The 141,114-nt window shown below is 39.2% G+C and overlaps 9 protein-coding genes across 14 annotated transcripts; 5 read left to right on the top strand and 4 right to left on the bottom strand.

Moving 5' to 3' along the window:
* The first annotated feature begins 75,985 nt into the window (after positions 1–75,985).
* LOC122026137 (glucan endo-1,3-beta-glucosidase 6-like) lies at positions 75,986–77,705 on the top strand. The gene is made up of 2 exons (XM_042584778.1): positions 75,986–76,428; positions 76,509–77,705. Exons 1-2 carry the CDS (start codon positions 76,046–76,048, stop codon positions 77,635–77,637), a joined length of 1,512 nt encoding a protein of 503 aa, XP_042440712.1. The 5' UTR covers positions 75,986–76,045; the 3' UTR covers positions 77,638–77,705.
* A 757-nt stretch (positions 77,706–78,462) lies between these two features.
* On the top strand, positions 78,463–83,465 carry LOC122026920 (squamosa promoter-binding-like protein 3). Its single transcript, XM_042585664.1, has 5 exons — positions 78,463–78,663; positions 78,810–79,442; positions 79,555–79,691; positions 80,459–80,722; positions 82,971–83,465. The coding sequence occupies exons 2-5, from the start codon at positions 78,850–78,852 to the stop codon at positions 83,303–83,305; spliced, it is 1,329 nt and encodes a 442-aa protein (XP_042441598.1). The 5' UTR covers positions 78,463–78,663; positions 78,810–78,849; the 3' UTR covers positions 83,306–83,465.
* Positions 83,466–83,823: 358 nt separating this feature from the next.
* On the top strand, positions 83,824–86,201 carry LOC122026919 (pollen receptor-like kinase 4). The gene is made up of 3 exons (XM_042585663.1): positions 83,824–84,594; positions 84,678–85,316; positions 85,388–86,201. Exons 1-3 carry the CDS (start codon positions 83,913–83,915, stop codon positions 86,047–86,049), a joined length of 1,983 nt encoding a protein of 660 aa, XP_042441597.1. The 5' UTR covers positions 83,824–83,912; the 3' UTR covers positions 86,050–86,201.
* A 630-nt stretch (positions 86,202–86,831) lies between these two features.
* On the top strand, positions 86,832–91,483 carry LOC122028260 (uncharacterized membrane protein At1g16860-like). 4 transcript variants are annotated; one of them, XM_042587294.1, is made up of 6 exons: positions 86,832–86,966; positions 88,889–88,988; positions 89,091–89,941; positions 90,376–90,531; positions 90,660–90,868; positions 91,099–91,483. In XM_042587294.1, the coding sequence occupies exons 3-6, from the start codon at positions 89,126–89,128 to the stop codon at positions 91,289–91,291; spliced, it is 1,374 nt and encodes a 457-aa protein (XP_042443228.1). In that variant the 5' UTR covers positions 86,832–86,966; positions 88,889–88,988; positions 89,091–89,125; the 3' UTR covers positions 91,292–91,483. The 4 variants fall into 4 exon arrangements, with proteins under 4 accessions (XP_042443228.1, XP_042443230.1, XP_042443226.1 ...); XM_042587296.1 differs by having other exon boundaries at positions 86,832–86,973; XM_042587292.1 differs by having other exon boundaries at positions 88,889–89,941.
* Positions 91,484–101,817: 10,334 nt separating this feature from the next.
* LOC122027222 (WRKY transcription factor WRKY51-like) lies at positions 101,818–103,356 on the bottom strand. 2 transcript variants are annotated; one of them, XM_042586147.1, is made up of 3 exons: positions 102,649–103,356; positions 102,442–102,570; positions 101,818–102,359 (listed from the first exon to the last, which is right to left on the bottom strand). In XM_042586147.1, exons 1-3 carry the CDS (start codon positions 103,242–103,244, stop codon positions 102,209–102,211), a joined length of 876 nt encoding a protein of 291 aa, XP_042442081.1. In that variant the 5' UTR covers positions 103,245–103,356; the 3' UTR covers positions 101,818–102,208. The 2 variants fall into 2 exon arrangements, with proteins under 2 accessions (XP_042442081.1, XP_042442082.1); XM_042586148.1 differs by having other exon boundaries at positions 102,442–102,567.
* A 2,591-nt stretch (positions 103,357–105,947) lies between these two features.
* Positions 105,948–109,365, bottom strand: LOC122027221 (protein trichome birefringence-like 5). Its single transcript, XM_042586145.1, has 5 exons — positions 108,764–109,365; positions 107,214–107,406; positions 106,783–106,976; positions 106,549–106,707; positions 105,948–106,463 (listed from the first exon to the last, which is right to left on the bottom strand). The coding sequence occupies exons 1-5, from the start codon at positions 109,351–109,353 to the stop codon at positions 106,136–106,138; spliced, it is 1,464 nt and encodes a 487-aa protein (XP_042442079.1). The 5' UTR covers positions 109,354–109,365; the 3' UTR covers positions 105,948–106,135.
* Positions 109,366–111,088: 1,723 nt separating this feature from the next.
* LOC122027564 (villin-4-like) lies at positions 111,089–113,466 on the top strand. Its single transcript, XM_042586549.1, has 3 exons — positions 111,089–111,326; positions 112,527–112,630; positions 113,355–113,466. The coding sequence occupies exons 1-3, from the start codon at positions 111,300–111,302 to the stop codon at positions 113,464–113,466; spliced, it is 243 nt and encodes an 80-aa protein (XP_042442483.1). The 5' UTR covers positions 111,089–111,299.
* Positions 113,467–116,050: 2,584 nt separating this feature from the next.
* LOC122026486 (plasma membrane ATPase 4-like) lies at positions 116,051–119,014 on the bottom strand. Its single transcript, XM_042585227.1, has 8 exons — positions 118,817–119,014; positions 118,026–118,145; positions 117,698–117,934; positions 116,822–117,583; positions 116,615–116,737; positions 116,421–116,525; positions 116,192–116,336; positions 116,051–116,115 (listed from the first exon to the last, which is right to left on the bottom strand). The coding sequence occupies exons 1-8, from the start codon at positions 118,871–118,873 to the stop codon at positions 116,051–116,053; spliced, it is 1,614 nt and encodes a 537-aa protein (XP_042441161.1). The 5' UTR covers positions 118,874–119,014.
* A 3,612-nt stretch (positions 119,015–122,626) lies between these two features.
* LOC122026368 (probable homogentisate phytyltransferase 1, chloroplastic) lies at positions 122,627–134,721 on the bottom strand. 2 transcript variants are annotated; one of them, XR_006124120.1, is made up of 12 exons: positions 134,480–134,721; positions 130,594–130,874; positions 130,399–130,482; positions 130,227–130,301; positions 129,882–129,965; positions 129,236–129,325; positions 126,172–126,273; positions 125,945–126,040; positions 123,802–123,873; positions 123,604–123,730; positions 123,023–123,127; positions 122,627–122,934 (listed from the first exon to the last, which is right to left on the bottom strand). XR_006124120.1 is itself a non-coding variant. In XM_042585060.1 (12 exons), exons 1-12 carry the CDS (start codon positions 134,547–134,549, stop codon positions 122,893–122,895), a joined length of 1,197 nt encoding a protein of 398 aa, XP_042440994.1. In that variant the 5' UTR covers positions 134,550–134,719; the 3' UTR covers positions 122,627–122,892. The 2 variants fall into 2 exon arrangements, 1 of the variants encoding a protein (XP_042440994.1); XM_042585060.1 differs by having other exon boundaries at positions 123,635–123,730; positions 134,480–134,719.
* Between the last annotated feature and the right edge of the window lie 6,393 nt (positions 134,722–141,114).

Raw genomic sequence — 141,114 nt, 5'->3', positions numbered from 1 at the left:
ACTGTCGCTTAGGTCATATAAATGACAAGCGCTTATCCCAGCTCCATAAAGATGGTTTGCTGGACTCATTTGATTTTGAATCATATGAGACATGCGAGTCATGCCTTCTAGGCAAGATGACCAAGACTCCCTTTAGTGGACACAGTGAGAGAGCGACTGACTTGTTAGGTCTTATACATAGCGATGTATGTGGTCCTTTCAATGTCACTGCTAGAGGTGGTTATAGGTACTTCATTACATTTACTGATGACTTCAGTAGATATGGTTATGTGTACTTGATGACACATAAGTCTGAATCCTTTGAAAAGTTCAAAGAATTCAAGAATGAAGTACAAAACCAGCTTGGCAAAAGTATTAAGATACTTCGATCAGATCGAGGTGGGGAATACCTTAGCCATGAGTTTCGTGACTATCTAGCTGAGTGTGGGATTCTATCCCAACTCACTCCTCCTGGAACACTACAGTGGAATGGTGTATCTGAAAGGAGGAATCGTACCTTATTAGATATGGTACGGTCTATGATGAGTCACATAGATCTTCCTATATTCCTTTGGGGCTATGCTCTAGACACAGCAGCCTTCATTCTCAACCGAGTTCCATCCAAGGCTGTGATAAAGACACCATATAAGATATGGACTGGGAGAGATGCCCAGGTGTCTTTATGAGGATTTGGAGTTGTGAGGCTTACGTTAGACGTCAAGTCTCAGACAAACTGGGACCTAAATCTGACAAGTGCTATTTTATCGGATATCCCAAGGAAACTAAGGGATATTACCTCTACATTCCCAGTCAACACAAGGTAGTTGTGGCTAAGACTGGGGTATTTCTAGAAAGGGATTTTGTTTCTAGAAAGACTAGTGGGAGTACGTTCGACCTTGAAGAAGTTCAAGATGCGAACAATAGCACTGAAGCCTCGATGGAAGTTGAACTGGAACCACAAAGTGTTGTGGATGATGTTGTTCCACAAGGAGTTGAGGAACAACAACCAGTTCAAGTAGACACACCTCTTCGCAAGTCTGATAGGGTACGTCGTCAGCCTGAGAGATACTCATTTCTCTTGTCTGACCATGATGACATTGTGCTCATAGAGGATGAGCCCACCTCCTATCAGGAAGCTGTGATGAGACTAGATTCCGAGAAATGGCTAGAAGCCATGAGATCCGAGATGGAATTCATGTACACTAACCAAGTATAGACTTTGATTGATCCACCTGAGGGCGTAAAACTCATAGGGTGTAAGTGGGTCTTTAAGAGAAAGACTGACATGGATGGACTTATCTATAAGGGTCGCTTGGTAGCTAAAGGTTTCAAGCAGATTCATGGTATTGATTATGATGAAACCTTTCTCCAATAGCGATGTTTAAATCCATTCGGATCATGCTTGCTATTGCAGCATACCATGACTATGAGATATGGTAGATGGATGTCAAAATCGCTTTTCTGAATGGAAACCTGCTTGAGGATGTGTACATGACACAACCTGAGGGTTTTGTAGATTTACAGCATACTAGCAGAGTATGCAAGCTGCATAGGTCCATTTATGGACTAAAGCAAGCTTCTCGGAGCTGGAATCTTCGATTCGATGATGCAATCAAACAGTTTGGTTTCATCAAGAATGAAGATGAACCTTGTGTCTACAAGAAGGTTGTTGGGAGCACAGTTGTCTTTCTTATATTGTATGTGGATGACATACTACTCATTGGGAAAGACATCCCTTTGCTGCAGTCTGTCAAGACTTGGCTAGGGACTTGTTTCTCAATGAAGGACATAGGTGAAGCATCCCGCATTCTTGGCATACAGATCTATAGAGATAGATCTAAGAGATTGCTTGGCCTAAGTCAGAGTACATATATTGACAAGGTATTACTTCGGTTTGCCATGCAGAACTCCAAGAAGGGATTTTTGCCGATGTCACATAGTGTGAGTCTTTCAAAGACTCAAACTCCCTCTTCTAGAGAGGAGAGAGACCGCATGGATCAGATCCCTTATGCCTCAGCCATAGGATCTATCATGTGCGTCATTCTATGTACTCGTCCTGATGTCTCGTATGCTTTGAGCATGACGAGCAGATACCAGTCAGATCCAGGTGAAAGTCACTGGATAGCGGTCAAGAATATTCTTAAGTACTTGAGAAGGACTAAAGAATATTTCTTGATATATGGAGGCGATGATGAGCTAACTGTAAAGGGTTACAGTGATGCCAGCTTCAGACCGACCAGGATGATTATCGATCGTAGTTAGGGTTCTTGTTTTGCATAAATGGTGGTGTTGTGAGCTGGAAGAGTTCGAAGCAGGACAGAGTCGCTGATTCTACAACAGAGGCCGAGTATACTGCTGCATCAGAGGCAGCAAAGGAGGCAGTTTGGATCCACAAATTCATCACTGAACTTGGGGTGGTTCCTAGCATCGCTAACCCTATTGAGCTCTATTGTGACAACAATGGAGCAATTGCGCAGGCTAAGGAACCTCGCTCACACCAGCGGACCAAACACATACTACGGTGCTTCCATCTCATTCGAGAGATCATCGATAGAGGAGATGTGAAAATTTTCAGAGTATCCACAGAGGTTAACATCGTAGATCCCTTGACCAAGGCTTTGGCACAGAGAAAGCATGATGGTCACACTAGGTCATTAGGCCTTAGAGCCTACACTGATTGGCACTAGTGCTAGTGGGAGATTGTTAGTTAGAGCCCTAGAGCCAATCATTTGATGATTGTTGTATGGACTCGTTGTATCATATTCTTGTATATAAATAAAAGTATTTGTTTTTGGTTATTATACTTACTTGTATTTGTGCCAAATAACTAAGTATAATAGCGTCCTTGAGTAGAAGATTCTTACCTATATCAATCGATTGGTTGAATCGATAGTGAGATGATATAAGGAACACTACTCTTAATTATTCCTAGTCGAGTATTAACATTCAGGGACAATGTTAATGCAACGAGACTAGCATGTAGGTCAACTCGATAACTTGATCTCACAAGTCATGGATATGGAGATATCAAGTTGACACATGGGTATGCATTGGAGAATGTATACTGAATGACCCGCCATGAGAAAGTATCATGGATCGTTATATGAGTGTCATATACTTTCTCATGTGGCTATTAGTATGACAACTAGTCCTTGGACTTGAAGTCACCATGGTTCCCTACATAAGGAGTTACGTACTTTGGCTTCGTCAAACGTCACCCGTAATTGGGTGGACTATAAAGGTGATTACTGGGTATGTAACAAATTATGCGGAGGGATGTGAGTGATGTAGATGAGATCTATCCCTCCTATATGACGGGAGAGACATCGATATTTTTGATAGAGTGAGACCACTAAGTGCATGGTCATGTCCAAATGAGTCAATATGAGATGTTGAGCTCATTTGATTGAGTGAGTCTACTTGGAGCTCAAGATTTAGATTGATTAGAGGATGACACGGTCTATGCCTCACATTGATCAATCTAGATGTCAAGGATAGAAGGGCACTTGTCATACATTGTGAGGAGTCACAATTAGTATATTGGAGTGTATACTGAAAGCCTAAGCTTTGTAAACATTCATTATGAATAAAGAATCACATTTGGTCTAATTATCTACATTTGTTTGTAGTTGTTCATTTAATTTATATTGTAGATAACATAGTATGTGGTGTCACATACAGAAGATGATGTTATCAGTACCTTATAAATTATAAACAGTAAGCTCACGACCAGAATGGAAAGGAACAAACCATTAGAAGGTCGTAGTGTAATTAGGTATTAGTTTATCTTGACTATATAATTACACTAGTACACTCAGAGTGTATTGAGTAGGACCATTTGAGGTCGTTTCTTTTATACTGACTTTATAAAGGAACAAAGACCTCGGTTATTATGGAAGTGTGTGCTCTTAATCCTAATATAATAACAAGCACATATATTTGATATTTATTTCTTTAATTTATCAATGGGTGAGATTTAGTTCGATGAATCAATAAGCCCGATAAATTGGGAAATGATATCACTTATAGTGTGTTGTTGATTATAGAAGGAAACTGTGTCCTAGAGATACTAGGTTGATAATGTCCCAAGAGGAGCTCATAAGGATTGTCATGTTAAACCCTGCAGGTGGACTTGACGATAAGGTTGAGTGGTACTATTCTTGGACTTAGACATTAATTAAATGAGTTGTCAGTAACTCACTTAATTAGTGGACATTCGATATCTTAAACACAGGGAGACTAACACACTCATAATAAGAAGGAGCCCAAAAATGTAATTTGGGATTGGTGCGGTAGTTCAATGATAGTTCTCTAGTGGAATGAATTATCATTGATAAAATTAAGTTGTGTGTTCGGGGCGAACACGGGATGCTTAATTTTATCGGGAGACCAAAACCAATTCCTCCTCTCGGTCCCTATCGTAGCCTCTTATTTATAGAGTTCTATACCCACCTATACCCACCTTCTATACCCACCCATAAGGGGCCGGCCAAGCTAGCTTGGGAACCAAGCTAGGGCCGGCCTAGGTATAAATTGGGTGGCCGGCCCTAGCTTGAACCCAAGCTAGTAGGGGCCAAATTAAATTAAAAGAAATTTAATTTTAATTTTTATTATTATGTGGAAGATATAATTTAAAGAGAATTAAAAATAAAATATCTCTCTTGTAAAAGATCTACAAAAGATTAAAGAAAGAGATTAGATCTCTTTCCTTATTTGTAGATTGGAGAGATGTTTTATTTTTTTCTTTAAAAATTATTCACATGTTGATAAAATTAAAATTATAGAAATTTCCTTTTATCAACCATGAAGAGATTTTAAAGAGAAATTATATTTTTAAAATTTCGGAAACAAATTAGGAAGTTTTAATTGTTGATTAAAACTTGTCCAATTTGTTCTCCAATGATGTGACCATTGAAGTTTGATTTGGAAAATTTATTTTATTTTTCTAAATTAAATCATGTCAAGGAAATTGAGGAAATTTTATTGTAATTAAATTTCCTAATTTGCCTAGGCCAAGGAATATAAAAGAAGGGGTGAGGGTGCCTTCATGGGATAACCCTTATTATTTCTCTTCCTCTCTTATTCTTTGGTGTGGCCGGCCAACACCCTTCCCTCTCTTCTTCTTGTGGTGGCCAAACCTCTCCCTCTCCCTTGGAGCTCTTGTGGTGGCCGGATACTACTCGGAGAAGAAGAAGAAGAAGGAGAAAAAGCTAGCATCTCTTGGAGCTTGGTTAGTGTTTTGATTTTCTTCCTTGGTGAAGCTTCCTCTTTGTTGGCCGAACCTAGCTAGGAGGAGAAGAAGGTGATTGGTGGTTTCTCGTCTCGGAAGATCGTTGCCCACACAACGCGTTCGAGGTTAGAAGAGGAATACGGTAGAAGATCAAGAGGTCTTTCTAGAAGGTATAACTAGTAGTTTTCCTTTTCCGCATCATGCTAGTTATTTATGGAAATAATACCAAATACAAGAGGCTTACGTTCTAGAATTTCGAATATGTTTTTCGAAGTTGTGTTCTTTTGTTTCTTTCTTTTCCTTGTGATTTGATTGTTCTTTTTGGTTAACCTAAAGTTATTTTAGGAAATTAAATATTAGCTTTCTATTAAAGGTTTTGTCTAGTCGGTGGTGGTTGCTCCCATATCCAAGAAGGTCATGTGCCTCGCCACGTCAGTACTGGGAACCTTTTATGGAAATTAATATTTAATGGAATTAATAACTTAAGGAGACTTGGGTCGAACGTGTTAAGTTCCGCAGGCGATCCAAAATTTAATTTAAAAGAACACATGGTAGCTAGGAAAAGGTTCAGACATTTGTACAAAATTTTTGTACAGTGGAACCTATAGGTTTTCCGAGTAGCAACCAACAATTGGTATCAGAGCGAGGTTTTGCCTCTGTGTATTTGGTATTAGGTTAATTATGCACATGTCATACATAATTTAGGCAGGTTAATAGTAGGATGTGCTAACTCTATGGATGCAGGATCCAACTATTATGGCTTTTAGTTATTATGTGTGTGATTGGACCCTTGGACATGTCAAGGGCATTTATATGTGTGTGCATGATTGTATTAAAATACAGCAGGAGCTGTATTTAGTTTTATTAGGATTTTATTTTTGATCTAGATACATGTACATTCCTTTTATGGAATATAGGATCAAAAATGTAAAATTCTATTTATGTCGCGGATCGAATCTTGCAAAGCATGGAACCTTCTAAGGACCAGAGGCGCAGTGGAACTAGGAGCAAGATGGATGCGACAGTTAGACCCGGTGGCGGTGGCCAAATATGGCAGCAGCTTCGGATGACAACACACGGAAGACAATTAAAGATAAAAGCCATAATAGTTGAAAATTAGATTTTCTATTTATTGCTTTTATATTGTGTTGTGTGCATGTTAGTTTACAAGTTTAGTAGGCTAGCATAGTTAAAATTCCTCATTTATAAATAACTAAGTGGGAGAGGGATTTTTAAGTAAATCCCATGGTCTCCATTACTGGTTTGTAAGTGATGCAAACAAGCTTGCGCGTTGGCTCTGAGTGCCTTCCTCCATAACGGATGAGCTTGTTTGCGGATCACTAGAACAGACTTCCATTTTTGGATGACTATAGGAAGTTAATTAAGAGCGTGTGATCTTCCCCAACGGAAGGGGCATAATCTTATTAATGGACTTAGTGTCAAGTAATGGTGTACACTTAGACACATCTAATAGTATCCTCCCCAACGGAGTCACTGTTATTATTTGTGTGACCAAATAATACCAACTATTAATTTTATTTGTCAAAAAGTTAGGTTGACAAGATAATAAAATTAATGGGTTAAAACCCTCCTTTTTACAAATGTTGAAATTGTATACGTCCACACTAACGTGGCATACAAAATTCACGGTGTTATGAGGTGTTAGTTAATTTAAAATAGTATTGTTTGAGGAATCAATATTATTCTAAATTTAGAGTTCTGACCAAAAGTTATTTGTGATTCTTAGGATGACTTTCAACCCACTGTCCATCATACTTCAACAAAATAGACTTACTGGACCAAATTACATAGATTGGAAAAGAAACCTGGATATTGTTCTGACTGCTGAAAGCTATAAATTTGTACTGACTGAACCTTGTCCTGATGCACCCACTGGTGAATCTACCCAAGAGGAGATTGAATATCATAAGAGATGGGTAAAGGCAGATGAGATGGCGCGGTGTTACATTTTGGCTTCAATGTCAAATGTATTGCAACATCAGCATAAAGATTTACCAACAGCTTATGATATTATGAACAATCTAAAGGAACTCTTTGGTCATCAGGATAGGGCTTCTAGACAAGAAGCTATGAGAAAGATAATGACAGCCACCATGCAAGAGGGTACTCCTGTAAGGGATCATATCCTAAACATGATGGCTTATCTGAACGAGATACAGATCCTTGGAGGAGAAATTGATGGGGAAACCCAGATCGATATGATCCTCCAAACGCTACCTAGAAGTTTTGAGCAGTTCCGCCTGAACTATAATATGAATTAGAGGATTTATTCATTAGGGGAACTACTGACAGAACTTCAAGCGGCAGAAGGATTATTTCGTCACAATTCTCAAATTCACTATGCTGAAAATGGTTCTACTTCTAAACCAAGAGGAATGAAGAAGAAGAAACAAGCTGGTTCAGCAAAGAAAGTGAATAAATCTCAGAGTACAGGATTTAAAGCTGGAGTGAAGAAGCCGAAGGGCAAGTGCTTCATCTGCAAACAGTCAGGGCATTGGAAGGCGGACTGTCCTCGTAAGAACCAAAACAAAGGGGTTCCAGGAAACCCGACGACTATCTGAAGGGGAGATTACCGTCTACATGGGCAATGCTACTAAGGTGGCAGCTGATGCAGTGGGAGATGTCTACTTATCTTTTAGTAGAAATAAAAATTTGGTTTTAAGAAATTGTCTTTATGTACCCAGTTTTAGAAAGAATTTAATTTCAGTTTCTAAACTGTTTTTAGATGGATATTCAGTTTCTTTCAGTAACGATGTAGTTATTAAAAGAAATAAAGTGATTATCTGTTCTGGTGCATTAGTTGGCAATTTGTATACTTTAAATCCAATTTCTTCCACAAAGCAAAACATGGAAATTTATAATTCATCTTCTAACTCAAATAAGAGAAAAGAACCTTCAGAAATGAACCAAGCATATCTTTGGCATCTAAGGCTTGGTCATATTAACTTAAGTAGGATTCGAGGCTTATAGCGGATGGACTTTTGGTTCATTAGAGTTGGAAAATTTTCCAACTTGTGAATCTTGCTTGGAAGGTAAAATGACCAAGAGGCCTTTTAAGGCCAAGGGTATAGAGCCAAAGAAGTGTTAGAATTGGTTCACTCTGATTTGTGTGTCTGTCCAGGCAAGAGGAGGTTTTGAATATTTTGTCTCTTTCATAGACGATTATTCAAGATACGGATATATTTACCTAATGCGCAGCAAGTCCGAGTGCTTTGATAAGTTCAAAGAATACAAGGCTGATGTGGAAAAGCGATTAGGTAAAAGTATCAAGACACTACGATCCGATCGTGGTGGCGAATACCTCTTAGGAGAGTTTAGGAATTACTTATCGAGGTCGGGATTCAATCCCAATTGTCTGCACTGGAACACCCCAACAGAATGGTGTAGCGAGCGAAGGAATAGGACTCTTATGGAGATGGTTAGATCAATGATGAGTTATTCAGAATTACCAAATTCATTTTGGGGATATGCTCTGGAAACAGCAGTATACGTTCTGAACTTAGTACCTTCTAAATCAGTTTCTTCTACTCCCATAGAATTGTGGAATGGGCGAAAACCCAGTCTAAGACATATTTGGATTTGGGGTAGTCCAGCACATGTGCTGATACCAGATGCTGATAAGTTAGAATCTCGTACAGAAGTTCGCGTGTTTGTAGGATATCCCAAAGGAACGAAAGGTGGTTTATTTTATAGTCCTAAAGACCAGAAGGTCATTGTTAGCACCAATGCCCAGTTTTTAGAAGAAGACTATATAATGGATCACAAGCCCAGTAGTAAAGTTGTTTTAGAAGAACTTAGAGAGGACATGTCTACTATAGTACCAACAGTACAAGATGAAGTACCTCAAGATACTGCAACACGTGTCACACATGATACATAACCACACACGATGCCTCGTCGTAGTGGGAGAGTTGTGAGGGAACCTGAGAGATTCATATTTTTGGGAGAGTCTTCGGACTTGATTCCGGGTAAACATGAACCTGATCCCCGAACATATGATGAAGCACTCCAAGATATAGATGCAACATCTTGGCAAAAGGCAATGAATTCTGAAATAGAGTCTATGTACTCTAATAAGGTCTGGGAGCTTGTAGAACCACCCGATGGTATAAAAGCCGTTGGATGCAAGTGGATCTACAAAAGGAAAAGAGGGACAGACGGGAAGGTAGAAACCTTCAAAGATAGGCTTGTTGCGAAAGGGTACACTCAGAAAGAGGGAATCGATTATGAGAAGACCTTTTCACCGGTAGCCATGCTTAAGTCTATCCGGATACTCTTATCCATTGCTATTCATATGGATTATAAGATTTGGCAAATGGATGTCAAGACAGCTTTCCTTAATGGAAGTCTTGAAGAGAACATCCATATGAAGCAACCAGAAGGGTTCATTGAAAAAGGCAAAGAGCATCTAGTGTGCAAGCTCAATCGGTCCATTTATGGACTAAAGCAAGCTTCAAGATCTTGGAACATCCGGTTTAATGAAGTAATCCAGTCATATGGATTTATTCAAAGTCCGGATGAATCTTGTGTATACAAGAAGTGTAACGGAAACGTGGTGGTATTTCTTGTACTATACGTAGATGATATTTTGTTAATTGGCAACAATGTCAAGGTATTATCAGACGTAAGGGTATGGTTGTCCAAACAATTTGATATGAAGGACTTAGGAGATTGTGCACACATTCTTGGGATCAAAGTTATAAGGGATCGTAAGAAAAGAATGTTGTGTCTATCCCAAGCTTCATATATAGATACAATCCTTGCTCGCTTTAGCATGTAAGATTCCAAGAAAGGTTTCTTACCTTTTAGACATGGAGTAGCTCTATCTAAAGAGATGTCTCCAAAGACATCGAAAGAGATAGAGGACATGAAAGCAGTTCCTATGTTATGTTGTAGGAAGCCTAATGTATGCAATGCTATGTACGAGACCCGATATCTTTTTGTCGTAGGCATGGTCAGTAGATATCGAGTAACCTGGACAAGGACATTGGATGCGGTAAAGCATATATTAAAGTACCAGAAGGACTAGAGATTATATGCTAGTTTACCAAGACGATCGCTCCTGGGTTACAGATTGATTTCCAATCGATAGGGATAACGATAAGTCTACATCGGGCTATGTGTTTACTTTAGGAGGTGGAGCCATTTCATGGAGGAGTGTTAGCGAAATGCGTTTCGGACTCAACCATGGAAGCGAAGTATGTAGCACCTTCTGAGGCAGCTAAAGAAGCAGTATGACTCAGGAACTTTCTAATGGACTTAGATGTGATTCTGGTTTGCCCAAAATCATCACAATTTATTGTGATAATAGCGATCTTGCAAACTCGAAGGAACCACGAGCTCATAAGGCAAGTAAACATATAGGCGCAAGTACCACCGATACGAGATATCGTGAGCGAGGAGAAGTTGTCATCGCCAAGATTGCATCGGCGGATAACCTGGCGATCCTTTCACTAAGGCCCTTCCTGAAAGCTTTCGATCGGCATGTGGAGGAATGGGAATCGGATGTATGGTAGAAGATATGGCGACTTAGTCATTAGTATAAGTGGGAGATTGTTGAGTGTATATTGAAAGCCTAAGCTTTGTAAACATTCATTATGAATAAAGAATCACATTTGGTCTAATTATCTACATTTGTTTGTAGTTGTTCATTTAATTTATATTGTAGATAACATAGTATGTGGTGTCACATACAGAAGATGATGTTATCAGTACCTTATAAATTATAAACAATAACTCACGACCAGAATGGAAAGGAACAAACCATTAGAAGGTCGTAGTGTAATTAGGTATTAGTTTATCTTGACTATATAATTACACTAGTACACTCAGAGTGTATTGAGTAGGACCATTTGAGGTCGTTTCTTTTATACTGACTTTATAAAGGAACAAAGACCTCGGTTATTATGGAAGTGTGTGCTCTTAATCCTAATATAATAACAAGCACATATATTTGATATTTATTTCTTTAATTTATCAATGGGTGAGATTTAGTTCGATTAATCAATAAGCCCGATAAAATGGGAAATGATATCACTTATAGTGTGTGTTGTTGATTATAGAAGGAAACTGTGTCCTAGAGATACTAGGTTGATAATGTCCCCAAGAGGAGCTAATAAGGATTGTCATGTTAAACCCTGCAGGTGGACTTAGTCCGACATGACGATAAGGTTGAGTGGTACTACTATTGGACTTAGACATTAATTAAATGAGTTGTCAGTAACTCACTTAATTAGTGGACATTCGATATCTTAAACACAGGGAGACTAACACACTCATAATAAGAAGGAGCCCAAAAATGTAATTTGGGATTGGTGCGGTAGTTCAATGATAGTTCTCTAGTGGAATGAATTATCATTGATAAAATTAAGTTGTGTGTTCGGGGCGAACACGGGATGCTTAATTTTATCGGGAGACCAAAACCAATTCCTCCTCTCGGTCCCTATCGTAGCCTCTTATTTATAGAGTTCTATACCCACCTATACCCACCTTCTATACCCACCCAATAGGGGCCGGCCAAGCTAGCTTGGGATCAAGCTAGGGCCGGCCTAGGTTGGGTGGCGGCCCTAGCTTGAACCCAAGCTAGTAGGGCCGGCCAAATTAAATTAAAAAGAAATTTAATTTTAATTTTTATTATTATGTGGAAGATATAATTTAAAGAGAATTAAAAATAAAATATCTCTCTTGTAAAAGATCTACAAAAGATTAAAGAAAGAGATTAGATCTCTTTCCTTATTTGTAGATTGGAGAGATGTTTTATTTTTTTCTTTAAAAATTATTCACATGTTGATAAAATTAAAATTATAGAAATTTTCTTTTATCAACTATGAAGAGATTTTAAAGAGAAATTATATTTTTTTAAATTTTCGGAAACAAATTAGGAAGTTTTAATTGTTGATTAAAACTTGTCCAATTTGTTCTCCAATGATGTGGCCGGCCATTGAAGTTTGATTTGGAAAATTTATTTTATTTTTCTAAATTAAATCATGTCAAGGAAATTGAGGAAATTTTATTGTAATTAAATTTCCTAATTTGCCTAGGCCAAGGAATATAAAAGAAGGGGTGAGGGTGCCTTCATGAGATAACCCTTATTATTTCTCTTCCTCTCTTATTCTTTGGTGTGGCCGGCCAACACCCTTCCCTCTCTTCTTCTTGTGGTGGCCGAACCTCTCCCTCTCCCTTGGAGCTCTTGTGGTGGCCGGATACTACTCGGAGAAGAAGAAGAAGAAGGAGAAAAAGCTAGCATCTCTTGGAGCTTGGTTAGTGTTTTGATTTTCTTCCTTGGTGAAGCTTCCTCTTTGTTGGCCGAACCTAGCTAGGAGGAGAAGAAGGTGATTGGTGGTTTCTCGTCTCGGAAGATCGTTGCCCACACAACGTTCGAGGTTAGAAGAGGAATACGGTAGAAGATCAAGAGGTCTTTCTAGAAGGTATAACTAGTAGTTTTTCCTTTTCCGCATCATGCTAGTTATTTATGGAAATAATACCAAATACAAGAGGCTTACGTTCTAGAATTTCAATATGTTTTCAAGTTGTGTTCTTTTGTTTCTTTCTTTTCCTTGTGATTTGATTGTTCTTTTTGGTTAACCTAAAGTTATTTTAGGAAATTAAATATTAGCTTTCTATTAAAGGTTTTGTCTAGTCGGTGGTGGTTGCTCCCATATCCAAGAAGGCCATGTGCCTCGCCATGTCAGTACTGGGAACCTTTTATGGAAATTAATATTTAATGGAATTAATAACTTAAGGAGACTTGGGTCGAACATGTTAAGTTCCGCAGGAGATCCAAGTCAAAACCTAAAAGAACAAATAGATTAAGTTTTGGATCAAACGTGTTAAGTTCCGCAGGCGATTTAATTTAAAAGAACACATGGTAGCTAGGAAAAGGTTCAGACCTTTGTACAAAATTTTTGTACAGTGGAACCTATAGGTTTTCCGAGTAGCAACCAACATAGTAGTCACAAGGTGATGTTGGATCTCAACATTCTTGTAACTTGGGTAGTAATGATGTGTTGCTAGATACCGCTCATTACTTATGCTTCTAAATAGGTTTAGGAGCATTGCCAATGTTACAAGAACCTATAGGGTCACACACAAAGGACAATTAGATGGAAATTAGGTTCATTTGATGAACCTAAAGGATTAGGTTCATGTGATGAACCAAATTGGATTAAGAGTAATCCAAATTGTGCTAATTGAGTTGGACTCAATTTGGTTCATGTATTAAGTGAGTCTAATTTGGACTTAGACTCATTTAATTAATTTAATTCAATGAATAGAGATTCGTTAAATTAAAATTGACTTGAACCAATGGTTAGATTAGATCAACCAAGGGAGAGAAGTGGTCAAGGTTGACTTGACATAAGTAGGAAGATGAAGAGTCAAGTTTTGACTTGACTTTGACTTGACCAATGCCACATCATCAAGGCTTCTTCATTTGGTCAAGTTTGACTTGACCAAATGCTACCTCATGAGAGTTACCAAGAGTGGTGACTCTTGATATTCCATGGGGGTTACAAGCCTTGATGTGGTCGGCCACTTAAAGATGAAATTTAGTGCATTTTGTGTGCTAATTGATTTCATCTTCTTCCTCCTCTCAAGCTCTCATCTTCTTCTCCCTCTCCTCCACCTCCTTGGCCGAAACTTATAAGGGTGCTAGCACACCTTTTAGTTGTTTTCTCCATCATTTGTTCGTGTGGATACACATAGAGGAGTATCTACTTTGATACTCTTGAGATCCGGCGAACCTTGCATGAGCGGGATACGCGAAGGGCATCGCATCAAGGGTAAACTCTTCTACTTGTAGATCTAGTGTAGATCTAGGTTAGAAAACTCATATTCGAAGTTTTATGAAATTTATTTCTTCGCACGGATCCGTGGCATGGGAATTTTGGGGTTTCCGCAATGCAAAAAGCGGTTTTTGCGGCTCGAAAACCCAACAGATCCTTAGCTGCCGAGCATACGACTTCCGGGCCCGGTTAGAATCCTCGTCAGTGGGCCCTCTTACTATGATATTGATCTCCCCCCGAGCGGCGTTGCTTCTATTTTCTTCCTCCCGTGCAGATGGTCTAGCTCGCTCGTGAGAGGTCCGGGGCTGATCACCGTGATGTGGTCGCTCGGATGATCTCCTAACTTCTCGTCGCCCGGCGTCCCAGTGCTGATGTCGCTGGTTGGGCGAGGCGATCGACGACGATAGTTTCTTGGCGTCGACGAGATAACTGGGGTGAACCCTCGACAATCGCGGGTGTTGTGGCTAGCCGACTGGTATAGGGAACAAAACATGGGAGTCCATATCTTTCCCTTCGGCCTCGGCCATTCGGCAGCCACGTGTTGGACGGCATGCGGCTTGGCCTCATAATGCTGTCGGGCCCCCTCAGCTCGGGGCCCTCTAGGGGGCTGGTGGCTGATAGGTGGCCTCCTTTCAGTCGCCGTGGATGGTTTTGACGACACCTCCTTCCTTCTGGCCGCTTGTGCTTCCTCCACTTTGATGTATTCGCTCGCCTTCTTCAGCATATGGTCGTAATCACGGGGCGACTTTCGGATGAGCGAACGGAAGAAATCCCCATCGACCAGCCCTTGGGTGAACGCGTGTATCATGGTCTCGGATGAAACTATAGGGATGTCCATGGCTGCCTGGTTGAATCGTTGGATGTAGGTTCAGAGAGTTTCTCTGGGCCTCTGCTTCATGGAGAACAAGTTGACGCTAGTCTTCTGGCAGCGCTTGCTGCTTGCAAAGTGGTGGAGGAATGCCGTCCGGAAGTCCTTAAAACTCCGAATCGATCCATCCGACAACCTCCGGAACCATCGTTGCGCCGAGCCGGACAGAGTAGTGAGGAAGACCCGACACTTAACTCCGTCAATGTATTGATGTAGAGTAGCGACATTATTGAACTTACCGAGATGGTCATCTAGGTCAGTCGCACCACTGTATTCTCCAATCGCCAGGGGGACATAGTGCCTCGGGAGCGGATTTTGCAGAATCGCCTCTGAGAACTGGCGATTGATCCGCTCGGGCGAAGAATCAGTCCGAGACGCCTTGCCTTTCTTGATGTCCCGTGCGGGTGCTTCATCGGCTGACGATCCTTAGTTGGCCTGCGTGAGTTTGGAGGGGGTCTGGAATAGGGCCTAATGGAAGGGAATTGGCATGGGTGGTGCATCTCCTGGCATGTCGGTCTGCCCTTTGTTTTATGCCCAAGTAGAAAATTATTCCGGTCGATCTTCCAACGCCGCTCGGCCACCGGATGCCGAGGTGGCCTGATGCGTAAGCTGCTCGGCTTGTGCCCTCTGCTGCTTCTCCACTATTTTTGCTGCTCACGCCTAGATGAGCGCGTCGAGTTCTTCTGGAGAGAGCGTCACAGTGTGTGAGTGTCCAGCTTCCTCCATCTTCTCGGCTCGAATTCAGGTGTGTTCCCACAGACGGCGCTAATTTGATCATGTTCGAGTGCTGAGTCGACGGTCACTGGGGACGTGGTGCTCTCGTTGACTCCGCGCAGCCTTGTGAGTGACGTAGACCTTCGGCGAGAACCTGCAAGCACAAAACCGAACCGGGAAGGGGTTTCCGGCGACGACCCTCCGACGCTCTAGTCAGCCTCCGACAGCAAGAAATCGAAGTAGAATGACGAGAACTGTAGCTACAGTGATGAATCGCGCATACCTCCGTCGAAGTCTGGGGGTCCTTATATAGGGCTCCCTGAAGGCGCGTGCACACTTACCAAGACATGCACGCTTATCAAAGCATACCTGCAATGAGTGTGTCAAAAAAGCACGTCTAACGCCATACCTTAACAGATCGGGCATATCCCTGACGTGACAGTGGAAACTTTCATCGTACGATTCTCTGCCTGACCATGTCGTTTGTCAGTGACACTTTCCCCGAAGAAGATATTCCCTCCTGCTCTTCTTGTCGTCTGCAAGGCTGAGCGGGGAGTTTGCTCGGCCGAGCCCCCGTACTGCTGCTGGAGTGACCGATCCGAGTGGGAGGCCTGCTCGCCCCCTAGTGCTTCATCCTGCTTCCGCCCTGCCGCGCGTGGTCGAACAATGTCTATCGTCCGACCGAGTGGGGATTCCGTTCGGCCTCTGAGCGTCGGAAACCCAGCGTTGAGCTGGGCTGTCGCACTGCCGCTCGGGTAGATACGCTGGCTGCCCGGCCGGGCACTAGATGTTGACCGTGTTGACTCTAATTCCCACGTGTCATTGGCTGCTCTACCATCCGGGTCCCACTTTACCACCGGATCAAACATAATCACATGAAGTCTCATAGCAGGACACATCCAATAAATTAGTTACCATTAACCAGCATTCATTTGTTAACTCTCAACATCTCGATATTTTCAACTAATGGGGAGGGACTGCTTAGATAAATAAAGGAGTGTAACATATGCTAGTCTTATAGAATCGATGATGTTCAGTCTCATCAATTCATTAACTAGGAAATATTTCAATACGTACATAATTACACATGATGAGATACTCACTAATTATGATCTAATCATAATTTCTCTCATGTTATACATTGTATTATATATTTTCTTAGTTGAGTTTAAAATCAAATTATATACATAGAGAATATACATCTACATAGCAACTTTATTTATCAAATAAATGATACAACTTCTAAAATGATTGCCTTAGAGCACTCTCAAATATAACATACTCTCACTTGATCTAATGTCAATCACCTTTATTCTAATACAAGAGGATTCAACATGACTATCAAACTTACTTTGTGGTAGAGTCTTTGTCAAAGGATTCGCTTGGTTCTTTTTGTTGGGACCAATTATGTAGCTAGAGGGGGGAGGGGGGGTTGAATAGCTCAGTGCGCTCGTCCTGCTCTTCGATGCTTGTTTCTTCAAGATATGCAGCGGAAAATACAAAGAAACAAAATACACAACGCTAACAAGAGGATTTACTTGGTATCCACCTCACAAGAGGTGACTAATCCAAGGATCCACACACTCACGCACCCTCCACTATGAAAACACTCCTTTATGGTAACTACCAAAGGCGGAGAAGCTCTACAAGTTCACACTATAAGAAGAAATGGAAAGGGAACAAAATACAAGCAAAATCTTACAAGTTTGCACAAGAGAAACTCTAACCCTAGCTTTCTTCTTCAGCTGTAGATCCGCCTCTTGACTTGGAAAAACCTCCAAGAACCTTCAAGAACTGGCGATCTGAACTTTGTGGAGAAGCTGTGGAGTTGCTGTGAAGATCGGGAGTGAACAGTGCAAGCTCTACCGAAGGAATCGAACGGCTGCAGCTAAATACGACGCCAACGGTCGGATCCTGATCGATTGGAACGCTCTCAATCGATCGGGGAGGCTTTGGATCGATCGGCCGATCGATCCAGAGCGCCTCTGTGCTCTCTGGAATTGCCTGGATCGATCGGTCGATCGATCCAGGGCTTATCGCGCGAAATCGCAGCTCCCAATCGATCCACTGATCGATTGGGGGCTCTGGATCGATCGACCGATCGATCCAGAGCTGTTCTGTGCGATCGCGCACTCGTCCCAATCGATCCACTGATCAATTGGGAGGAGGATTGTCGCAAAGACTCTCCCAATCGATCGGCCGATCGATTGGGTATGAGCCAATCGATCGGCTGATCGATCCAGCTCATGATTTCTCCCAAAATCAAGTCTAAAGCCTCCTAAACCAACATCTGGTCAACCATGACCTGTTGGTTCATCGTGCCTAGCATCCGGTCACCCTTGACCTGCTATAACATCATCACCAAGTGTCTGGTCAATCCCTTTGACCCACTTGGACTTTTCTCCTCGTGCCAAGTATCCAGTCAATCCCTTTGACCTACTTGGACATTTCTCCTCGTGCCAAGTATCCAGTCAATCCCTTTGACCTACTTGGACTTTCCAACACTAGATGTCCGATCAGCCTTGATCCATCTGGATTTCCTCGTGCCTGGCTTCACTCACCAGGACTTCCTTCTGCCTAGCTTCACTCACTAGGTCTTTCACCTGGCTTCACTCACCAGGATTTCCTTCTGCCTACCTTCACTCACTAGGACTTCCTTCTACCTAGCTTCACTCACTAGGACTTCCTTCTGCCTAGCTTCACTCACTAGGACTTCCTTCTGCCTAGCTTCACTCACTAGGACTTCCTTCTGCCTAACTTTTCAGTTAGGACTTTCACCTGGCTTCACTCACCAGGATTTCCATGTCAAGTATCTAGTCAACCTTGACCTACTTGACTCTCCTTCACATATGAATAATTGCACCTGCAATTTTCATGTATTGACTATATGTATTGTCAAACATCGAAACCACGACATCAAGACTCGAGCTTGCCTCAATTCAAGCTCAGTCAACACGGTCAACCTTGACCTGGGGAATATTGCACCAACAATCTCCCCCTTTTTGATGTTTGACAATACCTTCTTTAAGTTAGCCTAATCCCATAGCCTCAACCTTCTTCATGCCACTAGGTAATGAAGACATAAGTTAAACCCTACATTCTCCCCCTAAGAGGGCAAACTCCCTCTTAGATAATGAATGCCTAACTTAAACCCTACATTCTTCCCCTATTGGCACACATCACAAACAATCCCCATCTTTGGGCACACATCAAAAATAAACTCGCCTCCTGAAGAGTTACCCTTCGTCGTTTACAACTTCACTCGTTGCTCACAACACAATAATGAAGGTCTCATACCATTCATTATTCTCAACACTCATCCTTGAGCATATACCACTTGGTATATTCACACGATTCAAATGAAGGTCTCATACCCTTCATTTTCATCAAATGTCCAACCTTGAGCATTCTCACTAAAGAAAGTTAACCACCTTCCAAGGTGTATGAAAAATAATTTTCATATCCTTAAAGAGTAACTCCCCCTAAAGACATGGTCGTGACTTCTGTCATTGCACCAATAATGACTTGGAATCTCTAAACCTTTAGAAAACTCAAATTTAGAAGTTTTGAGGTTCATAAATTCAATAATGAACCCAAATCTCAACCTAAACTTCTACTTAGTCTTCCTTAACCAATCCATCCTAGTTTTCATCATGAAAACTCCCCCTAGATGTATAAAAATATGTTTTGAGGGGTAAGGAAAGGTTACATTGACTAAAACATGGTCCAAAATGCTGAAAATAAACTTTCCCAGCTAAAATCAGCATCCCCAATCGATTGGAGTTGAGTTCCAATCGATTGAACCCTGCTGAATCGATCCACTAATCGATTCAGACTGCTTGGATCGATCGGCTGATCGATCCAGCAAGCTTCTGCTTGCGAGAACTGCCTTCTCAATTGATCGCCCGATCGATTGAGGCACTCCAATCGATCCACTGATCGATTGAAGTTCTGAAATTATTGAAATTTCATTTCAGTCAATTTCAGAAACCCCTAAAAAATTCTACAAAATCCTAAAAATCATGAAAATTATTGTAGACATTATTTAGGGAATATATTATCATGGAAAAATAGTTTTCTAAGAAAATACATTATATTTTCAAAGATGGACACAAACTTGAAAACTTGTAAAAACTTTAGTGTTTTCTTCAAGTTTGTGCCTAACTCTTCAATGATGATCACTATCAAAAGATAGTCTTCATCAAGGTTTTCCAAAGGCATTTTAAAATGATTTTCAAAACCAATATCCAACCATGTTCTTTGGGCTCAATGCACATGACTTGTACATTAGCTTTCCCAATGATTGAAAAACACATAACTATGTGTTTGATGAACCTAAAACTCACAAAAATGCACTAAATCAACATCTTGAGTTTTGTTCATTATCCTAACATCTCACTTGTATTTAATGTGTACTAAAACACATACAAGTCACCTTATAGTTCTTAGTGAGATATAAACTTTTGGTTTGTACCCTAATCTAGAGATCATGCATATCTACCTAGGCATTTAGAGGTTATGAACATCCACCAAGGATGTAATTTGTTAATAAATGTCATTTGTCCTTAAATTGCAAGGAATTAAAATAATGCATGATATGTTATGGCATACATCAAAAAGAAATAATTTTCAAAAGAAAATTTCCTATAACTATATGATGTATGTATGCCATGACATGGTATTTTTGTGTTTTTCATAATGGAACATGAATGAAAAAATAAATATGATGTCATGACATATTATGGGCAAACAAAGCATGGCAAATTAGCATAAATAAAATACCTAGGTTGTCTACCTAAGTATCCTTAAGCCTTAGCTAAATTAAGCTTTAAAAACCTAGATTGCCCACTATTTCCCAAGAAAATGCCAATAATCCAATTTTGACATTTCTTTTGCTTTTCCTAATTTTTTCCAATTTAAATTAACCATATTCCTCAAATTTTGGCACAATTTTCTCTTTTAAAGAGTAACCAATTGAGTTAAGGCATACATTGCCTTTCATTTCCTAAGAACATACCAAAGTCCTAACTTGGTAGTTCTTATGATTTTCCCAATTTGTGTCACTTAAAATATCATCCAATTTATCAAATTATGACACATTTTACTCTTATAAGAGTAAATAAAAATTCTTTTCATTTTCAAAGGTTAACAATAACCTTGAAAATGCTTCCCGAGTGTCAACTTCATCAAAGTTGGGTTAACTACCCTTCTAATCGGAGTTGACACTCTCTAACTCATCTATGAGGTAGAGAAAATGCTCCTAAGAACCCAACACCTATTGGTGCTCCTTGGATGCTCTAAGTACTCACTAGGGATAACTTCCCTAGACACCTTCTTAGTGACCTTGTTAGGCTTCTTAGAAGCCTTGGTTACTTTTTCTAGATCAACTCTAGGGATTGCCTCCCTTGTGACCTTTCTAGTGACTTTCCTAGACTTCTTAGAAGTCTTAGTCACGTTTGTTGCAAAAATACTCTTAGGGATAACGTCTTTAGTATTTTTGACTTGACCCTTAGACCTAGACTCGGTTCCATAGCTATATGGAACTCTATTGTAAGAGATTACATCCTTCTTAGCCTTAGGTTTGTATCCCAAACCTCTATTGCTCTTGGATGACCCTTGTTGTACTCCTAGACCTAGGTTTTTCTCATTTTGCCCTTTCAAGATATTTTCCATCCTTTTTAGGGTCTTTTCCATTTTATCAAGCCTTGATCTCAAGACTTGATTTTCTATCATTAAATCCTTAGATTTTGGTTTTTCAATGAATCCATGAGCATTTTTATTTTTAGACCTATAACTAAAATTCTTAGTTTCCTTGTCTAGATTTTTATCTACCTTTCTAAACCTAGGTGTGGTAGTTTTAGCATGTAGAGCCACATGTTTTTCTTTAAAGCTCTCATGCTTTCTATTCTTATGGTAAATAGCATTAAAATGATAAAAGTTAGAACTACCATGCTTTTTACAATTATTTAAAGGGGTAGGCTCAATAAATGATACCTTTCTTTTTACCTTAGAGGCTCCCCCTTGACTTGTGCTTCCTCCAAGAGCCTTGACCGCTTTCTTCCCCTTGGGACATTGGCTCCGGTAATGTCCCTTTTGATTGCACAAAAAGCACACAATGTGCTTCTTGCTCCTTTTTGTTCCGGAAGCGGTCTCCTTGGGCTTCTCCTTGCCCTTTTGTGCCACGTGGCCCTTCTTCTTGGCCAATTTAGGGCATTTACTTTTGTAATGCCCTTTTTCCCTACACTCAAAGCAAATGATATGATTTTTGTTATTTTCTATTGAAATTGTTATACCTTTGCTTGTAGGGGTGGCATCTTCTCCTTTTGATCCGGAGGTAGAAGCTTCCTCTTGATCCGAACTTGATACTCCTCCAATAGATTTGTCTTGACTTGTGGAGGCGGAAGCTTCTTCATCCTCTTCTTCTTTTGACCCGGATGTGGAGGCTTCTTCTTGTTCTTGATCCGATGTCAATGAAAATTGCTCCCCTTCAATCCTAGAGGTAGAGGCTTCCTCATCCTCATCTTGTACATGGAACAAGGAGTATGCTCCCTCCTTGCCTTCTTCATTGCATTCCTTTGAAGATGAAGCTTCTTGGACTTCCTCTTCTTCGGAAGTTGAGCATCTCTCAACTTCGGAGTCCTCTTGCTCTTTATTTTGATCCAATGAGTTGCCCTCTTTGGATTTTTCTTCGTCTGGTACAGTGGAGGGGATCTCATGAATTGATGTCAATTTGCTCCAAAGCTCCTTGGCATCCTTGAATTCTCCAACTTGAGCCAAAATATCGCTTGGCAATAAATTGACCAAAAGCTTGGTCACTTTATCATTTTCTTTGCTCCTTTGAACTTGCTCTTGACTCCATTTGTTTTTCTTGAGAGGCTTGCCCTTGGAGTTTGTTGGAGCTTCAAAACTTTCCATAAGAGCAAACCATTGCTCTATCCCCATCATCAAGAAATTTTTGATCTTTGATTTCTAAAGATCGAAGCTTGTTGAAGTAAATGATAGAGGCACCCTTGTATCGAATCCAAGCCCGTCTTGGAATTCCATCTTGAAGTTGAGCTTCTTGAATTCTTTGACTTTGATGAATTTGCTCCAACTTCTTCACCCTCTAGCTTTTTCCCTTTCCGGTGATGATTCCGGTGAAGAGCAACCTTGCTCTGATACCACTTGTTGGGACCGATTATGTAGCTAGAGGGAAGGGGGGTGAATAGCTCGGTGCGCTCGTCCTGCTCTTCGATGCTTGTTTCTTCAAGATATGCAGCGGAAAATACAAAGAAACAAAATACACAACGCTAACAAGAGGATTTACTTGGTATCCACCTCACAAGAGGTGACTAATCCAAGGATCCACACACTCACGCACCCTCCACTATGAAAATACTCCTTTATGGTAACTACCAAAGGCGGAGAATCCCTACAAGTTCACACTACATGAAAAAAGGGAAAGGGAACAAAATACAAGCAAAATCTTACAAGTTTGCACAAGAGAAACTCTAACCCTAGCTTTCTTCTTCAGCTGTAGATCCGCGAACCTTCAAGAACTGGCGATCTGAACTTTGTGGAGAAGCTGTGGAGTTGCTGTGAAGATCGGGAGTGAACAGTGCAAGCTCTACCGAAGGAATCGAACGCCTGCAGCTAAATACAACGCCAACGGTCGGATCCCGATCGATTGGAACGCTCTCAATCGATCGGGGAGGCTTTGGATCGATCGACCGATCGATCCAGAGCGCCTCTGTGCTCTCTAGAATTGCCTGGATCGATCGGTCGATCGATCCAGGGCTTATCGCGCGAAATCGCAGCTCCCAATCGATCCACTGATCGATTGGGGGCTCTGGATCGATCGACCGATCGATCCAGAGCTGTTTTGTACGATCGCGCACTCGTCTCAATCGATCCACTGATCAATTGGGAGGAGGCTTGTCACGAAGACTCACCCAATCGATCGGCTGATTGATTGGGCATGAGCCAATCGATCGGCTGATCGATCCAGCTCATGATTTCTCCCAAAATCAAGTCTAAAACCTCCTAAACCAACATCTGGTCAACCATGACCTGTTGGTTCATCGTGCCTAGCATCTGGTCACCCTTGACCTGCTAGAACACCCTCACCAAGTGTCCGGTCAATCCCTTTGACCCACTTGGACTTTTCTCCTCGTGCCAAGTATCCAGTCAATCCCTTTGACCTACTTGGACTTTTCTCCTTGTGCCAAGTATCCAGTCAATCCCTTTGACCTACTTGGACTTTCCAACACCAGATACCCGATCAGCCTTGATCCATCTGGATTTCCTCGTGCCTGGCTTCACTCACCAGGGCTTCCTTCTGCCTAGCTTCACTCACTAGGTCTTTCACCTGGCTTCACTCACCAGGATTTCCTTCTGTCTAGCTTCACTTACTAGGACTTCCTTCTGCCTATTTTCACTCACTAGGACTTCCTTCTGCCTAGCTTCACTCACTAGGACTTCCTTCTGCCTAGCTTCACTCACTAGGACTTCCTTTTGCCTAACTTCCCAGTCAGGACTTTTACCTGGCTTCACTCACCAGGATTTCCACGTCAAGTATCCAGTCAACCTTGACCTACTTGACTCTCCTTCACACATGAACAATTGCACCTGCAATTTTCATGTATTGACTACATGTATTGTTAAACATCGAAACCACAACATCAAGACTCGAGCTTGACTCAATTCAAGCTCAGTCAACATTGTCAACCTTGACCTGGGGAATATTGCACCAACACTTTTCGGTGAAAATTTTCTCATTTTATATTCCTCTCCTATTTATGATTTCCTTGATCAAATAATAGTGGCGTAGCGTAGCATATGTTTAAATCATTGATGAAACTTTGATTCCTTAGCCTGTGCAATGACCCATTATTGTCATAGTAAATTGGTAACACTTCAACATTGATCGAAACCACACTAAATTCAATGATGAAGTTCTTGATCCAAACCGCTTCCTTTGTTGCTTCATAAGCTGCAATGTATTCCACCTCAGTGGTAGAATCAGCAATGGTTTCCTATTTGAAACTTTTCTAACTTATTGGGCATCTATTTAGAGTGAATATGTATCTAAACTGGGACTTGGTGTCATTCTTGCCCATCTAAAAGTTGACATAGTATATACCTGCGCATTATCATATCACCATCTTCATATACCAAGGACACATCTTTAGTTCTTTTAAAGTACTTAAGAATTACCTTGACAACCACCCAGTGACCTATTCCTAGATTTGGCTAATATCTGCTTGTGACACCCAGAGTGTACAATATATCAGACCTAGTACATAACATATACATGATCAATCATATAACCGACATATATGAGATCTGACTCATGCACATTCTCTCATCTTGTGTGCTTGGATACATAGACTTCAAAAGGTGAATCTCATGTCTCATGGGAAGAAAACCTTTCCTGAATTCCTCAATGCTAGACCGTTTTAGCACTTTATCTATATATATAGACTGTGAAAGACCAATCAACTTTCTCAATCTATCTCTATATATCTTAATCCCTAGGATATAAATTATTTTTCCAATGTATTTCATGGAGAATGTTTTGGACAACTAAAATTTTCCTGACTGTAGAATAAGCACATCATTTCCTATGAGTAATATGTCATCAACATATAATTCTAGAAATATGACTGCACTCCCACTAAACTTCCTGTACATGTAGGGTTTATTTAGATTTTATGAGAAATCAAACTCTTTGATTACCTTATCAAAATGGGTGTTTCAACTCCTAGATACTTTCTTCAGATCATAAATGGACCGTTGAAGCTTGTATACTTTGGTTTTGTCAACCGATGTGAAACACTATGATTGTATCTGTTGGTGCGGTTAGCACTAACGGTCTAACTCAAGTTTTGATGAATGACAAAATAGGTTAAGTTAGTTTTGTTATTTTCTAACACTCTGACCGAGTGTGCAGGAGAAGTCCAGACATGTCGATGGGCTAACCTGATATCTGGCACGAAGCCCAGCTAGGTCGACGGGCCGACCGGATAGTTGGCACGAAGTCCAAACGGGTCGACGGGCTGACCGGACATTTGACACGAAGTCCAGCTAGGTCGACGGGCTGACCGGTTAGCTGGCACGAAGCCCCGACGGGTCGAAGGACTGACCTAACATCTGGCAGGTAAGTAAAGGTAAGTCACTGGAGGGGAGTGACTATGAGGACGCATTCCCGGGAAGGGAACTTAGCCGCTGATCCGACTTAGAACCATTTCGAAACTCTAAGTTGAGATCTTGACTAGATTCCGGTCTCGGAAAGACGGAATCTAAGTCATACTCTATTTGTTGAACTTAAATTGTGCTAACATTTTGTTTTGTAGGACATATGTATTATATATTTGCCTCCGGACTAATATTTTCTTGTTGGAAGGAAGATGCTGGAAAACTAGGGTCCGGGCACCCGGGAGATACCCGGGCGCCCTAAGGCAAAAAGTTATCCCCAATGTTATTTCACCGCGTGAAGTTCACTGATTGGCTCAGCTACGCACAACCAGGGCACCCTGATGGTTCCAGGCGCCCCGAACCTCATATATAAGGAGGGTCAAGGCTGGAGTCAGAACACAACTCAGAATCTACTCTCGTGTGCTCCTGCGACGCTGCGAAAAGATCTCCGACGAAGTTTTGGTTTATTTCCTGTCTTATTTTCTTTATTGTCGATTTTCTTTCACTACATAATTCCTGTACGTAGTTTGTAATAAGTTTCAAATTATTAGTGATTGCCCATAGAAAGCACCCTTGTGTGCGGGCCTTGGAGTAGGAGTCGCCAAAGGCTCCGAACCAAGTAAAATCCTTGTGTTCTCTTTGGCTTGTTTACTTTTTCCGCTGTGCTTACTCTCTCGTCATTTTTTTAAATCGCTATTCACCCCCCCCCCCCTCCTCTAGCGAAACTCTACGATCCAACAAGTGGTATTAGAGCAGGTACCGCTCTGATTTGGTGCAACCACCAATCAGATAGGGGGTGTAATTTTCTTTCCCTTCTTTTTCGATTTTCAGTTTTTCGTATTTATCCCAAACTGGTATTATTACCTTTTAGGGAATTCTTTTCGTTGCTACTAATCTGATTTGGTGCAACACCAAATTAGTTTTTTAGTTTATTTATATTTTTATCCCGCACTACTAATCCAAGACCTAGTCTTGGGACTCTGTTTATCTTTCTCCTTATTTGTGTGCAGGATGTCTCGACTCAAACTGCTGCTTTAAGGCGCCTCAGATGGTTGTTTGAGACGCCTCAAGGATGGATAAGCAACATAGAGGAGTTTATCGCAGCGCACGTTCCGGGATAACTTTTTTCACATTTGAGGCGCCTCAATGGGGCATTTGAGGCGCCTCGAGTAGTGTTTATAAGGAGACTTCGAGCAGCTTTGAAGAACATCAAGTCTAAAGCTATATTCCTTCGTGTGCTGCTCAAGAAACGACTCGGGGAAACTACGACAAGTCCCCGACGACTCGAAGATACGAAGATTTCTACTTTAGTGTTGTCGATATAATTTTTCAAAGTACTTTTTATTGTAATTTCATATTGTACTGAATATTCGAGATTATAGTTGTTGCCCATCGAAAGCGATCAAAGATCACGGGTCTTGGAGTAGGAGTCGTCATAGGCTCCGAACCAAGTAACCACTTGTGTTCGCGTTTGTCTTTATTATTTCCGCTGCTTTACTCGTTGAATTTTACGAATCCGAAACGCGTGAAAGCCACGAGCGCTATTCACCCCCCCCCTCTAGCGCTTTCGATCCAACACCTAGGTCCTAGGGGGCGGTAACCATAGGTGATGGAAAGTCCTAACTACGGTTAGGCAGGTGGAAAACCTTAGAGGTGGTAACCCTAAGTTATGGAAAATCCTAGGGGGAGGTAACCCTCGATCCTAGGAGGTGGTAACCTTAGACAAAAAGTCCAGTCGATCAGGAGGATCGGTCTGACAACAGGTAACTTCTCCTGAGAGAAGTAGGTGAGGGCGCGTTCCCCGGTGAGGGAACAATAGGCGTCGGTTTGACCTAGGGTTTCTAGAGGAAATCCGAAGTCAGAACCGGACAGTCCAAAAGCTGTCAAGTTATTGATTTAGATATTATTTGCTATTGTGTCTAACTCTATTTTGCAGGAAACTAACAGTTTTGTAGGGTTGGACTTAACCTTGATTGGTCAACCGAACCCCAATACAGCAGGATCATATTTCCATAGATTAGACTGAATTTTATCGAGGGATCGGTTAATAGAACCTCGGGATCGGTCGACCGAACTGAGGATAAGCGGTGACCAGATTGAGCCAGGTTGATCAGATCAGATCAGATAAGGCGGAGACCATCAGCTGATCGGGTGACCGAACAGAGGGATCGGTTGACTGAACAAAGACTCATCTAGACGGAAGGCCGGGTGGATTCAGCAGGTTCGGTCGACAGAACCTGGAGATCAATCGACTGATCCGGGTCGAGTCAAAACTTGATCCCGAGATCAGAGGATCTGGATCAGGTATGAAGAGGCTATAAAAAGGGGTCTCGGCCAGCTACTTCGAACAATAGAATTCGCAACCATCTTCAAAGCTGCTCACTACGCCGAGATGACTCGACAACACTCAGCTGCTATTCCGACAAATCAACAAACAAATTCCTAATTCCTTATTATCGGTATACTTTATTTTTTCAGTACTTGTAATTGCTTAATTGTAAAAGATTTTCAAACTATTAGTGATTGTTCACCGAAAGTGATCAACGATCGCGGGTCTTGGAGTAGGAGTCGCCACAGGCTCCGAACTATGTAAAAGAATTTGTGTTAGCATTGCTTTTGTCTTGTTTTTTATTCCACTACGTTCTTACTTTGTGTTTTCCGATAAATGAACGAATTAGCCACGAGTGCTATTTACCCCCCCCCCCCTATTAGATCGAAACATGATAGGGGGGTGAATAGCGCTCGTGGCTTTCACTTTTCGTATTCGGAACGATCGAGCAGAAAAAATTTAAATAAAACACACACAAAGAAGACGTCAAGATTTACTTGGTTTGGAGCCTAGGGCGACTCCTACTCCAAGGCCCACGCTCGTTGAGCGTTTACTTTGGGCAACAACTATAATTTCAAAAAATAGTACAATTTAACTGCACTAAAAAAAATTATACCAACAACAAGAATTTGAAATTCGCAGCTCCAGGTCGTCGGGGTCTTGTTATGGATCAGTCGGAATGTCTTGTTAGAAGCAAATAGTTGAACGATCGCTTAGAAATTGATATCTCCAGCTGCTGGTCGAGACCTCCTGATAAAGGCCGTTGAGGGCGTCTTCAAGACCCTTGAGGGCGCCTCCATCACCGACAAATTCGCAGCGAGGATGAGCTTTGACTCCTTCGCAGCCTATCCTCTTGAAGGCTCCTCCATCTCCCTTGAGGGCGCCTACAATGCCGTCCGAGGTGCCTCAGCACTCCTTGAGGGCGCCTCCAACTTCGTTGGCGTACTCTTCAGCCTTTGCACCCGAGATGCCTCCAAGCTCCATGGAGGGCACCTTAGGTATTGTTCATTCGAGGCAAAGTTTGCTCCTTTGTCCCTGCAAGATATGTTAGTCCCAAAAATACCCTGCAACACAAAGTTAGCATATAATAATGAATATAAAAAGATGTTTGACAATCACTGGACTGTCCGGTTCTGACTTCGAATTTTTGACCGGAAACCCTAGGTTAAACCGACGCCTACTGTTCCGTCAGTGGGGAACGCGTCCTCACCTACTCCACTCAGGAGAGTATACCTGTTGCAAGTCCGGTCCTCCAGACCGACTGGACTTTTGCTCAGCACCCGAGTCTTCAGGTCTTTCCGCTGGATGTCCGCTCCACGACCCGCCCAGACTTTCACCTGGTTTGCGACACCAGGACTTTTCACCTAGAGTATCCGACTCTAGGACTTTTGCCCGAAGACCTCGATTCGCCAAGTCTTTCCGCCTAGGGTTACCACCTCCTAGGGTTTTCCTGCCTGCCTAATCGCAGCTAGGACTTTTGCCTAAGATACCTTAGGACTTTTCCTGCAAGCTCATTCAACACATTAGATCACAAACAGCCTTAACTTTGAATCCTTTGCCATTATCAAAACTCAAGTTTGATTGTCAGATGCTTCCTGCACCAACAACCTCCCCCTTTTTGATTATGGCAACCGAAATTCAAAGTTAAGTAAAGATAATGCTATAAAGAATTTTCAAGAAATGCAAAATAACAGAAAATAATAGTACATGCATAAATGAATTTAAATACAAGGCTCCCCCTTAATTAAAGCTCTTCTTTTTAAAAATTTCATATTTGAATTTTCATACTCTCCCCCTTTGCCATATATCAAAAAATTAGCAAAAATAGGATATAAAAATAGACAAGTTGAGAAGTTGATCATAGGCCTTAGTTATAGCTTAAAAAGTACACAGCTAATAACTGTTTTAGCTTTTAAAACTTAGTTTTTCATAAGGTTTTGATACAACTTAGCTAAATTTTTTTTTAAAAGATTTAGTCTTATAAAAACTTAGCTAAATAAAATTTGATAGAAAATATTTTGATAAAAACTTAGCTTTTAGACTTTTTAGCTAAAAACTTTATCAAAGGTTAAGTAGGGAGCTTAATTAGGTCTTAAAAATAATCTGATTTTTGAGAAAATACTTAGATTTTTTTAAAAAAAAAATCTTTTCCTTAAACATTTTAGAAACTAGGTTTGAAAAGAAGTTTTTAGCTAAGGAATAGTTTGTTGACTTTGAAAAGTAACTTAGCAAAAAACTTTAGTTTAAAAAGAGCGAAAAGATATTTGATAAAATTTTAAAAAAATTCAAAAAGTAATTTTACTTAGTTAAATCACCTTGTAAAACTTTAGCTAAGGCCACTTTCACTTAGGAAAAAGAGTAAGTCAAAAAAATTTAGGTCTCTTTTCCAAGCATGAGTAATTAACAAAATTAAAACTAAATTTCCTTATCCCAATGTTTAACCATTAGCTACTAGCTATTTACCTAAGAGGTATTAGCTTTCACTTGCTTAGTCAAGTTAAGTCAATGATCCAGTTAGATTTGACTAAGTCAGGATAACTTAACTTGATTAATGTAAATTGATATTTATTGCCCAAACTTATGTCGATGCACAGACATAAGCATTCTTAAGTCCAGGCAGTACCCTATGCATCTCACACCATTCTAAGTGTTTTCATACACAAGCAAGTTAAACCTAGTGTACTTGTGAGATGCTCTGGTTGAAACTAGGGGTACATGATTTCTAGGGGGTAAGTTCCTGGCCTAAACCAAATTTTTGAAAAACTAAAAAATTTGAATTTTGAAAAATATTTTTCCTAAAATTTTAAAACAAACTGAGGTAAAAACATAGTTTAAAAAATAGAATAATAAAGGTAAATTCTACTCAACCATGCACAAGACCTAAACAAATCAAAAGAGAGTTATCTATACAAGGAGTAAGTGTAAGTCCAATAGATACACTGCATGTCCAAAATATGATCAACTAGGAGGACCGTCCGCTGGAGGAGGTGATAGAGGTCGCTCAGGTGCATGTAGTGCTCGAAGAATCTCCTCTCGGAGGGAAGTGAATTCGGAGGTCATCTCAGCCCGTAGTGTACGAAAGCCGTCCGAGATGAGCTGTCGCGTCTATGCAGAAGACTCCTCGAGTCGAGTGAGTCTATCCTCTATAGATATGGAAGTGGAAGGCTGGGCTGACGTCGAGGGCTGAGCTGAAGTCGAGGGTTGTGATGGATCGTGAGGAACCCCAAACATATCAATATCCATGAACTCTAATAACTCCTCCCGTCCCTCGGCTAGATAAAAATACTCATCTGGAGTAAGACGAACCCCTCGGCTGGAGCCGTACCCTCGGCTGAAGCATCGGACTCATCCTCGACTGGATCGGTTGGTGGCGACCCACCTCTCCATACAAGGACCCCCAGTGTAATGATGTCTATATGAGCTAACCTAAGGTGACGCTAGCCCATCTCATCATAAGGTCTAAGGGAGGTAACCATCCCCTAAGGCGTATCAATCTCTAAAGTCGAGAAGATATATGTCAGGACATGATAGTAAGGCATCTGGACTACAAGGGACGTAACGAGACTGACCGCATGAATGATGTTATGAAACATGTGTAATGTAATGTCTATATCTAAATGCTGATATAATGTATACAAAAAGAAGAAATGTGAAGGACGCATCTTCGGGACATCCCGAGATGTGATGGGCAAAATGTATGCAGTCAGGACTCTATACATGATGTAGTCTTGGACCTTAAGAGAGAGTGGCCTGAAGTCAGAAACTACAGATGGTCTCTCCTCCCCATAAAAGTACATATAGAGTGTATCCAATGTAATGTGGGAGTAGGGCTCACTAAATGATAGATCCCTACTAGGGTAGCATAAAAATGGAAATGCATAGGGTCTAAGACCTAGGCTAGTACATAACAAGGCGGGGGTAAGCTGAAAATCCTTTCCATCAACTCTGATGGAATAGGTCAGGTCATCAATCCTCTCAAGGTTGTTATAGAACTGAGTACATAAGTCCTGATTTATTGCATTACTGTAGTAAACCAGCTTATCAAGCTGAAAGTACTCAATCATCTGGACCATAGGCTAACAATAACTAGTAAAAAAATTGTCTATTCAAATATCTACATTTAATTGGCGAATATGTATGCTCAATGAAATCAACCCTAAGTCGCTCAGTGGGGAACCTAGGATCGGTGGATGGGGCACTACCGGAAGTGGACGCAACATTGCGTCGTTTCCTAATTTTAACCAAACACAGATATAACAACAAAAATACATAATACAAGTATATAAAAACATTTAAGATGGATTGGGGTATACCTAGGTGGCATTGTGAAGCTTTGATGAGGTTTGGAGGGGAGAACCCCGAGTTGAAGGCGCCTCAATGTGGTTGTTTTTGGGAGAAAATGGCGAGGAAGTGCATGAGGAAAGCGAATAGAGAAGTCTCTGTTTGTTGTAACTTTTCATGTTGAGGGCGCCTTCAATGCTCGTGAAGGCGCCCTGAAGGTCATATGCGAGGCGCCTCGGAGTTGGTCAGAAGCGCCCTAAATGGGTTCGGTGGGAAATTTTCCGCCACTCTCGAAGGCGCCTCCTTTGAGTTGGAGGTGCCTTCGAGAGGCGCCTCGCCTACGTGTTTTCCCCCTTTTTTTTGTTAGTGTTAGTTAAGTTTTAAGTTAAGATAATTAGTTAGGTTTAAGATTAATTAAGTTAAAATAATTAGTTAAGTTGGTTAATTTTATTAAGTTAATTTATTAAGTTGATTAATTAGTTAAAGAAGTAGTTAATTTAAATAATTAGATTAAGTGAATTAAACAGTTAAGTCAATTAATTAGATTAAGTTAGTTAAGTAGTTAAGTTGATTAAATTCATTAGGTTTAAATAAGTTGATTAAGTTAGTTTAGTTAATTGAGTTAAATTTGTTACATTTAATTAAGTTGATTAAATTGAATTAAGATTTAAATTGTATTGAATTGAAATTTTAAATTGAATTGAATTAAATTCGACTAAGTTCATCCTAGATCCATCTCGCCCAGTTCTAAGTTATCAATCAGGGAATCTTATGTATTTTTGTGAGATGATTAGCTTTAATTTAGATTATGTCTAAGGATTAATTTACATTTGAGTTAGACTTAGGTTTTCCAATTAGTCAATTAAATACACATTTCAAGGATTGACTCCCAGGCTGTGGCGAGGCACTAGGCTTTCTAGGTTATGGGATCATCCACCACTTCTAGACAGAGTCTTTCAAAAAAATTATATATTTAATTTTCTTTTTGAAACTCTTAGGACTAATCATTCAAGTGTAAATTATGCATAGGTCCTTAATCTAGCCTAATCTAAGCATGCATAAAAATAAAGCAGAAAATAACAATCATCAAGTAATTCTATTTATTTATTAAGATAGTTTTTCTATTGACTCCCCCTGGATCATAGCCTTGATATGGTCTATCAAGGTAATAGACTTGATCCTTGGAGGCCCAATATTTACCAAGCCCAACTTGATTGACCAAATTGGACTTAGATACCCATGCTTAGACTACCTTTCTATTTGGTTTGTTAACAAGTGACAGATATGAACTGTATTTTCTTTTTGTTCTAAATCCTAGTCCGGATCTATTGTATATGACCTTCTATTTTCCAAGAATCAAGTCAAAATTCTTGGAACCCAATGTAAACCATTCCAATGCAATCTTCAAATCCTTGACTTGAGTTTTCAGGCTGGAATTCTCTTTCTCAAGCTTTTGGACTTGAGTTGAGGTTCTAGTCTAAATCGGGTCAGTCAAGGATTCGGAGATAGTCACTTCTTTAAGGGTTGTTACCTCCTTTAGAAGTGATTTGATCCGAATGTTAGATTTAGCTAATTTATGCATTAGATAATTAACTAAGTTATATAACCGGGAAATACTTACAGAGGGGTTAGGCCCTTCAGAAATGGATACGGATCCGTGGCTTCTCTCGGACTCAGCTTCCGATTCGTCCTCGCTTCTGGATTCATTGACTTGGTCCCGGACTGTCATTGCAAGGAAACTCGTCTGTTCGAGTTCTTTATCATCGGACTCTTCTGAAGAAGACTCGTCCCAAGTCGCCTTTAGAGCTTTCTTCTTTCTCTACTTCTTCGTATCCTTCTGATTCGGACAATTTGCTTTGATATGTCCCTTTTGACTACAACCATAGCAGATTACTTCGAACTTCATCTTTGAGCTTGGTTGGGCCTCCTTGGACTGGATCACCTTCTTGATGTCCTTCTTGTTGAATCCCTTCTTCTTTTTGTAGAGTTTTCTCACCAAGTTGACGAGTTCGGTCGTGAGCTCATTGTCGTCATCTTCTGAATTCGGTTCTTCTTCTGACTCCGGTTCGGTTCTGCATCTTACTTTTGGTTCACGTGCTCTGCTTGTACCTGCAATCAAAGCTATACCCTTCTCGATTGATTGAGTGTTAACTTGTTCATGTAATTCAAATTCAGCAAACAATTCATCTAGTTTAATTGAAGAGGGATCCTTGGATACCTTGTAAGCATCTACCATGGATGCCCACAAAGTAGTCCTTGGAAAAACATTAAGTGAATACCTGATTATGTCTCTATTTTCTACCTTTTGTCTGATTGCGTGGAGACCGTTGAGAAGGTCTTGAATGCGTGCATGCAACTGGCTCGTCGTTTCACCTTCCTGCAACTTTATATTATATAATTTGTTAAGAATGAGATCCCTCTTACTTACCTTAGTGTCGGATGTTCCTTCATGTAATTCAATCAGCTTCTCCTATAGTTCTTTAGCGCTCGAGAACAGGCCGACGCGGTTCAACTCCTCTTTCGTCAGTCCACATTGGAGGGTGCAGGTCGCCTTGGCATTGGCTTCTACTTTCTTTATCAGAGTTGCATCCCAATTCTCGTATGGTATTGGCTTGTCGGTGCCGTCAGTTGGGAGTTCCAGGCTGATTTTGACGATCATCCATACTTCAAAGTGTGTTTGAAGGTACGACTCCATTCGGCCCTTCCAGTAGCCGAAGTCTTCTCCGGTGAAGAGCAGAGGTCAAGCTGTACTGTAGCCTTCTTGAAGAGCTATAGAAACTTGCACAAGGAAGACACAAAAAAACTTATCCCAGGACTTGATCCTGGATTAGTAGTGCTGGTTAAAAGAAAAGGTAACACTCGATCTCGAGTGGTGTTGCACCAACTTCGAGAAAAATTTGATTATGAAAGAAAAAAAATTGGAGGGCGGCAAGAATACCGATTCTGATCGACTCTGAAAAACTAAAAATCACCACAAAAAATATTCTTGACTGGTGGTTGCACCAAATCGAAGCGACCCCGCTCTGATACCAATTGTTAGATCGAAACACGATAGAGGGGGGTGAATAGCGCTCGTGACTTTCACTTTTCATATTCGGAACGATCAAGTAAATGCAGTAGAAATTTAAATAAAACATACACAGAGAAGACGCTAAGATTTACTTGGTTCAGAGCCTACCTACTCCAAGGTCCACGCTCATTGAGCGTTTACTTTGGGCAACAACTATAATTTCAGAAAATAGTACAATCAGGTATTACAATTTAACTGTACTAAAAAAATTATACCAACAACAGGAATTTGAAATTTGCAGCTCTGGGTCATCGGGAACTTGTTATGGCTCAGCCGGAACGTCTTGTTAGAAGCAAACAGTTGAACGATCGCTTAGAACTTGATATCTCCAGTTGCTGGTCGAGACCTCTTGATAAAGGCCATTGAGGGCGCCTTCAAGACCCTTGAGGGCACCTCCATCACCGGCAAATTCGCAGCGAGGATGAGCTTTGACTCCTTCGCAGCCTATCCTCTTGAAGGCGCCTCCATCTCCCTTGAGGGCGCCTCCAATGTCATCCGAGGCGCCTCAGCACTCCTTAAGGACACCTCCAGCTTCGCTGCGCACACTCTTCAGCCTTTGCACCCGAGGCGCCTCCAAGCTCCATGGAGGACGCCTCGGGTACTGTTCATCCGAGGCAAAGCTTGCTCCTTTGTCCCTGCAAGATATATTAGTCCCAAAAATGGCCTGCAACTCAAAATTAGCACATAATAATGAATATAAAAAGATGTTTGACAGTCATCGGACTGTCCGGTTTTGACTTCGAATTTTTTACCGAAAACCCTAGGTCGAACCGTCGCCTACTGTTCCGTCAGCGGAGAACGTGTCCTCACCTACTCTACTCAGGAGAGTATACCTGTTGTCAGTCTGGTCCTCCAGACCGACTGGACTTTTGCTCAGCGCTCGAGTCTTTAGGTCTTTCCGCTGAACGTTCGCTCCATGACCCGCCCAGACTTTCACCTAGTTCGCGACACCAGGACTTTTCACCTAGAGTATCCGACTCTAGGACTTTTGCCCGAAGACCTCGACTCGCCAAGTCTTTCTGCCTAGGGTTACCACCCCCTAAGGTTTTCCTATCTGCCTAACCACAGCTAGGACTTTTGCCTAAGATACCTTAGGACTTTTCCTGCAAGCTCATTCAGCACATTAGATCACAAACATCCTTAACTTTGAATCATTTGACATTATCAAAACTCAGGTTTGATCATCGGATGTTTCCCGCACCAATACCCCCCCCTCTAGCACGTCAACAATCCTACAATAAGACCTCTGATCGAACAGTAAGGTCAAGGGTACTAGCTGGCATGGAGGTCAAAGTCCAAGAGAGATCGACCTAAGTACCTCAGTCCAAAGATAGCTCCTTAAGGCCGATCGGAGGTACAAAATAAACCCCTCGAGGGGGATGTAGAGCAGGGCCACCGAAAGGCAAGCGGATAACACCGATTGGATATTGCCGAGGCCACAAAGCCAGATTGAGTAGACAAGCATCCCAAGCCTTTTAATTAGCACACGAAATGGTTCCCTCTACAACACCAGTTGGATGATTACGATCAAACATCTAAGGGGCCTAGTTCCCCAGGTCAGATCGGGCATAGTGTAGAACAGATTCTCTAAGCCCTCGAGCGACTAAGACCTATCATATAGTTGAGTCTTTAAACATCGCTCTAAGTCTGCTAAAGACCTGCCTCCCTACTACCACCACCTCATGAATTCTTAGTCTCTCAGGTGATCGGATATGATAGCACACCAAGTTCAATCAGACTCCAACAAAGTTGATCCCGCTGAAGGAGCATCATTGGGGGGCCATTAAGGCATAAAATCCCTTGGTGGCCCATTCAAGTTCAAATTCCTCATTTATGAGCACACAAGGGTTTCTCTTAAACAGCACGTGTCTACTATCAAAGGATATCAACTAAAGGCCCGTTAAGCAGTTTGACCCATCAGCCCACTGTCTCATTTAATACCACGTAGAAGTCTGTCAGAAAATCTTTGAAATGTATGTTTGCAACTCATACATAAGGCACCCCTACCATCCTTATGAGAGGATCGTCAGGTATCGTTTAGGCATGGGGTTAAGGCAGGTTACATTTGTTGGATCATGAGGAATCGATAGAGGGGGGGTGAATATCGATTACAAAAAAAAATTGTCGAGTTAAGTACGCAGCGGAAACGTAAAAACAATGCTAACACAGGTCTTTTTACTTGGTTCGAAGCCTGTGTCGACTCCTACTCCAAGGCCCGCACACAAGGGTGCTTTCGATGGGCAATTCACTAGCAGTTCGAAAGTTATTACAAACTAAGTACAGAGAAATGCCAATGAAAAATTAAAGCAATACCGACAAAGTAAGAGACCAAAAGAGAAACAACGCGTTTGTCGGAGCTTTGTAGCATCGAAGGAGCACAGGAGAGTGAATTCTTAGTTGTTCTTGAGCTTCAGCCTTGACCTTCCTTATATAAGAGGTTCGGGGGCGCCTGGAACCTTCAGGGCGCTCCGAAGTGACGTAGCTGACCCAACCAAGAGCCTCCATGTGGCGTTGACGCGAAGGGGATAAAATTTTGCCTCCGGGCGCTCGGGTACCTCCCAAGCGCCCGGACCTCGGGGCACCTGGGTACCTCCCGGGCGCCCGGACCCACGTTTTCCAGCAGACCTTCCTGCAAGAAACACGTTAGTCCGAGGCAATTATACCCTGCAAAATAGATTATTAGCACAATTCATAATTTTAACATAAAGAGTATGGCTTAGATTCCGTCTTTCCGAGACCGGAATCTAGTCACGATCTCAACTTAGATTTCTGAAATGGATCTAAGTTGGATCGACGCCTAAGTTCCCTTCCCGGGAACGCGTCCTCACAGTCACTCCCCTCCGGTGACTTACCTTTACTTACCTGCCAGACGTCCGGTCAGCCCTTTGACCTGTCTGGACTTCGCGCCAGCTATCCGGTCAGCCCGTCGACCTAGCTAAACTTTGTGTCAAATGTCCGGTCAGCCCTTCGACCCATTTGGACTTCGTGCCAGCTATCCGGTCGGCCCGTCGACCTAGATGGGCTTCATGCCAGACATCCGGTCAGCCCGTCGACCTGTCTGAACTTCGCCTGTACACTCGATCAGAGTGTTAGACAACGACAAACCTAACTTAACCTAATTTGTCATTCATCAAAACCTGAGTTAGACTGTTAGTGCTAACCACACCAATAACATTAAGAAGTTACATTGTCATGATGAGACATTTAGATATATGGGCCAAGGGAGAAGGGTGAAGGTGTTATATGTTGAATATAAGTGAATGGAGAAGAGGTGGAAGAGGAAAGATGCTCCATTGTGAATGAGACTTTAGTCCCACATTAAAAGTTTCATGGCATGATGGTTGATTTATATTGATTCACATGCATTGAGGATGTGAACAAATGCATGGGGAGAGGCTCTCTCTCACACGTGAGTGTGCAGGAGGGGTGTAAATCCAGGGCCCGGATTACACTGAACCATGTTGACTCGTGTGTGGGCACGACCTATGCACGCTGAATGTCGGATCGGTCGGGGTAAAATTCGCCCAAGTGGAACAACCAACATTTTACCTCGTAAACCTTTTGCCGCTATGTAACGGATGCATTAAATTTGAGGTTAATGTAGAATATAAACGTTCAAGTAATAATGAGTGAAACGGTAGATAGCTCGGCTAGTAATGGTCATTAATCGACCATTAACGCCGTCGTTGATCTGAGCTCCTATAAAAGGAGGTTGCGATCACAGACAGAGAAGACACACAGCGACACAAGCTTCTCTCCACCTTCATTCCCTCATTCTCTGTCGTGCAACTCCTGCTTGGTAGAGTGCCCGTGATAGCATTCGGGTGCCTCTCAGTTCGTCGTGACCACTACTGCTTTTCCAAATTACAGCCAACCGTTGTATCCTGAGAAATAGAAACACCCGAGTAAACCTCGAAGCACTATCAGAGGTGGGACGAATCTGTTTCAAGGAAACTGTGTTAGTCGCAGGCCTCAGTCAGTTTTCCCGGTCGATCTCTTCATCCGCCTGGTTTGCCTGCTTCGCCCGGTCGGCCTGTCTACTCTCCCGGTCGGCCAGTCTGTTCGCTCGACCTGTTTGCTCGCCCGGTCAGCCAGTCTGTTCGCCAGACCTGTCTACTCACCCGGTCTGCCTTTCGCCAGACCTGTCTGTCCGCCCAGTCTGCCTCTCGCTCGACCTGCCTGTTTGTCCGCCCAACACCAGATCGCCCCGCCTGCCTCTCACCAGGCATGTCTGCCCGCTCGGTCAGTATTTCTGCCCGGTCGGCCTTTCTGATCTGCTGTGCCCACTCGTGCTGCTCGGTCGATCAGCCCGTTCTGTCAACACTATGTAGACTACCTTCATCACCTGGCAGAAACCAACCCCTGCTAGCAGCCTGAGATTATCCGCTCAGGTCATCTCGACTTTAAGTTGAATTTAACTCAGAGCAATTTAAATTCAGCTAATACCCTGTATATCTCCAGCAACAGATTGTTTGTATCCAACAATCTTGAAACACACTCGATTCTATTGAGATGGCTACAGAACGAAATGTTGAGGTGCAATAGACTCAACACGTACAGGCCCCCTCCGCCCTGATTGGAACTGTGTCAATCAACCACTGGAACAAACCAAAGAAGTACAGTGGACCGAACTTCAAGAGGTTGCTGTTAGGATCAATGAACGCGGCTAGAGAGGGGGGGTGTGAATAGCCGACCTCAAATTCTTTCATTTCTTCCTACGATTAGGGTTAGTGCAGCGGAAATAACAAATAGAAACGAAAAAGGAGAAGCAAACCTCAACACGAAGATGTAACGAGGTTCGGAGATGATACTCCTACTCCTCGGTGTGTCCGTAAGGTGGACGAAGCCTATCAATCCGTCGGTGGATGAGTCCCCGGAAAACCGGCTAATATAAACTCCTTATGGGTGGAGAAACCTCGCCACAAAAACTTACAACATCAAGAAGGAGTACAAGTACAGCAAGAAGCAAAATACAATACAACTGTAAAACCTTCGCTTACTTGCCTTCTCTTCGACTGGATGAAGCAGCAGCTTCAAGCGACGCCTACAACAGCAGGAACCCAGCCGAAAGGAAGCTCACGCGAAGCTTAGACGAGAGATCAGCAAAGCTCTAGAGAAATAGTAGCAGCAAGAAGGAACAGAGAGGAAGAAGAAGTGTAAGCGAGAGACTCCACTGTAGAAGCCCTCAGCCCTTTTATAGCCTACTTCCACCTGCGAGAAGAACAGAGGCCAAAGACAGCAGAAGAATCTAGCCGTTGTCTCTCAGATATCGCCGGCGATCCAGCAAGTGTCGGAGTCGGCGCCGGTGTAGTCACACGTTACTCCGACTCCCCTGCATCGATCAGAACGTCCCAGACCGATCAGTAAGCTCACAGAGGCCCACTGATCGCTTTCTGATCGGTCCCAGATCGATCAGGAAACCACAGTATCAGTGGATCGGTCTCCAGACCGATCCAGGTCTTGGTTTTTGCCCAAACCAAGTCCAAACCAATATCCGGTCAACCTTGACCTCTTGGTACATCATGCTTAGCATCCGGTCACTCCCTTGACCTGCTAAGACTCCCCACCAAGTGTCCGGTCAATCCCTTTGACCCACTTGGACTTTTCTCTTCGTGTCAAGTATCCGGTCACTCCCTTGACCTACTTGACCTTCTCAACACCAGATGTCCGATCACCCTTGATCCATCTGGATTTTCCCTTGCCCGGCCTCACTCACCAGGACTTTCACCTAGCTTCACTCACTAGGGTTTTCACCTGGCTTCACTCACCAGGATTTCCAATCTGCCCGGCTTCACTCACCAGGACTTTCCAACTGCCTGACTTCACTCACCAGGACTTTCCCACTGCCTGGCTTCACTCACCAGGACTTTCCACATCCGGTCCAGAGAACGAGCTACCGAGCCCTCTCTGACCTAGTCCGGAGAACGAGCTACCGAGCCCTCTCCGACTTCCACTTGCCAAGTTCCCATACTTGGACTTCTCCGTGCCAAGTCTCCCTGCTTGGACTTTTCACCAGATGTCTGGTCAACTCACCTCGGGTCAACCAGGTCAACCTTGACCACTGGTTGCACCCACAATCTCCCAAGCTTGTATCCTTGTCAAACATCAAGATACAACTTTTCTGTTCACGTCAAACATTGTCAAACATAACTCGTCAAACATCAAAACACAACTCGAGTCAAGTCAACTCGAGTCTGGTCAACCAGGTCAACCTTGACCTAAGGTTGCACCAACAATCTCCCCCTTTTTGATGTTTGACAAAACCCATAATCAAACCCATAATCAAGTTAGGTTAACCCGATAACCTAACTTAGGTTTTCCAATGTTCTTCCCTGAACATTCTCTAGACATTCTCCATTCTCCTCAACCCTACACTCTCCCCCTTTTTGACACACATCAAAAAGAGTGAATCAAGGTCAAGAGTTTCTTCCTAATGAAAGTCTCATACCTTTCATTGAAACTCTTAATTTTCCCCTTGATACAAAGGTCCAACAATTAACTTAGTGATAATCTCATATCACTCAAGTCTTTAGGAGTAAAAACTCCCCCTAAAAGTCAACTCCCCTTGACTAATAGGTCAACTCCCCCTTGACCATTGCACCAACAATGTCTTGGAGAGTTTCAAACCTTCAAAATACCAACTCCCGAGCTGAAATTTCTGACAACCAGTCAAATTTCAGCAATTTGGCACGCCATGATCGGTCACCAGACCGATCAGGCTCCCTCTGGATCAGTCCAGTGACCGATCACACAGACCTGGACCGATCAGGGAACCTCCTGATCGGTCCACGACCTCTGATTTCTGATTTCTGAATTTTTCTTCTCCCGAAATTCAGAAACCTCTAGAAAATCACAGAAAATTTCAAAAATTGTAAAATTTTGAGGATACATTCCTCATGACATATATTATCACGAAAAAATAATTTTCGATGAAAATAACTTCAATTTTCAAAACTTGATACAAAGTTCGAAAAACTTTGAAATAGTTCAAGTTTAACTCAACTTTGTATCAACTTGCTCAATGATGAATGCTATCACTAGAAAAGCTTCATCAAGATTTTTCAAATCAATTTTAAAATGATTTTAAACCCTTTAATTTAGGACCATAATCTCAGGACTATATGTACATGACTTGTACACAAGTTTTCCCTATGATCCTCCAATTTCGAATTAGGCTCATCTAGGTACAAGAACTATGCACCTTGATCCTAACTCATCATCCTAATATCTCACACACATCTAAGGTGTATCAAACACATCCAAGTCAATTTTGATGTGAGATATGGATTTAGGTCATCTTAACTAGGTTTTCATGCATTTTCTAAGCAACAATTTGATCTCCATATCAAATTGTGTTTTAGTCCTTAAATCATTTTCATTGATTATAAATGCAAGAGTTGATGACATGACATAAAATAGTATCATAAATGGAACATGTGCCAATGTCATGATGTCATGGCATAAAGTGTGAAACTCTAACTAAGGCATGACATATAAATAACCTAAGCATTATCATGACATTTCAAATGATACTAAATTAAATATGATGTCATGACATGGCATATGACAAACAATATATGGCAAATAACATGTAAAGGTATAGGAAATACCTAATTCTAGCCTTAGTTGCCATTTTTGATAATTTTGATCATTTTGCCATAGGTTCTATATTTCTAAGAGTAATAGACCTAAAATCATATACCAAGGATGTTTAGATCACTATGTGCCAATTAAACTGACCTAAGAGAACTCCTCAAATATAGTTGGCACATTCTAATCACCTTAGGAATAATTCTTAATTTCATTTTCAAGGCTTGATCACACCTTGAAAATTCCTAAAGTGCCACCTTTTGCCATGATTAGGTTAACTACCTATTCAAGTAAGGTTGGCACACCCTAACTCATCTAGCGTGATGAAATCACACTCCTAGGAACCCAATACCTATTTGAGCTCATTGGGTTCACTAAATATTCACTAGGGATGACTTCCCTAGCAACCCTCCTAATGACCCTCCTAGGCTTTGAAGCCTTGGTCATTTGGGTCTCATCAAGATCAACTCTAGGGGTGACTCCCCTTGTGACTTTGGTGATGGTCTTCCTAGTCCTAGGTTTTGTTCCATAATCGAATGGAACATCATGGTAAGTGGGCTTGACCACTTAGGACTTAGGTTTGTGACCCAAACCTTTCTTGTCCTTGGACTTGGGTTTTTGACCCCTAGACCCTAGAGTCAAATCCTCAAGAACCTTTTCTAGAGAGTCAAGTCTTGACCTCAAGACTTGATTTTCTTTCTCTAATACCTCAAGCTTTAATTTATCATTTTTCTTTGAGGTATTCCTAGGCATATGTCTAGATGATTTGGGATTTCTACCTAGATTTTCCTTAGCCTTAGATGGGTTAATTCTAGGGTTGACATTTCTAGTGTTGTCCTTACCTAGGCTAACATGTTTAGCACCTAAGCACATATATTGGTTCCTAAAGTTAACATGCTTATCATTATTAACAATTACAACAAAACTACTAGCATGTGTCTTATTGCAAGAGTGAGACTTAAATGTTACCTTAGGGTTTGCCTTCGCTCCCCCTATTGACGTGCTCGGTCTCTTGTCCTTGTGAGGTTGCCTCCCCCTCGGACATTGACTCCTATAGTGTCCCCTTCGCTTGCATTGGAAGCACACCACGTACTCCTTGCCCTTGCGTGTTGGGACTCCGGCTTCCTTGACCTTTGGCGCCGGTGGAGTCTTTCTAACCCTCTTTGGACATTTACTCTTGTAATGTCCAAATTCCCTACACTCAAAGCACATTATGTGTAATTTGCTAGAAACTAAATGGCTTGAGTTACCTAGAGTTGAGGATGGATGAACGCTCTCTCCTTCATCCCTTCCGGAGGTAGAAGCTTCTTCTTCTTGCTCCGAACTTGAAGAAGAACTCTCCTCCTCTTCTTCTTTAGATGTTGAGTGGCCCTCAACTTCTAAATCCATTCCTCCATGAAGTGAGCTACTTGGCTCACTTGACTCCTCTTCATGACTTGAAGTGGAGTTCTCCTCATGGAACTTTGCCAAGTTGTTCCACAACTCCTTGGCATCGTTATATCCACCTATCCTACACAAAACATCATTAGGTAAAGAAAATTCAAAAATTTTCAATACCTCATCGTTGACTAGGGATTGGTGGACTTGTTCCTTGGTCCACTCCTTCTTCTCTAGGGTTTCTCCTTTCTTGTCCATCGGAGGCTTGAAACCTAATTGAACACAACTCCAATTTTCAAGGTTAGTCATAAGAAAGTACTTCATTCTTACCTTCCAAAATGAGAAGTCGTCGCGATCGTAGAAAGGTGGAATTGTGACGTCTTCTCCAAATAACTCCATTCTCTAGCTCGTGCTCCCCCGGGTGTTGATCCAACGAAGAGCGACCTCGCTCTGATACCACTTGTTAGGATCGATGAACGCGGCTAGAGAGGGGGGGTGTGAATAGCCGACCTCAAATTCTTTCGTTTCTTCCTACGATTAGGGTTAGTGCAGTGGAAATAACAAATAGAAACGAAAAAGGAGAAGCAAACCTCAACACGAAGATGTAACGAGGTTCGGAGATGATACTCCTACTCCTCGGCGTGTCCGTAAGGTGGACGAAGCCTATCAATCCGTCGGTGGATGAGTCCCCAGAAAACCGGCTAATATAAACTCCTTATGGGTGGAGAAACCTCGCCACAAAAACTTACAACAGCAAGAAGGAGTACAAGTACAGCAAGAAGCAAAATACAATACAACTGTAAAACCTTCGCTTACTTGCCTTCTCTTCGACTGGATGAAGCAGCAGCTTCAAGCGACGCCTACAACAGCAGGAACCCAGCCGAAAGGAAGCTCACGCGAAGCTTAGACGAGAGCTCAGCAAAGCTCTAGAGAAATAGTAGCAGCAAGAAGGAACAGAGAGGAAGAAGAAGTGTAAGCGAGAGACTCCACTGTAGAAGCCCTCAGCTCTTTTATAGCCTACTTCCACCTGCGAGAAGAACAGAGGCCAAAGACAGCAGAAGAATATAGCCGTTGTCTCTCAACGGCTAGGGCCAGACCGATCAGGCATCACCCTGATCGGTCTGGGGCTGATCTGATCGGTCGTGGGGACCGATCAGGCTCTATGCTGATCGGTCCCCAGACCGATCAGAATGCTTCCTCGATCAGGCTTCCTGCTGATCGGTCCCGGGGACCGATCAGTAAGCTCACAGAGGCACACTGATCGCTTTCTGATCGGTCTCCAGACCGATCCAGGTCTTGGTTTTTGCACAAACCAAGTCCAAATCAATGTCCGATCAACCTTGACCTCTTGGTACATCATGCTTAGCATCCGGTCACTCCCTTGACCTGCTAAGACTCCCCACCAAGTGTCCGGTCAATCCCTTTGACCCACTTGGACTTTTCTCTTCGTGTCAAGTATCCGGTCACTCCCTTGACCTACTTGACATTCTCAACACCAGATGTCCGATCACCCTTGATCCATCTGGATTTTCCCTTGCCCGGCTTCACTCACCAGGACTTTCACCTAGCTTCACTCACTAGGGTTTTCACCTGGCTTCACTCACCAGGATTTCCAATCTGCCCGGCTTCACTCACCAGGACTTTCCAACTGCCTGGCTTCACTCACCAGGACTTTCCCACTACCTGGCTTCACTCACCAGGACTTTCCACATCCGGTCCAGAGAACGAGCTGCCGAGCCCTCTCTGACCTAGTCCGAAGAACGAGCTACCGAGCCCTCTCCGACTTCCACTTGCCAAGTTCCCATACTTGGACTTCTCCGTGCCAAGTCTCCCTGCTTGGACTTTTCACCAGATGTCTGGTCAACTCACCTCGGGTCAACCAGGTCAACCTTGACCACTGGTTGCACCCACAATCTCCCAAGCTTGTATCCTTGTCAAACATCAAGATACAACTTTTCTGTTCACGTCAAACATTATCAAACATAACTCGTCAAACATCAAAACACAACTCGAGTCAAGTCAACTCGAGTCTGGTCAACCAGGTCAACCTTGACCTAAGGTTGCACCAACAGTTGCAACAGAAGATGCTCTTCTACCTGACCACTGATAACCATGATTTTACTATACTATTTTGATTCATATATGCATGGTTTGATGTTTTTTTCATAGACGAAACCTATATTTCCATTACATTTCGGGCATTGCATTTATTCTTGGACTTAATTGCAAATTATGTTATTTTTGTGTTATTTGATGCTAATATTTGATTCTTATTTTATAGGCATCAAAGGATCTTGGATGTGGATTTATTTGAACCGAATTTGAGCTTGAATCGGAGTTTAAACGAGAAGATCAAGCTTTGGAGCATTACGGGCCATTCATCAAGAACAAGAGAGATATGAACCATCCATTGAAGATTTGGTCCATCCGACCTAAGGAAGAGTAGATTCAGACTCTTGATCAAGATCAATACCTTCAGATCAGATTTTGAGTGACTTTCCACTGCTGATCAGGATCCAAATCAATCACAGCCATCCATCACAGATCTGAGATCTGATTTAAATCAAGAAGCTATAGTAACTTCCTTCGTTGATCTCTCCACACAGTGTTCGCATCTTGTGAGTTCTCCAGCGATATCCGACCCCGATTTCCATCTCGAATCATCTTCTCAGGCAACAACTTCGGTGTAGAGCTTCAAGGCAGCTGAGTCCCGATCATCTGGAGCCGTCGGCGGGCATTCCCTCCGGCGCAATTCTATTTTCGACAATCCTCTGTTCTCCTCAGATCTGGCGGCATTCTTCTGATCTGTGGTTTCCCTTTTCATCAGCAACACTTGGTGGTGTTCCTCCTGCATTTTTGAGCTTCATGTGATGACTATCCACCATCCGCAGCTTCATTCCAAATTCAGAGATTATGGGTTGCAGAAATCCAGATTTTAGGCCATTTATAGATTAGGGTTATTTCTAGCTTGTCTGAGGCATTCCTCTGGTGTGGATGAACAATTCTGAGCTCATTTACAGTTGAGGGTTTGTAACGCCCGCCCTCCCTGCTAACCCTAAGGGACGGGGCTACGATACTCCATGTACAGATTTTTATTTTTAAAACAACAGAAGACTTAAAATAATTTTCTTAGTTTAATAAAAACTTTTCTTTTGTTTTTATTTTCATCAAATCCGAACTACACTATCACGGCATCAATAACATGATATCAAAATTAGTAGAAACATAACATCAAGTCACACATACGGTACTACAATTCATGATACCAAAGCATAGTTCTTTAAAAGTTTTTAAAGCAGGTTCTTATTTGGTTGCCTAGCCACTGCCACACACATCTCCTGGCCTCTCCTGCTGCTCCTTTAGCTCATCCAGCTTTTTCCTTTATCTGTGGTACAAGGAAAGTAAGCTATGAGCACTCATGGCTCAGTAAGTTCCTTTCCTACTCACTAAAACCGAAAATCATCACATGATCAAAGAATGTCTCAACATAACATGATCTCAACTAGTCATGGCATAACATATCATACTCTTTAAGCATATCATGCAACATAACAAAATCATAACTAGTCATGGCATATCCTCTCTTAAAGCATAGCATGAAACATAACATAATCATATCTAATCATGGCATATCATAGTATCATCATAAGGTGGCATGGCATATCAAGCTCTTAAAGCATAGCATGAAACATAACATAATCATATCTAATCATGGCATATCATAAATCATAGCATCATCACAACATGATCATAAGGTATATGCAATATGATTTTGAAAACATGTATCCGAAAAACATGTGTATGGCTCATGATCTTTAAAACCATTTCTTCTTACATATATACTTGAACATAATATCAACATAATCAGGGCCCCGGCTTGTACCACACATAGATAAATCACGTAGATATGCGCGCTTCCTAAGTATATCCAAGGTAGCAAGTCTTGAATCATACTAGGAACTAGGTCCGGATCACACAGCCATAGACCTAGGGGCGTACTAAGGAGCCCATCCCTTTGTTTTTACTAGCCTGGATCACACAGCCAAAGGCCTAGGGGCTGATTAGGAGCTCACCCTTGGTACAAGCCTTACAAAGTAAAGTAGCATGTATAAAAATGCATCATTTAGTCACATAGCATATTATAGAAGTATGCATCACTTAGGCATACATTATGTCATAAAAGTATGCATCACTTAGGCATACATCATATCATAAATAGTATGCATCACTTAGGCATACATCATGTCATAAAAAGTATGCATCACTTAGGCATACATCATGTCATAAAAGCATGCATATTTTCACCACATAGCATATCATGAGAGCATGCATATTTTAGGCACATAGCATATCATCAAAGCATGCATATTTCTATCCACATAGCATATCATAAAAGCATGCATATTTTAAGCACATAGCATATCATCAAAGCATGCATATTTCTATCCACATAGCATATCATGAAAACATGCATATTTTAAGCACATAGCATATAATCAAAGCATGCATATTTCTATCCACATAGCATATCATGAAAGCATGCATTTTTTAAGCACATAGCATATCCTCAAAGCATGCATATTTCTAAGCACATATCATATCATGGAAAGTATAAATCACAAGCATACATGTTTAAGCATAAGGGTGTATCATGTGATTATACTATCATAAGAAACATGGTAACATAGTTAGCTTGGGTTCTAAGCTTCCTAATCCCTTGGGTTCTTATCATGGCCGAACCCCCTTTAGATCTCAATTTAGGTAAAAACAACCTCCAAGCATGTGGAACCTAAATTATCATCACATAAATTTCATAGGAAGCATTATAAGCATGATTAACTTGGTTTCTAAGTTCTCCAAGTCCCTAAACTTCATGTGGCCGAACCCTATCAGGTGTGAAACAAGGTCCCAAATGTCATGAAAGTATGGAAACCTTAAACCATATTTATAGCATTTTTTTTCCAAGTAACATAGTAAGCATATTTGAGCTAGTTCCTAAGTTCTTCAAGCCCTTAACATATGTCATGGCCGAAATTTAACAAGTATTCATTAGGGCTAAAAGCAAGCATACAAGCATGTGAACTTGAACTAACATCATGTATAAATTCATAATAAGGCATCATACAATGGGTATGGCCGAAACTTACCCTAGCCTCATTTTAGGTCATTAAACAACATATAGCATGAGAACTTTGGCTTTCTACTTATCATATTTCATGTAAAGTGACATGAGCATATTTAATTTTTATTCTAGGGTTTCTAGGGCATCTATCCCTTCATGTCCGAAACATACAATGGTCCATTTAGGTCATGGAAAAATTATACAAGCATGTGACACAATCAACATATTATCATATTTCCATAAGAAGTATTTTTAACACAATTGGTTTCAATTCTAAGGCCTCTAGGTCATTTAAACCCTACTTGGCCGAGACTCATCAGTGTTTAAATTTGCTTCCAATAGCCTAAAAGCATAGGAAGTCATACAAGTTTCATAGCATGTATAAAGACAAGCATAATAAACATACATGTGAATTGTGTCTTAGGCTTCCTAGGTTTCTTTCCTTTTTCTTTTATTTTTCCTCATGGCCGAAACCTACCAATCTCTAAACTAGGTTTTAAGTGGCCTAAAGCATGGAAAACCTAAGTAAGTTTCATGGCAAAAATTACTAAGAACATCATATACAAATTTGGTTCATAAACAAGCTAGGACCCTTGTGATCTTACATGTCATATATCATGTAACTAAATTCTCTATACCCTAATTAAGCATGAGAGCATTAAACAACTTTCATATCTTAATATCACAGAGGTCTTGAGCATGTTAAAATTTTGTTTAAGCTTTTCTAAGCTATCCATCTTATCATGGCCGAAAATCTTAATGAAGAGTTCATGAATTTCTAGCAATATTCGACATGCAATTCTTTAAGAGAACTCTATATTCTATCATATAAACATGGTTACCTAAATTTAAAGGTCTTCCTAACCCTAAGATTTTTTCTTGGCCGAAACATATGAGTGGATTTCTTTTGGTTCCAAGTAACTTTCAAGCAAGAAAAACCAATAAAAGACCCTTAGTAATTCATGGAGGGAATCTTGTACTAGTTTGGTTAAACAATGATTTCCCTAACCTCTTTAAAATATTTTTGGCCGAAATTCTAGGGTTAGGTACTCCTCTGACCAAGCATCATATAGGTATAAAAATATGAAGGAAAACCTTCCTACATAGCATAGAAAAATATCATGAAATGAGGACTTGTTTAAACCTTCCTAGATTTGAAAACTCTTCTTTGGCCGAATTTTTCTTAAATTCTATTCTAGGTTTTCTAATCCTCATAACATCCGAAAAGTACGTAAAACGCCTTGTACCACAGGTGAGGGGAAGCTTACCTCCTTTTCGCTTGTGGATCTAAGGTGTGGTGATGGAAGAAGTAGCCTCTTCTTCTAGTTCCCTTCCCTTGATTCCCTTGCTAAGTCCTTGTATCTTAGGCTTTCTTAGGAGAAAACCTTGGCTTGGGGCCGAAGATGGAGGAGAGGGGACTGAGGGTTCGGTGAGGGAGAGGGAGGATGAGGGAAAATGAGATAAAAATAGAATTTTCCCTTTACATCATCTCTTTTTTTTATATATATTAAGGGGGAAGAGGTAGCAAAATTAATTTTTGCTTTCCTTCTCCTTTAACCCATTTTCTATTTTATTTTATTTATTTTATTTTCTAATTTATTCTCATCATTTATGATGAGAATAAGGGGGAATGAATCCCCTTCATTCTCCATTTAATGTCACGGCAAGAGAGGGAAAAGAGAGAGAAAGGGAGGAAGGCAAGTTGTCTTTCTCTTGCTCTTTTCTTGCTTTCTCTTTTTAGATCTTTACTCCTATCTTTATCATGCATTCCCTTTCCTTGCCATCAATATCTTCTCTCTATCCCAATTGGTTTCTACTAATTAATTCTATAAATTATAATATAAGAGGTTCAAGGTTCAATCCTTGACTACTCCCTATTTTTATTTCTTTTTATTTCAACATTCTACTAATATTTTTCTAAGGCAAATTTATCATTCTCTTATTCATCTTAAAAGCTTAGTGGGTGTTACAGGGTTCTTCACTGATGATCGGAGTTGGGCGTTCTCATCTCTGGCTTCTTGTGTGACGACAAGAAGTGGCGTTTGGTTAGATTGGTTGTGAGATTGGATAAGTTCTTCATTTCTATTTCATGCTATTATTGTTTTTGTAGCTAGAACAGATTTATTTTGATTTTTGTTATGTTCTTATCACTGCAATCTTGCATTTCTTTGTCTTGTTGAAGTTTAATTCATGTTTAGTAGTTATAATTTCATTGATGCAATTTAGTTTAAGTTTTGTTTGATGTTAGTTAATTGTTAAGTGGTTTAGTATTAAGTTAGGGTTTAATTCTTACTTTAGATCAGATTTAATTGTGTCTTGTTATTTCATTATTAGTTTAAGTGTGTTGATGATGAAATTCATTATGTAGTATGACAATGCGTATGGATTAATCGGTGACACTTAGTTAGATTTCATTTATGCATAAGATTAGTTTCTTATTTGCTGTGCTTTACATTTATTCAGTTTAGGATTAGAATTCAAACCCCAAATTTCATATTAAAACCCCAAAAATGATAATAACATACAATCCTAGATTATCATCCTACTGGTAGTTCTTCGAGAGATTCGATCCTATGCTCGTTATTACAACATCATTGTATAGCTAAGGGGTTTATAAATATAAATTGTTAATTTGATTTGCGGGTGTGACATATTCGTTCATCAACCACACTCAATCTGGCTCGGTTCTTAATCGAGGACCCTCCCAAGCGTGTTGAGGATGCTGATGCACAGACCATCAGTGCAGTGGAGGCATGGACTCATCTGAGTTCCTTTGCCGAAACTACATCCTCAACTACCTTGCCGACTCGTTGTACGCTGTGTATAGCATGAAGAGAACAGCTAAGGAGCTGTGGGAGTCCCTGGATAAGAAATACAAGACGGAGGATGCAGGGGCCAAGAAGTTCATAGTGGGTCAATTCTTAGACTACAAGATGGTTGACACCAAGACGGTGATCAGCCAAGTCCAAGAGCTTCAGGTGATCTTGCACGAGATCCACTTAGAAGGGATGATTCCAAGTGAAACCTTCCAGGTTGCTGCTATCATTGAGAAGCTGCCTCCCGATTGGAAGGACTTTAAGAACTACGTGAAGCACAAGCGGAAGGAGATGAATGTGGAGGAACTCATTGTTCGACTTCGCATCGAAGAAGACAACAAGAGTTCAGAGAGAAAACTATTCTCTGAGGCTACTGTGAAAGCCAACGTGGTCGAGCACGGTTAAAGCTCGAAACGGAATAACCCTAAGTCTTCCAAGATGTGACCTAGAGGAGGCATCAACAAAAAGAAGTTCTCTGGGAAGTGCTTCAACTGTGACTGACCAAGATGCGGAAAGAAAAAATTACTAGTTATACCTTTTAGAAAGACCTCTTGATCTTCTACCGTATTCCTCTTCTAACTTCGGACGTTGTGTGGGCAACGATCTTCCGAGATGAGAAACCACCAAGCACCTTCTTCTCCTCCTAGCTAGGTTCGGCCAACACAAAGAAGCTTTACCAAGGACGAAGAACAAAACACCAACCAAGCTCCAAGGGATATAAGCTTTCTCTCCTTCTTCTTCTTCTTCTCCAAGTAGTATCCGGCCACCACAAGAGCTCCAAGCCAATAGAGAAGGTTCGGCCACCACCAAGAGGAAGAGAGGAAGAGAGGTTGGCCGGCCACAACACCAAGGAAAAGAGGGAGAGAAATAATAGAGGTTGTTCACATGAAGCCTTCTCTACCCCCTCTTTTATAATCCTTGGTCTTGGCAAATAAGGAAATTTAATTAAAAACTTCCTTAATTCTTTTTCCATGAAAAGGAAAAATTTATTAAATTAAAAACAATTTTCCTTTTCTCAATTTACATGGCCGGCCACACCAAAGCTACAAACAAGGAGAGTTTTAATTAATTAAAACTTCCTAATTTGTCTCCAGAAATTTATAAAATTTCTTCAATAATTTAATCCTTCATGATTGATTTATAAAAGGAAATTTAATAAATTAAAATCTTTCTTTTAAACATGTGGATAAAAGAAAGTTATCTCTAAAAATTAAAATTTCTTTTAATCTACAAATAAGGAAAGATATCAAATCTTTTCTCAATCTTTTGTAGAAACTAATAAAAGAGAATTATTAATTTTAAACTTTCTTTAAATCATGAACATGGTTAAAAGGAAAGTTTTCTTAAAATTTAAAATCCTCCTTTAATCAACAAATAAGGAAAGATTTCAATTTTAAACTCTCTTTAAACATGTAGATGATTTACAAATAAGGAAAGTTTTACCAAAAATTAAAACCATCCTTTTAATCTACAAATAAGGAAAGAGATTAATCTCTTCTCTTAATCTTTTGTAGAAAGTTATAAAAGAAATTTTAATTTTAAACTCTCTTTTAAAATCATGATATCCACATAAGAAATAATTTAAAAAAAATTATTCTAGTGGCCGGCCACCTAAGCTTGGGACCCAAGCTTTGGCCGGCCACCTACTTGACTCATCCACTTGGTCTTGGCCGGCCCTAGTTTGGGTTCCAAGCTAGCTTGGCCGGCCCCATTGGATGGGTAAGAAGGTGGGTATGCGGTGGGTATAAATCTCTATATACTAGAGGCTACGATAGGGACCGAGAGGAGGAATTGGTTTTGGTCTCCCGATGAAATTAAGCATCCCGTGTTCGCCCCGAACACACAACTTAATTTCATCAATAATAATTCATTCCACTAAAGAACTATTATTGAACTACCGCACCAATCCCAAATTACATTTTGGGCTCCTTCTTATTATGAGTGTGTTAGTCTCCCTGTGTTTAAGATAACAAATGTCCACTAATTAAGTAAGTTACTGACAACTCACTTAATTAATATCTAGCTCCAAGAGTAGTACCACTCAACTTCATCGTCATGTCGGACTAAGTCCACCTGCAGGGTTTAACATGACAATCCTTATGAGCTCCTCTTGAGGACATTCTCAACCTAGATCACTAGGACACAGTTTCCTTCTATAATCAACAACACACACTATAAGTGATATCATTTCCCAACTTATCGGGCTTATTGATTCATTGAACTAAATCTCACCCATTGATAAATTAAAGAAATAAATATCAAATATATGTGCTTGTTATTATATTAGGATTAAGAGCACACACTTCCATAACAACTGAGGTCTTTGTTTCTTTATAAAGTCAGTATAAAAGAAACGACCTCTAATGGTCCTACTCAATACACTCTAAGTGTACTAGTGTAATTATATAGTTAAGATAAACTAATACCTAATTACACTACGACCTTCCAATGGTTTGTTCCTTTCCATTATGGTCGTGAGCTACTGTTTATAATTTATAAGGTACTGATAACATGATCCTCTGTGTGTGACACCACACACCATGTTATCTACAATATAAATTAATTGAACAACTTCATTTATCATAAATGTAGACATTTGACCAATGTGATTCTTATTTCTAGATAAATGTTTATACCAAAAGCTAGGCTTTTAGTATACACTCTAACAATCTCCCACTTATACTAAAAGACTAAGTTGCCATATCTGCTGCCATACATCTGATTCCCAACCCTTCAACATGTCCATCAAAAGCTCTCACCTTTAAGGACCTTAGTGAAAAGATCTATAGGTCATCATCTGATGCATTCTAGGCAGCAACAACTTCTCCTCGTTTATACGATTTCTCGTATTGGGTGGTACTTGCGCTCTATTATGTTTACTTGCCTTTATAGACTTATGGTTTCTTCGAGTTTGCTACTGCACCAATATTATTACAATAAATTGTAATAATCTTTGGACAAACCAGAAATCATATGTAAGTCTATCTTGAGGTTATTGAGTCATTCAGATTTTATGGCTATCTCAGAGGCTTGCCATATACTAAACTTCTATGGTGGAGTCCAGAAAAACACCTATGCTTATCACTCTTCCATAGTTATGACTTTACCTCCTAAAATAAACACAAAACCCCGAGGTTGACTTATTATTGTCCCTATCCGATTGGAAGTCAAAATCCATACAACCCACAAGGACCAAATTAACTGCCTTGTAAGCTAGCATATATTCTCTAGTGCCTCTAAGGTACTTCAATATATGCTTTACTGCAATCCACTGTCCTTGTCCAGGGTTACTTTGATATCTGCTAACTATGCCCTTGGCAAAACAGATTTCTGATCTCGTGCATAGCATACATTAGGCTTCCGACAGCCGAAGCATAAAGAACTGCCTTTATTTCCTTTATCTCCTTTGATGTCTTCAGAGACATATCTTTAGATAAAGTTACTCCATCCTGAAAAGGTAAGAAACCTTTCTTGGAGTTTTGCATGCTTTTAAAACGAGCAAGGATTTTTCTGATATATGAAGCTTGGGATAAGTAAAATATTCTTTTCTTGCGATCACTTATTACTTTGATCTTAAGAATATATACATTCTCCCAAGTCCTTTATATCGAATTGTTTGAATAACCATACCCTTACTTCTGACAACATTTTGATATTGTTTCCAACTACCAAAAATGTTATCTACGTATAGTATAAGAAATACCACCACGCTTCCATCACACCTTTTGTATACACAAGACTTATCCGGTTACTAAATCCATAGATCTGGATTACTTTGATAAACCGGATGTTCCAAGACCTTGAAGCTTTGCCTCAGTCCATAGACTGATTGAGCTTGCACACAAGATGCTCTTAGCCCTTTGTAATGAACCCTTCTGGTTGCTTTATATGGATGCTTTCTTCAAGACTTCCATTAAGGAATGCTGTCTTGACATCCACTTGCCAAATAGATAAAAGAATCCGGATAGACTTAAGCATGGCTGCCAGTGAAAAAGTTTTCTTTTTCATCAAGTCTTGCTTTGAAAGTTACTATCTTCCTGTCTGTCCCTCTTTTCCTATTATAGACCTTTTTACACCCAACGGCTTTTACACCATTTGGTGATTCTACAAGCTTCCAGATTTTATTACAATACATATATTCTAATTCTATTATTCATTACTCTTTGCCAAGATGCTGCATCTTTATCTTGGAGTGCTTCATCATATGACAGGAGATCAGGTTCATGTCCTCCAGGGATCGAGTCCAAAAACTCTCCCAAAACATGAATCTTTTTAGGTTGCCTAACAACCCTCCCACTACGACAAGGCACTTACTGCAATTGTGTATCATTTGTGATACGTGTTGCAGTTTTCTTGTGGTATCTCATCTTGTACAGTTGGTACTAGGTTAGACATGTCCTTTATTATTTCCTTAAGAACAAATTTAGTTATGAGCACATGGTTCATTATATAGTCCTTTTCTAAAAAATCAGTCATTGATGCTAACAATGACCTTCTGATTTTTAAGACTATAAACCTACTTTTGTTTATCTAGGATAACTTACAAACAAGTGAACTCCTATCTAACTTATCATTGTCTCTCTTTAACATATGTGCTGGATTACCCGAATCCGAATATGCTTCAAAATAGGTTTTCACCTATTCAGCAATTCTATATGAGTAGAGAGTTCTAACTTGGAAGGTACTATGTTCACTTTCGTTTTCAGAGTTTATCCTTAAAACAAATTTGGTAATTTTCTGAATAACTCATCATCTATCTAATTATTCCATAAGAGTCCTTTACCTTCTTTCTACTACACCATTCTGTTGGGGTGTACCAGATGCAGTTAGTTGGGATTGAAATCCAACTTATGATAAGTGACTCCTAAAATCTCTCAAGAGGTACTTGCCACTATGTTCTTACCATAGTGACTTTTACTTTAACATTTCTCCGCATCAGCCTTGTACTATTTGAACTAATCAAAGTACTTAGTCTTACGGTACATTAAGTAAATTTATTTGTATCTTGAATAGTTGTCTATAAAATAGACGAAACATTCAATACTACCTCTTGTCTGGATAGTCATAGGATCACACAAATCAGAATGAACCAATTTCAACATATCTTTGACTCCATACCCCTTAGACTTAAAAGCTTCTTGGTTATTTTTCCTTCCAAGTAAGACTCGCAGGTTGGAAAGATTTCCACTACTAATGAACCCAAAAGTTCATCAGCTACCGATGAATCCTACTCAAGTTAATATAACCTAGCCTTAGATGTCAAAGATATTAATGGTTCATTTCCGAAAGTTGCTTTCTCTTAAAATTAGAAGATGTGTTACTAATTTCCATTTGTCGCATCGTGAGAGTTATTGGATTTATAAATTGCCAACCAACGTACCAGAACAGATAACTTCCCTCTTTTCCTTAATAACAACTTTGTTATTAAAAGAGGCAGAATATCAAGTTCTTTGAATAGTTTAGAAACTGAAAACTAGTTCTTTCTAAACTTGATGCGTAAAGACAATTACTCAAAAATCCATGTTTTATTCTTATCAAAAGATAAACATCTCCCACTGCAACAGCTACCATTTTTACAGTAGTGCCCATGTGGACAGTGTTTTAATTTTCATTTAGTTGCCGGGTTTCCTGGAACCCTGCAATGAATTACAGACATGATTAATGGCATCTTGTATCTACACTCCAGGTTCTGGTAGATAACACCACTAGACATGTTTCAACTAATGAATTAAATACACCTAAATTGTTCTTAGTTCTAAGAAGATAGTCTACCTTAATGTCCAAGTCCTATTTCCAATCATTACAATTGGGACTATTAAGTCTTTTTCTATAGTATGACTACTAGGGATTGACAAACATCCTAAGAATCACAAAAATATTTGGTCAAGATCAACTCCTTAAAATCTCTATGAATTTTGTGTATACAAAATCGAAGAGGAGATTTTATTCATTAATTTTATTATCTCGTCTACTTTACTTTATGACGAATAAAATTAATAGTTGATCTGTCTTTGATCAAATATTTGGTCAAAACTCTTTGAATTTAAAATAACATTGATTCCTCAAACAATATTATTTAAATTCACCAACACCTCAAACACCGTGAATTTTGTATGCCACGTTAGTGTGGACGTATACAAATTCATCATTTGTAAGAGGAGGGTTTTACCCATTGACTATCTTGTCAATATAACTTTTTGACAAATAAAATTACCTCAAACACCATGAATCTTGTATGCCACGTTAGTGTGGACGTATATAAATTCAAACATTTGTAAGAGGGGTTAATTAATTTTACTATATTGCCAATCTAGTTTTATGACAAATCAATAGTTGGTTTCCCTTTGGTCACACAAGTGATAGTAGTGACTCCGTTGGGGAGGATACTATTAAATGTGTCTAAGTGTATACCATTACTTGGCACTAAGTCCATTAATAAGATTATGCCCCTTCCGTTGGGGAAGATCACACGCTCTTAATTAACTTCCTATAGTCATCCAAAAATGGAAGTCTGTTCTAGTGATCCGCAAACAAGCTCATCCGTTATGGAGGAAGGCACTCAGAGCCAACGCGCAAGCTTGTTTGCATCACTTACAAACCAGTAATGGAGACCATGGGATTTACTTAAAAATCCCTCTCCCACTTAGTTATTTATAAATGAGGAATTTTAACTATGCTAGCCTACTAAATATGTAAACCAACATGCACACACAGCACAATATAAAAGCAATAAATAGAAAATCTAATTTTCAACTATTATGGCTTTTATCTCTAGTTGTCCTCCGTGTGTTGTCATCCCAAGCTGCTGCCATATTTGGCCACCGCCACCGGGTCTAGCTGTCGCATCCATCTTGCTCCTAGTTCCGCTGCGCCTCTGGTCCTCAGAAGGTTCCACGCTTTGCAAGATTCGATCCGCGACATAAATAGAATTTTACATTTTGATCCTATATTCCATAAAAGGAATGTACATGTATCTAGATCAAAAATAAAATCCTAATAAAACTAAATACAGCTCCTGCTGTATTTTATAATACAATCATGCACATACAATAAAATGCCCTTGACATGTCCAAGGGTCCAATCACACACATAATAACTATAAGTCATAATAGTTGGATCCTGCATCCACAAAGTTAGCACATCCTACTATTATCCTGCCTAAATTATGTATGACATGTGCATAATTAAACTAATACCAAATACACAGAGGCAAAACCTAGCTCGATACAATTTGTTGGTTGCTACTCGAAAGCCTAGAGGTTCCACTGTACAAAAATTTTGTACAAAGGTCTGAACCTTTTCCTATCTACCATGTGTTCTTTTAAATTAAATTTTGGATCGCCTGCGGAACTTAACATGTTTGATCCAAAACTTAATCTATTTGTTCTTTTAGGTTTTGACTTGGATCTCCTGCGGAACTTAACACGTTCGACCCAAATCACCTTAAGTTATTAATTCCATTAAATATTAATTTCCATAATTGGTTCCCAGTACTGACGTGGCGAGGCACATGGCCTTCTTGGATATGGGAGCAACCACCACCGACTAGACAAAACCTTTTATGGAAATCTAATATTTAATTTCCTAAAATAACTTTAGGTTAACCGAAAAGAACAATCAAATCACAAGGAAAAATAAAAACAAAAGAACACAACTTCGAAAAACATATTCGAAATACTAGAATCGTAAGCCTCTTGTATTTGGTATTATTTCCATAAATAACTAGCATGATGCGGAAAGAAAAAATTACTAGTTATACCTTTTAGAAAGACCTCTTGATCTTCTACCGTATTCCTCTTCTAACTTCGGACGTTGTGTGGGCAACGATCTTCCGAGATGAGAAACCACCAAGCACCTTCTTCTCCTCCTAGCTAGGTTCGGCCAACACAAAGAAGCTTTACCAAGGACGAAGAACAAAACACCAACCAAGCTCCAAGGGATATAAGCTTTCTCTCCTTCTTCTTCTTCTTCTCCAAGTAGTATCCGGCCACCACAAGAGCTCCAAGCCAATAGAGAAGGTTCGGCCACCACCAAGAGGAAGAGAGGAAGAGAGGTTGGCCGGCCACAACACCAAGGAAAAGAGGGAGAGAAATAATAGAGGTTGTTCACATGAAGCCTTCTCTACCCCCTCTTTTATAATCCTTGGTCTTGGCAAATAAGGAAATTTAATTAAAAACTTCCTTAATTCTTTTTCCATGAAAAGGAAAAATTTATTAAATTAAAAACAATTTTCCTTTTCTCAATTTACATGGCCGGCCACACCAAAGCTACAAACAAGGAGAGTTTTAATTAATTAAAACTTCCTAATTTGTCTCCAGAAATTTATAAAATTTCTTCAATAATTTAATCCCTTCATGATTGATTTATAAAAAGGAAATTTAATAAATTAAAATCTTTCTTTTAAACATGTGGATAAAAAGAAAGTTATCTCTAAAAATTAAAATTTCTTTTAATCTACAAATAAGGAAAGATATCAAATCTTTTCTCAATCTTTTGTAGAAACTAATAAAAGAGAATTATTAATTTTTAAACTTTCTTTTAAATCATGAACATGGTTAAAAAGGAAAGTTTTCTTAAAATTTAAAATCCTCCTTTAATCAACAAATAAGGAAAGATTTCAAATTTTAAACTCTCTTTTAAACATGTAGATGATTTACAAATAAGGAAAGTTTTTACCAAAAATTAAAACCATCCTTTTAATCTACAAATAAGGAAAGAGATTAATCTCTTCTCTTAATCTTTTGTAGAAAGTTATAAAAAGAAATTTTTAATTTTTAAACTCTCTTTTAAAATCATGATATCCACATAAGAAATAATTTAAAAAAAATCCTTTTAATATTCTAGTGGCCGGCCACCTAAGCTTGGGACCCAAGCTTTGGCCGGCCACCTACTTGACTCATCCACTTGGTCTTGGCCGGCCCTAGTTTGGGTTCCAAGCTAGCTTGGCCGGCCCCATTGGATGGGTAAGAAGGTGGGTATGCGGTGGGTATAAATCTCTATATACTAGAGGCTACGATAGGGACCGAGAGGAGGAATTGGTTTTTGGTCTCCCGATGAAATTAAGCATCCCGTGTTCACCCCGAACACACAACTTAATTTCATCAATAATAATTCATTCTACTAAAGAACTATTATTGAACTACCGCACCAATCCCAAATTATATTTTGGGCTCCTTCTTATTATGAGTGTGTTAGTCTCCTTGTGTTTAAGATAACAAATGTCCACTAATTAAGTAAGTTACTGACAATTCACTTAATTAATATCTAGCTCCAAGAGTAGTACCACTCAACTTCATCGTCATGTCGGATTAAGTCCACCTGCAGGGTTTAACATGACAATCCTTATGAGCTCCTCTTGAGGACATTCTCAACCTAGATCACTAGGACACAGTTTCCTTCTATAATCAACAACACACACTATAAGTGATATCATTTCCCAACTTATCGGGCTTATTGATTCATTGAACTAAATCTCACCCATTGATAAATTAAAGAAATAAATATCAAATATATGTGCTTGTTATTATATTAGGATTAAGAGCACACACTTCCATAACAACTGAGGTCTTTGTTTCTTTATAAAGTCAGTATAAAAGAAACGACCTCTAATGGTCCTACTCAATACACTCTAAGTGTACTAGTGTAATTATATAGTTAAGATAAACTAATACCTAATTACACTACGACCTTCCAATGGTTTGTTCCTTTCCATTATGGTCGTGAGCTACTGTTTATAATTTATAAGGTACTGATAACATGATCCTCTGTGTGTGACACCACACACCATGTTATCTACAATATAAATTAATTGAACAACTTCATTTATCATAAATGTAGACATTTGACCAATGTGATTCTTATTTCTAGATAAATGTTTATACCAAAAGCTAGGCTTTTAGTATACACTCTAACATAAACATGGTTACCTAAATTTAAAGGTCTTCCTAACCCTAAGCTCTTTTCTTGGACGAAACATATGAGTGGATTTCTTTTGGTTCCAAGTAACTTTCAAGCAAGAAAAACCAATAAAAGACCCTTAGTAATTCATGGAGGGAATCTTGTACTAGTTTGGTTAAACAATGATTTCCCTAACCTCTTTAAAATATTTTTGGCCGAAATTCTAGGGTTAGGTACTCCTCTGACCAAGCATCATATAGGTATAAAAATATGAAGGAAAACCTTCCTACATAGCATAGAAAAATATCATGAAATGAGGACTTGTTTAAACCTTCCTAGATTTGAAAACTCTTCTTTGGCCGAATTTTTCTTAAATTCTATTCTAGGTTTTCTAATCCTCATAACATCCGAAAAGTACGTAAATCGCCTTGTACCACAGGTGAGGGGAAGCTTACCTCCTTTTCGCTTATGGATCTAAGGTGTGGTGATGGAAGAAGTAGCCTCTTCTTCTAGTTCCCTTCCCTTGATTCACTTGTTAAGTCCTCCTTGTATCTTAGGATTTCTTAGGAGAAAACCTTGGCCTGGGGCCGAAGATGGAGGAGAGGGGACTGAGGGTTCGGTGAGGGAGAGGGAGGATGAGGGAAAATGAGAGAAAAATAGAATTTTCCCTTTACATCATCTCTTTTTTTTATATATATATTAAGGGGGAAGAGGTAGCAAAATTGGTTTTTGCTTTCCTTCTCCTTTAACCCATTTTCTATTTTATTTTATTTATTTTATTTTCTAATTTATTCTCATCATTTATGATGAGAACAAGGGGGAATGAATCCCCTTCATTCTCCATTTAATGTCACGGCAAGAGAGGGAAAAGAGAGAGAAAGGGAGGAAGGCAAGTTGCCTTTCTCTTGCTCTTTTCTTGCTTTCTCTTTTTAGATCTTTACTCCTATCTTTATCATGCATTCCCTTTCCTTGCTATCAATATCTTCTCTCTATCCCAATTGGTTTCTACTAATTAATTCTATAAATTATAATATAAGAGGTTCAAGGTTCAATCCTTGACTACTCCCTATTTTTATTTCTTTTTATTTCTTTTTGGTTCAACATTCTACTAATATTTTTCTAAGGCAAATTCATCATTCTCTTATTCATCTTAAAAGCTTAGTGGGTGTTACAATGCTTAACTCATAAAGTTCATCCTCGAACTTTAAAATAGCTCCGGGTACTTTTGTTTCATATCGTCCTCGCGTTCCCAGGTGGCTTCTTCAAATCGTTGATTCCGCCATAGAACCTTTACTAAGGGTATTTCTTTGTTCCTTAATCTCTTGACTTCTCGGTCCAAGATCTGAATAGGTCTATTTTTGTAACTTAGGTCCTCTTGAACCTGTACCGACTGTGGCTCAATTACTTGATCTGTGCTGGGAGTACACTTCTTGAGCATCGATACATGGAACACATTGTGAATGGCTGCCATGTCTGGAGGTAGTTCTAGTCTGTATGCGACTTGGCCCACTCTTTCTACAATCCGGTACGGTCCTACGTATCGTGGGCTTAACTTGCTCCTCTTTCCGAACCTCATTATCCCTTTCATGGGGGATACCTTAAGGAATACCAAATCTCCGATGTTGAATTCTAGCGGTCTGCGCCTTTTATCGGCATAATTCTTCTGCCGACTTTGAGCAGTATCTATTCGTTGGCGGATCTTCTGTATAGCTCGGGTGGTGTCATCGATAAGCTCCGTTCGGAATCCCATCTCCTTCTGCCAGATATAAATATTGTAGGCGAATTCTGCCAGGTATAAATATCGGCACTAGCTCCCCTTGAAGTCCAGGGCACAAGCTCTTAACATATCCTCCAATATTTGATTTACTCTTTCAGTCTGCCCATCAGTCTGTGGGTGGAAGGCTGTGCTAAACAACAACTTCGTGCCGAGGGCCTTCTGAACGCACTCCCGAAAGTGCGAGACAAAACGTCCGTCTCTATAAGAAATAATGGTCTTAGGGATACCATGTAATCTGACGATTTCCTTAACATATATCTGAGCTAGTTGTTCAGTTGAATAAGTCATCTTGATCGCCAAAAAGTGTGCAGACTTCGTCAATCTGTCCACTGCATCTGGTTTATTTATCTTTTCGCCTTTACTCGGTCCCACCACATCCGGGCATCTCCGGTAAGGCAGAACGACGCGCATTTGACCTTCTCGTGTTCAGGCCAGTCCAGTAGTTCCATTATGCTCTCCACGGTCTTGAGCCAGGCTTGTGCATCCCATGGTTCGCAGTTTCCTGAGAATGCTTCCGGCTTAAGCCTTTGCCACTGAATTAGATAGGCCTCTTGTCAGACCATCGGAATAGGGGCTGCCGGGGGTACTGGCGCGGCTGTAGGTATAACCGGTAGTGTATTCTGATTTGCCGGTGGGGTAACCGGGTTGCCTTGCTGACCCATTAAGGTAGTGATCAGCTGCTGTTGTTCTGTGATCTGATGCTGGAGGTTTGCGACTACCTGTGTCAAGTCTGGTGGAGTCACTGTCCCTTCGGTTCGGCCATTGCGTGTCCTAACCATGTTTATCTAAATAGTGATAAATAGACTAGTGTAAGTGGTTATCGTTTTTAGCTAATCTAACGTATTGTTTTGTTTCTATCTATTTGTTCTGGTATTATTCCTAACCTACTAATATGTAATCCTAATCTAAATTATAACTAAAAGCATAGAATAAAGCATCAAACATAAGCAAGCAGAACATGAAACTAAAGTATAAGCATCATAAGGAAAAATAAAGAATAGAGTGACAAGCAATATAACATAAAGAAATAAAGCATAAGAAATATAGCAAAGAAAATAAAATATAGGCAATATAACAAGGAAGAAAAATAAAGCATAAGTCATATCACGTGAAACTAAGCATAAGCATATAACAAGAAAATTAAGCATAAACATTCTTACTTGGAGCCGCAGGTCGGAGGCTTGATGTGTGTGTAGTGAGCTGGCAAAAAAAAAACTTTGGCTCTGATACCAACCTGTAACGCCCACCCTCCCTGCTAACCCTAAGGGATGTGGCTACGATACTCCATGTACAAATTTTTCTTTTTAAAACAGCGGAAGACTTAAAATAATTTTCTTAGTTTAATAAAAACTTTTCTTTTGTTTTTCTTTTCATCAAATCTGAACTACACTATCATGACATCAATAACATGATATCAAAATTAGTAGAAATATAACATCAAGTCACACATACGGTACTTCAATTCATGATACCAAAGCATAGTTCTTTAAAAGTTTTTAAAGCAGGTTCTTATTTGGTTGCCTAGCCACTACCACACACATCTCCTTGCCTCTCCTGCTGCTCCTTTAGCTCATCCAGCTTTTTCCTTTATCTGTGGTACAAGGAAAGTAAGCTATGAGCACTCATGGCTCAGTAAGTTCCTTTTCTACTCACTAAAACCGAAAATCATCACATGATCAAAGAATGTCTCAACATAACATGATCTCAACTAGTCATGGCATAACATATCATACTCTTTAAGCATATCATGCAACATAATAAAATCATAACTAGTCATGGCATATCCTCTCTTAAAGCATAGCATGAAACATAACATAATCATATCTAATCATGGCATATCATAGTATCATCATAAGGTGGCATGGCATATCAAGCTCTTAAAGCATAGCATGAAACATAACATAATCATATCTAATCATGGCATATCATAAATCATAGCATCATCACAACATGATCATAAGGTATATGCAATATGATTTTGAAAACATGTATCCGAAAAACATGTGTATGGCTCATGATCTTTAAAACCATTTCTTCTTACATATATACTTGAACATAATATCAACATAATCAGGGCCCCGGCTTGTACCACACATAGATAAATCACGTAGATATGCGCGCTTCCTAAGTATATCCAAGGTAGCAAGTCTTGAATCATACTAGGAACTAGGTCCGGATCACACAGCCATAGACCTAAGGGAGTACTAAGGAGCCCATCCCTTTGTTTTTACTAGCCTGGATCACACAGCCAAAGGCCTAGGGGCTGATTAGGAGCCCACCCTTGGTACAAGCCTTACAAAGTAAAGTAGCATGTATAAAAATGCATCATTTAGTCACATAGCATATCATAGGAGTATGCATCACTTAGGCATACATTATGTCATAAAAGTATGCATCACTTAGGCATACATCATATCATAAATAGTATGCATCACTTAGGCATATATCATGTCATAAAAAGTATGCATCACTTAGGCATACATCATGTCATAAAAAGTATGCATCACTTAGGCATACATCATGTCATAAAAGCATGCATATTTTCACCACATAGCATATCATGAGAGCATGCATATTTTAGGCACATAGCATATCATCAAAGCATGCATATTTCTATCCACATAGCATATCATAAAAGCATGCATATTTTAAGCACATAGCATATTTTAAGCACATAGCATATCATCAAAGCATGCATATTTCTATCCACATAGCATATCATGAAAGCATGCATATTTTAAGCACATAGCATATCATCAAAGCATACATATTTCTATCCACATAGCATATCATGAAAGCATGCATTTTTTAAGCACATAGCATATCCTCAAAGCATGCATATTTCTAATCACATATCATATCATGGAAAGTATAAATCACAAGCATACATGTTTAAGCATAAGGGTGTATCATGTGATTATACTATCATAAGAAACATGGTAACATAGTTAGCTTGGGTTCTAAGCTTCCTAATCCCTTGGGTTCTTATCATGGCCGAACCCCCTTTAGATCTCAATTTAGGTAAAAACAACCTCCAAGCATGTGGAACCTAAATTATCATCACATAAATTTCATAGGAAGCATTATAAGCATGATTAACTTGGTTTCTAAGTTCTCCAAGTCCCTAAACTTCATGTGGCCGAACCCTATCAGGTGTGAAACAAGGTCCCAAATGTCATGAAAGTATGGAAACCTTAAACCATATTTATAGCATTTTTTCCAAGTAACATAGTAAGCATATTTGAGCTAGTTCCTAAGTTCTTCAAGCCCTTAACATATGTCATGGCCGAAATTTAACAAGTATTCATTAGGGCTAAAAGCAAGCATACAAGCATGTGAACTTGAACTAACATCATGTATAAATTCATAATAAGGCATCATACAATGGGTATGGCCGAAACTTACCCTAGCCTCATTTTAGGTCATTAAACAACATATAGCATGAGAACTTTGGCTTTCTACTTATCATATTTCATGTAAAGTGACATGAGCATATTTAATTTTTATTCTAGGGTTTCTAGGGCATCTATCCCTTCATGGCCGAAACATACAATGGTCCATTTAGGTCATGGAAAAATTATACAAGCATGTGACACAATCAACATATTATCATATTTCCATAAGAAGTATTTTTAACACAATTGGTTTCAATTCTAAGGCCTCTAGGTCATTTAAACCCTACTTGGCCGAGACTCATCAGTGTTTAAATTTGCTTCCAATAGCCTAAAAGCATAGGAAGTCATACAAGTTTCATAGCATGTATAAAGACAAGCATAATAAACATACATGTGAATTGTGTCTTAGGCTTCCTAGGTTTCTTTCCTTTTTCTTTTATTTTTCCTCATGGCCGAAACCTACCAATCTCTAAACTAGGTTTTAAGTGGCCTAAAGCATGGAAAACCTAAGTAAGTTTCATGGCAAAATTACTAAGAACATCATATACAAATTTGGTTCATAAACAAGCTAGGACCCTTGTGATCTTACATGTCATATATCATGTAACTAAATTCTCTATACCCTAATTAAGCATGAGAGCATTAAACAACTTTCATATCTTAATATCACAGAGGTCTTGAGCATGTTAAAATTTTGTTTAAGCTTTTCTAAGCTATCCATCTTATCATGGCCGAAAATCTTAATGAAGAGTTCATGAATTTCTAGCAATATTCGACATGCAATTCTTTAAGAGAACTCTATATTCTATCATATAAACATGGTTACCTAAATTTAAAGGTCTTCCTAACCCTAAGATTTTTTCTTGGCCGAAACATATGAGTGGATTTCTTTTGGTTCCAAGTAACTTTCAAGCAAGAAAAACCAATAAAAGACCCTTAGTAATTCATGGAGGGAATCTTGTACTAGTTTGGTTAAACAATGATTTCCCTAACCTCTTTAAAATATTTTTGGCCGAAATTCTAGGGTTAGGTACTCCTCTGACCAAGCATCATATAGGTATAAAAATATGAAGGAAAACCTTCCTACATAGCATAGAAAAATATCATGAAATGAGGACTTGTTTAAACCTTCCTAGATTTGAAAACTCTTCTTTGGCCGAATTTTTCTTAAATTCTATTCTAGGTTTTCTAATCCTCATAACATCCGAAAAGTACGTAAAACGCCTTGTACCACAGGTGAGGGGAAGCTTACCTCCTTTTCGCTTGTGGATCTAAGGTGTGGTGATGGAAGAAGTAGCCTCTTCTTCTAGTTCCCTTCCCTTGATTCCCTTGCTAAGTCCTTGTATCTTAGGCTTTCTTAGGAGAAAACCTTGGCTTGGGGCCGAAGATGGAGGAGAGGGGACTGAGGGTTCGGTGAGGGAGAGGGAGGATGAGGGAAAATGAGATAAAAATAGAATTTTCCCTTTACATCATCTCTTTTTTTTATATATATTAAGGGGGAAGAGGTAGCAAAATTAATTTTTGCTTTCCTTCTCCTTTAACCCATTTTCTATTTTATTTTATTTATTTTATTTTCTAATTTATTCTCATCATTTATGATGAGAATAAGGGGGAATGAATCCCCTTCATTCTCCATTTAATGTCACGGCAAGAGAGGGAAAAGAGAGAGAAAGGGAGGAAGGCAAGTTGTCTTTCTCTTGCTCTTTTCTTGCTTTCTCTTTTTAGATCTTTACTCCTATCTTTATCATGCATTCCCTTTCCTTGCCATCAATATCTTCTCTCTATCCCAATTGGTTTCTACTAATTAATTCTATAAATTATAATATAAGAGGTTCAAGGTTCAATCCTTGACTACTCCCTATTTTTATTTCTTTTTGGTTCAACATTCTACTAATATTTTTCTAAGGCAAATTTATCATTCTCTTATTCATCTTAAAAGCTTAGTGGGTGTTACAGGGTTCTTCACTGATGATCGGAGTTGGGCGTTCTCATCTCTGGCTTCTTGTGTGACGACAAGAAGTGGCGTTTGGTTAGATTGGTTGTGAGATTGGATAAGTTCTTCATTTCTATTTCATGCTATTATTGTTTTTGTAGCTAGAACAGATTTATTTTGATTTTTGTTATGTTCTTATCACTGCAATCTTGCATTTCTTTGTCTTGTTGAAGTTTAATTCATGTTTAGTAGTTATAATTTCATTGATGCAATTTAGTTTAAGTTTTGTTTGATGTTAGTTAATTGTTAAGTGGTTTAGTATTAAGTTAGGGTTTAATTCTTACTTTAGATCAGATTTAATTGTGTCTTGTTATTTCATTATTAGTTTAAGTGTGTTGATGATGAAATTCATTATGTAGTATGACAATGCGTATGGATTAATCGGTGACACTTAGTTAGATTTCATTTATGCATAAGATTAGTTTCTTATTTGCTGTGCTTTACATTTATTCAGTTTAGGATTAGAATTCAAACCCCAAATTTCATATTAAAACCCCAAAAATGATAATAACATACAATCCTAGATTATCATCCTACTGGTAGTTCTTCGAGAGATTCGATCCTATGCTCGTTATTACAACATCATTGTATAGCTAAGGGGTTTATAAATATAAATTGTTAATTTGATTTGCAGGTGTGACATATTCGTTCATCAACCACACTCAATCTGGCTCGGTTCTTAATCGAGGACCCTCCCAAGCGTGTTGAGGATGCTGATGCACAGACCATCAGTGCAGTGGAGGCATGGACTCATCTGAGTTCCTTTGCCGAAACTACATCCTCAACTACCTTGCCGACTCGTTGTACGCTGTGTATAGCATGAAGAGAACAGCTAAGGAGCTGTGGGAGTCCCTGGATAAGAAATACAAGACGGAGGATGCAGGGGCCAAGAAGTTCATAGTGGGTCAATTCTTAGACTACAAGATGGTTGACACCAAGACGGTGATCAGCCAAGTCCAAGAGCTTCAGGTGATCTTGCACGAGATCCACTTAGAAGGGATGATTCCAAGTGAAACCTTCCAGGTTGCTGCTATCATTGAGAAGCTGCCTCCCGATTGGAAGGACTTTAAGAACTACGTGAAGCACAAGCGGAAGGAGATGAATGTGGAGGAACTCATTGTTCGACTTCGCATCGAAGAAGACAACAAGAGTTCAGAGAGAAAACTATTCTCTGAGGCTACTGTGAAAGCCAACGTGGTCGAGCACGGTTAAAGCTCGAAACGGAATAACCCTAAGTCTTCCAAGATGTGACCTAGAGGAGGCATCAACAAAAAGAAGTTCTCTGGGAAGTGCTTCAACTGTGACTGACTGGGTCACAAATCTTCGGAGTGCAGGAAGCCGAAGAAGAAGCAGGAGGTCAACCTGAATGAGGGACCAGAAATGGACGATCTTTGCGCATTGTTCTCATAACTGAACCTGGTCGGTTCAAACCTGCAGTAATAGTGGATCGATACTGGAGCCACCAGACATGTGTGCTGCAACAAGGAGCTGCTCCACAACTTCAAAGAAGTCACTGGAGACAAACTGTTCATGGGGAACTCAGCAACCTCGGACATCATGAACCAAGGAAAGGTGGTGCTGAAGATGACCTCAAGCAAGGACCTTACTCTGAACAATGTGCTGTATGTTCCGAAAATTTGAAAGAATCTAGTGCCCGGATCACTGCTAAGCAAGCATAGCTTTTGCATTGTTTTTGAGTCAGACAGAGTTGTATTGTCCAAAAATGGAATGTTTGTAGGAAGGGGGTATGTATCTGATGGGTTATTTAAGCTTAATGTAATGGCGATTAGGCCTAAGATAAATAAAACTGAAAGATCTTCCACTTATATGCTTGAATCTTCGTGTTTGTGGCATGGTAGACTAGGACATGTTAATTACGATGTGTTGCGTAGATTAATTAATATGCAAAGCATACCTACATTCCACCTTGACCCAAAACACAAGTGTGAGATTTGTGTTGAAGCGAAAATGACAAGGTCATCCTTTCAACATATTGAAAGAAGTAACGAACCACTTGACCTAATCCACACTGATGTGTGCAACCTAAAAGGTACGCTAACACGTGGTGGTAATAAATACTTCATCACTTTTGTAGATGATAACACAAAATTCTGTTATGTGTATCTTCTCAAAAGTAAGGATGAAGTTATAGAGAAATTTGCTCTCTATAAGATCGAGGTTGAAAACCAACTTAATAGAAAAATTAAGGTGGTTCGAAGTGACCGAAGCGGTGAATATGTATCACTGTTTGCTGAGTTGTGTGCTGAACATGGGATCAGATACAAAACAACAGCTCCTTATACTCCTCAACAAAATAGAGTTGTTGAGCGAAAGAATCGAACTCTAAAGGAGATGATGAATGTTCTTCTATTAAGCTTTGGATTGCCAGAGTTCATGTTGGGGAAAGCTGTGTTAACAGCTAATTACCTTTTAAATAAGGTACACATGAAGAAAATAGATAAGAGCCCTTATGAGTTGTGGAATGGAAGCCAACCATCCTACAAATATTTATAGGGGTGTCTTGCCAAAGTGTTGGTGCCTGATCCGAAAAGGATTAAGATAGGACCAAAGACTGTTGATTTCATATTTATTGGATATGCACAAACTGCACTGCGTATAGATTTTGTGTGTATGAGTCACACATACTGGAGATACATAAGAACTTGATAATCGAATCAAGAAATGTGTCGTTCTTCGAGCATGTGTTTCCGTATAAGATCCGAGAGGATGCTAGCTCCTCAAAACGGGCAAATGAAACACAAGGCGAAGAAGAAGATGATGATGAGGAGGAACCTATAGAGGTTGAGCCGAGACGGAGCAAAAGAGTTCAGGTAGAAAACTCCTATAGATCGGATTTTATCACTTTCGTGTTGGAGAGTGAGCCCCGAAATTACTCAGAAGCTGTAGGTTCTTCTGATGGGCCTTACTGGAGAGAGGCAATTTCATCTGAGATAAAATCTATCTTGTAAAATCACACTTGGGAACTTGTGGATCTTCCTCCGGGAAGTAAACCACTAGGTTGCAAGTAGATTTTCAAGAAGAAAATGAAGTCAGATGACACGATTGATAAGTATAAGGTCATACTAGTAATCAAAGGATACCGACAACGAGAATGCCTCGATTACTTTGATATGTATTCTCCGGTGTCGAGAATAACTTCTATTAGAGTACTGTTGGCTATCACCGCTCTATGGAATCTTGAAATACATCAAATAAATGTAAAGACTGCCTTTCTAAATGGGGATTTAGAAGAGAAGATCTACATGGAGCAACCTGAGGGGTTTTCTGTGCCAGGACAGAAAAACAAGGTTTATAGATTGGTGAAGTCATTATATGGCTTGAAACAAGCACCAAAGCAGTGACATGAAAAATTTAATAATATCATGAAGGAATATTGATTCAAGATCAATGAATGTGATAAATGTGTCTACATGAAAGCCACAGAAAGTGACTATGTCATCTTGTACCTTTATGTAGACGACATACTTATCATTGAAAGTAATGATAAGATAATAAAATCCACAAAAGGTATGTTGAGCTCAAGATTTGATATGAAAGACATGGGCCTAGCTGATGTGATTCTAGGAATCAAAATTATTAGAACAACAGGACTTGTTCTTAGTCAATCTCATTATGTGGATAAAATTCTTGAGAAATTCACCAAAGGTGATACTGTGTTGGCACAAACACCGATAGATACGAGTCAACATCTATCGAAAAATCGAGGTGAAAGTATCTCTCAACTACTCTTGAGTGATTGACAGTCCGATGTACCTGATGAGTTGTACATGACCAGACTTGGCTTACGTAGTAAGTAAACTGAGTAGATACACGAGTAATCCCAGTGTTGAGCATTGGAAAGGGATAACAAGAGTACTGAGGTACTTAAGATATACTCGTGAATATGGTTTGCACTATACGAGATATCTTGCTATGATCGAAGGATACAACGATGCAAGTTGGATATCTGACATAAAAGACTCTAAGTCTACGAGTGGATATGTGTTCACTCTAGCAGGTGCAGCCATTTCCTGGAAATCTTCTAAGCAAACCGTAATAACCAAATCCACGATGGAATCTGAGTTTGTAGCTCTTGACAAATGTGGTGAAGAGGCTAAATGGCTACGACAATTCTTAGAAGATATTCCTAGATGGTCGAAATATGTGCCGGCAATTTGCATACATTGCGATAATCAATCAACAATTGGTCGGGCACAGAGTCATTTGTATAATTGTAAGTCTAGACATATACATCGTAGACATAATATCATTAGACAACTACTCTCCATGGGAGTTATCACTGTTAACTATGTGAAGTCGAAGAATAACCTGGCGAATCCGCTAACCAAAGGGTTAAATCGAGAGTTAGTTGCAAGCTCATCACGAGGAATGGGCTTGATGTCGTTGTCAGCGATCAATGCAGAGGACGCCCAACCTATGCTGACTGGAGATCCCAAGAACTATGTTCAAAGGGACAACTAATCTGCACTGACTAGACATACTGTGGGGGATAACCCAATGAAACAGTGACTAGACGAGGGTAAGCCGATGGGCTTTTAATGATCAAGAAGAGTATATGACAACTCTTGAGGGATCACCTATGTGAGAAAGAAATGGGGTCGCTTCGAAGAGAATTAGAGGCACAATTCTTAAAGCTTCTCATAGAACCAGGCGTGTTCATTGCCAAGAACGAACACACTCATGAGAATTGAGTTGTATCAGGGAAAGTCTTGTATGAGATTTGTCGCTGCGTACACAGACGGCAGTATAATTCAAGGACATCGTGCCTACTATCATCCAGTAAACTACCAGATCTTCACAAGGGAAGGTTCAAAGGATAAAACCTACCTATCCTATACTTGACTCAACTGTTGAATGTTATCACATACTCTATCTCCATTCATATATGGGATTGTTGAATATAAGTGAATGGAGAAGAGATGGAAGAAGAAAGATGCTCCATTGTGAATGGGACTTTAGTCCCACATTGAGAGTTTCATGGCATGATGATTGGTTTATATTGATTCACATGCATTGAGGATGTGAACAAATGCATGGGGAGAGGTTCTCTCTCACGTGTGAGTGCGCAGGGGGGGTGTAAATCCATGGTTCGGATTGCACTGAACCATGTTGACTCGAGTGTGGGCATGACCTACGCACGTCGAATGCCGGACCGGTCGGGGTAAAATTTACCCAAGTGGAACAACCAAAGTAATGGTCATTAATCGACCATTAACGCTGTCGTTGATCTGAGCTCCTATATAAGGAGGCTGCGATAGGGTGCCTCTCAGTTCGTCATGCCCACTACTGCTTGGTGGAATCACGATCAACCGTTGTATCCTGGGAAACAGACGACCCGAGTAAACCTCGAAGCACTATCAGAGGTGGGACGAATCTGTTTCAAGGAAACTGTGTTAGTCACAGACCTCGGTCAGTTTTCTCGGTCGGTCTCTTCATCCGCCCGGTCGGCCAGTCTGTTCGTCCGACCTGTCTGCTCGCCCAGTCGGCCAGTCTGTTTGCCAAATCTGTCTACTCGCTCGGTCTGCCTTTCGCCAGACCTGTCTGCCCACCCGGTCTGCCTTTCACTAGACCTGTCTGTCCGCCCAGTCTGCCTCTCGCTCGCTCGGTTTGCTTCGCCGGACCTGCCTCTCTGTCCACCAGATCGCCCGACCTGCCTCTCACCAAGCCTGTTTGCCCGCTCAGTCAGTCTTTCTGCCTGGTCGGCCTTTCTGATCTACTGCGCTCGCTCATGCTGCTTGGCCGATCAGCCCATTCTGTCAAATACTGTGCAGACTGTCTTCATCACCTGACAGAAACCAACGTCTGCTAGTAGTATGAGATTATCTACTCAGATTATCTCGACTATAAGTTAAATTTAATCCAAAATCATTTAAATTCAATTAATATCCTGTATATATTTGATAACAAATTATTGGTATCCAACACTATATAAGAAAGGAGCTCATCTTTCACGCATAACGCATAGATAAGCTCTCCAACATGTTTTCTGTTTATCATCATCAATTTTACAATTATTACATTAGCCCCGAAACTGACTTAAATGTCGGATTAACTGTACCAGGATCCACCCCTCGCCCGACGTTTCCTTCTCGTGCGCACTCCTGTGACATGGTTGGTTAGCTCAAAATTTAAACTCTTGCCCGACGTTTCCTTCTCTTGCGCACTCCTGCGACATGGTTGGTTAGCTCAAAATTTAAACTCTTCTATTTTAAAGTTCTCTTATAGTCAAATGTTGTCCTCACATGTTGGATCAGCTGGTTAGGCGCTTACAATTTATCATTCAAATTGCGGGGTCGAAGATCGTCAGTTATACTCGAGATAAAATTCTAAAATTCTGATCTGACCAAATTCTCAAACGTTTCATCGATTTTAGAGAGGAATACTGGTAATGGTAATTTGGAAAAATTGTCAAAGTTTTATTTTTTGATTCGTTTTTTCGCTCTTGTTACGTCGACTTTGGCATTAAATGCGTAGGGCCATGATATTAATTCTCTATTTATATCCATCATTTTTTATCCAACCCATCTTGATAAATACAACGGATCAATCAAAGTTTAGGACCATCAATGATTAAGTGATTCCAAATGTAAATTAATCCTAATTAACATGGTAGATTTGCCGTACTCGATCGAGGTACCGGCAGTTGGGGGGATGGAGCGGCGGCCGTGGCCGTCGTGGGGGCCGCAGGCGCTGCTCTGCTTTTGGTTGGCGAGATGCGCGTGCGGGATTGGGGTCAACTGGGGGACGCAGGCGAGCCACCCGCTGCCGCCCAGCACGGCGGTGGAGATGCTGCGGGCCAGCGGCATCGACAAGGTGAAGCTGTTCGACGCGGAGGCCGCTCCGCTGAGCGCCCTCGCCAACTCCGGTATCCAGGTCATGGTCGGCATCCCTAACGGCATGCTCGCCGACCTCGCCGCCGAGGAGAAGGCGGCCCGCCGATGGGTGGCCAAGAACGTCTCCGACTACGTCGACGACGGAGTCGACGTCAGGTTAAGATTTTCGCCGTTTGATCGATTATTTCAGTACAATTCCGCTCGATCGTTGAGAACGATTTACAGCGCGATGACAGATACGTCGCCGTGGGGAACGAGCCATTCTTGGCGGCGCACAATGAAAGCTACCTCTCCACCACCTTACCGGCGCTCCAAAACATCCAAGCAGCCCTCTCTGCGGCAGGGTTGAGCGACCGGGTGAAAGCCACCATCCCCCTCAACGCCGACGTCTACCGCTCGTCGACAAACAAGCCCTCCGACGGCGATTTCCGCGCCGACATCCACGATCTCATGCTCTCCATCGCGGGTTTCCTCAGTCTCAACGGCTCGCCCTTCACCGTCAACATCTACCCCTTCATCAGCCTCTACGACGATCCTAATTTCCCAATAGATTACGCATTCTTCGACGGCTCCTCCTCCTCCATAGCCGACGGCTCGTTGACTTACTCCAACGTATTCGACGCGAACCACGACACGCTTGTGGCCGCGCTGCGCAGGAACGGCTTCGGCAATCTTTCCATAATTGTGGGCGAGATCGGCTGGCCCACGGACGGCGACATGAACGCGAATCCACAGCTGGCGCAGCGTTTCAACCAGGGCTTCGTGGACCACATTGCGAGCGGCAACGGCACGCCGCTGCGGCCCGGGAATGTGGACGCGTACCTGTTCAGTCTAGTCGACGAGGACCGGAAGAGCATCGACGCGGGGCATTTCGAGAGGCACTGGGGCATCTTCGCGTACGACGGCATGCCCAAGTACGAGCTCCGACGACTCCGCGCGCCGACGAATAATAGCTCGAACGGGTCTTCGCTGGTCGGAGCGAAGAACGTCGAGTACTTGGACCGGAGGTGGTGCGTGCTGAAGCCTTGGGTCAGCCTCGACGACACGCGCATCGGGCCGAGCGTGGGCTACGCTTGCGGGCGAGCGGACTGCACCAGCCTCGGGTACAAGACTTCCTGCGCCGATCTGGATGTGCGAGGGAACATTTCGTACGCGTTCAACAGCTACTACCAGGAGAACGACCAAGACGGCCGAGCGTGCGTCTTCTCCGGCTTGGCGGTCGTCACCGAGGAGGACCCGTCGAATTCCACTTGTAGGTTCGAGATCATGATCGACCTCGGCGCGATGAGCTCGATGAACACGGTCGGAGTCAATGTATTCTTGTTGTACATGATTCTCCCATTATTGACAATGACATTAGGATGAAAGGTGTTGAATTACCTTCTGCCATGCAAAAGATTCCCCACGAATAAATAATCGAGGGTTTCACGTTATTTTCCATTTACTTTTTCCTACTTTTTGCCGATCGATAGGGTTAGTGGCAGTCGTTAAAAGAAAAACACGTCCCTAACTTTGTTTTTTCCTTCTATAAAAAATATTATATGCGATGTTATCAGCTCCGGGAACAGAGTTACATATATTCCAACTGAGTAGTCACTTCAAGGAGCCTGCCCGTGTAAATAAGCGTTTTTGCCCGTGTTTGTGTCGGTAACCCACGTACGGTGTTCCTGAAGCGGGCCTGGACCAGGAGAGCTCGAGGATGAAGAATCGGTCGATGGTTTTTTTTTTAGGGTGTCAATTCAAATAAATTACATCGAATTTAGATCAAATTGATTTTATTAAAAATTTAATTCGAATTCTATTTAAATATAAATTTAGTTTGAAAAAATTCACTAAACTTTATATTTGGGTAATCCGAATTAATTCCGGTCGACTCGATTAACTTAAAAAAATTTAATCCGAAAATATCCCATCCAAATCTATTTTTTTTTAACCGACTCATGTTAAATTATCAGATCGGATTCCCTCGTAATCTTCCCTCATTTTCACCGTGGTTGGTTTTGATTGGACTGGGACCGAGACACGCCTGTTTCCTTCTGGCAACCTACGGGCGCAAGAAGACGACTCGGTTCACCAGGGGCGTCATTGTCATGGTCACTGGTCAGATCACGGTGTTGCAGGGCAAAGGAGGGATTTTGGTTGGGATAGCAATGGCTCACTTGTCATTTATTGGACAGCAACAGCCGACTTGTTTGATTGCTGGCTCCTGGTGCGGGCTTGAGGAGGTGAGAAGGATGGAGGGGGGTATGTTCCTGAGCCTCCCCATCCCTATCTGTCACTGTTCCGCTGCCATTGTTTACTCCCAACTGCGGATGAAGTTCCTCAAACCCTCGCCTATCTCCCCTCGCCTCGTTGACTTTGAGGCCTCGTTTTAATTAGGGAATAACACGGGTAAGCCGCCTACTTTACCTTCTTCATCTGTCTTCCCGTCTTCTTATAGATCTTGATTGTTCTCCTCCGGAGATCGTTGTGTTTTAGATCTCTTGTATTCTGAGGTGTTTCGGAACGGAGCACATGAAAAATTTTGATTTTTATAGGGTTCGGTGCTGTTTCTCGATCTCTCTCGGTGAATAGCGCATGCAATCTCGCACGATGGACTGGAATGCGAACGCTTCGTTTCTCTGGGATTGGGATAATCACCCGCCGGTCGGAGGGAACTACAAGCTTTCCGCCGCCGGTGCCGTTTCATCTGGCTCTGAATTGGGGATTGGTTCGTCCTCCAAGAGCACCATCTCCGCTTCTCTCGATTCGTCGGCCAGAACTGGAAAGGAGCAGGACTTCGACCCGAGCCCCAACGCACAACACAAGAACAACTCTTTACAGGAGTCTAGTCATGTTTCAGTCGTGCCGTCAGAGGGTGGATTGGAGGAGTCCCAAATAGGGTTAAAGCTTGGCAAAAGGACCTACTTTGAAGATGTTTCAGCTGATAATAACTCCAATAACCGTTTGCCGCCGCTTGATTCTGCAACCGAACCGACTGCTCTCAAGAAGTCAAGAGGGCCATATATGAGTTCACAGAGCGACTATTATTGTCAAGTTGAAGGCTGTAATCTTGATCTTAGTGCGGCTAAGGATTATCACCGGAAGCACAGGGTATGTGAAACCCACTCTAAGTGTGCTAAGGTTGTCATCGCCGGTCAGGAGCGCAGGTTTTGTCAGCAATGTAGCAGGTTACTTGGAGATTTAATCTGCTTATTACTACTCTTGTATGTGCAAAAGTTTGAAAATCATAATGCTGTACTTATATATAATCTTGCATGTTTTTGCTTGTTCATGCTTAAGGTTTCATGAATTGTCCGAGTTTGATCAGAAAAAGAGAAGCTGCCGCAGACGTCTGTCGGACCATAATGCACGACGGCGCAAACCACGACCGAATCTAATCCCATTCAGATCAATAAATTTTTCCTCATCATTTTATGGTATGAAAGAACATTTCCATTGCAGTTTCAAGTGTTTTTCATTTGTTTGCATTCTTGTTGCATTTCTGAATCATTTTTTATTATTTAGAATAATTACAACTCTAAGGACTAGAAGTGTATTTTTCTAATATGTAAATACGGCTAAAAATGTATGAAGATACCTCCTCTTTTGCCTTTTTTTTCTCTCAAAAAGGCTTTAAGAGGTTGAGTCTGCATGGACCACTACAAATACTTGATTCAAGATGATTCTTTTAAATGACAATCAAGTTTGAGTTATGTTCAAGATTGATATCAAGAGGGTTCGACATTTTGTGATATAAATTGTGCTCAATGCTCAACGCAGTGTTGTGAGATTATAGTCTCAATTCATTTTCCATCTTTACTACTTTGTAGAAGGTCAAACATCTCAAAAAATTGTTAGCATTCACCCACGGGAAGCCAAAAAATCTTAGTCATTCTGTGGTGATGTTCCACTCTTGATAGATGATTAGTTAATTAACATCCCTATGTTTCGGTTTCAATTTTTTTCCCAATCTTGTCATTATATTTCTGGTTTTTTTTCTTATGCGGTCTATTAATTATTTTCATTAACGATGTAATATAACTCAGATAAACTGTTACATTATCTTGCTTGTAGTTGGCTATTGTTTTTGTTAATAAGCTATATATATTATAAACAGTGAATAGAATCTTCTTGATAATTATGTGAAACAATTGTCAGTAGTATTTTTTTTTTCTTTCTGCCTAATGATATGCGGCTTTTCCAGATGACAAACAACAGATGAACTTCCTTTGGAATAAAGCTCCTCTTGGACAGATGAGATCCATGTCAAGCACCATTAGTGAAGGCTTGCAAAATTTTAAGCTCACACAAACAAGAGGAACGTGGACAAAATCAGTAAAAGAAGGCAGCATTGATGAGCAGCACTACTTGCCAGACACCGAACTATCAAATGGATATTTCTCACTTTATCATGATGTCGACAGACTCTTGCCACTCAAAGGTATTGTGGCCGAAGTTCTCAATCAAGGTACATCATTTCTTGATGCAAGTTACTACTTCAAAAGCTTTTCTCCAGTAGTTTGTTGAGAGGTCTATCTTCTAAGTTCCTTCTCCTTGAAATTGAAATTCAATATAGCTAGTGTGGTGTTTTACCTGTTTTTGCTTTATTTGGAAACTTCTCGACACTGAAACATAATTGATAAAATTTTGGTAAGTAAGGATCCAGTGATCTAAAATCTAAATATCCATGGTATAAGATTTGTGGGATCCATAAAATCAGACTTGTTAAGAAACACAAATAGAAAACGAGACTGTAAGGACAATTTCATATAGGGTTGTAAACGAGCTGAGCCGAGCCGAACTTTGGGATGTTAAAGCTTATTTGATAAGGTAACCGAATTGAGCCGAGCCGAGCTTAAAATGAACCAAACTCTTGAAATGATTGTTCAAGCTTGGCATGGTTTATTTTTTATGAGATTGAGCTTGTTTGAAGCTTGGCTTGAGTTTGGTTCGCTTAGATGTTATCGAGTTCTCAATTTAAGCTTGGCTTGAGCTTGATTCGAGCTTGGTTAGTTTAGATGTTATCGAGCTCTCAATTCAAATTTGTTTGATTGGTTATTGAGTTTGATAATTTAAATTTATTTATTTATTTTATTTTATTATTTATTTAACATATTGAAAAGAGTTTTATTAATGTATATAGTTCATGAGCGTTGTTCACGAACATTGTTCACGAACGTTAACGAGTTGAACACATATGTGTTCAAGCTTGTTTGTTTAGCTTAACAAGCTATTCAAGCTTGTTTGTTTAATTAATCTTGTTTATATTGAACGAACATAAACAAGCTCTTACCAAGCCAAATACCAAGTTTGTTCACGAACGTTTGGTTCATTTCCTATCCTAATTTCATATAGCCAATGATAGTCGATCATAATAAAAGGTTGCATATTATGTTTCTTTAACAATATCTTATTAATACATCATAGTTCATGAATTACTATAGCAATATTATTAATGTCTTATTTATTATTGATTGTTATAATTATTATTTGATTATCACATTTTAGAAGTCTTTGATAAAACTACTTTGTCATTATTAAACATGCATAAAGTATCAGCTAGGCCTTTGTGGATATAGATCCAAATTCAGATGATCCATTTCAGTATTGAATGATTGATAGATATGCATGAATATGGAATCAAAGTCGAAGGATTGAAATTTTTATCTTTTTGCCTATATGAGCACTTTGGGAAGATTAAAACTTAGATGTATCTGAATTGTACAAAGTATACTGCTTTTGCATCTGATTGAAACTTAAAAATAGAGTTCCCTGGTGATATTTATAAGATTTATGATTCTCATTATTGTAATGCAGTTGAATACACACAGTAAGATCCGTGATTTTGTGATTTTGTCTGCTATAAATTTGGATCCCCATTTTTCTCTTGTGGGTATTTCATAGCTGCTAAATTGGCCACAGAACAAATATGGTTTATTTTACTTGTCTATTTGGATCCGATTTCACAAAAATAATTTGTCATATGTAATGCTGTTCTATTTCTAGTGCATGAAAATAATTGGTCATATTTATCAAACATCCAGCAATCGCCCTTTGAGGTGCGAGATGATATTTGGTTAAAACAAGATGTATAGCCAGTTTTGTAACTACTGTGATAAATCTGTCATTCTCTTGTGTCTTGGATATATCACTGAACAATGTACTCTTGTCTAAATGAAGGAATCAATTGTTGCAGATTCCTTTGTTATGCATGGTTATGTTTTAGTCGATCCTTTCTACTCTATACTATCTGAGAACTATCCAGGACAAAGAAATACCTAAAGAGACATTAACTAGCTTTGTGAAAGACGATACACAAACAATGTTATACTGTTTTTGCAAACTTGTTATCTAGGCTCCTGAATTAATTACTCATGCCTGATCAAAATATTCTTTCAGCTATGCCTGGCTTTTTAGCTCCTGTAACGAACTGGCCTATCATGTAATCATTGAACATTACTATATCCCACAGGCGAATTTAGAATAAATGTTTTGGCTTGTGTGGATAAAGGAGTGGCTATAAAAAATATTATTGTTCAAAGTAATTGCAAATGAATGGTTAATTTGCACTCTTCTATGTATCTTGAAAGATATAACTGACTGAAATGGTTGTTTAAGAGGGATTTATATTTTCATATGTAACCTCTTGGCACTTTCCCTAACCTCAAACCAGATATTAGTAGTGTTGCTCATATATAGATATATCTCTTGAACAGGTTCAGAGGCATCTGCAGGAGCTTCGAACTTGGATGGAGCACCGAATCTTCGGCGTGCTCTCTCTCTTCTGTCAACCAATTCTTGGGGTTCTCTTGATCCTGGACAAACTTCTTCCATTGTCGAGTTTATGGATGCTAACTATGCTGGAACATCACAGCCCATAATGCCTGCAGCGAACACCTCAAATCACTGGGTCTATGGACATTCTGCTGCCCAACAAGCTCAGCAGCTTCCATTTACCATGCAAAGAAGTGGTGAAGACAAGCCCCATGGCTTCACACAACAGAATGCGCTCTACAGGGACACTATCTTTGATCCTAGTCAGATTCACTGAATGCGATTCTCTGTTCCTATACGTTGCCCCCATTACCTTTTCAAATTGCTGCTTTTGGTATTTTGCCTCAAGCTGCTGCAACATTGCTGAAAACTTTGATAGTTCGTCTTAATGGCTGTTCATGCACAGTGGGTTCTTGTTAATGGTGGATTTAGGTACATGATCTGTGCTATTATTCTCAAGTCGTTTCTTTTTTACCTCCCAAAACATTGCAAGGTTTGAAAATGCACTGTGTTAACGTTGGTTTAAAAATGGTAATTTTTTTAATTTTTTTTAATGTATAATCTAGGTGTTAGGGTGATATTCATCTAGCTATCAATTTCTATTCAATATATTTATTTATTTATTTATGTTTTTTAAGAAAATGCTCTTTTTAATGAAGTACGGAAGATCTCCTACGTACCCGGAGCTCCTCCTATCGTTTTACGGCCGCTTTTTGGTGGACTTGGTCAAGCTCCTCGATCTCCGTACAGTGGCTTCCTTCCAATCTCCTCTTCCGTCCTTCCTTTCCCTGCCTATTCTTAGCCGATATCCTTTCCAACCCGGCCAACGCCCTCATCGTCCCTTTCCACCACCGCCTCGGCACCGACCTAGCCAGCTGCACGTCATGGCCGACGAAGCCCCGCCATGGCCTCTGCAGCTCCTCGCCGCCATCCTCTCCCTCTTCGGCCGCCATCCTTCCACTCCCGAGGACAGCCACGTCCTCCTCCAATTCAAGGCCTCGCTCTCCGACGCCACTTCTGCCGGCCCTCCTCCCGCTCTCGCCTCTTGGGGCGCCAATGTGGCCCCCTGCGTCGCCAAGCAATTTACCTCCAGCTGGGCCGGCGTCTTCTGCGACGACGCGCGCGTGTCGACGCTGCTGCTCAACGACATGAGCCTCGCAGGCGAGCTCAACCTCGGGCTCCTCTCCGGCCTCCCCGGCCTCCGCTACCTCAGCTTCGTCAACAACAGCTTCGACGGCGGCATGCCCGACATCACCAAGCTGCCGGATCTCAAGTCCATATACCTGTCCAGGAACCGCTTCTCCGGCCATATCAAGGATGATTTGTTCCAGCCAATGCGAGCGCTGAAGAAGGTGTGGCTTTCGCACAACAACTTCTCCGGCCCGATACCCAGCTCTCTCGTCGCGCCGGAGAAGCTGATGGAGGTGGGGCTGGACGGGAACATGTTCGAGGGGGAGATTCCGGCGCTGTGGCAGCCGGACCTCCACATTGTCAACGTGGCCTTCAACAATCTCGACGGCCCGATCCCTGCCAGGCTCGCCAACATGAGCACCACCTTGTTCGAAGGTTCTCATCGCTGAATTTCTTTAAATGTTTGCGATTTCATGATTTATTTATCTTTGTCACCGACTTCACCGTCAATCAAATAGGCAACAAGAATCTCTGCGGCCCGCCTCTAGCAGTCCCGTGCCCACCGTCAAGCTCCGATAAGAAGCCGCTCTCCCCTTATTTCATCATCGGCGTTATCCTCATCTCAATTGCACTCTTGTTACTACTCATCATGCTCATCATCTGCCTCCTCCACCGCCGCCGTTCCCAAAAAGAAGCCGCCGAACAGCCTCAGTCCGGCGAGGCTGAAACCATCGGTCGTTTGGAAACCGCCGGCGTACAGGCCGGACCATCCACCGCCGCCGCCGCAGCAATGACAGAGAGCCATGGGGGGAGCAAGAAGATCCCGAAGAAAGAACAGGGGAAGCTGTCATTTGTATCAGAGGAGAGGAAGAATTTCGACCTCCAGGACTTGCTCCGAGCATCCGCCGAAGTGCTCGGCAGCGGAAACTTCGGCTCCTCCTACAAGGCGTCCTTGATCGACGGCCCTGCCGTGGTCGTCAAAAGATTCAAGGAGATGAACGCGGCGGGGAGAGAAGACTTCCGAGAACACATGAGGAGGCTGGGGAGGCTGTCTCACCGTAACCTGTTGCCTCTGGTCGCCTACTGCTACCTAAAGGAAGAGAAGCTGATAATCACCGACTACATTCCCGGCGGAAGCTTGGCTCACATGCTTCATGGTTAATCAAAGCTCAAACACTCTACCCAATTTCGATTCGAGATTGATTGACTCGTTGCTTAAAATGCCCAGGAAACAATGGCCCCGAACCTCCTGTGCTGGACTGGCCGGCGCGTTTAAGGATCATCAAAGGCATAGCAAGAGGCCTGGTTTACCTCTCCGACGAGCTCCCGATGCTGACGCTTCCCCACGGCCACCTCAAGTCCTCCAACGTGCTTCTCGACCCCTCGCTGGAGCCCGTTCTCACGGACTACGCCCTCGCGCCGGTGATGAACAAGGCCAGGGCTTCGCAGGTGATGGTAGCCTACAAGTCCCCGGAGTGCTGCGGCCGGCACGGAAAGCCCTCCCGCAAAAGCGACGCCTGGAGCTTCGGCATCCTCGCGCTCGAGATACTCACCGGCAAGTTCCCCGCCACGTACCTGAGAGATGGCGGCAGCGCCGCCAGCGCGGATCTGGCCTGCTGGGTGAACTCGGTGGCGCACGACAAATCAACAGGGGAGATGTTCGACCCGAACATGACCAAGAAGAGCGAAGGAGAGATGTCCAAACTGCTGCACATCGCCATGGCTTGCTGCGAAACGAACGTCGATGCGAGATTGGAGCTGAAGGCTGCACTGGAAAAGATCGAAGAACTGAGAGAAAGAGACGACGACGAGGACGACGACGACGATGTCGTTGGAAGGCATGCCTCAAAAAGACTCACCGCCGGCGATGAGCTTTCCCTCTCTAGATAATTGATGCAAAGCGAACTTAATGCAACTCTCATTCCCACTTCCAACGATATTGCAACTGCTGTAGATGTACAGGAATTAGTAACAACTGATTTACTATAAGTGATTAGCTCATTGTAAAGATCTACAAGAATCAATCCAATAAAAGTGGATAGTGTCAGTGTGGATTGGAATCTCAACCGAAAGTCTGATGGTGAAACCTCATCAATCCTGCGTCCAAGCAATGAAGGAAGGAAGCCTTTTCGGTAGGGAGTTGGGACAACAACTCACACCAATTGTCGACAGAATCCGAGTTGCTAATTTGTTCCCCTCATGGACCTCTCCTATTATATATTTAAAGAATCTGTGAAATGTAGATGTAGTAATTGCCTTGATCGACCCAAACATATTTAAATCGAACCTTCCATGTGAGGCTGTACCTTCAGTCGGACAAAGCAGAGGAAGGGCTCATCACGTTCAGAGGTTACAACAACAACTCTATAACTTTTACTGACTGCCCTCATCATTCTGTATCTTTCAATTATATATAATATGGTGGATGGTAATAGAAAAAGAATAGAACTGAAGTTTGTTTCTGATAAAACCTTGATAGTTGATCAGTTACTCAGAAAAAGGAACTCTGAGTAGTTGATCACTTCGCACCTACTGCGATACCTCGTCGAAATTTTAAGGATATTTTTGTTAAATAATGAAATAAAAATAAAGGAAACTTAGAGGGGCATAGTAAAAAACAGCCTGTACTTCGTGTCCCTTTTTTTTTCCTCCTGCTCTATTTCTTTGGATGTTTGTGTTGTCTGCAAATGAGCGCCCAGTGGGCAGTGGAGATCGATTCCTCTATTGTGCGATCGCTTGCAGGCTTAATGCGAGTTCTGCTTTGTTTGATCGACGAGCTACGACGGCTTTATCGATCGTTGTTCGAGGTTTGAGGTTCCTTCTCTTTCTCTCTAGCTTTGATGAAGTTGAATCGTTTTTGCGCGGATTTCAGTCTAGGTTTAGGAGTTTGGCAGAAGGAGAATGCGGTTTCATTTCCCTGTAATCGTTATAGATCTGAGTGGATGGATGGAGCGTATAATTTGAGAGGGCTTGGGTCGCTTTCGTGGGTGTTGGCTCTTGCTGTTTTGTTTTGTTCCCGGTTTTGTGCTTGCTTGGCCTTGATATCTGAGCTTTGTCTTGTAGAGTTGATTGTTCGTGAATGATTAAATATGTTATTTTGTCTCGAGTGTAGGAAGTTAGCGTTTAGTTCTATGCTGCCTGCAAGCATCTCATAGGATGGTTTCTGATTTCTCTTTTTTGGTCAGGTTTCTAGAAATGTTTGGTTTTTGTCAGTAAAGAACTGTTGATGTAATTAAATGATGTGTTAGCATTCTTCATGGTTCCCTTAGGATATTGGAGATGTGGGTGTGTTTAAAATAGTAAAGAATACTTTATTCTTTATAAACTTATTTTAGATTTTAGTCTGCAACGAAAATCGAAACTTTTACAGATCTGAATTTAATATCTAACCTGAATGCTAGAGATACCATCTTTCAAAAAGTTGGTATGAGACTGTTGACATCTCGATTAGAATATTTTTTTACTCTTCATTTAGTTCAGAAAAATATCGCCATTTTTTAAATCTTGTGCTTTGAATATTTTGATCATTGAGATTTCATAAGGTATTGGAAATTCAATGTTACTCTGTAGCTCTGTACAGAGTTTCCTTAACTTTGCAGCATCTGCATGTGCATCTGCATCTATGCTTTGATCTATGTCGTTTAGTTTATGCCCTTCACAGTTGTTTGAACAGATAGATGGGAGAAATTTTCCTCGCAAAGTGTCTTCTTTTTTGTTTAATTATGGACTTAAATTTATCTTACTTTAAAATATCTCCATTTGACAATCTTCTTGCAAGGCCTAGATGGCTTGGTGTTAATTTTCTGCTAAACAATGCACTGCTTATTGCTAATGTATACGGCTTTGGTCCATGATTTATGTTTTTGGATGGCTGGAATAGAAAACCATTCAAAATTCACTAGCTGGAAAAGTAATTTTGTCATTGGTTAGTTGCCCTTATTTCGCTTACCAAAAACAATTAACAACATTTTTTTTCTGATTAAAATTAAATACAGAGATGAAACCTCTGGTTATCATAAATGGAGATTTACTGGAATATCTTTGGTATTTTGTTTGGATAAGATTTTATGTTCAACAAAAACCACTTATATTTCTCTAAAAAAACATAACCGTTTTTCCTTTTTTTCACTTATGCTTGCTACTAATGGATGTAGGGATGTCAACTCTCCAGTTCCATCCAGGCATAGTATGTGACATCCTCTTTTTCAGGAAAAGCACATGAAATGAACAATGGTATCAGAATGCCAATGTTATCTATGATAGATAATTTGGATATATCCACACTATAAACTAGGTTTACTTTGAACTGGTGGATCATATTCAGATACAGCTTGTAAGTTAAGTTTGCAAGCTGCGTGCCTTGAATTGACTCTCTCTCACTGGATCAATAAATGCTTGCCCTGCAATCATGAGGATATTTAGTGATACACTTACAAATCCTGTGCAAACTCTGTAATATTATCTTTGTATCGATTACAACCTTACAAGCTATTTCAGAAATCAAATCCAAGTTACTCGGCTAGGTTTTTATATGTTTCAATCTGACATTTGTGACCCCCATTCATGACATCCAACATGTTTTTCCTCCTTGCAATATGATATGAACATTGTTGCAGTATAGACAATAAAAAAATAAGTTTACACTATGATATTTATGCATTTGGTGTATGTACAACCATTCTTGGTATGCATTTGTTATATCTAACATGTTTCATTTGTCTTTCAACAGGCTAATTGAAAATAAGCTGTTCTACACTCTGCAACAGGAGCATGATATGAGTCTTCCAGCTGTTACAACTTCCCACCACCGATCAGCGTGAATTACACTTGTTCGTTTCCAGTTAGCTTGTCAAGAAAATTGAGAAAGCTTCAAAACCCAATGGGTTCGAGATTCCCTTCCCATCAGCTAAGCAATGGCTTGTATGTTTCAGGCCGACCCGAGCCACCAAAGGAGAAAACTCCAGTTATGAGCTCAACAGCTATGCCATATACAGGTGGAGATATAAAAAAATCAGGAGAACTAGGGAAGATGTTTGAACTGCATGTGGAAAAATCCAGAAAATCTGGACCTCTAAATGCCCCTTCAAGGAACACATCATTTGGAAGTGCAGCTTCTCATTCAGGGCCGATCATAACGAATGCCTCTGGCTGGTCTAGCTATTCTGGTTCTCTCTCTTCTGCAGGACCAATTTCTAGCACCTCACTAGTTAGCGGAGGTCCCATCATGCAAAAATCTAATTCTGGGCCACTTAAACATGGAGATCTTTTGAAGAAATCTTCTGGTCTTCAATGTGGAGGGGGAGCACCAATGTCTTGCCAAAATTCTGGTCCACTCCCACCAATGCTTCCAACAACAGGGCTCATCACATCTGGGCCAATTTATTCTGGGCCTCTTAACTCATCTGGTGCACCTCGAAAAGCATCTGGCCCTCTGGAATCTGCTGGGTCGCTGAAACTACATGGCGCTTCCCGTGTTCAAAACCTTGCTATCACTAAACTAGGCGAGGACGGGGATTATTCTTTCACTGGGACCTTACCAATACCGTTCCTATGGTGTGTAGGTTTATTGTTTGTGATGGCATTTATTGCAGGCGGTTTCATACTTGGAGCTGTTCACAAAGCCATTCTTCTCATTGTAGTTCTGGTTATATTTGGATTAGTTGCTTCCCTTGTCATATGGAATATTTGTTTTAGTAAGCGGGCAATCATAGGATTTGTTGCCCACTATCCTGATGCTGAACTAAGAAATGCAAAAGATGGGCAATATGTTAAAGTCTCTGGGGTATGTAACTAGTATAGCCATTTTCTGTCATAAATGATGCAAAGATATGCAAGTAATCTGTTAAGATGATATACTGCATGCTAAAGATACGTGTTACCCTGTAGTTCTTTCTCTATAGAAGTTATTTTTTGTCACCTGTGTATCAAACTGTTAACTTTGACCAATCAGGATGTAGGATTTGATTAAATCTGCTACTGAAACTTGGGGCCCCATTGGTTGCAACTATAGCTTCCTCATCAGTAATAGGTTTTTGATGAAAACAACAAAACATGTGATTCTCCTTCTTCTTTGTGATTTATTTAAGCTGGCACAATTTCTTAATACATATTGGCTGATTCTTTGCAAATATGCTCATGAGTCATTCAATAATGCTTTCATGATCTTATATGCATTTGAGGTTTTCTTCTTATCAATAAACTCCAAGCTTCCTGCAGGTTGTTACATGCGGAAATGTTCCTCTTGAGTCATCATTTCATAAGGTTCCTAGATGTGTTTACACATCTACTAGTCTATATGAATCCAGGGGTTGGGAGTCCAAGGATGCCAATTCTCAGCGTCGCCGTTTTACTTGGGGACTGAGATCATTGGAGGTGAGATTTGTCAATATCACTAAGTACTTTTTCAGTTTGGCATTAGTTTAAAATAGCCCTTTTATCTTATTCCCTGGTTTATCCCATTCTTGATATAATTTGCAATTGAATTTATGAAACTTTTGCAGAGGCATGTGGTTGATTTTTATATATCTGATTTCCAATCCGGTTTAAGGGCACTGGTCAAAACTGGCTATGGTGCTAGAGCGACACCATTCGTTGATCGGTCTATAGTTGTTGAAGTTAACTCGAACAAGGATGCTCCTCCAGAATTTCTCAAATGGTTACGGGAAAGGAACCTTTCAAGTGGTGCTCATCCTTTGCGGCTTAAAGAAAGGTAATTTTAGCCTATGCAATTATATACACGTATATATTCCTTCTGCCTTGTGGGGGATATGGATGTTCCTTCAAGTTTCAACAGAACTAAAATGAAGAAGCAACATATTTCAACCACTTTCAAATGGTTATGGATATGGAAGCGCCTCCAAGCGAGTATTGAAATGCATTAGAAATTAACAAATTGACTGATGTCTCTCATCTCTGACCTTTAACTGTTCTTCCTTGCAGTTTTATCAAAGAAGGTGACACTGTCAGTGTGATGGGGGTTGTTCAAAAAAATGAGACTGTCTTGATGATAGTTCCTCCTTCCGAGGCCTTTTCTACTGGATGCCTGTGGACTTGGTGCATGCTCCCAGCAAGTCTGGAAGGAATTGTGATGAGATGCGAGGACACTTCAAAAACTGATGCCATTCCTGTTTAAAGGTTTGTTTTTGGTAGCTAATCTATATATGTCAACTCCATAATTTATTTTTTTATTGGTTGTTGGCATTTGCTGTTAAATTTATCTACTTACGTTGAGTTCTTTCACATTTTCTTGTGGTCTAGCAGACGTGTGTGCGTGTACATAGTATAAAAGAGCCCATGGAATCCATTTCATTCTGCATTTTGTGCACTATTTTTCTCCTCTGCTTGATTTTAACTGATAGGATGAACAAATGCTTAAGTAAGCTGATCCCCCCTAGTGGGACGTTGTTTGTATTTTAAAAAATATATATCGGGTTTAGATTACGGAGTTAATTGTCTCATAATCTAGATCTCAGGGGTGCTTTTCAATAATCTTATCAAGATACTAACAATAACATTTTTTAGCGGTAGAAACAGATGGTTCGAATGGGTTAAACGGGAGGATGATATTTTTGTAAGCAACTAACGTAGCGGCTGGTTGTCCTGCATCGATCAGTTATAGCAATCTGATCACACCAAGAACAGCAAGTTAGCAGAAATGGTAAGCTTAGTTGCAAAGCAACCCACTGTCCGTAAGCCACGTGGTGGCACACACATGCCTATTTTTTCAATAATCATTAAATAAAAAATAAATTTTCACAATTTTTTTTTATGTTTAATAGGTAACAGATCTAAAAATGATTGACTGTATATGTATTTTTTTAATTTATTATGATTATCTGTAGAAAATTTATGGGGGACTGAGTTTATGGTCCTAAGTTTGATATTAGTTGGCTTAATTAATCATTTTTAAAATAGTGATAGTATTCCCAGGGTAATGGTGCGATGGTTAGGTTCTTCAACGTATAATCAAGGGATTTAAAGTTTAAATTTCAGTTGAGGTGCATTGGGGGATTTTCCTTCTAATGAGAAGGGGGTTTAAGAATGTTGGTCATTTAGATGGATCTCTATTAGTGTTTCCTGATTTACTTTAGTGGTCGGTTAGAAATTTCTATCGGACTAGATTGGTCTTTCTGAGATTAGTCAGTTTGAATAGTTAGATACCAGAATTATTAAATCAAAGAAAATAAAATAGTGATAGTAACCCAAGACAATGATGCGGTGGTGAGATTCGCTCAATGGTTAATCAGGTGTCGAATCTTAGCTGCAGGCATGAATTTGTTTTAGTAGGATGATAATTCTAAGAATGTTGACCGTATGGATGAATTTTCATGAGCATTTTGATATTTGGATTATAAAAAAAGAGTGATAGTAATTATTTGGGATAATGGTTTAGTATTATGATACCTTTTTAATTTGACATTTAAAGATTGAATTCTATAAATGTTAATCTAAAAATATTTGATTGATGGATGGTCCATTGTAATTAGATTTATCTTAGTGGTGAGTTGAGCTGATTATCCTAAAATTAATTTTGCTTAAGTTGGATCGATATCAACTAAAAATTAAAATAAAATAAAATAAAAATAATGAGAGTGTTGATGCTTCTGGGCGGCGATGCAGTGCAACGTTTGTAAAATCGTGAGTTTAAAAATGTTGGTCGTTTGAATGAGTTTTTATTAATATTTTTTTTATTTATTTTAGTAGTCCTTGAAAAATTATGTGAGATTGAACTAGTCTCTCTAGGATTATTTAATTTGAAGAGTTAAATATTTGAATTATTAAAATAAAGAAAATAAAATAGTGATAGTAACCCAAGAAAATAGTGCGGGGTAAGGTTCTTTAAATGGTTGATATCTTAGCTGCAGTAGGGATTTATTTTAATGGAATGATAAATTTGAAAACATTGGCCTTTTAGATGGATTTTATCTGGATGATTAATGAAAATTTTCATGGTGCCGACTTGGACACCTCAAAAATTAGTTGATTTAAAAAAATTAAATAATTGGGTTATAAAAAACAAATAGTGATAATAATTGTTTGAGATAATGATGCAACAGTTTGACTCTATCTCGGTTTTCTAGATATTTAACGATTGACTTCTATAAATATTAATCTAAAAATATTAGTGGCGAGTGAGATGATTATCCTAAAGTAAATTTTACTTAAGTTGGATCATCGATATCAACTAAAAATAAAATAATAATATTAATAAAATAACGAGAGTGTTGTTGCTTCTGAACGACGGTGCAGTGCAATCGATCCGGATCAGTTGAGAATCGGTTTTGTAGCAGAGTCGGAATTAAATCGATGAAATCGTATCAAATCGGCACAAGTTTAGCGTTGCAAACGATTCTCCTTGCAACGGACGACTTCCTCGTCGGCGGAACCACGTACAGTACTCATCCTCGTCACGTCGGTGGATTTGTGGGCAGCGGCAGTGGAGAACACGTGAACTTGGACTAATTTCTTGGTGCAGGAAACAGCGGAGGCTGTTTTCCAATTGCTGGAAGGTGTCGGCCAACAGCTGCAAGGTTGGAAGCGGCGGTAACCATTATATGGATATGTTAATTCGATTAATTTGATATTAATTTTGTATAATTTTTTTTATTATTATTTTAAATAAATTTAGTTAATTAAGTGTTAATTAAAATTACTAATTCAGTTAATTCATTTTAATAAAATTTTGATTTGATTCAGTTAGTCAACATTAAATTAATTTTCGGTTAATTTATGGATCTAATTAATCGAATGTTCACCCTTAGCTGCGGGTGAGGAATGGGGATAAAAAAAAAAATCAATACAGTAAAAAGGATGAAAAACATTAGATTTTGATTAAAAATTTAATTTATTTATTTAAGCAATTCCTAATCATAATTTAAGTAAACTCCATCAAACCCTGATAAAATTATTACATTATTTCATTAATATATATATAAATTTATTTTAAATTATAAAAATTATTGATAAATTTTATTTATTCATTATATATTATTAATTTATTATTGTTAGTAGTAGTAGTAATATTAAAATTTTGATAAAATATCAAATTATTAATTTAGTAATCAATTGTAAAATTACAATGGCAAAAGGTGAATAGCCTCGTCCAGCGCCCCGTCAATTAGTCTCAGAGTCAATACGGAGAAGATAAATCACAGACGATTACTAATTTTTAGAATAATGATTAGTACATAAAAGAAATATTTATTTTAATTTTATCGATATTTGAATCCTAAATTTTATGATAGTAATATTTTATATGCTAATCACTAAATCCATACGAAGAAACGCAAAATCACGATTTTATAATTTATGGTGCAGTGTCTTTTCAATTTCCAAATATCTAAGATCGGTTCCGTTTTGATGAATTTATGATGAACTTTGCCAACTAAAAATAGTGAGAGCGTCGTAACATTCTTTTTCTAAGCCACGTAGATCTGTCTCCGACAAAGTCATTTATCGCACAAATCGTGCCTCGCAAACGCCGCCGGTTGACTCTGACTCCTTTGACAACTAACGCCGCCGTCTTTACTATTTAATTTATTTCCGCTTTTTTCCATGTCCCTTCCAAATTACCACCAAACTATTTTTTTTTTCTTTTTGATTTTTCAAATCGATCGGGTCACGTTTAATTCGTGCCGTGCAGTCGAAACGAGTCTATCGAGTCTGATTGGACTAGGCTCCGTTCCACGTCGGCGTGCTCAAATCTTCCAAGCACGCGCAGTCGCATGAAAATCCATCCTCTCTGTCTCTCTCTCTATAAGTAACAACTCAACCGATGAGAAAAAACAGGACGGAAAGAATTTCCAGGAGCATGTGTTTGGTGAGGTGGTGGTTGTGCAGCGCGGAGGATGTGGTGCTGAGGACGGAGAAGGCGCCGGGGAACTGCCCCTTCTGCAGCGGCGCCGTCACCGCCACCGACATCGAGAGCTCCTGGCGGCTTTGCTGCCTCCCCCTCTGCCGTAAGATCAAGCGTAACTTCTCTTGCTCTGAATGCTCGCGCCGCCTCGTGGTCTCCTCTTCCCTCTACTAGCTAATTAATCCACCCCTCCGCCTCATTCAACGCCGTTCTCACCGCCTGCTTTTAATTTAATTTACAAGAAATAAAATTCTCATTTCATGGATTTAATTTGCTCCATTTAATTTAATTTAATTTTATGTAGCTCGATCTGTAAATTATTTAAACGATCGATCGTGCCTTCGTGTTAAGTAATTGCAGTAGCTCCCTTTTTCAGGAGACAAATTTGACCATTCAACTATGTACGCAACTGCTCGATGAATATTTTTTTTTTTTTTGGAAGATTAATTAATTAATTAATTAATTCAATAAAAGAAATGCATTGATAGTTTCGGCCATCAGTAAATCGCGGGAATGGAAAGGCGTTTCATATACTTCATTCATCTGCCAATTGTTTGTTAGGGTTTGCAGAAGTAGAAATTGATCGTAGCTTTCACCTACAAATAAATATGCCACAAAAATGGAAATCTGTTTCAAAACGATCTTTATAGGAAAAGGTGGAGATATCACGTCTACTATCGTATTAAATAAGGGTGGAGATATCGTGGTGGTCTAAGTAGGTGGATGATCTTCTCTAAAAGTTGAAAAGATGATAGACTAGGAACGTGGCTCTGCGATTGATTGGATGAAGATTTCTCGTCGTCCTACAAAATCAAGAGCGTTAGTGTCAGACCAAAAAGGGATTTTCGACGTTGTTTCTCCGACACTCAAGTCAGTCCTCTGCTCAGTGAAGAAGAATAGTAGAAATAAATAACAACCCCTTATATAGAATAACAAAGTATCACATATCTCCGTCAATAGATGAAGACCCCTTATATAGTGTCACTGTCTGTGCACGCATCCCAGAGCACGTGCACATTTTCCAAAGTGTTACACGAAAAGACAAATCAAAAAGTATCGTTGACATCTTTTCTTAAGCAGACACGTAAATCTCTAATGTGATAGATTAGAAGTTTTTAAAGTACGATTTGCATGCTGGATGATCCCGTCCGGAAGTTGAGTCGGATGGAGGCGGACGTTGGTGTACTGGAAGTTGACGGAAAGTCGCCGCGGAGCCGGATCTACCTGGCACTCCTTGGAAAGGTTCACACGGGAGGATGACAAAGGAAGATGACCAGGTCGATGACAATACGGCTCTGCGCACACTCAGACAAGCCCACGAGTCGTTAGAGACCAAAAACCAGGGAAAAAGTCCCCGGGTCAGGCCCTCCGACGCTCAAGTCGGGTACTTTTTCCCTAGAAAAATACAGAGAAAGGACGAAAAAGTAAAGACTAGTGAGAAATGACGAGTGAGCGTACCTGCATAAGGGACAAAGCATTCCTTTTTATATTGCAACGAGTGTTTCTGGAATCTGGCGGGTGTCAGGGAATGTCGGGTGTCAGGCGGTGAATGGCACGTGGCGCCTTTCCATAGTCTGGCGGAATAACCGAAGGAATATCGAGCACTGACGAGCACCCGACCATTGGCATATTCCCTGACACTCTGATTATTCTCTGACAGGTGGTTACGATTCCCTCGCTTACTTGTCCTGTAGTGCCTGACATCCTCCGCTTGTGATTGCTACGCTGAACCCTTATGAGGTGCCGAAAAGCTATCAGACCTGACCTGCCCAGACCTGTATCCTTGGTTGGCCTTTCCTGACTTGTATGTCTGGTAGGCATTTCCCGACCTGCACGCATATCCGCACTTATCATGTGTGTCGCCTCTCGCATCCGGGTCTATTTCCCGACCTACCGACCTGTCTGTCAGGTCTGTATTCCGCCTTGCTGTCTGCTGCTATCCATGGCTTGTACGTTCCGACCTGCACGTCCGCTCTATTTACTAACCTGCTGACCTGTACAACGGGTCTGTATCCTGACCTGCTTCCGTCTGCTGTTATCCATGGCTTGTATGTTCCGACCTGCACGCTCGCTATGTTTACTGACCTGCTGACCTGTACGCCAGGTCTGTATTTTGATCTTCTTCCGTGTTAACTGACCTGCTGCCCTGTACAACAGGTCTGTATCCTGACCTGCTTAGGTCCATTATTATCCACGGCCTGTATGTTCCGACCTGTACGCCAGCTCTTTTTACTAACCTGCTGACCTGTACGACAGATCTGTATCTTGACCTGCTTTCGTCTGCTGTTATCTATGGCTTGTACGTTCCGACCTGCACGCCCGCTATGTTTATTGACATGCTGACCTGTACGCCAGGTCTATATTCTGATCTTCTTCCGTGTTTATTGACTTGCTGCCCTGTACGACAGGTCTGTATCCTAACCTGCTTAGGTCCATTATTATCCACGGCCTGTATGTTCCGACTTGTACGCCAGCTTTGTTTACTAACCTGCTGACGTGCTGACCTGTACGACAGGTTTGTTATTAAGACCAAATATGTAGCTAGAGGGGGGTGAATAGCTCGGCGCGATCTCGTGCTCGTCGTTGCTTGTTTCTTGAAAGATATGCAGCGGAAAATACAAAGAAACAAAACACACAACGCTAACTCGAGGATTTACTTGGTATCCACCTCACAACATGTGACTAATCCAAGGATCCACACACTCACGCACCCTCCACTATGAAAACACTCTTTTTCGGTAACTACCGAACGTGGAGAAGCCTTACAAGCTCACAGTACAAGAAGAAAGTGAAGGGAGATACAATACAAGCAAAAGCTTACAAGATATGCACAAGGAACCCTAACTCTAGCTTCTTCCTCGCCTCTTGACTTGGACGTGCACCAGCACAAGCCTCCAAGAACCTTCAAGATATGGCGTGAGAGCTATGGAGAATTGCTGTGAACTTGTTGTGAAGATCGGAGATGAAGGCTGAGAGATCTGTCGACGAAATCGCACGCCAACGTCTTTATCCAGCGCCAATGGTCGAATCTCAATCGATTGGATTGCTCCCAATCGATTGGGGAGGCTTTGGATCGATCGACCGATCGATTGAGAGCGCCTCTGTGCTCTCAGGAATTGCCTGGATCGATTAGCCGATCGATCCAAGGCTTATCGCGTGAAATCGCAGCTCCCAATCGATCGACTGATCGATTAGGAGGCTTTCTGTTCGCGCGACACTTCTCCCCAATCGATCCACTGATCGATTGGGAGAAGGCTTGTTGCGAGTGTTGGAGGATCTGTGGCCGGCTTGAAGGAGGGTTGGATAGCTAAGCCACCCCCAAATCGATTTCTTCTCTACAAAAGGTTAGTGCGTAGCGAAAATACCAAAACTAAAGCAATTAGAAACAAATAAGAATATAAACGCTAACACGCTCGATGTAACGTGGTTCGGAGATGATGCTCTTATTCCACGACGTGTCCTTGAGGTGGACGAGCCCTTGATCCTTCGGTAGATCAGTCCCCGGCAACCTCCAGCTAGAGCTTCTCCTTCTCGGTGGAGCAAACCTCTCACAAAGGTTCTCTTCCTCTTTACAAGATGGAGTTTAGATTGGGAGGAAGAGAATTGACTTGGGAGCTTTAGGCACAGAATATGAGTTAATCTATATGCATCAGTAACCTCCTTAATGCCCCAAATCTCCCCTTAAATAAGAGGAGAGAGTTGATTACAAATCAACTCAAACCCCGACACCAGTCGACTGGTCCAAGCACCAGTCCTAAACCCTAAAGCCTTTCTAGTCTAGAGAACGAGCTACCAAGCCCTCTCTGACCTAGCCCAGAGAACGAGCTACCGAGCCCTCTCCGACTTCGTCCGGTCCAGAGAACGAACTACCGAGCCATTTCTGACCTAGTCCGGAGAACGAGCTACCGAGCCCTGTCCGACTTCGTCCGGTCCAATGAACGAGCTACCGAGCCCTCTCTGATCTAGTCCGGAGAACGAGCTACCGAGCCCTCTCCGACTTCGTCCGGTCCAGTGAACGAGCTCCCTAGCTCTCTTTGACCTCGTGTGCCAAGATTCCATGCTTGGACTTTTTCCCGTGCCAAGCTCCCTACTTGGACTTTTCCGTGCCAAGTCTCCATACTTGGACTTTTCTTGTGCCAAGTCTCCATACTTGGACTTTTTCTCGTGCCAAGCTCCCTGTTTGGACTTTTCCATGCCAAGTCTCCATACTTGGACTTTTCCCGAATCAGGTCAACTCAAGTCGGGTCAACCAGGTCAACCTTGACCAAAGGTTGCACCCACAATCTCCCAAGTTTGTATTCTTGTCAAACATCAAAATACAACTTTTTTATTCTCGTCAAACATCAAAATACAACTCAAGTCAAGTCAACTCGAGTCGGGTCATCCAGGTCAACCTTAACCTAAGGTTGCACCAACAGTACGTTTCGACCTGCACGCCCGCTATGTTTACTGACCTGCTGACCTGTACGCCAGGTCTGTATTCTGATCTTCTTCCGTGTTTACTGACTTGCTGCCCTGTACAACAGGTCTGTATCCTGACCTGCTTAGGTCCATTATTATCCACGACCTGTATGTTCCGACCTGTACGTCAGGTCTGTTCTCCGACCTGCTTCCGTCTGCTATTATCCATGGCATGCACGTTACGACCTGCACGCTCGATCTGTTTCACGACCTGCCGACCTGTTTACCGAGTCTGTTTCCCGACCTGCTTATATCCTCTGTTATCCACAGCCTGTACATTCCGACCTGTACGCCCGCTATGTTTACTGACCTGCTGACCTGTACGCCAGGTCTGTATTATGATCTTCTTACGTGTTTACTGACCTGCTGTCCTGTACGACAGGTCTGTATCCTGACCTGCTTAGGTCTATTATTATCCACGGCTTGTATGTTCCGACCTGTACGCCTGCTCTGTTCTCCGACCTGCTTTCGTCTGCTATTATCTATGGCATGCACGTTACGACCTGCACGCCCGATCTGTTTCTCGACCTGCCGACCTGTATACCGGGTCTGTTTCCCGACCTGCTTATATCCTCTGTTATCCACTGCCTGTACATTCCGACCTATACGGCAGGTCTATTCTGCGCCAGAGGCCTTTTCCCTATTTTTACCTGGGCCCTTGGGCTCAGTCCTTGATCGCTATCGAGGCTAGGTCTTGTTCGACTTGTACTCCTATCCTTTGACTGCCTCGTCCGCTGCGTCTTTAACCCTGGCCACGCAAGCTTGACTTTTGACTTCCACATAGGTTTGACTTCTAACCATCCACGGAGGCTAGACTTCTGACCTCCACGTAAGCTTGACTTTTGACCTCCACGTAAGCTTGACTTCTGACCATCCTGCGATCTTGACTCCGAACCACGTCATCATACTGACCCCACGATAAGGCACCGTATCACTGGACATGCTCTATTATTGACGGCACAAGTTTCCAAAAGAATACGATGAGACGTATGATTAACCGGAGGCCGCTCGACAAGGACATCCCAGCTTGGTCGTATTGAACAGAGCTATCGACTTGTCCTTCACTAGGCTTTCCTGTTGTCTGAGGGCTAGTTTTTGTCTGATCGAATATGCCGTCAGATCGGCATGGGCAGTGGGTCGAGAAATTTACTGCTTGTCTCTTAATCTCAGTCACAAGTTTTTCGGATGTTGGTTATTCGGAAGGCCATGTTCGATCGATATATATTGGAGGATCATTTGGCTAACTTCGCCTAAGCTAAAGGCCTATTTGGTCAACCTCATATAATATATGATCCTAAACCTTTAACTATTTTGATTTTGACTTCCACGTTAGTCACTCTTTTCTATTTTGCTCCATTTTTTATGCCCCTCTTCATCACCTTATCTCTTCATCACCTTATCACTTGATATCTAGATATCATTCTTAAAGAAGGGAGATATCGAGTAATATACATATCATATTATTGTCGAGAATCTAAACACCTACTCGGAACTTTAATGAACTTGAAGATTCAGTGTAAAGACGACCTCAAGAATCAAAGTTCAAATTTTGTTGTAAGTCTCTGATTTTTCTTTTTATATTTTAAATTTGGCATTAAGTATCAAGAATCAAATTTCAAATTTTGTTGTAAGTCTCTGATTTTTTTTTTTTTTTTTTGTATTTCAAATTTGGCATTAAGCATCAAGAATCAAATTTCAAATTTTGTTGTAAGTCTCTGATTTTTTATAGTAAATATTTTTTTTCCTAATTTTTCATTAACTGCTCTAAAATTTGTTATATAATTTTGAGAAACGTATTGAAAATTTCAAATGATTATATATATATATATATATATATATATATAAAAGTGATATGCTACGGATAAAGCCATGCGGATCGCTGCGGACATACCTTCCTGATCAGTCACCAGTTCGATCAGGGAACCTCCTGATCGGTCTCTGGACCGATCAGGGAACCGATCAAGTCCCGCAGGATATCACTGATCGGTCTAGAGACCGATCAGGATATGTCCTGATCGGTCCACAGATATGTCCTGATCGATCCAGAGGACATGCCGCGTCTACCTCACGCACAGTCATGCATCTTAAGATATAGATATATATATATATATATATATATATATATATATATATATATATATATAATTGATTATATTGATTTTACCCGGACATAAGATAAACCAATAGACTACAACATTTTTTACAAAATAATAATAATAATAATTAATTTAATCCAATTCAATTTATTCGAACAGGTTCGCTGCACATATGTTGGTTGGTCAAACGGTTTGACTTTATTACTAGTCAAATCATAAAAAAAAAAAGACAATTAAGGAGGGCGCTGAATCAAATTCAAATCCAATTTTATACCATTCGTTACCATTCTCATACAGATTAAGATATTCCATAGGTATGTCTATACTCATTTGGATATCTTCTTTCTATCCAATTATTATTATTTAAAAAATATGTTAAAATTAATATCTTATTACTAGAGATAGAAATATATATATAATTAAAAAATAAATTAAATATTTATATAATCTACTTCTAATATTAATAATAATAATACAACAATAATAGTAAATGAAATTTATTTTTTTTAATATATATATTATTTAATTAAATATTTGGATCAGATATCGGATATCTCCTCTACACTATCCTCCGAAATTGCTATCAAGGAACGAGAAGAAGGAACAACTCAAGTAGACAGAGCACTAGCCGCCGTGGTCAACCAGAGGGCCTCCCGGCGCCGGGATTAGCCTGGCCGTGTCGGTGCTCCCCCTCGTACGTCACGAGGAGGATCGCCGGGTCTTCGGGAGCCCGCTCCACGTGCTTCCGGGCAGGGCAGCCCTTCACCCTGCTGCACTTGTAGTAGCCCCTGCGACGATAAGATAGGGACGGTTCAGATCGTGCCAAGAGGGCGGAACGGAGAGATCTGGCGGTCTAGATCGGCTACTAACCTCGGGTAAGGCGAGCCCTTGATGGGCTTCTGCCCGTACTTGCGCCAGGAGTGCTCGTCCGCCGGGATGTCCCCGTTCCTCGAACTTGTTGCCGGCACGCGCGTCGTAGTTTTTTGACGGTCCTTCCTGCTAAAGTGTATTGCGGGACAGCGTATTTTAGTGGCGGGAGCGGAGATGTACTAACGTGCGCGGACAACGAGGGTGTACCTTTTCTTCGTGCAGTGGCAGCGCCCGGCGGAGGCGGTCGCCTTGGCTCCGTCGTCATGGTGGCAGTGGTCGGCGGGCTGCTTTCTCTTGTTGGAGGACGCGAGCGGTGGCTTCCTAGCTGAAACCGCGACCGTCGCTCCGGCCGCGGGAACGCGAACAGAGGATCCTGATGCCAACTTTCTGGTCACGCTGCCGTCGCCGCCCGTAAGAGACGAGAGGAAAGACGAGCTTGACCCCGACATCATCGCCGAGGCGTTGAAGTGCTCCTTTGGGTTGGTAAAGTCCAGGGTCGCTGCCTGAGGCGCCGTCGTCCCCGTCAGTGGTGGAGTTTCTGGCGCGATGTCTTGGGATACCGACGCTTCCACTGCCGCCGGCGCTATGGCGGGGAGGGGGACGCGGCGGAAGCGGGCGTGGCCGGTCCGGTTCAGTACGGAGATCACCTGCTTGAACCTGACGACCGTCTGATCCGTGATTTCCCGGCAATCCGGCGGCGGCTGGTGGTGGGAGAGCTGCAGCACGAGGCGCTCCAAGCTGCGAAGCCCGGCGGCTACCGCCTCCCCGACGGCCGCCTGTTCATCCCTCTTCCAATATCCCATCGAATCGAAGGCCGCGCTCAACGATTCCCTTAAACCGTTGTAGAAATCGTAGCTCCGATTGACGATTATATCAAGATTCGGACGAGGAAGGAAGGAATGCCAAGGGTTGATAAAGAGACGAGGGGTCGTCACTGGTCAACGCGCAGGCTGGCTGCAAAATCCAACGGCCAGCTTCTCATCAAGATTCTAATAAACGGGTAGAAATTTCCGGAGACCCGGTAAACCGCCGCGGATAATAAAAGCGTAAACCAGGAGGTTGGAACGGGAGTCAACGCGTTGAAAAAGACGAAGACTGATTGCGTCTAGTCATCGTAAATTCGGGATGGTGTTTTCTTAATTTGCTTAAACAATCGAGGTCTGACTTGGCGATCGCCATGTTAAGATTTAACTTGAAACGTCGGATCTAAGGCAATGGGTAAAGTGGCGGAACCGGTGGGCCCGCCATGTCTCCCGTGTGGATGCGTCGACACGTGGAGCATCCAAAAAAGAGACGTGAGCGGATAGATGAGGACTCGGCAGCAATTACGCAAAGCGAGAGCTACTTTTCCTCCTACCATCTGACACATCCCCCTCCCACCTCCTCTCTCTCTCTCTCTCCGTTTCAAATGTCTCTTCTACCCTTTTTCTTTTTCTTTTTTAATTTTATTTACTTTTCATTTAATTTTATTTTTTTATTAATTTTATTTAAAAATAACTCTCATATTTATATATTTTTAATTAATTTAATTAATTATTTTTTATCAATACGATATTTTTAAAAAAAAAGTATTTAATTTTTATTTAATTTTATTTTTTAATCAATTTTATTTATTATTTTTTCATCAATACTTTATTTTTATAATTTTATATAAAATTTATTTTTTAATTAATTTTGTTTATTATTTTTTATCAATACTTTATTTTTAATTTTATATAAATTTTATTTAGTTTTATTTTTTAATTAATTTTATTTATTAGTTTTTTCATAATACTTATATTTTTTTTCAAATTTTTTAAGTTTTATTTTTTTTATTGATTTTAGTTTTTTGTTAATCAATTTTTTTATCAATTTTTTATCATCTTTATTTTTTTAATAATTTTTTATATGTTTATAATCTTTTATTTATTTTTAGTTATAAATTTTAAGAATTATTATTTGTAAATATTTTAAAAAGTATAAAAATATGGATCAAAATAAAATTTATATATTTAAAACTAACAAAAATACTAATAATTATTACCTCCACATTCATAACTTAAGAATAAATATTTTTTTTTCAAATAAATAGTACATGAAATTAAATAACAAAAACACAGAAATATATAAAATTAGAAATTTTAATCAATATTACCTCCACATTTTGCTCTTGAAGCATTTGATGGTGGTGTACCTATTACTTCGTACGGCATAAGATGACACTTATACGAAAAATTTGAAGGTAATATTGATTAAAATTTCTAGTTTTATATATTTTCATGTTTTTATTGTATTATTACATGTACTAAATAAACAAAATTGATTAAAGAAATAAAATTTAAAAATAATAAACAAAATTAATTTAAAAAAATAAAACTAAACAAAAATTAAATTAAATTTAAAATATATATATAAGTATTAATGAAAAAATAATAAAAAAAAATTAGTTAAAAAAATAAAACTAAATAAAAAGTAAATAAAATTAATATATGTATATATATATATATATATATATATATATATATAAGTATTAATGAAAAAATAATAAACAAAATTAGTTAAAAAATAAAAATTAAATAAAAATAAAATATATATATAAGTCTTAATGAAAAAATAATAAACAAAATTAATTAAAAAAATAAAACTAAATAAAAATTTAAAAAATTTAAAAACATATATAAATATTAATGAAAAATTAATAAACAGAATTAATTTAAAAATAAAATTAAATAAAAAATTAAAATAAAAAGGAGGGATAGAAAGATCATTTGAATGGGGAGGAGGAAGTGGGCGGTGTAAGAGGAAGGGGGGAAGAAATTTGCTTACGCAAGGAGGAATCAGGAATATAAATGGAGAAAGAGGAGAGTTGACTTGGACGCCCGTCGTCTTTGTCTGGCTTCATCTGCTGAGAAAGGTGACTACGCCTTGCTTTTGACGATTGAAAGCGATAGGACTCGTTTCCCACTACTGCTACACTAGATAGCAATTTTAATTTTTTTTTAAAAAAAAAGTTAGACTCCATCCTTCATCTCACACAGTCGATCTGCTGATCATCGATTAAAAAGTAATCAGAAAATTAACTTTATCAAAATTCTAACCCTTATTTTATAATAATAATAATTCTGTCCTATATTAATCAACTCAACTTTACACTGCATGACCGAAATGTATCGATACACTAAAAGTATAGGAGGGTAGTCATCTTCAAAGCCCAATCTTATATTAAAATCGAATAGAATTAATTAAATAAAAATAAATCAATTTTTTAAAACAAATTGAACCAATCGAATGTAAAAAAAAAAAATCTAATAGAAAAAATATCACTAATTTGATTAAAAATCAAATTAACCCATTTTTTTTAAAAAAATCATTTTTGATGTTAAAAATAGGGTGTAAAATTTTAATTCTATAAAAGTTTTGATTAATTTGATCTATTAGTTTAATCAAATAAAAAATTTTAAAAACAAAATTGAATCAAATTAATTAATTAAAAAAAATACTAAATTTCTGAATAATCCAAACCTATCTATTCAATTTAACTAAATTTTTAATGACCCCAATTACAGTGCAAATCAAATATTAACATAACTACTGTCTTAAATTGTTCTCTTTTTGGGATCACTCGATCTCCTCCATTTGCTTCTCTTGGCGTGCGGTGCAGTGTTCTCCAGCATCTTCTGAACTAATTAATCAGCCGAAGATCACAGAAGATAGCCTACTGTCGATGTTGCTGTTGGACAAGGGTTGCGTAGATCAACTCATTCCATGCATCAGGAATCCCTGGAAGGCACCAGTGGCTGCAATCCTGACGCCTCTTCGACGTCTTCTCGCCTTCAATCACCTTCTTGCCGTAAACAGATGGATGCCCATCCTTGCGGTAGTTGGTCAGCTTCGTCACGTTCAAAAGGACGACCGGAACATGCATTCTTTTAATGACGTCTTCTACTATCTTCATCTTCAGTGGATAGCTATCCAGCAATGCTCCGGTTTTGACTGGCTCCCTCTCTCCCTTGCATGTTCCGCCGGAATCCCAGTCTCCCCCTCTGAAGAAAAAACATGTCGATGAGGTTTTGAGAGTATAACTTGAGACTACTGTTAATCCATTGAAGTAAAAGCATTGGTGAACACCTAAAATGAGCAGCGGAATATCCACGGTAAATGATGAGTTGTTTAGCAGGATCCACGTTATGATCGATCCATCTTCCCCATGTCTTGATGGCCTTTTTATAAGCTTCTGTCGCGTCGAATTGTGGATAGAGAACACCACCTTCTTGGTAGTAGTTTTTCCTGGTCAAACAGATTCATGATTTTAACTGAAACTCTCGACAATGAAATGTGAGGCAACGAGATGAGATGGATTACCCCCTTGCAGTCTTTCCATGCGTCCACCAGTGACCAGTGTTAAAGACAAGTATGTCGGCTCTTTTCCAACGTTTGGCCGATTTGTCGATTCGATCTATAGAAAGAATAGGGTTTGAATTGCCCAATCGATTGATTCGAACTCCTTCTCTGGCTAAAAAATGGGATCGAACGAACTCGACGGTGCAGTCATAGTCCTGCAAGAAAAAATGTCTATTAGATATATATTTTTATCAGTGGAATAGTTTCCTGATTCTGTGCTCAAGAACAAAGCTAAGCTTTAGGCCGTCCAACCCCTACATTAATCATTAAAGTTTTCGCAGATAAGTTTAGAACTGTGATTGGATTACCAAAAAAGTGAATGATCTAACATAATATTCCATGAACTAGTTAACGAATTAAAATTCCAACTGGTAAGCAGAGATTTTTCTTACAGCAAACTTGAAAATGAAGTAGCCGCGTCCTTTGGTTATTTTATAACCTCGAGTTTCATACATTTTGCTCTTGTCGGGCAAGGCTTCTCGCAAAAGACACAACATTGATTCAAACTGGTTCCGATTCATGGAATCTCCAACAAACATTAACCTTTTCCCTCGAATTCTCTCCAAAAAGTCCGTTCCGTTAAACCTAAGAATCAAGAAAAACAAAAAAGGAAGCATTGAGACCCTGATGAAAATACAAAGACCGCAGATTCTTGTTGTAAAATATGGTTGTGAAAATTGGAAAACTAAAATAAGAATGAAGTTATGCCATGTAGCAGTATTTTACAACTTACAGTTACCAAGGCACAAGAATCAAACTAGTCCTAAAATATGTAAAGTAATAAGAAGAAATCAAGAGAGCAATGAATGTTATATTTCTGATACATCAATCAACTTAGCAATAATCTCAACTAATTTGAAGGAAATACATATAAACACGTACAAAAACATTTATGAACATTAGTTTCTCCAGCTGAGTTGCAATCACACACACAAATTTATGAATAAATCTCCCCCACATTATCCACAGAGGATAACTTATATAGAAACTTAATTGGGTGCCTATTTATTTGGATACTTAACTTTTTTATCAGACTTCAAGATTAAGGGACTTATCAAGCCACATGATGATTGATAACCCAAAAATTGGTTATGATATGTCTGACGCATTGTCTGTCTCCTAAACAACCAGATAGAAATTGTCTACAAAGCTGAAAATAGGTAAACAAAGAAATTTACTAAATCTAAAACATTTGTTCAATTATTGAACTTAGAATATGAAAGGAAACAAACTTAGTGCTGTTGTAACCCAAAGTATAACCCTATTGAACTGAGATCATAAGTTATTAAGACAATTCATTTGTTTAATCAAAGCCCCTGGTTCTACCAGTACCATCTATAATCTAATTTCAAAAGGTAATAACGAAGATGAATCATGAACAATCAACCTTTGATGACATAAAAATGAAAGTGGTTTCTAAGGCACATACTTCATTTAAAGGGCTTAATGAGTAAAATATTGAATCCATATGAAGTCACAAAGTATGGAAGTATTAACATGCCCACTAAAGCCTAGCTCAGCATTGTCTTTTAAGCTTCATCACAAAAGGAGCAGGATCCTCCCCGTTCTAGATGATTCAAGTTGTCCATTAAAGGACCTTGCATTAATCTGGAACGTAATGTGGATGACACATAAACATTGACATCCATTAGAGCTTTGATTTAACAAACATAATTAAATGAAAGTATCACATCTTAAAGGACTCCACATGTTAGCTTTAACATTGATTCCATAGATCATATATGAAATCTAAATGAGGTTGGCTTTGAGAAAACATGCTCCACAGCAATAAAATATTTCGATTATCTCTTCTACACATTTTTGTCTATCTCTGTTTGGAGTCAATCCCGTAGTCACACAGTTATTTAAGAAAGGAAGCAACAAATGTGATAAAATGGAAAGAAAAGGAAGCTACAGAGGAAGAGGAAGAGGAAGAAGCTACCTCGGAAGATGACAGCCGTCGGGTTTCCACTTCCATTTCAAGTAATCACTATCCCTCCTTCCATTCTCCTGGCAGGTGTAGGCTTCGTCAACGTAGGGGCAAGAATCCGGCTGATAGAGCGGATACCGCCCCTCTTCGTCTCTCTCCCACTTCCCTAGGTAAACGTCGCACTTCTTAATCCCAGCGGAATCCGCCCCGGGACGCGCCTCCACGTCCGTAGCTTGCGCCGAGTCGGCGGGTTTGGGCGGCTCGAAAGGCCTCGGAGGAGGAGGAAATGGAGGGGTCCGGTGCGGATCCCGCCTCTGAGGAACCTCCGTCACGGAAGACGGCGGATTATCCACCGTATCCTGAGGCAGGATGAAAACTTCGCGGGACGGAGAGACCGAGAGATCGGAGGAGGCGGAGAGACGAGAGTAGAGGACACGGTGGGGAGCCAAGTCGAGGAGGAGGAGGCAGAGGAAGATGAAGGCAGAGAGGGAGACGGAAGATACGGCGGCGACGGCGACGGTGCGGCAGCGCTTGGCGTGGGGAAGGAGGAGGGGAGGAACTGGCGGAGCCATTGGCGCAGCAGCGGTGGGGGGGACGATCATGCCGCTCCTATGTGGGGGTGCGGAGAAACGAGGGCGGAACGTAACGGCGGTGACCCGATCTTCCAGATACTAATTTTGGCCACTGGAGGGCAGAACGTACGACAGGAGGTGTACTGTGAAAGGGAAGCAGGAAGGTGACCGGATCTCCCGCCATGCCTTTCAATTTTAGAAATTTATTAAATCACAATTTTTAAAATTATGTAAATTACTTATCCCACCTTAAACCATTGCTACTTAACTCATATGGATTTAGTCAATTGAATGAAGTCAAACATCTTTTCAAGGAAAATCTTGATTTTGATTCACCTAGATTTAAAATTTTCTAATTTCAAAACTTTTCATATTTAAAATTTCAAACCTTGATTTTTACTCTTTTTTTTTTCATATTCAAAATTTCTAATTTTGAATATTACTTTTCAATTAATTATTAGTTTAGATAGCTATGAATTGGTAGAATATTAAATTAAAGGTATTTTGAAAAATAAATACACCAGAGAATAAGTGTCAAATTGTGATATTCAATTTTGACATTTTTGAAAGTAATGTGCATTGATAATTTTTTATTAACCCTAGGATTATGGTACAATGATAAGAGGCGGGACGAGCTTCATAAGTAATAATAGATAATGAGAGTTTAAAATCCTACCTAGCGTGCATTACATTTAGGTAGTTTGAAAAATTTGTGATGTTGAACCATTTGTTAGAACTCATTTGTGCTTCTAAAGTTATCTATGTGATCAGGCGCTCCGTAAGAACTCATCTATTCTTACCAATTTATCTTAATTGTTTTCATAGGGTCGATCGACTACTAAAAAAACTTATGACACTAAGTTATCTATAAGAACTCATCTATGTTTCAAGATTATTCTGGATGGTCGATGAAAAACTTCAATTGAATGGGCTTGGTCATTTCCAAATTAGTAGCATGATAAGATATTTTTTGTAATCAGTTTTGGGTTGACCGGGCCCATAGTTGGGCCCCAGTTGGGCCAAAATCATAGGCCTCCAGCTCGGCTCGTCCCTGACTGGGGCCCGCGGAATTGCGTGCCCTGCTTTACGAACCGCCCCGCTGGCCACGTGATCGGCTGCTCGCTAGTCGCCACGCTGTTCGCTAAATTCATTCGGCATATTCGGGGTCGGTGCCCCCACTGGTCCCCACCCCTACGTTCCTCCCGAGGCTTCCACGTCATCCGACATTTCATATCCGCTGTGCCGGAGCGAACTGCCGAGGCCGTTCCAAGCACTCAGGCCCATATCCTCTCCCGCATCGGATTCCTGGAAGTCACCGAACGCGCAACACCGAAATCACGAAACAAAAGAAGCCACGTCAGAATCAACGCCGGCTTTTGTCCTCCTCCAAAGCGACCATGATGGCTGAGTGGCTGTAAAAGAAAAGGCGCCATACTTTATTCCGTATCGACGTGTTACCCTTTCGCATACCTGGCTTTTTATTGGCCTAATTCATCATTCGCTCGCCGCTCTTCACTATTTCGGAAATATCTGTTTTTTTAGTCTTCGGGTGGCTTGGGCGGCGCCGGTTCCTCCACTCCCATTCGTCCTCGAGGTCGATCGAGCTGCTTGCTAGGGTTCACTTCGTGCCGACCTCTCCGACCCCAGTGTCGGTCGCGCCGCTCGCGTTGAACGAGTAAAGGTGTGTTTTTTCTTTGATTTCCCCCTCACGCCTTCTTAATAGTGAAGGACATGTGTTGCTGTCGTCCTGCCGTTTGCTTTGAACGAGCGAAGTTGCGATATGTATATATTTTTGTTTCCTCTCCTACCCCTTTGTTTACGGGTCGCGATAGGTGTTGCTGTCGCATTCAATTTTTAATTCTGAAAAAAACTGCGACGGGATTGTTAGTTGTTGACATTATTTCCGAGTTCTCCACCCATCTCAGGAACTGATCTGGTTTCTGAGTTTATCTCCGTGATTGTTTTGGTGTGTCGGGATGTCGAGAACTGAGGCTCGGGCTAAGGTAGAAAAGCAGATTCTTTTTTATTTTTCCTGCTTTCTTGCTACGAGTTCGGTTGATCTTACTGGATCCTTTTTGGATTTTTGGCACTGGAAATTTATTGCTTGGTCTGATTAGGTCGATTCTGAATTTGTTTTTGTACATATGCCTTACGCGGAGGCTAGTCTCTGACTGTCACAACAAGCATCCGAAATTATTCTCGCACATTCTGTTGTATTCTCAGAATGGAAGCTCTTGAATTCTGTTGATTTTTTTTTCAGTTCCAGCTTAATTATTCTTTGATAATTATTTAATATGTTGGTCTATTCAATTGATCGATTGAACATGTGTATATCCGTTTGATTCTGTGTATCTCTGGAGGTTTGGGCGCTAGTGTAATCTGAAAGTTTAGTGTCTGTTATCTCTGACTTTTTTTGTTCTTTGTGAGATAACCAAGGTAATGATCGATAATTGTCATTCTTTTGGTACTTGAAAGTAGCATGAACGCAAAGGGTACAACAAATCTACATCTTTTCCAATGAATTCTCTGATTAATTCTAAATGCTCTTGAGGGGTTGATTTTAGTTTTTGATGATAATTTCCAATTTCATGCTGAAAACTGTTACTCATCATGTTTCTTTGTAAATTTGTCTGCTGGTAATGTCATATTCACATCCCTCTTCATTTTTGGTTTTCTATGATGGCATATGCATTGTACACATAAAATTCTCCATTGATGGACTCATGGCACAAGATTTTAAAATTTCAACCATGTAAAAATACTTGTCATTAAGAACTTCTTTCTCTTAATGAAATTGTAGTTTACCTGTCTGAATTGTGTTTTTCATGTATAGTTGCATTAAAAGGTCTGGTTGATTTTCATAGGTTGTTTTGGGACAAATAATTCCGGAAGCTATTAAAATTCTTGTTAATGGGCATGGAATGCTATTATCTCAGTGTTAACTATTAATTTATTCATCTTCAGTAACTTATCTGCAGAATTTAAACTTTTAATGCTGTTTGTCTATTGTTTAACTCCATGTTCCACTAATGTATAGAATTTGGAAAAAGTACCTTACTGTGAAATTCACTTGAGACAATTATCCACTAAAAATTCAACTTTTCTAAATATAAAATGATGCACTTAGTTGTTACTTATCGATCAACATCCTGTCTCGGTTGCAATGGATCATTTGTCTAAACTATATGAATGTTTTTATGCAGAATCCTCTTGCTGGTGGCTTGAAGCCAAAACCAAGCAGTTCTCCACATATGGCAGTCTCCATGAAAAATGTTGATTCAGCTTTTCATGGAGTTGGGCAAAAAGCGTATCCTCTTGCTCAAGTTTATTTTTGCATTTTCGCTAAGTTTACCTTTCAAAGTATAGTTGTGCAGTATTCTATGGAAGGAATATTTGGGAAAATGTAAATAAAATTTACAAATAGTCTAAACTTACCCAATTTAATAACTTTATTCTACCATTAGTTATAGACCAAACTAAAATATATGTCAATTGTTTGATCTGCATGCCCTTCATGAGCTGCTATAAAATCTTAACTTCAATAATTGTTTCATTGCTTGTATGATCTATAAAAATCTGAGTTGATACTTCATCTTGCATTCTAATCTTTGTAGACACAAATAAAAAATGAAACAGCTAGTGGTGTTATCGGGTTTGTTTTCACTAGTTTGCACGATGTTTGAATAAACAGTGTTTAAGTTAAATATTTAATTGTTGACTAAAAGAATTTCTTGATAGAATAATCACAACAATGCAGAGAGCAGATTTGAGACATTGCATACAGATTAGTATGAACTAAAACAATTGAGAGAGTAAAAAAAGAGAGTTCATGTCAATTGGATCCTGTCTGGGAATGTCTAATCATGAGTGATGATGTTAAGCTCTCTTGTTGCATGAATTTCGTCAACATGATCACAAAATACAGCTATGCTACTTAAGTATTAATTTTAATGGAGTGCAAGTGTCATTTTATCGTTATATCCCTTCTGCGCATTGTGCCTACTGGTTTTGTTTTGCTTAATAATATATAGTGGACTGGAGATATGGCGTATTGAGAACTTTTGCCCAGTCACTGTACCAAGTTCTTCACATGGAAAGTTCTTCACTGGAGATTCATACATAGTTTTGAAGGTATTTTGCTAAGATTTTCTACAAATCCAACTTTAATATTTTTTATTCTTGTGCAATATTTCTTCATGAAGCTTCGCCAGAATGAACTTAGACTATCACCAACTATATGCCTGCTGTTTTTTCCCTCAAGATAGTTAATTTAAGGTGATTTGATCAAGCAGCTTATTATGAATCATGCAAATATTTCAAATTACAGTTGGGAGGAGAGAGCAGAATATGCCATACCATATTGAGTTGGAATTGTAACTTCAAATTTTATTTTATTTTTGTCTATATTCCTTCGGATGGAATGTTAAAATTTATTTATTGTTGCATACATACGGATAATTCTTCAAAATGAACATGATATTTTGTTACTTGAACTTCTTGGGTCGCCTTATGTTCATCATGCACCAATTTATTGTTGATCTATAGATTCACCATTGTCGAGATAGTCATTTTTGTTCTAATATCAATGCTATTAAAATGATATTTATAAATAGGCCTATAAACATAAGATTTTGAGATTATGATTGTCCAATGTAATGTTTACATTGTGTCAGAACAAGTAGTGCACTATTATACCTTATCTGATATTTCTAATTGATTAAATAGTCTTTGTTTTGCATAATTTCTCTGTTTTGGCATGCAATTGTTTTCTTCTCGAGTTCTAGCATACATATGGATAATTCTTCAAAATGAACATGATATTTTGTTACTTGAACTTCTTGGGTTGCCTTATGTTCATCATGCACCAATTTATTGTTGATCTATAGATTCACCATTGTCGAGATAGTCATTTTTGTTCCAATATCAATGCTATTAAAATGATATTTATAAATAGGCCTATAAACTTAAGATTTTGAGATTATGATTGCCCAATGTAATGTTTACATTGTGTCAGAACAAGTAGTGCACTATTATACCTTGTCTGATCTTTCTAATTGATTAAATAGTCTTTGTTTTGCATAATTTCTCTGTTTTGGCATGCAATTGTTTTCTTCTCGAGTTCTAGATATCATAGATGTTTCTAATTTGGTTTGCAATTGATGTTGATGATGAATCATAAACATATAGCTGGAGCCCTTATTTAATATAGATTTTCAATTTGGTTCACTGAAGAATATGATGTTTTCAATAGTCGACTGCCTAATTGACTCAAATTACTCCACTTGACTAAAATTCCACTTAGTAAAGTTGAAACAAAATGATAAATCATCAAATTTGTGAATAGAACTTCTTGAGTCAACTATCATTTCGACTGTTCCAGTTGATTGAATCAACTCATTAATACTTCATTCATTGACTAAGACCTAGAAACACCTATTTCTTGGTTGAGATCGTACCTAGGTAAAAGTCCACCCCCGAAATCAAGATTGCAAATCATTCATAATCTTTTAAGATTCTTATGAATCACTTCATGTTCATCATGCCAAGAGACGTTGGTCCCAGTCTTGCTATGCCAAGAGGCCTTCCCTTTGGGTTTTCCTTATATGCCAAGAGGTCTCACCTCAAGACTTTCTCATCAGCCTGGAGCCTCTAGGTGTTCCTCGTCTCCAAGAGATCTCACTTCCATATCTTTCTCATGGCAAGAGGCCTCACCTTCATGTCTTCCTCATTAGTCAAGAGCTTTTGGCTTTGAGTCTTCTTGATTTACCTTTGGGTCTTATTTACCAAGAGGCCTTGCCTCCTATCTTTCTCATTAGCACCTACCTCATTTGAGCATCCATCAAACATGTATTGAACTTTTGCATTTGTAAACGTTCTCTTGGTCTTCTCTATCAACCAAGACACTTATTCATTTACCAAGTATTTGGTCAACCTTAGGGTTGTCAATGAACCAAACATTCGTGAACAAGCTTAGTGTTCAGCTTAATAAGAGTTTGTTTATGTTCGTTCAATACACACAAGATCAACTAAATAAACGAGTTTGAACAACTCGTTAAACTAAACAAACAAGTTTGAACACATATGTATTTAGCTCATTAATGTTCGTGAACAATGATCGTGAATAATGTTTGTGAACTATGTTCATTAATAAAACTCTTATCAACATGCTAAATAAATAAAAAGAACTTTTAAAATAAACAAATAAATTTGAATTATCAAGCTCAATAATCAATTAAACAAGCAAAAGTTTCAAACAATCAAATAAGTTTGAATTTAGAGCTCGATAACATCTAAACTAACCAAGCCCAAGCCAAACTTGAATTGAGAGCTCGAGAACATCTAAACTAACAAAGCTCAAGCTGATAACATCTAAACGAACTAAACTCAAGCCAAGGTTCAACCAAGCTTAAGCTCATAAAAAATAAACTAAGCTAAGCTTGAACAATCATTTCAAAGGTTTGGTTCATTTTAGACTCAGCTCGGTTTGGCTCAGTTACCTTATCAAACAAGCTTGAACACCCCAAAGATTGACTCGACTTAGCTGCACCTTAACTTTCTTGGACTCAACTTGCAAGTGCAAAAGTTTTTACACCTACACAGTCGACAAACACATCAAGAAACATGATATGATTATATCTTAAACCCTTTGCACTTACAGTTGCGTGCATGATTGCAGTTCAGTCACACACGCGGATGGTCGGATGCATATGTAGCCATTATGAAACAGTTAATTTAATTTTTTGTTCATACCAAGTCTCCGCCCTGTCTCCTTTGCAATAGCAAGCTGATCACCTGAACTAAAGAAACTTAGCAGAAGATGATGGTTAACAAAATAACAACCAGGGTAAAGGAAGGAGAGTTCACTTACCTGTGATCATTTTGACATTAACGCCAAGGTTGAGAGCTCTGCGGATAGTTTCAGCACTGTCATGTCTTGGAGGATCAAAAAGAGGTAACACCCCTACAAATTGCCATGGTGCCCCTGCACTCTCTTTGGATTTCTCTGGAACTTCCTGGAGGTGAAAGGTTATCAACTTTAAAAGAAACTAGAATTCAAACATGAATAATTATAACTTCCATGGACACACAGAGCAGACCTGTCTAGCAATAGCTAGTGATCGCAGCCCACGTTCAGCATATTTATCAATTACTGAATGCACCTTAGTCCTGACATCTTCTTTGCAGTTGCAAAGGTTCAAAATCTGTTCTCAGAAGTTGAATCCCGTGAGTGATAGCAATGCATGAATGGTATGCTACGGGACAAAAAACCAGATGAGGGGAAAACAATTACCTGCTCAGGTGCACCTTTACTTACACGATGCCAATTGTCATTGCCATCGATATAGGTGAGAGCAGTTCTTTTGTCCACAGGATTGAAGGGAAGAAAATGTACTTCTCTAATACCTGCTCTCGCCTGCCCATGAGCAATGAAATTGTCGGACTTTGACTTATATTCAGTATGATCATCCTTCATCAGAAATACTTATATAGAACTTACCTCCTTTGGGTCTGCAAGCATCCCCACCATGGCAGCATCAATAGCATCCTGATTCTCTGTTCTTGATGCTCTTGCTGCCAATAGGACCACATGCTCCTTATCCACCCCTTTTGTGAAAACCTCAATAAGAAGTTTGTCGATGCTCAATTTGTTAAGAGTTAATGTCCCTGTTTTATCACTGCAGAGGACGTCCATGCCAGCCATCTCCTCTATCGCGGTCATTCTCTTTGTGATAGCACCTTGTTCAGATAGTCTGTGTGATCCAATAGCCATGGTCACAGACAGGACTGTTGGCATGGCAATCGGGATACCTCCAATCAAGAGGACCAATAGATTATCAATACCATCTCTATATCTTCTGTGCTGGATTGGATACATGACGATGATCTCAATGACCATGCCGACTGCAATGGAGCAGATACAGAAGTTACCAATGGCCGTCAGCACCTTCTGGAAGTGCCCAACTTGGTTCGTGCTGTCTACGAGATGTGCTGCCTTTCCGAAGAAGGTATGAACTCCAGTGGCAATGACAATGGCCTCTATTTCACCCTGCTTGCAAGTTGAGCCAGAGAACACTTCGTCTCCTGGATTCTTGGTAACCGGGAGAGATTCTCCAGTTAAAGCGGACTGATCAATCTTCAGCGGATCCCCTTCGAGCAGACGTGCATCAGCTGGGATTATATCGCCAAGTTTGATACTAATTATGTCGCCTGGCACAAGAATTGCCGCGTCCTGTTCACTCCAGCGGCCATCTCTAAGAACCTAATTGAGCCACCAGACTACTTCTTATTAACATAACTTTATAGTCTAGTTTTAGAATTTTAAGCTTTGAAACAAAACGATTGATCTAGGAGAAGGAACGCAATAAGCACGTGCCTTTGTCTTCGGGGCGAGGCCGGCCATTAGTGCGGCGGCGGCGTTACCGGCATTATTTTCTTCGATAAAGCTGATAGTGGAGTTGATGACGAGGAGTACGATGATGCCGATGAAGTCTTGCCAATCCGGTGACTTGTGGTCTCCGTTGGCCAAGACTATGGCCATGATGGCAGCCATCTCCATGACCCACGAAAGGGGGTTCCACATGAAGCCCAAGAACTTGAGAATCTTACTTTCCTGCAATCACATAATCCACTCGCTGTTCAGTCTAAATACTGATAGATGATGAACAGGAAGAAACACGCATAAAAAATATTTTATAAATTACCTTTTTCTCTTCGAGCTTGTTTGGACCGAAGATTTGGAGCCGATTGGCTCCTTCGTCCGTAGTTAGACCTTCTTTGGTGCATTTCAGCTGCTCGAACACCTCTTCTATGGGAATCCGTTCCTAAAAGAACCAAATGGCCAGCAAATGAAACAAAAAAGACTTGTAAAGTCGAAACCACACTGACAAGAAAAAACTGCAACTTTTCGAGACAACTTTGGCAGATTCCAGTGAAACCAACAAGTGCCTCGGTGAAAAGTTTAAATCTTAAACAAGTGGAAGCCTCAACAACCACAGACATTGAATAATCTCGCAACTACGCGACAATTTTTATACCTACTTTTTCAATCAGGGCGAGCTAACCGAGGAGACGAGAGGAAGGATCGAAAGTTAGCATGTTGTCACGGATCGGTACTTACGGAAGTACCCGAAGCCACGACAAGTTAAAAGAGTTTTCTTTGCAGTTGTTTACTCATTAGCAGAAGGAGCACGTGAGAAGACGACAAAAGCAAGCTGAAAATGGGAGAAGAAATGTCGGAAATCTAAAAACAAAAGAATGCAGCATCACATTTGCCATTGCTTTCCTCCCCCTCTTTTCCTCATCGGCTAAACCTTTAAAGCTCGAAGCCGGAAAAAAAACGCTTTCGATCGTGTTTCCATAACCTAGAAAACAATGCATGATCTACGAGGCCGAAATTATCCATTTTTCAATTGCAAAAATCTCACTCGGGCTCTTGATTCCAAAAGAAATCGATCAAAACACAACAACAAAAAGGGAAATAATAAACACTCACAAGGTCGACGGTCTCGTTCTTGATCTGCTCCAAGCTGATCGCTTTCTCGCCGGCCATTTCAGCCGCCGATGACTCGTCGACGATCGACGAAGAGGTATCACAATCACCAAAACAAAACCCTAGAAATAAACTCAGAACTCCCAATCACTCTTCCAGTGATCAAGCTAGAAGTGGCATCGGCTGAGGAAGGAGAAGGAGAAGGAGAAGGAGAGGGGAGAGCGAGCCGCGTCTATTTATAGGAAGAAGCCGGCCGTCTTCGTCGAGTGGACCACCTGTGCCTACCCACATTTTTACCCGACGCGGCCCCAATTTTCCAAAATGAAGCCCCTTCTTTCTTGTTACGAGGTTAATTAATTTATTATTTAGAAGAAAAAAAACATCCGTGGAAATGAACGACTAAAAAAAATTCTAATTAGTACAATGAATAATCCAAATGACAACCACATAAATAGCAATAATAATGTCTTTAAAATCCCGGCCCTCCAATGGATAATAAAAAAAAATAATCTTCCATGATAGAGAATTTTTTTCTCCAATAAAAATGGAATGAGCTATGTATACTTCTTAATTTTCATAAGATTATATCAAAAATTAATTCTAAAATTAATCCATTTAAAGGATTAAATATCTAATATCAATTAAATAATAATAATAATAATAATAATTTCAAAACCTCCAACACAACGACAAAGCCTAGTGGATCACCTTTTCGCATAGGCGGAGCGAGCACAAGCCCAGTGTGGGCAGCTGCCCATACTGAGTCAAGACCCACTTAAAAAATATTATTAAGAAAAAAAAATAGATGATGCAAATGAAAAAAAAAAAAAAAGTACTTGTTCATTTTGCAATATTTGATGCATGTTAATTACATTTTTTTTTTTTGCAATATCAAATTCTTTATAAAATTTTATTGCACTTCAAATACATTATTGCATAAAAATATTAATTTTTTATATTTTTTTTTTCTGTTGCTGGACCTAGGCATCGAAACCACCCTAAATTTTATCATTCTCTCCTCTAGTATTTGTTTTTTCCTAACTAAACATCATAACAAGCATATGCAGTATGTCGAAAGCAAGATATATGTTGATATTCTTCTTTTCTTGTTGTGTTTTCTATAAAGTATAAGAAATAAATTAGGCAGATGATGCCAAAACAAAAAAGACAGATGATGCAAAATAAAATTTAGCAAGATACATGACGATATGACTTGTAAAGCGAAGAGCTTTAATTGCTTCACTACTGTTGGACTGCTATCGGAACTGGACGAGGCACCCTCCGCAACATGTTCGTTAGCGGTAGCTGTAATTACCTACACTAAACTAATATCCTAACTCCGTCACTACCCTTTCGGATTTATCTTACAATTGAATAAGGAGAAAAATCATTCACCCCAGACTAATTTGATAATAAAATAAATATTTTTTAATAATAATAATAATATTTTTAAAATTAGTACAACAATGTATTATAGGATATTTTATCTTATAGAATATTTTATCAAGTGAGATGAAAAATCTAAAATGTCTAAGTGTTAGACTAGAAATTATTCATACTTCGAAATTTATTTGAAGGAGTAACGAGGAGAGAGACCGGTTCCAAGGATACCTACGGGAATTATAAAATAATCATAATTTCATGAGTACGGCCGTATCTACTTGTTCGTCTCAGGCAAAGGAAACATCAGTGGATACGGAGATTCAGATATTAATTTATATGATTTTTAGGCATGGGAATTATCATCCGGACAAATCACGTCTCCTCCATTTCTCCGACTTGTTTATTCATGTGCAACTTTGCTAAGAATTATTTCCTTGATATTGGAGAAAGAAGCTCAGAATAATTAATTAAAAAGGAGAAAAAAAAATGACAACTTGATCCTAGATATATTTATTATCTTCCGTACTATTTCTTAAGTTAGTAACTGTTAAATATTTTTTAAATTAATTAGCTATTCATATCTTGAAATGATCACGCTTTTAGTTAGTTAGTTAATTAATTAATTAAATAAATTAGTTCCAAATTCAATGTCTTCGGCCGTTACCGATGCGTTGAATTGGACTGAAACTTTGGATATTTTTTTTTTTCAATTTAATCGATTGAAATGAAAATGTAAACATAACCCTACTTTTAAGTAATAGTAAATTTTGTTGGTCGGGTTTGATCAGTTAGAAATTTTTATCTTCTAATCATAGAAATTTAATGTATATACATACATGTAATTAATATATGCATACCTATATATACACATACATGTATATATTCTGAGTAGTCAAATTTTAATCATTTAACATTACCCTTTAAATAAATCCTGCGTGGACATAACTGCAAATCTAGAATCCAAATTGATCCGGATGTTTTTATGTTTTCGATAAGATTCGATCGATTTTTCACTTCTAATTTAAGCGAGACGTGATGTGATGTGAGCGTACGAACAAATACATCCAAGAGAATCAAAGTCAACGCTGGCATAGTTAGGGGTTGTTTAGTCAAAGAGTTGACCATCGATTCGGGCCGGCAGGCCACGGGAATCGCGAGGGATTGAGAGGATCAATTAAGTGGAATTTGATGACGTAGAGTAATTAAAGCCAGCCAAGCTTGGCAATTTCAGTCATAAATATGTTTGGACTCATGATGCGACCGATCTAATGGCCGAGTCAAACCTTGCTAATTGTATGGCTAAAGTCATGTTCGGACTCTTGATGCGGCAGATCTAATGAGATCATGTTGGAATTATAATGATTAGCCCCAGGGCTGGGCTGAACGAGTCACCATATAATAGAATTATCAAATCAAACTAGGATTAATTTCCGATCAAGTCAAAAAAAAAAAAAAAAAAAAAAAACCTTCTTATAAAATTACCTGCTCAATTTTCTAATTTCAGCGCATAAACTTTACCAAATTTAATTATAATAATTAAATTTAAGGGTGGATTCCAAATGGGCAAATTTAATCGGATATAATTTTTTCTTGTTTCCTGTCAGAAACATCATAACGAATGTGTATTTGATAAGAATTTATTTATATTAGTTTAATACGTATAAGAAGATTAATTAGATAACTTAATTTAAATAAATAGTTAAACTGTACAAAAAAAACTTGAACATATGTATTCAACCGGTTAATATTCATAAACAGTATTTATGAACTATATTCATTAATAAAAATTTTATCAATATACCAAATAAATAAAAAAATTAAATAAATAAATAAATTTGAATTATCAAATTCAATCACCAATCAAACAAATTTAAATTTAAAAATAATATCTAAACAAACCAAACTCAAATCAAAGTTAAATTGAAAGTTCGATAACATATAAATAAATCAAGCTCAAACTCTTACCAAATAAATTAAACCAAACTTGAATAATTATTTCAAAAACTTGATTTATTTTAAGATCAACTTAGTTTAATTTAATTACCTTATCAAATAAATTTAAACGTCCTAAATCTTGGCACAGCCTATTTACGGCCCTAACAATGAATCTCCTCAAATAAAAAATTAAAAAAAAATTTAAAAAAAACTAAGAGGAAAACACAATGCAACGTTCAAACTTCTTTATTGTTTGTTCTAACAAGAGTGCACTCTCCTTAGTCATACCTTTTGACCTCTAGCAGCCAACATAGTAGTCAAAGTCATCAAAGTTTGGTAGTGATTTATATCCAGATTACGACTCTTGTACCTTCATCAGCGACACTTTGTCAGTTTGTGATGGTGGAGAATCTATCATAAGTCCACTGGATACGAACGGTTTCACAATGCCAATAGACTACAAGACACTACATGAACAGATAAGTCAGATCGCCATTTTCATAGAGGTTTTCCTTTTTCACATAAAAAAGCTTGTTACAATACAAATCTATTAACAGCCAGCACAGAGCGTATGTACAACATGCATAATCTTGGGACTTTCTTCAAAGAAACTTTAGTGGATGATAATATATTAGATAATGAAATGCGAGACTAGCTCTGGGAAAGAGAGAGACGACCTGGGCTATCACTTTAGTACTATCTTATTTCTCCATTCACTTCAGTCAAGAAAAGCAGCTTGATCAGCAAATTTGGACCAAAAGTCATCTCACAAGTGGAATGAGCAAGTACTCCGCGTAGAAAAGCTGAAAAAAGGAGGAGCAAATTTGCTTACAAAAACATAGAGAGAGAAGGTTGTGAAATGTTTAACAGTTCTGAAAATGTGACACTTACCTGCCATATAAACATGTAAAAAGATGTAATTGCCGGTTTGCTCATTAGGTTGACAGATTTAGCACGATTCCAGAGATTCAATGCAAGTACGGCGTTGCCCAAGACCTGCAAAACCAGTAAAATGGAATTTCCGCTGAATAAGCTTTGAGAATTTCTAGCATTCTGAGCAACAGCTTCAGATGATCTGAGGTATGCGTCTGTAAGTTACTAGTTAGGTGAGGATCAAAAATTACAGGATGTAACCTCAAAGAAGAATAGCAGCCTTGTTATATAAGTGTCTGCGATCTAAATGTCAGCAAATACTAACAATACCAGAAGAAGAAAGAATTGTGATTGATCAATTCAATTTTTCAATTCCTTTAGTGGATGAATTTCTGTTTAGTAATGGTAGCAAAAAGCAATAGAAATAAAAACATTGTTCAGTCAACCAACTCCACTGGAGAATATCCTGAAATCTGAGAGTTGAAATAAATGAAACTTGCTGGTATGTCTAATGAAAACTAATTGGTTAAAAATTAAATTTGGTTGAAAAAATTATGGGATAATGAACAAGCATGACAAGAGGCAGGAAATAAAATGACCAAGCAAATTGCAGAGAAGTTGTCTGCATACAGTCACAAGCTTGCTCCAATTGCAGGATGAAGTCATTCCAACTGCCATTGCAACACCATAAGCCATCTCAAGAAGGTAGACACAAATCCAAAAGACCTGCCAAAGTTATTATAATCAGAATAGTTGCACAAATTAAAAATAATGATCAATTTTTTTTTGTTGGATACCCGTTTTTGACCTAGGCGAACACTGAAGGACCGAATACCAAAGATACGGTCTCCTTCAATATCAGGGATATCCTGCACCAGATGAAAATCTCAGTCCAGAAGAAAAAAAATATATTTCATGGTACTAGAAGAACCACCAGGAGCTTTACAATTAAAAAAAGTAAATAAATCTATTATAGAATTCAGATTTACTATTAAAAAACAAATAAGGCTATAATAAAATTCAAGAGGAGGGAATTTAGCAACAAAAGAAAATAAGCAAGTTGTGCCCATCCAATTCTTTGAAAGCATATTACAAAGACAGGTGTTCCTTTCATATCCTTTCCTACTACTTTGAGTAAACTTTCATCTCTGTGATTTAAAAGTTAACCTTACAAAGTCATTTCTCCATCAGCTATGATTCACCAAGCTGGTCTGTTGTCAATGACTCTATTGAACAATTCACATATGCTAGATAAAGACTACAATAATGTCAATTCAACAAGCCAAATTTTATAAATTTATATGGTTTGCCCCCATTAGTATTATGTGATCAACCATCACATCGTCCTCTAACATCACTTCTTACCTCTACCATTAAGATTATAAGTATATTATTGCAAACTCAAAATTGGGAGCCATTACATTCATTTCTACTTCTCATAAGCGAAGGAGAGAAAAATGAGGTAACAACATGTATGCTTACAAAATGATTACAAATCATTTGTGAAATCAGTGTTAACAATTCAATGAAAGAAAGGGCTTAGACAAGAAGTATCTATAGTTGATTGGCTCTGATGGCCCCTTCCTCTTTAATCTATTCTAACCATGAGTTCCATCTACTTATTGGCAATCACTCCATTGTTTAAATTCTGGTTAAACCTTCAACAGTTACAAGCTTTAATTGCTTAAGGTTTATTAGTAAATATTTTTCTGCCATATTTGGCCTCAATATAGTTCAATGTCAATCAATGCAATTGATAATTAATTTCAGAATTAACTATCTTTGAATTGGTTATTGATGCTTGTTGGGACTAACACGGTTTCATGATGGTGATAATGCATTGACTATTGATCCTTCTTGCAATTAAAATTAGAAGAGAAATGGTCTATGAATATATGAATTCACAGAAGATTAAGCCAACACAACCAGTTTTATAGATAGAACAGATTATTGACAAAACACAATGCTCAAGTGAAAAACTCAAATAAAAAGGAAAATGGCAATCCTCTCTAAGAATTATCATTATTGAATTCCTCTAAATCATCCTCAATCCTCACACTCTTGATCTAATACAAAATATAATTCATTAGTTTCTCTAATGGATGTAAGCGAATCTGGAAGTGCTCTTCTGTTGAGATGACTCATCATCTCTTAAATTTTGCAGCAAAATCTCACATCAAGATCATCCCAAATGTGACCCTTTCTTATTTATGATCATCAAGTACTTATTAGTTTACACATGTATCATTTTCAACAAAGAGTTAAAATATCAATTTAGACAAAGGGTTCTCTTTACTTTTCATTTGTTGATCTCTATATTTGCATTAAATTAAGCATAACCTAGATGAATTACTAATGAACTATATTTATTTAAAAATGGAAGATTAATACAATATGGATGAGCAGACTGCAGAAATTAGGCCTTCTAGTTGTAATTATTAATTAGATTTGGAATTACATCTCAAAGTATGGGAAGAACCCAAAGTACATGACCATCTATAAAGCACATGCTAATTTTTGACTAAACATAGAAGGTATGTAGGTGGAAGAGTTCATCTAGATTGCAGTCATGAGCTCATGATACCGTAGAAGGCTAAGGTATATTGAATCATTATAAACTCACTGCCAACAACCACTGTGTGATAGTTATATACAGGGTTATAGAATAGTAAAAACAGTAGCCCTCAATTGTGACTACTGCTAGTAATCATAAGTAAAAATTGAACATGCCCAAAACAACATAATCCATAACAGAAGATATTAGAATAAAACAAGAAATAAAAAAATATGAAAATTAATAGCAAAAAATTATTATGCTAGCATGGTGACTTCTATTGTCACAAATCATCCTTCTGAGAAATTAAACTTCATTATATTCTACCAATGCACAATTGAGAAATAATTTGGTTAATGTTTTGCAATGGGAAGTTAAGGAATTACCTTAAATAGTGCAATCACAATAGAGAAGAAACTCATGAATGCAGTTGCGAATACCAAAGGTCTGGAGAAATAGACTGGTCTTTGGAAGACAAATGTCTGGGAATTTTTTAAGATCCATTATCCACAAACATCAAACAATGCTGACATTTTTGGCTTGTGAAATACACAATAAAAAAAAGAAAATTGTTATCTTGCATGCTCAGATCTGGTAAACATGAATGCCATACCTGCATATGCAAGAAAAATGCAAGCTGAACAATCACAGCCCGCACCACCAGAATACAGAGTGCTGCAATAACAGCAGATCTCTTCCATCTTAAACATGGCAGCTGTCATGAACTCATGATCAGAGTCAATGCAGGAAGGTAAAAATCCAACTATTTCTAAATACTAACGCAATAATGTTTTTTATGGCATGCACATCCAACTTCTTAAGATCATTCAATAATAAAATAAATAAATCCAACTTCTAAGTCATGTGGTACAGAGAAAAGACAGCAGCCAATGACACATGTGAATCTTTGCATAATAGCATAGGAATGAAATAGATGAATCATAAGAATATTTTAATACTATAAGATATAGTTAACTTCCTGATCCATGGTAATAAAAAAAAAGAACACTGAAATAAAAAAGCAGAAGAAATGTTACCTTAGAAATAAAATTTTGCCTTTTGTAATCAGTTGAACAAAGTTGTAATTTCAATTTTGTATTGGTCTTGGTCCTAGACAAGAGCAGTGCCATTACCATATTGGTGCTGGTTCGTATATGCCACAGATTAACAATGTCTGACCGTGTCAATCTATGTTTTTGCATTAAATTACAATTTACATATTCCACAGACAATTTCATGACTTCCATCATACTCCCAACTCTTCTGAAAAAAAGATACACACACCCTTCTATTTTTGCTTCATTAAGGTTATAAAATTGAACTTCATGGTTTCATATTATTGTTTACTATACCAAATTATCACACTGCTTTGGCAACTTTGCCAACCTCACTCAACAGTTTTAAGTCTCGAACCTCTAAGATTTCAACTCTTCATATAAATCACAAATGAAACATAATAAAAGCTTGATTCAGTTTGTAATTTATCCCTATTTTTTTTTCTATTAGGCACAACTAAATTATTTATTCATGTCAATCATTCTAAAGTTTGATGGTACAAATTATTCAAATGATCATTGTTTAAAAAGTGTTTTCATGTAGCGATATACATCCAGCATATGCCATGTGGTTCTTCACCGTGTTCCATATGCATGCATAAGCATAGGTTGCAACATATTGTCAATAATTTAAATCGTCATGTAGAATAGGCAAGAAGATCGATCTAGCTTACTATGGTGGATGCTGAGAATGATATATGTCATCTTTGGCTGCACAAAATAAGACAAACCAAGACACTAAACAGGGATGAAACAACAACATTAAGCTGAAGGAAAACAAGAAAGGTTTGGTGGCATGATGGAGCAGAATCATAAGTGACTACTATGGAGAAGGTATTATTGACTTCCCAATGATCTCAAGGCCCTCAACAGTAATTGGTATGCGACTTGTATTACTTGTCTACTTTCTCCTATTCCTTTCCGGAACCCCTTCCATGTGCCTCGCGCCAACATATATGAACACAGTACATAAGCACTTACTATTTTATTATTGGTTAGTGCTAGAAATTTGAAGATGATGTGCATTTCAACAATTATTATTTGTAGTAAGGCATAAACTGTGTATTATCATTGTGGACTTTTCTATTGATTAATCACTTGATAATTACAAAAATTAATTTTTAATGAATAACATAAATCTTAAATAATTTTTTAATAATGAAGATATATGGCAGATTTGCATATACACTATGCAGAGAAAAGTAGTGTTAGGTACAGGACCCACAAACAAATTAGGAAAAGTAGGCATATCTACTGTTCAGGTCTACCCCTGGGCCCTGGCAGTAGGTGACAAGATGGTCACTTAAATTTGAGTGCCATTTAGACATGTTATTAACCACCTACTTGGGTTTTTATCCAGTAGTTTTTCAATTTTGAGGGGATTGATTTACTTCCGATCTGCAGAATGGAATGAAAACTACCACCATGGCACAAGTGGATTGTATCACTTTGTTGAAGGATTGTACTAATCAATGGTATAGTTTCTACCAAATTATCACTCTTAAATGGAGAAATCAAATGTATAGGCCAAATCACATGCTCTTTCTTGTGGTCTTGAATATATATGATCGATAGTCTTCAATGTAAGGTGTCATGGAGCACGATGTGTTGAAACGGCGAGGAAGGCAGACTGGAATTCCAAATTTTGAATCATATTTCAGACCCTTTTAGCCAAATGGTGAGTTAGATGATCGGAACCACAATACCATATGGTGTGACATTGTCTATGTTACAGGGTTTTACAATGTATATTGGAAACGAATCGAGCCAGTTCACGAGCTTTTCGAGCCGGCTCGATAAATATTTGATTCGTATTCGAACTTATCGAATTCAAGCCGAACTCGAACATGTTCGAACTTTTTTTTTGAGCCAAACTCAGCCCAAATTATTTAGTTCAATAGTTCGCGAGCCTTAATATTTTATTAATATGATAAAATTATAAATTAAATAAATAAATTTCAAATCTTTCGAGTACTTATTTTCGAGCAATAGTTCGAATAGCTCACGAACATGTTTGAATCTTTCGAGCCGAATTCGAACCAGAGCTCTGATTCAAGCCGAATCTGAGCCAAAAATTTTAAACTTTTCGAGCTTCGAATCGAGCTCAATTGAATATAACTAATTCAAGCTGAATTCGAGCCTTAGATTTTTCTTCAAATTCGACTCATTCGATTCGTTTACACCCCTATGCACGACAAACTTCCATTTGTGGTTTGAACAATTAGAATGAGAAAAATCAGGACCTATTATTTTTCCATAGGTAGTTGATATGATGATGCTTATGCATCTCTATGGTAGCAGCAGGTGGATACAAAATATCTATCCAATATCCTAGCTAACTTGCTTGATTCACCAATCGCAATTAAATAAATCAGTGGACAAGTAATAATCCAGGATGTTTAACCCATAATATTCAGAATAAAATAAATAAATCAATGTCTTTTTAATTGAACAAGCAAATATATTTACGCCATGGTTTCCTGGGGCTAATCTCATGTAGACTAGCTACCCGGTGTGTTAAGAATCCAGATCAAAAAAAAATATGCACATTGTAAAGTAGTAAGTTATAATCAGACCTTGATTTAAAATAAATAGCAAGTACGTAAATGAAATCAAATGTACATTGGTTGAATATGCTGTTCCAAGGATAAAGCTGATGGAAATAGCCCACCATAATGGCACAGAACCGACAGCCCATGAAACACCAAAGCTCTGGAAGAATAAAGTAAAGATTAAGTTACTCAGTGATGTGATATTAGATGAAGCTCAATAATCCACTACTGGTAGCAAATTTAAAGGAGCTATAATTATTCTAAACCATTACTAATCGGCATATTCAGTAAAGACCATAGTACCTTGATAAGAGTAATATGAGTTGTTGATGGTTAGCGTCAACAATGGCAAAAGCAGAAACTTATTAGCGGGTGAATGAGATGATATAAAATTCTGAAAATTATATATAAAAAAGATAAAAGATGTTCTTGAATTAATAAAACTTGGTTGATTATCGAACATCATTCAAATATTTAAGCATCAATAGCATCATCATCAATATTATCATAACATGTCGTCTCAATTATGTAAATATAATGAGGCAAAATCTCATTTTCATCATTTTATAAATAGGTTATAAATTTAAAATTTAAGTAGGATCAATTGACCACACTTGGACTAATATGGCCCCGCCACACAAATCCTTTAATTACATATAAAGAGAGAAAGAAGCATAAAAATAGTTTAAAATCTTAGGAAGAACTTATCCAACAACCAAGACAGCAAAAATGGAAACTATTGCAACTCCAGTTCTGAACGAGTACTCCCCAGATGCTAAAGGCAGATATGGCTTATTAACCTACACCATTAACAAAGTAAATTGTCAGTTCTTCTGAGCAACATTCAAAACAAACTAGAATACAATATTTATGGCCATAGGAATAATAAGATATTTTAAAATTGAAGGGTAAACCTAGAATGTGCTTGGTTTGTAAATGCAACACAATAAACAATAACAAATCATATCTCACAAGTTCCATCTATTTACGGTTATCTTGGGGTTTAATTGTGCTCCAAAAAGAACAAGGATAGACATTCAAGAAAAATATCTCAGTGATACCTTGTCTATTTCTATGTCAAAAACCTGATTAAGCCCAACAATATAGATATTCATGAATAATGCAGCAATAACAGCCTGCAAGAAGAGAGATGCAAGAGACATGAAGTATTATTATGTACTGAATGAAAGCACAACTCAATCTATAACTAAAAGTTTTTCTCCGCATTATTACTTGGAACAATCCAGTTAAAAACAGCGGGGAGATATCAGATAAGCTTTCAACTGCCAGTAAAGAAACTGATATTATGCTCATTACCTGTCAGAAAAAATGATTATTGTGAGCAATGATGAAAAGAATAGAACAGTAATGCATGTATTTACAAACAGTATGCATCACACAATCAATATAATAAAAGTCTGCCTTAACTGTTCCAATGACTGTGTGAGGCCGAGAAAATCTATAGAAGGCATCTAATGAAGCTATTGATGACTTCCACCAATTTGTGTAGTTAAAAGCTTCAGGTTGAGATTCCAATGATTCTGATGTAGCATTTACATAACTTGATTCAGCATTTCTAGTGTGCGCAAACTTCCTCTTAATTTGTCCTAAACTGAAGTTTGAAGGATCCCATTTACACCCTCCAACATTGCATCTAATTGTAATCTTGCACACTTTGCTGATTAAGTGCTGACTTGGCACACAACCACCTGTCAGAAGGAATGTTAATCATAGTTAAAAAGGAAAAAAAATCAACCTAGCACATTAATTAGCCCCACTTCACAACAAGTCACCATAGAAAGTTGCAACAGACTTGTGGAATATAAGTGCATCTCTGAATTTTTTTTTTTGTTTAAAAAAAAAAGAATTCTTCCTTTTAGCAGTGACTAATGTGATACTCCAGCACAATTAGAATTGTAATTATGAACAGTGTGAGAACTGAGAAATGTTCATAAAGCAAAAAAAACGAAGAGAAGAGGAACTAGAAAAACATATAGTAAGTCTTAACACTAGAATTATGACCCAACACAAACAGAGAAAAATTACACATAACATTAATCAAACTAAATCATTTACCTCATAAAGTCATACAGTACAATAGATCTATGGAAGCATATGCATCCTTGGATACATATAAATCTGACAGGATAATGACACTTGGAGAGACATAACCTAAATTTTATTTCTCACCCAAGCCACATGAGCATAACTGATAAACCTAAAATCACTAATATTTTTCAAAATTCACCAAACCAGTAAATAAAGAGTTTGTAAGGGATGTAAACATACATAGTAAAACTTTAGATCAAACAAGTGATGATAAAGAACCAAATACTGAAAATAAATAAAATTCAAAAATGTGTCTTCGATTCACTTATAGATAAAATTTATTTTCATTTCTTGTTGTCACTAAATCAATACAAAAGTATAAGACCACGGACCTAACTTCCTAAGAAATGCTTAAACTAAAGTACACCGGCCCTCACTAAGCCTTAGTCAAGTCATTCTATTATGACTTGTATTTTTCTACTAATTCCAGTTTGCACTGAAAGATTTTCCCAACCTAACCATTTTACCAAACACCACACCAAGTGTAAGCTGACGATTGTCACAAAGAGACCAATTCTCTTTAATCATTTAAAACTTAGCTCAGATCATCAGTAGATGAAAGTTGAAACTGCATTTCGTTCCAGGAATCTATGTGATCAGAAAGGCAGTGAAACACAAGGCTTAAAGTTTTATTCCGAGTTGGTTCCAGTCCCTAGCCAGAACGAGACACAAGGCTTAAAGTTTTATCTCAAGTATGGGTTGCAGTCCCTAGTCAATCCCTAGCCAGGACGAAACAATACTGGTGTTGTGCTAGTTTGCTGACACAGCCAATGGCACTGGTGAAATGGAGGGGATAAAACAGAAAATAAGAAGAAGAGGCTTACCTCATTGAAAGAATGTGTGTTCTCTGAATAATATGAAAAAAGAATTAGATGAATCGGTTATGGGTTCACAAGTCAACAAATGACATTCAGGTGTTGATGTTCTTGTCGAATCAGAAGAGATGCATGTCATTGAAACAATAAGGAAAGGAATTAGAGAAGAAATTAATGGCTTTATAAGTTCATGGGTTAACAAATAATGGGTTTAGAAGTCAATGCTTTAGGTTAAAGTTTGGCTTCATCCCAGACTCTCTTCACTTATTCATGGGTGTACTGCTGCAGATAAGTGGTTCTGCAGCCAGCAAATAGTGGACAAGAAGGATCAATGACGAGCCGAGTGAGACAATCAAAGGTAAGTGCTTAAGGTAGGTTTCATCCCTGCTGGTCTGATTTTGGTTTTGGTCCATGGGCAAAACAATATGCATCACTTGTTTTGATGGAAACAGAAATGCATTTCTATTCAGGGTGTAGAAGCAATATGACTTATTTACAAATTTCAAATAATTTTTCTTAGATGCATCTCATATTTGAAATTTGTTTTAATCGTCTAGGGTGAAATTGTTGTCTATTTAAAATTAAAAGGCTTTTAAATTAATTAATCAGCAATTTATTTTATGTAGTGAATGATAGCTTTGAAGGGGCATTAAAGCCACTCGAAACGACATTTGTGAAAGACTCGACACTGAATTCAAAGCATTCTCAACTATTATCCTAAAATCTACATTACAGCTGACTCTGTAATTGAATGAAAAAAAAAAGTTCTAATTTTCCTTTCTCTATAAGAGCTCTGCAGGCTGCATATAAATAATATGTTATATTTCATTTTTAGTTTTTATAATTATTTTTTACTACAATACTGGGCATGGTATTGGATATTCATCTAAGAGGGCTTCATCTAAGCCTACTAACAGTGGAGCTAGGATCAATTGTACTTCGTTAATAGGCAAACCGGTGAATTCCAACATGGGATGTAGGGGTATCAAAAATGAACCCAACCCAATGACCCGAGTCGATCCGGAAAAAACAGGTTCAGGTTGAGGGTTTTCGAGTTGGAGATTTTTTGGTTGGTTTGGATTGACCCAAATTTAGATTTAACTGGGGTTAAATTTTATTTAAAAAATTAAAATATTTTTATATATAGCAATATCATTGTTAGTATAATAATGAAGAATTATAAGAAAATTATCATTGTTAGCAATATCATGGATTGACCCAAATTTAGATTTAACTTGGGGTAAAATTAAATTTTATTTTAAAAATTAAAATATTTTTATATATAGCAATATCATTGTTAGTATAATAATGAAGAATTATAAGAAAATAGCAAAAAAACACATTTTTAATTGGGTTATTCGGGTTCGGATTCAAGTTTAAGGATTTCGAATTGTATTCGAGTTAGGGTTATAATTTTTTTTCAACCCAAACCCGACCCGACCCATCCGAATTGACACCCCTAATGGGATGTGGACACCACTTACTCTTAGGGAAGCCTCCCATGTCACTTTTAGATTTTAATGTTAATTCATTCATAATAATATATACTTGAGGTAAATTTGTTTTTCTTTATCTAATAACTTTGTTATATATTGTATTTGATAACAGAAATTTCAATAGGTTTGATTAGATAATTATCTTGATTGCAACTAGCCATCTGTTATAAGTATAGTTTCATTACCCAACTTCTAGCATCAATTCTGTTGTCTTGGATGACAACGAACTCTGATAAAAGTCGAAGTCCGTATAGCCTAGCATCATATTAGCCCGACCAAACAGATACCCACTGTTCCATTCTAACAAAATCATATACGAGTCAACTTCCCTGTGGTCCAGCCCAGCATCATTCCAGATCACAATAAGACCACTGTCTCATCCCGACAGATTTTTGATAATGCTAGGTTAACAGGAAAAAGAATAAAAACAAACCAAAATTCCCATTCTGATAAAGAAACGATCTCAATCATACATTCATACTAATCTTACGAATAAGCTATAAATTATTACCACCACTCGTGGAGATGAATCCGAATATGTAATTTTGAACACTAAACCTCACACTAAATTAGTCCCTCGGGTGAAAATCGCATTATACTTATTTTAGAGGAACCACCGCTCTTCCTCTTCCAGCTTCTCCTTGAAAATGAAAGGGTTAAAATATACATTGTGAAGTCAACTCCACACTCACGGGGACTCAAAGGTACAGATACACTTCTTTCTCCCCGTTACTTTGACTGAGGCAACGGATCAAGCACCAACTACTACTAAAATGAACACAATAGACATCCCGCCGCTATCAGCAAAGACGATAGAAATGGTTAAACCCAATATTACAGCCCTACCTAAAAAAACATTTTTAGGCGGAGAAATCGAGTGTTCTATTGGCGTACCTCGGCGCGAAGGAGAAAGGGAGAGACGAGGAGGAGGGGAGGAGAAGTGCCGCAAGAGAAGGGAATCCATCCTCGGCCGCCGAGTTCGTTCAGGAGAGCGAACCGAAATGCAGATGGTGATGGAGGAACCTACGAAGTGTATCCGAAGGTCTGGGCTCCTGTTCGGAATTTGGTAGTGCGTTGTCCTCTCACCCCCATTATACTCTCTCTCTCTCTTCCATGAGTCGCTTTCCGCGATTAACAAGTATTCAGACGCATCCAATTTCTCATTTAAATGCCAAAATATTCAATTTATATTCAAATTTAATTATCAAACTATTGGATCAGGTTGTTTGAATGCTGAAATAATATATTCCAAAAAAATTAAAAATAATTGACATCTTACTCAATAAATAATTTATGGTTATTATCGTGTGATCATAAAATATATCGATCAGGATTTTGTACATTTATGGTTAAGTGAAGATTCTTAACAAAATGATAAAATTAAATAAATAAATTTAAATATATATATATATATATTTAACTTACTAATATTCATAAATAATGCTCAATAATCATATTAATTAATAAAATTATTATCAATTTACTAAATAAATACTAAAATAAATAAATAAATTTAAATTATCAAATTTAATAATCAATCAAATAAATAAAAATTTCATATAGTCAAATAAATATAATTTAAGAGCTTAATAACAGTTCAAACTAAATTTGAATTATCATTTTAATTTGAATTGTTTTATCTTTAATTTAATTTCACATAAATTTTGACACTTCGAGTTTGACTAAACTTAGCTTGTTTATGACCCCGATTAAACTTTAAAATAATGTATTTTAATTTTTAAATAAATTGTGTTTTTTCAGTTGCTCATTGTTAATTTGTTAAACCGTGTCGAAAACCCATTCGACGCTAAAAAAAATGTCCAAACAAGTTGCTTTCTTGGCTCCCTTTGCAAGCTAAATAGTAATGACCAAACAGTGAAGGTCCACGTGCAGGCATGTCCCTTTGCCTTCTCGGGGACCGGGGACCTAATGTAATAATAATTAAAATATATTATTAAAAAATATATCAATAATCTTAAATAACTATAAAATAAACTGTATTTTCATTCAATTAAATTTAATTAACCTATAAAATAGGTTGAGTTGTCGACTCGACTTAACCTATTCGATCTGCTCAGCGACTCAATCTGTTTGACACCTCAGGAATTTAGTAGTGCTCGGCAACTCAACCGATTTGACAACTCGGTCGCTTCAGCGACTCAATCTGCTTGACATCTGAGTAACTCAGTGTGCTCGTAACTTAGCTTACTCGGCGATTCCGGCAGATGCTGTAGCTCGGTAATTTAAACTTTCGTTCAATTAAATTTAATTGAATGAAAATACAGTTTGTTTTATAGTTATTTAAGATTATTGATATATTTTTTATAATATATTTTAATTATTATTACATAGGTCCCCGGTCCCCAAGAAGGCAAAGGGACATGCCGGCACGTGGAGCGACACTGTTTGGTCATTACTACTTAGCTTGCAATCAAATTGCGCAAGTTGAGTTGTCAAGTAAATTGAGATGCTGAGTTGTGAGTTGTGAGTTGTGAGCTGTTGAGTAAACCGAGTTATCAAGACATGTCTTAGACATAATATTTTTAAAACATATTTGTTTTATGCTTGATAGTATTTTAAGGATTTTGTAAGATGTTTTTCATAATACAGCGGTTCGATCTTGCTTGTGGCCAAACACTTAATTGTACATGAAAAACTAAAGCACCCGAATCTATTCAATATTTTACGCTCATCGTGATAGAACCTGTGTGTCAAAGAGAAGACAGAAGAGTTAGAAAAAGAAAATGTCAACGATCAAATTATGGAGAAGTCTTAATACAGACATTCTGATGGTTAAGTTAGACAGGAACATGAAGAAAAATAATAAAGAATAGTGACAAGGAACAATGATGAATTTTAATAGTCGAGTTTACATACGTATGCTGATGAAAACTCTTATATAGTGATGTTTTTTTTCCCTCTATATGAATATTGATGCATTGTTAAAATAGGATTAATCATTTTGACATTTTATAGTGTTTCTTAAATTGGGCTCATCATCTTTGCGCTTGCAAGATAGAAACTTCCGCCATACAAACTGCACAGGGAATATTTTCTTAATTCTCTAATAATGACTACACAAGACATCAAAGAGGGATATTATGCTTTTAGGTTGACAACCCCTACTTTAATAATGAGATCGTCGAGTCCTTTCTGTTGTCCGGTCAGACATTGCGCTTGGGTAAGTTGAGTTGGTTGTAGAAGATTGACCATCTCGGGGACTTGGTATCCAATTGGATAAGAGCTCGGTCGAGTCATATGTTTAGCTCCGACCAAGCCAAGAGGACTCGATTATCTATTAAACTAGGAGGATTTAGAATCCGATCGAACAAAAAATTCGATCGCCTAGAGTACTTGGGCGACTTTACGACGATGTCAATTAGCTTTCTTGATTTTAATCCAAACTTTAAAAGTCCTATTTTATTCGCCATATGACCGTCCATCTCATATACTAAGTCAACTAGATTTAGCGACGTGAGCATGTGCATAAAGAGAAAGACTCCTATTTTAATATATATTGATCCTGTCTGAAAGTCGATGAGATGAATGCTGGAGATGTGACACTCCTGCGGACCTCGCTACGACCTGCAACACAACTAATGTTAATGCCAAGCTAGGGAAGGAGTCCTCGGTGATGACCCTCCAACGCTCAAGTCAGTCTCCCGCGGAGAAGAAGAAACAGTAAGCGGAGCAACAATAGTTGTAGCGCAACAATAGAAATCGCATGTAACGCATACCTCCGCCGATGCTTGGACCCCCCCTTTATATAGAGCTCTTGTAGCGCGCATGCACGCTTCCTAATGCAAGCACGCATCTCGAAACTTTCCCTGAAAAGGTGTGTCGATAAAGTGTCCCTGACACAGTACCTTAATAGGCCGAGTATATCTCTGAAGTAACAAAGGAAGCTTCCGCCGTACAATCCTTTGTCTGACCCATGCCGCCTGTCAGCGGCACTAGCTTCCAAAAGAATGTCAAAAGATGACCTGTTGTGTCTGTTGCTTGACCGAGCGGAATAGCCGCTCGGCCAGAATTCAACTGTCCACATGCTGCCTGCTGTCACGTCGAGTGAGATAGTCGCTCGGCTGGAAGTCTACTGTCCAACTGTTGTCTGTTGCGGGGGCGAGCGGGATTGCTGCTCGGTCGGAAGTCCACTGTCCGTATGCTCGGCTGATGTCAAATCTGTTGCGAGGCCGAGCGGAGAAGCCGCTCGCCCGAAGTTGAACTCTATCGATGCCCTGCCTCACTATCTGACCGAGCGGGATAATCACTCGGCTCGACTTATGCACATCGTTCTCCCTTGAGCATCGGGTGTTTGAATGCTCCCCGTATCGAGGGCGACGGTGGATCGGATCCTTCTCCCCAGTTGGGGCGTGCTTCGCCCGACCGATCGATCGATCGGCCGAAGTTGAGCTCTGTCGATGTCATGCCTCACTGTCTGACAAAGCGAGATAGCCGCTCGGCTCAACTTATACACATTGTTCTCCCTTAAGCGTCGGGCGTTTGAATGTTCCCCGTGTCGAGGGCGGCGATGGATCGGATCCTTCTCCCGGTCGAGGCGTGCTTCGCCCAACCGGTCGATGCCCTGTGCGCGTTGACCGCTTTGACTTTGACCTCCACCGTGGCAGCAGGGGTAGAGCCCCTCATCATTACCGCATCACAAGCCTCCCCCTCAAATTTAGCCGAAGGTGATTGTAAGTCCGACTGACTAGACAATGGGCTGAGCAGATTCCCTCCCGATCGGCCTTCTACGCTGTGTGGTTTTTGCTCGAGAGGCAACTTCACCCCCTCGATCGGCCTATTGAAATTTGTCGTTTGGCTGTTGGTAAGCTCCTCCCATCCGATCGTCTCGGTAAAGATTTTTACTTGTAAAAAATCTCCCTGGGTTGTCTCGGGTGAGCGCGAACTAGGTTGACGTCATCCATATTTCTTAGAAATCGTGCAAATCATGTTCTCCCCTTGAGCGTAAGGTGATTATATGCTCATCGTGTCGAGGGCGACGATGGATCATATCCTTCCCCTCGGTCTGGGCATGATTCATCCGACCGGCTGATGTCCTATGTACATTGACCGTCTTGATTTTGACATACTTTAATTTCTAACGTGATATTAAAGTAGGATTCCTCATTATTACCGTATAATATATTATATGATTTAAAGTTATCATTCCATATACATAATATACATAAAGTAATTCTATCATGGTAAAACTCTTAATATCAAATTAAATTCTCATGTATATTAGAGTTATATTTTACAATTATTTTCCATTCACTTTTCCTACGTAATTTTTTTAAAAAATTATTTTAATATTAAGAATGGAATTAGGAAGATAGAAAGGAGCTTTTTCTTTCTCAACTATAAAAAGAAAGAAAATATTTTCGTATATAGAAGATATTTTTTTTGCCATATTTAGTTTACTGCCAAGCAGTTGGTATTCTGCTACAGCAGTGTTCATTTTGTCCTTATAGATCGACTTATTGTTCCGATGCAACTTACATAATTATTATACAGCGAATATTAGCCCCGGAACTACGGTGCACTGTACTATTTAATTGTTTTTTTCGTCTGTGTTTTTCACCAGTTAGCCTCATTATTTTTTCGTCTGTTTATGCACATGGCAAGTGGAGAGAAAATATATAAAAAATAATTAAACACAGCTGTTCCAACTTTGACAATTTTGGCATTATTATTAATGAGGAAAAATTATTTTAAACTAATATTTTCATTAGTATTTCTTTTACGCCCAATAAGTATTATGTGATATCAATAATAAATAATCATTAACCATCTTTTAGAATTAATTAATCCTTCACTTATTTTTTAATACGAGGTGCACACATTGTCACTAGGAATGGAATCGAACCAAGCTAAGTCTAACTCTTAAATATTTAAGTTTAACTTGTTTGTAATCGAGCCGAGCTCAAATTTTATTTAATGAATATATTCATAGTTCACGAACTTATTCGAATGTTTATCGAGCCTAAACGAATTTAATAAATATAAATTATAAATCTAAATATTCATTAAAAATAAAATTATATATTTAGAAAAAATTCTAATATTCTTATTAAAATTTATAATTTTATTCTAATAAATAAATTTAATATATTTGTCTATATTTTTCATAAGTAGAATGTAAAACCTATAAATTTAATATCAAAACTATTATTTTTACATTTAAAAATTAATTCATGAGCTTACTAACAAACATGTTCACGAGCTAAAGAGCAGAGTATTGTGAAACTTAAACTTTGTTTGTTTATCTTAACGAGCCTCATTAAACGAGTTTTTATCGAATCGAATTTCGAATAACTCATGGACGACTTAATTTATTTACACCTCTAATTGTCACACAATGCAGCTTATACCATATGTGATAATGTAGGAATATTTGAGGAAAAAAATTATTGTTTATTTATTTTAATGGGACATGACTTTAGTGGACTCTCTTTTATATAAAATTAATTTAATATCATATTTATTAATGAGAAAAATTTCTAATAATACATCGTAACTTAATCTTGAACTCTATATCACTAATTAATTAATGATTTTTTTTTTAATAATATATCAGTTCAATAAAAAAATTTCATTATAAATTAAAAAAAAAGGCATTAACATAATTAATCAGTTCAAGGTCACATTCTGAATAAAATCTCTAACAATTGAAACGTGTAAATATTTTTATAATGGAGCAATTAAAGAGTTTTTTCTCTTCCTTATATTCATGCTTTTACGATGCCATTTCGTAATAAAATCAATGTATAATAAATTTAATAATATTATTATTTTTATAATAGATAATAAAAAAATTATTTGGACTGGATTAGAACTGGGACAATTCTTAATTAAGGAGATTCGTCTATGGTCCCCGCAAGTCGTCTCCCCCAATAGAGGGGCAAATGAATTGCGACGGTTGGTAAGGTTCCTAAGTTTTTAGAAGTAGCTTTAAAAATATTTGATTCCTATTTAAAATTATCTTTTACAATTTTTTTAGATGAATTCGTAAATCCATAATATTATATTCAATTATTTACGGTCCGGCCTCACTTCTTATCCAGTGCGAATTGAACCATGCGTGTTTCCATCCTTAGGGATAGGGGTGTAAATGAATCGAATCGAGTTGAATATGTAGAAAAATTTAAGGCTCGAATTCGGTTCGAAATAGGTATATTCGAGTTCGAGGTCGATTTGAAGCTCAAAAAATTTAAAATGTTTGGTTCGAGTTCGATTCGAATAAGGGCTCGGGTTCGAGTTCGGCTCGAAATATTCGAACATGTTCGCGAACTATTCGAATTATTGCTCGAAAATATGTTCGAAAGACTTGAAATTTATTTTTTAATATATATTTAACTTATATTAATAAATATTAAGGCTCGTGAGCGGCTCGAACAATCTAATTTGGGGTCGAGTTCGACTCGAAAAAAATTCGAACATGTTCGAGTTCGGCTCGAATTCGACAAATTCAAATACGAATCAAATATTTTTCGAGCCGGCTCGATTCGTTTGCAGCCCTACCTAGGGATCTT

Source organism: Zingiber officinale, chromosome 10A (genome assembly GCF_018446385.1).
Source record: "Zingiber officinale cultivar Zhangliang chromosome 10A, Zo_v1.1, whole genome shotgun sequence".
NCBI classification, from domain to species: Eukaryota; Viridiplantae; Streptophyta; class Magnoliopsida; order Zingiberales; family Zingiberaceae; genus Zingiber; species Zingiber officinale.
This window is presented reverse-complemented; position numbering and strand designations above follow the sequence as displayed.

Excerpts from the sequence above, each read along its gene's own strand:
- LOC122026137 (XM_042584778.1), top strand. The coding sequence starts at position 76,046 with ATGGTAGATTTGCCGTACTCGATCGAGGTACCGGCAGTTGGGGGGATG. Across the intron at positions 76,429-76,508 it reads GACGACGGAGTCGACGTCAG|ATACGTCGCCGTGGGGAACG; the intron begins GTTAAGATTTTC and ends GCGCGATGACAG.
- LOC122026920 (XM_042585664.1), top strand. The coding sequence starts at position 78,850 with ATGCAATCTCGCACGATGGACTGGAATGCGAACGCTTCGTTTCTCTGG. Across the intron at positions 79,443-79,554 it reads TTTTGTCAGCAATGTAGCAG|GTTTCATGAATTGTCCGAGT; the intron begins GTTACTTGGAGA and ends TTCATGCTTAAG. Across the intron at positions 80,723-82,970 it reads GGCCGAAGTTCTCAATCAAG|GTTCAGAGGCATCTGCAGGA; the intron begins GTACATCATTTC and ends TCTCTTGAACAG.
- LOC122026919 (XM_042585663.1), top strand. The coding sequence starts at position 83,913 with ATGGCCGACGAAGCCCCGCCATGGCCTCTGCAGCTCCTCGCCGCCATC. Across the intron at positions 84,595-84,677 it reads GAGCACCACCTTGTTCGAAG|GCAACAAGAATCTCTGCGGC; the intron begins GTTCTCATCGCT and ends TCAATCAAATAG. Across the intron at positions 85,317-85,387 it reads CTTGGCTCACATGCTTCATG|GAAACAATGGCCCCGAACCT; the intron begins GTTAATCAAAGC and ends TAAAATGCCCAG.
- LOC122028260 (XM_042587292.1), top strand. The coding sequence starts at position 89,039 with ATGGGTTCGAGATTCCCTTCCCATCAGCTAAGCAATGGCTTGTATGTT. Across the intron at positions 90,532-90,659 it reads GGGGACTGAGATCATTGGAG|AGGCATGTGGTTGATTTTTA; the intron begins GTGAGATTTGTC and ends AAACTTTTGCAG. Across the intron at positions 90,869-91,098 it reads CCTTTGCGGCTTAAAGAAAG|TTTTATCAAAGAAGGTGACA; the intron begins GTAATTTTAGCC and ends TCTTCCTTGCAG.
- LOC122027222 (XM_042586147.1), bottom strand. The coding sequence starts at position 103,244 with ATGGGATATTGGAAGAGGGATGAACAGGCGGCCGTCGGGGAGGCGGTA. Across the intron at positions 102,571-102,648 it reads TGCCACTGCACGAAGAAAAG|CAGGAAGGACCGTCAAAAAA; the intron begins GTACACCCTCGT and ends AATACACTTTAG. Across the intron at positions 102,360-102,441 it reads AAGGGCTCGCCTTACCCGAG|GGGCTACTACAAGTGCAGCA; the intron begins GTTAGTAGCCGA and ends TTATCGTCGCAG.
- LOC122027221 (XM_042586145.1), bottom strand. The coding sequence starts at position 109,353 with ATGATCGTCCCCCCCACCGCTGCTGCGCCAATGGCTCCGCCAGTTCCT. Across the intron at positions 107,407-108,763 it reads GACGGCTGTCATCTTCCGAG|GTTTAACGGAACGGACTTTT; the intron begins GTAGCTTCTTCC and ends CTTGATTCTTAG. Across the intron at positions 106,464-106,548 it reads TATTCCGCTGCTCATTTTAG|AGGGGGAGACTGGGATTCCG; the intron begins GTGTTCACCAAT and ends TTTTTTCTTCAG.
- LOC122027564 (XM_042586549.1), top strand. The coding sequence starts at position 111,300 with ATGTCGAGAACTGAGGCTCGGGCTAAG. Across the intron at positions 111,327-112,526 it reads GAACTGAGGCTCGGGCTAAG|AATCCTCTTGCTGGTGGCTT; the intron begins GTAGAAAAGCAG and ends GTTTTTATGCAG. Across the intron at positions 112,631-113,354 it reads CATGGAGTTGGGCAAAAAGC|TGGACTGGAGATATGGCGTA; the intron begins GTATCCTCTTGC and ends AATAATATATAG.
- LOC122026486 (XM_042585227.1), bottom strand. The coding sequence starts at position 118,873 with ATGGCCGGCGAGAAAGCGATCAGCTTGGAGCAGATCAAGAACGAGACC. Across the intron at positions 117,584-117,697 it reads GCCTCGCCCCGAAGACAAAG|GTTCTTAGAGATGGCCGCTG; the intron begins GCACGTGCTTAT and ends TGGCTCAATTAG. Across the intron at positions 116,337-116,420 it reads CACTAGCTATTGCTAGACAG|GAAGTTCCAGAGAAATCCAA; the intron begins GTCTGCTCTGTG and ends TTTCACCTCCAG.
- LOC122026368 (XM_042585060.1), bottom strand. The coding sequence starts at position 134,549 with ATGGATTCCCTTCTCTTGCGGCACTTCTCCTCCCCTCCTCCTCGTCTC. Across the intron at positions 123,874-125,944 it reads TTGTGATTGCACTATTTAAG|GATATCCCTGATATTGAAGG; the intron begins GTAATTCCTTAA and ends CATCTGGTGCAG. Across the intron at positions 122,935-123,022 it reads TTTACATGTTTATATGGCAG|CTTTTCTACGCGGAGTACTT; the intron begins GTAAGTGTCACA and ends TCCTTTTTTCAG.